The sequence below is a fragment of the Sus scrofa genome, chromosome 3 (assembly GCF_054392235.1).
Source record: "Sus scrofa isolate SSC_HxYL_T2T_F1_AM1 chromosome 3, Sscrofa_HxYL_maternal_Yorkshire_Landrace_v2.0, whole genome shotgun sequence".
NCBI lineage: Eukaryota > Metazoa > Chordata > Mammalia > Artiodactyla > Suidae > Sus > Sus scrofa.
This window is the reverse complement of record NC_139385.1, coordinates 4,015,680-4,154,351: the sequence shown is the minus strand read 5'-3', so window position 1 is coordinate 4,154,351 and position 138,672 is coordinate 4,015,680. Positions and strand designations below refer to the sequence as shown.

At 54.4% G+C, this 138,672-nt stretch overlaps 3 protein-coding genes and 7 long non-coding RNA genes across 23 annotated transcripts in view; 7 read left to right on the top strand and 3 right to left on the bottom strand.

Moving 5' to 3' along the window:
- The window catches only part of RNF216 (ring finger protein 216), a 171,098-nt gene extending 111,135 nt beyond the window's left edge, over positions 1-59,963 (top strand). For 2 of the 4 annotated variants that reach the window (XM_021086051.2, XM_021086050.2), the window contains exons 14-17: positions 29,492-29,589; positions 40,423-40,645; positions 56,343-56,412; positions 57,135-59,963. In XM_021086051.2, the coding sequence (XP_020941710.1) occupies positions 29,492-29,589; positions 40,423-40,645; positions 56,343-56,412; positions 57,135-57,454 (711 nt within the window). In that variant the 3' untranslated portion in view covers positions 57,455-59,963. Of the gene's footprint in view, positions 1-29,491; positions 31,503-36,887; positions 37,123-40,422; positions 40,955-42,292; positions 43,121-56,342; positions 56,413-57,134 lie in introns of those variants that run through there. The other 2 variants (XR_014839929.1, XR_014839930.1) reach the window with 2 other exon arrangements.
- On the top strand, positions 11,754-16,886 carry LOC146404343 (uncharacterized). Its single transcript, XR_014840040.1, has 2 exons — positions 11,754-15,080; positions 15,586-16,886. It is a non-coding gene; the product is annotated as an uncharacterized LOC146404343 (long non-coding RNA).
- A 9,945-nt stretch (positions 59,964-69,908) lies between the features above and the next one.
- Positions 69,909-75,219, top strand: LOC146404342 (uncharacterized). The gene is made up of 2 exons (XR_014840047.1): positions 69,909-70,004; positions 71,755-75,219. It is a non-coding gene; the product is annotated as an uncharacterized LOC146404342 (long non-coding RNA).
- Positions 75,142-84,243, bottom strand: FSCN1 (fascin actin-bundling protein 1; the record flags this gene model as incomplete). Its single annotated transcript, NM_001146300.2, is given in 5 exon segments — positions 75,142-76,430; positions 76,759-76,926; positions 77,175-77,296; positions 77,399-77,555; positions 83,289-84,243. Coding segments are annotated over 5 exon segments (1,482 nt in total). The 5' UTR covers positions 84,121-84,243.
- LOC146404341 (uncharacterized) lies at positions 77,752-100,234 on the top strand. 2 transcript variants are annotated; one of them, XR_014840009.1, is made up of 9 exons: positions 77,752-77,874; positions 78,359-78,476; positions 78,822-79,402; positions 94,353-94,537; positions 94,689-94,873; positions 96,371-96,483; positions 97,574-97,683; positions 98,003-98,278; positions 99,413-100,234. It is a non-coding gene; the product is annotated as an uncharacterized LOC146404341 (long non-coding RNA). The 2 variants fall into 2 exon arrangements; XR_014840008.1 differs by lacking the exons at positions 78,359-78,476; positions 78,822-79,402; positions 96,371-96,483; ... (1 more) ...; positions 98,003-98,278; positions 99,413-100,234 and having other exon boundaries at positions 94,689-95,022.
- Positions 94,259-104,302, bottom strand: LOC106509624 (uncharacterized). 6 transcript variants are annotated; one of them, XR_014839987.1, is made up of 4 exons: positions 97,391-97,580; positions 96,951-97,222; positions 95,943-95,980; positions 94,259-94,741 (listed from the first exon to the last, which is right to left on the bottom strand). It is a non-coding gene; the product is annotated as an uncharacterized LOC106509624 (long non-coding RNA). The 6 variants fall into 6 exon arrangements; XR_014839986.1 differs by lacking the exons at positions 95,943-95,980; positions 96,951-97,222 and adding exons at positions 98,040-98,113; positions 104,145-104,302 and having other exon boundaries at positions 94,545-94,741; positions 97,556-97,719; XR_014839991.1 differs by lacking the exons at positions 94,259-94,741; positions 95,943-95,980; positions 96,951-97,222; positions 97,391-97,580 and adding exons at positions 97,586-97,719; positions 98,040-98,113; positions 103,934-103,993.
- Positions 104,303-105,873: 1,571 nt separating this feature from the next.
- On the top strand, positions 105,874-107,008 carry LOC146404340 (uncharacterized). Its single transcript, XR_014840044.1, has 2 exons — positions 105,874-105,985; positions 106,787-107,008. It is a non-coding gene; the product is annotated as an uncharacterized LOC146404340 (long non-coding RNA).
- Positions 107,009-118,224: 11,216 nt separating this feature from the next.
- On the bottom strand, positions 118,225-127,865 carry LOC106509620 (uncharacterized). Of its 4 annotated transcripts, XR_014840003.1 has the most exons (5): positions 127,518-127,865; positions 121,552-121,661; positions 121,074-121,127; positions 120,693-120,774; positions 118,225-120,419 (listed from the first exon to the last, which is right to left on the bottom strand). It is a non-coding gene; the product is annotated as an uncharacterized LOC106509620 (long non-coding RNA). The 4 variants fall into 4 exon arrangements; XR_001307289.3 differs by lacking the exon at positions 120,693-120,774; XR_014840004.1 differs by lacking the exons at positions 118,225-120,419; positions 120,693-120,774 and having other exon boundaries at positions 120,929-121,127; positions 121,552-125,174.
- A 219-nt stretch (positions 127,866-128,084) lies between these two features.
- Positions 128,085-131,470, top strand: ACTB (actin beta). Its single transcript, NM_001444420.1, is given in 6 exon segments — positions 128,085-128,168; positions 128,882-129,010; positions 129,143-129,382; positions 129,830-130,268; positions 130,367-130,548; positions 130,679-131,470. Coding segments are annotated over 5 exon segments (1,128 nt in total). The 5' UTR covers positions 128,085-128,168; positions 128,882-128,887; the 3' UTR covers positions 130,823-131,470.
- Positions 131,471-132,052: 582 nt separating this feature from the next.
- On the top strand, positions 132,053-134,152 carry LOC146404339 (uncharacterized). Of its 2 annotated transcripts, none has more exons than XR_014840007.1 (3): positions 132,053-132,189; positions 132,734-132,815; positions 133,362-134,152. It is a non-coding gene; the product is annotated as an uncharacterized LOC146404339 (long non-coding RNA). The 2 variants fall into 2 exon arrangements; XR_014840006.1 differs by having other exon boundaries at positions 132,703-132,815.
- The last annotated feature ends 4,520 nt before the right edge of the window (positions 134,153-138,672 follow it).

The following is a 138,672-nucleotide window of genomic DNA, read 5'->3' as shown; positions in this document are numbered from 1 at the left end:
AGAATCAGGTGACCCTGTAGTCTCGCTTTGAGGGTAGAGCACAGGATTGTGTAACGTGCCATTGGAGCCCCCGAAAGAGGAGCCCACTGGCCTCTGCAGGAACTGGAAAAGGAGCAAGAAACTGTTTATCTGATTTCTCCACACTCCAGTATCCCCTTGCTCTGATATTTATTGGGGAGTTCCCTCTGTGGTACAGCAGGTTAGGGATCCGGCATTGTGTTTGTGGTGGTGTGGGCTTGATTCCCGGCCCAGCGCAGTGTGTTGAGGATGCAGTATTGCCACAGCTGCAGCTCGGATTCAATCCCTGGCCCAGGAACTTCCATATGCCTTGGATGCAGCCTAAAAAAAAAAGTGGATGAGTGCTTGCTGTTGTTGTAATCTACCAAAAACTATCTTCAGACCTGGATTTTATATTTCATTCCCTTTCCTCCCCCCCACTTGCAAGATTTACTTTTTTTTTTTTTTTTCTCCTTTATAGTGGAAAGCTTAGGGAAAATGGCAAGGTTATATCACCAGCAGTGAGATGTACCCCATGTAGGAGTCATTCATTGCCTTGCTGCACATCCAGTAAGTAGAGCACCTAGTGTTCAGGGGGGGAATAACTGCTGACTCTGTGATCGATGCAGTGGATGCGCGTGTTCAGCAGTCTCTAAGTAACACGTGTGTGCCCTGAAGTGAACACCTGGAGAGTTTGGAAATAATACCAATACAAAGTAAAATCATTTTCAGCTTCTCATACCATACAAGTTATGCCAGAGCGCCCTAATACTGTGGGGCAGGCGGGCCCTACTCGTGTGTGTGTTGGTATTTTACTTAAACTAGAGTGCTAGTTAGGTTTGTTAGGTCATTTAGGAGTTCCCGTTGTGGCACAGTAGAAACCAATCCGACTAGTAACCATGAGGTTGGCTAGTAACCACTGATCCCTGGCTTCATTTAGCCAGCTGAGGATCTGGCGTTGCTGCCAGCTGTCGTGTAGGTCACAGGTCCAGCTCAGATCCTGCGTGGCTCTGGCTGTGACATAGGCCAACAGCTGTAGCTCTGATTTAACCCCTTGCCTGGGAACCTCCATATGCGGAGAGTACAGCCCTCAAAAGCAAAAAAAACAAAGAAAAAGAAAAGCCGTTGAACACAGTTTGGTTTAGTTTGGTTTGGTTTGCTTTTGTTTTACTTTGTTTTTAAGAAAAATAACCCCTACCCACTGGAAGCATGGGCCGTGGAGGGAGTATATCCGGTATTCAGGTATTCACTGCCCCCGTTTGGGGGCGCCCCAGCTGAATCACACCTGGTCACAGACCCAAGGTCAGCCTTGAAATAATAGCGGGGGCAATGGCTGGAGGGGAAGTACTTTGATCCTGAGGCCCAAGGAAGGCCCGTGGCTTTGCTCTGTGTCATGATTCTCATATCATACTGTTTGCGAGTCCTTTATTTTTTTCCCAGTTGTTAGGCCTGAAGTGCCACTTTTCCATAAGAAAACAGGCTTAGCTCAAGACTACTCTTTCCAGTTGTGTACCTCTCCCCTTCTGTGTCCTCTCAGGGTAGCCGTGGCGCTGTTTGTGTTCCAAGAGCCAGCATCGTTGAAGCTGCGGAAGGCAGGCAGGAGCAGCAGGTCTGGAGCAGACCGCGCAGTTGTGTTCCATACAGCTGTGCTGTGTAGACAGTGGCTGCAGGGAAGCAGCTCACTGGCTCTGCCGCAAGAGCTGCTGGGAGATCCTCCAGCGGCAGTTCTGACAGGGCTTGTCTTGTTTCAGAATCATACTCATTTTTTGACCTGCTGTCAACATCTTACTATCAGCTTTGTTTTGTGTTAAAGTTTGCATAAATCTTTAAGGTCTGAAGCTGGGGAGAATGGAATTTCTTTCAGGGAGAGGTGGTGCTGTGAGCTTTGCAATCCGTGTGGCCCCCACCTCTCTCCTTCGTCCATGGAGAAACAGCCCAGAAAAGTCCTTAGCCCTGCGGAAGCCTCCCATTCTTGTCTGTGACCCACCCCTGTGCCTTCGCAGGGGGTATGGAATTGATGAGCTGGTGGGGAGAAGCACCCAGGACTGTAACGAGCACATAACAAGTACTTCGTAAGTGGTGCCTTGTGCCTTATCTCCGTGTTCCAGAGCGGAGACTTCTTTAAGTACTGTTATTTTTAATCACATTTTAACCTTTCAATTAAACCATGGGAGTTCTGCTCTTCATAGCTACGTACGACGCTGACGTACTCAAACATTAACCGTTTTGCTTTGTAGTAACCACATCGCTTTAAAGGCTCCCTTCTTTGTGCTCCTGCAGGTGAGCATCAGCATTTCATGGAACAATCTTCCCAAGGATTCCTTGGCTGGCAGATTTTTCTCCTAACCTGTGATGACCTAGGATTGTTTGGGTTTCTTTCTCTAAATCCAGCCGTATGGAAGAATGTCTTCAGACTCTCTTCCCTTAGAGAGGTCCTGCTGTGGTGTAGCATGTTAAGGGTCCCGTGTTGCTGCAGCTGTGACTCAGATTCCATCCCTGGCCTGGGAACTTGCATGTCTTGGGTGCAGCAAAAGGGGGAAAGAAAGAAAAGAATCTCTTATCTTCCGATGTCACCCGGTCCAGGCCTTCACTCTGAACTGTAGCCTTGGCCTCCTGCACTCAGTCCCCTGACTCCCTTTATGTTGTCAGTCTTGCTGTTCGTTCCCCTTACCCGATTAGAACCTGCAGTGGCTTCTAGAGCCCAGGCTTCTGACACTCTTTCAAAAGAAGGAAGTCTGACCCCTTCTTCCTGATGTCTCACAAGCGTGCCAGGTTCCCCGCCGCCTGCCTGTGTTCATGCAGATGCCTGCCTGTGTTCATGCAGATGCCTGCCTTCCCTGGGCCAACCTCTGCACCGCCCATCCTGCCACCTCCACACGGCCCTCTTCCCTCCACTGCTCTGTAGGTCCTTTTCACAGTAGTTACCATATATAGTCAGGCGGGTAGTGGATAGTGGGCAGGCTGGCAGGCAGAGGCCCTGTTTTCTACTCTGGGGCTCCGCAAAAGAACTTCAGCAAGCACTGACTATTTGACCAACCTCCCCCGTCCAGGTAGGGCTGGTACAGTACTGCCACAGGTGGGCTTAGGTCTTGGAGAGAGTACATCTGTCTCAGCCTCAGATTGTTCACTAAACCGGTTGCGGGGAGTCCAGATGGAACGGAGTGGAAACCCACTCTGTGCGTGCATGCCCCGCCCACCACATCTGCGTGGAGAGGCTGATAGGTATCACCCATGTCTCCTGTTAAGACAGAACAGACCTATACATTGCAGCTTCTTGGGCTAAGGCCCAGGAATTCTCAGCACTCCCACAGATTTTCTGACCGAGGGATTCCCCAGAGGTCAAGCAGTAGAATCTAGAGAGAGAAACTCAAGCCCAGAAGGGCCTTGGGGGAGTTCCCATCAAGGCTCAGGGGTAACAAACCCGACCAATATCCAGGAGGACGTGGGTTCGATCCCTGGCCTCGCTGCAAGGGTTAAGGATCCCGCATTGCTGTGAGCTGTGGTGTAGGTCGCAGGTGCTACTTGGATTCCATGTTACTGTGTCTGTGGTGTGGGCCAGCAGCTACGGCTCCAATTCAACTCCTAGCCTGGGAACTTCCATATGCAGCCGGAGCGGCCCTAAAAATTAAAAAAAAAAGGGGGGGGGGACGGCTTTGGCTTCTCCCCTCCCATCCCAGACCTCTACCCTCTCTGCTCTCTGCACCCTCTCCGCCTCCACTTACCCACCTCCCCTTGCGGCCTGTCACCAAGTTCTCTTCGCAGAACTCTGCCCTCCACCCTGTGCTGCTCCCCTGAATCACCGCCCCGGCCTCCTCACAAGGCTCCCACTTCGGGGTTGGCACTCCAGGCCTGCACTGGGGTGATCTTCCAGAGAACACTTGGCCGTGTTGTCTCCCTGTTTCAAACCCTCTGGCAGCCCCTTAGGAGCCCTTACACATCTGGCCCTGGCTCTAGTCAGCGCCACCAGGCTCCTCTCCTGCACGGCTTCTTCTCGCGGCACCGTGTTCCAGCCCCACACCACCCGAGTTCCCTCGCTGGCCTGGCCCTCGCACATCTCTGCTCTTGTACTTGTTACAGCCTCCACCCTCTCCTGGGTGACTCTGCCTCAACCTTTGAACCTCAGCCAGATCCCCTCCTTTGTGCAGCCTTCCCAGGCCCCACCCCAACCCCTCCCCTGGGCCCCTAGGACACCTTGTGACCCTTCTTCCTTGTCCCCCACAACACGAGCCAATCCCTGGACGGAAACACCATAGGCTCCATCTCTTAGTCGGCACCGACTCAGGACCTGGCATGAGCACTTGTTGTTGGAACAAGTGAATTAGTCATGAGGAGGAGACGCCGCTGCTCCCTGATGATCTCGGCTTGATGAGAAGACAGCTCTTGTCAAAGAGGCTTTTTTTAAGCAACCGTCCCTGTGAACTCTTGTACTTGTCTTGAGGGCTGCAGGGCTCGGGGAGGAAGGTGACGAGAGAACAGTCTCCTGATGCGTTAGGAGGAGCACGCGCGCCTCTTCAGAAAGGGCCCCAGGCAGGGCGAGGACAGCTGCCGGACCCGAAGTGCGGCGGATGAGTGTGCAGACAGGACTGAACTCTCAGCCACAGTCGGGCTGTTTCCTTGATGCCAGTGCTGATCCCCCCGCTGGGCTTTAAGTGCAGACCCCTAACCCTGACGCACGGACAGCACCGCATCCAGCTCACAGCCGTACACATTTATCCTCACTAGCATTAACAACCACTGAGTTAGCAACCGATATGTAAAATCTGATTCTGTGTAAAATCCCAGGTTTCTGGCTTCACATTTAAAGCCGAGGCAAACTGAATCTCACTTTGGCTTGGCGAATATTGGGCAGCATGATTCATTGTGGTTTGCTTGCAGTTTGCATTACCTGCTGCCCACACGGACATTTTGAGTTTGAGTTCCTGGTCTGCTCTAATCTCCTCTGAAAGTCAGGGACAGTGTCTTGTTCGTGGTTTTATTTCCACTTCCTAATACACCTTCTGGTTTATGTTTGTTGAAATAGATTTAATCACACTTAAGTATAACTATCTGTTGTTGGGTATTGACAAGAGAATGGAGGGAGAGGGATGCAAATTTACTCCAACATGTATTTTGGGAATTCTGGAACCCTCTCTTTACTCTCAGAAAATAATTCAGAATCCAGTTCTCAACGAAATGGTTCAGTAGCATAAACTGTCTCCTCGTACTCTGAGCACTGCATTGGTTGAGGGGGGCAGTGGTACATTCTAAGGCTGGTTGCTTTGCACCTTTCTGTTAAGTTTAGCAAACAGCTCTCCAGCGTGATCTTTCTGCAGCGTGAGATCATTTGATGTTACCATTATTAAAGAGAGAGGTAACTGGCATAACTACAAGGTTAGTATTTCCCCAAAGTCAGCAGGTACTTAGAGGCCCCACTTCCAGGAAGCCACGTGTTCGTCTGAATGGAAAATAGATTGGGGGCACTCTCAGTTTTCAGGGACTTAGTCACAGTCTCCACAGCCTATTCCTGTCTGTCCCCAAGAATGAGGACTTCGAGTCTCAGCATGTACGAAGGTCAGAGAGCAGCAGTGCGTGCGCAGAGGGTCTGGACCTCTCCAGATCCACCCCCACCTGATGTTTGATCACCGTTGAAGGCCACCCTATTAGTTGGCCAGGGCCACCATGACAAAGTCCTACGGACTGGCAGCTGGAACAACAGGCATTTATTTTCTCACAGTTCTGGAGGCTGGAAGTTCAGGATCAAGGTGTCGGCAACTCTGGCTTCTCGGGCCTCTCTCCCCAGCTGGCCGCCTCCTCCCTGCATCCTGACAAGGCCTTTCTGCTATGAATGCACCGCCTGGTGTCTCTCCTACATGTCCTGATACCCTCCTCCTCTAAGGACAGCATTTGGGCGGGCACAAAGGCTACCCCAAGGGAGTTTCAACCTGGTCACCACTTTAAAGGCCCTGTCTCTAAACAGAGTCACATTCCGAGGTACTGAGCATTAGGACATCTGAGTTTAGGAGGGAAAACAATTCAGTCCATAATGGCCACTGTTTAAAACAATGAAAAATAAAAATTAAAAAAACCCTGTCTTTTTTAGCCTGTCTCTGTGAGTTGGGAAAGCCATATAAGACAGGAGTGGTCGTAATTGGGCTCACCACTGAGCCAAAGACATGCCTATTAGAGCTTAAGCAGATATGTCCCTGTGTATTTCCCGGCTATCCATCCTCCGTCTGGGCCCAGGGCAGTTGCAGCTAGGTAGAGCAAAGCTTGGGAAGCCTGGCAGAAGGCAGTGGCTTCTGGTGAGGTTTCATCCTATGGTCCATATGTTGTTGTTTGGAGCAGTTGCTGTAAGGAAGGAATTAAGGATGAAAAACAAAGATACTGGCAACACCAGGGCAGGCTACAACCCTGGCAGCTCTTTGTGGGGCCAGGTGTTCAGGGGATCACTGTAGGCCTTCTGGGGAGGGGGCATGAGTGGTGTGGTTTCCTACTGGGTAGACCTTCAGCGCTACCTTCCTGGGCTGGACTCTGCTTGCCTTCCAGGAAGGCCCTGATCAGGCTCCTTATACAGCCAGCAGGGTAGGTTCCTCCTGGGTAGGCCGCGTTAACTGGAACTGAGACTGGGGCTATGGATAAAGGCTGAAAGACAGCTTAAGAAAGATTCTAGAGGGAAGTCACATTTGCAACATACTGTGTTACAAGACCCATTTATAGCACTTAGTTGCACTTTTGCTTCCAAAGGTAACCTTTGGATTTTTGAACATGAGGAAAAGGAATGGAAAAGTGGAGGTGGGGTCAAGTGGTAAGGGTGCCCCATTGATTATTTTCTCCCTGAGCAAACACTTTTGATGGTGTTTGAGATAGTGATATCCTAAAGTTTGTGTTCTACTTGAGTGACTAACTGTACTGAAAATTTAAATCCAAGAATAAGCGAACAGGAAAATAAAGGCCCGTTTGTCCTTATCACCAATCACTTCAACACTCTCCCTGGTTCCAAATGTCTCTTCCTGGCAGCTTCCTCCACACAGCATCAGGCAAGTCCTGCCTCCTTCTCTGCACCAGCAAGCAGCCCTTACGGTCGGGCGAGTGCGTGCCCGGCACAGTGTATGTACAGTCCTGGAGACCCTGTGCCAGCATCGTTTGTTTACAAGGTGGTTTCCAAAATGCGTCGTTCACGGTCATGCTTTCAACAGCAGTGTTTGGAAAGGTCGAGAAGAAACTTCAGGTTTGGTTTACCAACGTGAGGAATTGGAGATTTCACTGCTAGCCCTTCCTGTCACTTTACTCTCTCTTACCTTTTGTCTCCTACTGTTGGACGCGTTGCTGACCTTTCGCTTGCAGCTGGGTGGAGTGATGGTTTCGTGAGCATCGAGTAGGTTCTGCCAGTCCCCGCAGCCGTGCGAAAGAGTGGATAGTGAGTAGAGTCAGCTTCCCTAAAAATTGCCAGTGGCCGAAACTGATCCACTGAAGACCCCAGATAGCCTGACTCTTTTCTCGTCTGAGTAGAGGTATCAAAAGGATCAGCAAAACCAAGACCTGTGTAAGAAGCAGCCAAGGCTTCTCAGACTCTCCTGTGCGTTGGACTCACGTAGTGATCTGATCAAAATACAACTCCGCTTAGTAAGTCTAGAGTGGAGCCTGATTTTCTGCATCGCTAACAGGCCCCCTGCCCCCCGCCACCGAAGGACAGTGCTGCACATCCTTTGAGAGGCGAGAAACTAGGTAACCATCCTCTGAGGAAACCATCCGTAGCCACTTCTCCGCTTTAAAGTGTTCTCTGATGTTGTTTATAGTATTATTCCCACAGAACAGAAATCACTGATTAGGAGTTCCCGTTGTGACTCAGCGGTAAGGAACTCGACTAGGATCGATGAGGATTCAGGTTCCATCCCTGGCCTTGCGCAGTGGGTTATGGATCCAGCGTGGCCATGAGCTGTGGTGTAAGTCGCAGATACGGCTCAGATCTGGCATTGCTGTGGCTCTGGTGTAGGCTGGCAACTGCAACTCTGATTCAACTCCAAGCCTGGAAATTTCCATATGCTGAGGGTGTGGCACTCAAAAAACAAAGAAAAAAAAAATCATTGATTTAAACCAGACTGCTTATATGTCTAAGGGACAGGACTGGTTTTCAACTGGATAAAGAGCTGTGTGGGGAGTTCCCATTGTTCTCAGTGGCAATGAACCCAGCTAGTATCCATGAGGACGTGCAGTCGTTCTGTGGGTTCAGGATCTGACGTTGCCATGAGCTACAGTATAGGTCGCAGACATGGCTCGAATCCTGAATTGCTGTGGCTGTGGCGTAGGCCAGCAACTACGGCTTCAATTCAACACCTAGCCTGGGACCTTCCATATGCTGTGGGTGGGCCCTAAAAAGACCATAAAAAAGTAGGGGGAGCCATGTGGCCATGTGTGTAGGGGTATGAGGGTAATAGTTCCTGGAGACATCAGATGGTTAACATACTAACCAAATACGTACTGTCTTACTGTTTCCTGTAACAAAAGTGTGGAAGAACTGAGGCCATAGCTGGAGCTGCCAAAGCCTGTCAAGTGGGAGCGTGGAAGGAGCGAGGCCCTGGGAGGGCCACAGCCCCAAGCGTTTCTGTATCGAGACAGGCCTCTATGTTCCTGTTTCTGTGACTTTCAAACTAGGACTCTTCCACTTGCACTTCTTTTTTTATTTTTACATATTTTTTATTTTTTTGGCCGCACCCACGGCGTATGGAAGTTCCCGGGCCAGGGATTGAATTGGAACTGCAGCTGTGACCTGTGCCATAGCTTGAAATCCCAGTTGCACTTCTTATCATGCCCCCGTGTCAGGTTGACATTTTTTCCTCCCTTTTCTGACCCTGTGTTCCGTCATGTCACCAGCTCCCAAGAGAGACTTTCCTTTTTGTTCCATTTAAGGAGCAAGGAGGCAAAGATTGAAAGTGTACCTTTACTGTTTATTGTGAGGGGGGGTTTGTTTGGGAGGGAGATTTTGTTTTGTTTTGTTTTTTAGGGCCGTACCCACAGTATATGGAGGTTCCCAGGCCAAGGGTTGAATTGGAGCTGCAGCTACCAGCCACAGCAATATGAGATCCAAGCCAAGTCTGCAATTTACACTGTAGTTCACAGCAACGCCAGATCCTTGACCCACTGAGCGAGGCCAGGGTTCGAACCCACGTCCTCATGGATACGAGTTGGGTTTGTTACCACTGAGCCACAATGGGAGCTCCAGTATCTCCTTTTTTCTCTGCTGTCTGTCTACCCAGCATGGTAAGCTGTACAGTCCTTCCAACAGAACAACCCTTTGTGTCTGTCTCGGGGAACAGGAAGGAAAAGGAAAACTAGAGAGACTGCATTGTCCTGAAGGGTCCGAAAAAGGGAACAGGGGCCACATTCAAAGGAACAGGGCAGCACACTGCTCAAGGGAAAGGCTCACATGTGCCCTCTCTCTCCTCGTATAAGTCCAGTTCTTTTGTGTTTTGTTTTTTGGGTATGTGTTTGTTTTTGCTTTTCAAGGCCGCACCTGCGGCTTGTGGAGGCTCCCAGGCTAGGGGTCTAATCAGAGCTGCAGCTGCCGGCCTACGCCACAGCCACAGCAGCGTGGGATCCAGGCGGTGTCTGTGACCTACACCCCAGCTCACGACAACGCCAGATCCTTAACCCACTGAGCGGGGCCAGGGATCCAACCCTCATCCTCATGGTCCCTAGTCAGGTTCGTAACCTGCCAAGCCACAGTAGAAACTCCAAAAGTCCAGTTCTGAAAGGGGAGGTGAACATCATTGGAGAAAAGAGCAGGGTTGAGAGGCAAGCAAGAAGACAGAGAAATGCAGATAAGCAGAGCTTGTCACAGGAGTGGTGGGGAGAAGGCAGCCACTGAAGGGAAAGGATGTGAAGAATTGCTTTCCTCCCCATCCTGCTTTAATGTTCTCATTGGCTGTTTTCGCCGCGCCTCCAGGAACCCGTTCTCCTCCCATGTTTTCCAGAAATCATTACCAGCTTCAGCATCAAAAATAGTCACGTGGGAGTTCCTCTTGTGGCGCAGTGGAAACAAATCCGACTAGGAACCGTAAGGTTGCGGATTCGATCCCTGGCGTCCATCAGTGGCTTAAGTAAGAATCTGGCATTGCCGTGAGCTGTGGTGTAGGTCACAGACGTGGCTCAGATCCTGCGTTGCTGTGGCTGTGGTGTAGGCTGGCAGCCGTAGCTCTGATTTGACCCCTAGCCTGGGAACCTCAGTATGCCACAAGTATGATCCTAAAAATAAAAACAAAAAAAAAAACTCGGAAAAAAAAAAAAAAATAGGAGTTCCCATCGTGGCTCAGTGGTTAATGAATCCGACTAGGAACCATGAGGTGACGCGTTCGATCCCTGGCCTTGCTCAGTGGGTTAAGGATCCGGCGTTGCCGTGAGCTGTGGTGTAAGTTGCAGACATGGCTCAGATCCCGAGCTGCTGTGGCTCTGGTGTAGGCCAGCGGCTACAGCTCCGATTCGACCCCTAGCCTGGAAACCTCCATATGCCGCAGGAGTGGCTCAAGAAAAGGCAAAAAGACCAAAACTAAAACAAACAAAAAAAGGGGGAGGTCGCATGAGCTGTACCCCCCGGTTTTAACAACTCTGTGGAGGCCGTGTTCTGAATATACATATATACTCCAAGCCCCGACTACCTTGCCTTAAGCCCAACTCTGCTGGAAAGACACTAATGATACATTCCAGTTGGCTATCCACCTAGGAGTTCCTTTTTCTGTAAATTAGAGCTGAAGATGGTAGTTCCAGGAAGCTGCTATCAACTTTTGTGATCTTATGTTACATGAATGATGCAATTCTAACCCATTAATAATTAACAAAATTTGAGCGAAGAATTATCTGAGTGTCATCTCTTGGCTGGATGGGGCTCAAAAGTTGAGCCAGTTGCTCGTATCTCTCTTAATTCCAGGAAGCTTGAAACTAGCAGGGCCTCGGATGCCTATCACTGTAGGACTACAGAATGACAGAAATTCTCTGGTGACATGGACGAGACATCACCAGAGAGAAATGCAGGTAGGATGTGCCTCAGGACTCAGGCAGAAAGAGACGAGTGTGGTGTTCACTAGTCCAGGAGAGAGAGATCGCCAGGCCACTCTTTTTCGTTCCGTTTTTCATCTTTGTCTTTGAGAAACTCAACCTGGTATCCTAAAGACCCCCACCACTCAGAGCTTCCTAGCTCTCCCTCTCTGCCCTGCATGCCATGCCTGGAGCAGCCCAGGGCTCTGACCTGAGCCCCTTTGCACTTGTCCTCAGTCACTGTGGCTGATCTCATCCAGGCTGCCTTTCAGTGCCCTCTGCGTGCCAAAGCCTCCCACACCCCCAGATCCCACGTCTCCCTGAGCGCTTTAGGCTAACAAGTTCACACCACACCACCAAGAGAATTCCCCAGATCCACCACATAAAAACTAAACTTCTTATGTTTTCTTCAAGAATGACTCCATTGGGAGTTCCCTTCAGGGCTCAGTGATTAACAAACCGGACTAGGATCCATGAGGTTATGGGTTCCATCTCTGTCCTCACTCAGAGGGTTGAGGATCCGGAGTTGCCATGAGCTGTGGTGTAGGTTGCAGACTCAGCTTGGATCCCGAGTGGCTGTGGCTGTGGCATAGGCCGGCAGCTGCAGCTCTGATTTGACCCCTAGCCTGGGAACCTCCATATGCCATAGGTGTGGCCCTAAAAAGAAAAAAAAAAAAAAAAATCCATTTTCAAGAGGTGAGTTACTGAGATTGAGTAGAATCGTCTTAAGCTGTAGTTGCTAACGATCTGGGGTTGCTTTGTGAGCCTTTTCAGTTTTCTTACAGGAGAGTAAATAGCCCAGTTTTACCTTCTATTCATCAAATGAGGAGACAGAGGTAAATCCAGGCTCCACGTGATTGCTCCTATTAGTAATCATGCATTTGCTATTATAGTTCCAGATCCTATGTGTCCGTGATACGGCTTCCTTTTTAAGTCTTTTTTTTTTTTTTTTTTTTCCTCTGTACCTGTGGCATGTGGAAGTTCCTGGGCCAGGAATTAAATCTGAGCTGCAGCTGTGACCTGTGCAGCAGCTGCAGCAATACCAGGTCCTTTAACCCACTGCACTGGGCCGGGGATCAAACCCATGCCTCTGCAGCAACCCTAGCTGCTGTAGTCGGAATCTTAACCCACTGTGACACAGCAGGAACTCCTAAGTCTTGTTTTCTTGACAGCAGTTTCATAAAAGCACACTGACAACTTCTCATAAACCATGGATCCTAAAGTTAAAATGAGCCTAATAAGACCTGGACACCAGATCTAAAAAGACTAATATACCTGGTCTCCAGCTCCACCAATTTCATGGTTTGGGTTTTGTGAGACAAGCTCCTTGGTGAGAACTGAGTGAGTATATGCTAGTCAGAGAGGCTTGTCATCTGGCAAAACAAAAAGACATGGGCATCTTTCTCCTCTCCCCTAATGCCTAGGGTGGTGTTATTAGGAGTTGGTCTGCATTGGCGCATGGCATAGGCTGGAAGCTCCATGCTTAGAGGGACTGAACGCGAAGCGAGAGGATTGGCCTAGAACCCTCACAGCCCCTCCGACCTCTCTGCTGAGACAGAGAGCCCTGCTCCCCTCTGTGCTGTTGGCCCAGTTGGAGAAGATAGTCTGGCTGGGAAAGGGCCATAAGGTCAAGCCAAGGCGGATTTTTTTTGCAGTCATATCCATTTCTGAGAAGAATTTTCCTCAGCTGCCTTTTTTTTCATTTTCCACACTGAGCTGGTGGCAGGAGCTAATCAGCGAAGCCTTTGAAGCATCCAAAGTAGTTAACACCGCTGTCTGTGACATTCCGTTCTCCGAGGTGAGCCCTCGAGAGCTGCCCTCGTATCAGTCTATTTTTATTTGAAACCCACTTCTAAAATCCTTTCTTTATCTGGTTTTCAACTCCCCAGCAGACAGATGGGGAGAAAGGAGGAGTTTGTCAGGCAGCATAGAAACAGCAGCAAGGGAGAGAACTGTCTAGCCAAAACAAACACGAGGACCCCAAGGCCCAGCAGCCTGGGGACATTCTGGGTAGGGACAGGCCTGGCAGGCTCCTGTGGCTTTCGCGGTTACAGCTCAGAGGGGCTGACAAGCACCAAGACTCCAACTGAGTCATCAAGAAAAGATTGAGAGTTGCCGTCGTACCTCACCAGGTTAAAAGCTCGACAGTGTCTCTGAGGACACCGGTTCGATCCCTGGTCTCCCGCTCCTTGGGTTAAAGATCGGGAGTTCCCATGAGCTGTGGTGTAGGCCGCAGATGCAGCTCCGAATCAGCCCCTGGTCTGGGAACTTCTGTATGCCGCAGGCGCGGCCCTAAAAAGAAAAGAAAAAAAGTCACTCTTCCACAAGGTCCTAATAAATTCATCAGGACCCATCTCTCTGAACATGTGCCAATTCTTACTATTTTGATTTATTATTCATGGTTTTTCCAGAGTATTCTAAAACTCAGTCATTTTTAGACCAAGCCAGTGAAACGAAGCCCCATGAATTTAATAGAGGTGTCAGTGAAAGATGCACCCCAGAAGACACCTACACCCTGCGCTGACGCGCTGATGCTGGTGGTTGCCTTTTGATGTGCAGTCCTTCTGCAACTGTTCTTAAATCCTAGCGAGGGTGGAGGCACTAACAGTGTTTGAGCCCGGGGGGTGTGACTGGTGTGGTGTAGTCTTGGGGTGAGGACTGGAACCCCAATTCTGTGAATGTTAGTCAGCCACACTCTCCACCTCAGGGCACACCATCAGAATCAGCTGCTCCAGACCCGTCGTGTTTTGTTCTTTCTTCATGGCCAGTCCCTGCTCCTATCACTGTCCTTAGACACTCACTTTAAATATTCGGTATATGTCCTTGGATATGTGTGTATCTTGAGAAAACACAGTTCTCTGCAAGTGTGATTTTCATTTCCATAAATAACACGTGCTACAGATCTCATTTCTGGTTTGTTTTTTTTTTTTTTCTTTTCATACTGTCTTTTGAGATCTTCCTGCATTGCTTTGTGTGAGTGTTTCTTCTTGCCTGGGTCGTGTCTTGTTATCCATTCTCCTGTGTACCCGAGCACCTCGCTGATGTCCTGACCCCCGAGTATATCCTCGTGGGCCTGGGGAAGCAACCTTGGGTGGAGGGCAGGGGTGTTGACCCTCGGCAGCTCTACTCAGCTCTTCCCTTGGACACGCAGCCTCACCAGCACCTTACGGGGACTGACTTGGGTTTGTTTTTTGTCTTGTGTTTTTTTGAAATAAAGTTAATTTAAAATGTTTCAGGTGAATACAACAGAATTGTTCCAATTATAGGCTATTACAAGACGTTGAATATAGTTCCTTGTGCCGTACAGTAGGTCCTGTAGTTTATCGGTTTTGTATGTGGTAGTGTGTGTAAATATTTATTCCAAATTTATACCTCCTCCCCACTTTCCCCTTTGGTACTGATCAGTTTGTTTCCTCTGTCTATGAGTCTGTTTCTGTTTTGTAAGTTTATTTGTATCATTTTTTTTAGATTCCACGTATAAGTGTATTATATGAACATTGGGGTGCGTATGTCTCTTTTAATTAGAGTTTTCGTCTTTTCTGGGTATACGTGCAGGAGTGGGATTACTGGATCTTGTGGTGATTCTGTTTTCAGTGTTTTAGGGAACCTCCATACTGTTCTGCACAGCGGTTGCACCAATTTACACTCCCACCAGCAGCGCAGGAGGGTTCCCTTTTCTCCACACCCTCTCCTGCTTCTGTTGGTCGTAGAGTTTGATGATGGCCACTCTGACCGGCGTGAAGTGGGACCTCATAGTAGTTTTTATTTTCATTTCTCTGATAATCAGCGATGGTGAGCATCTTTTCCTGTGCCCGCGGCCGTCTGTCTCTGGTAACTTTGAAGTCGAACATCTCCCCTCTGTGACTTGTCTGTTCCTCCTCTTTAACCCATTTTTCTATCAGATGTTTCATTTTTTACGTTCTGATTTTTACCAATTCCCTGTACGTTCTAGGTTCTAGATATTAATCTTGGTTCAGTTTGGTTTTTTTCTTTCTTTCTTTTTTTTTTTTTTTTGCTATTTTAGAGCCGCACCCCCAGTATATGGAGGTTCCCAGGCTAGGGGTTGAATCGGAACTGTAGCTGCCGGCCTGCACCACAGCCACAGCAGCAAGGGACCTGAGCCATGCCTGGGACCTACACCACAGCTCACGGCAACGCCAGATCCTTACCCCACTGAGCAAGACCGGGGATCGAACCCACATCCTCATGGATCTTCGTCAGGTTCATTAACCCCTGAGCCACGAGGGGAACTCCAGTCTCGGTGCAGTTTTAAGTGTTCCGGATCTCCTCTAGTCAGCCTCTCATCCGTTGCCCTGGCGGTGGGGTCCTCCTTAGCATGGAACTACTCAGTTCATTTGTTTTTCTTCTTAGTGTGTGCTTTGGGGGACTTGTTTAAGAAACCCTTTGCTGGAGTTCCCGTCATGGCTCAGCAGTAAAGAATCCGACTAGAACCCATGAGGACACGGTCTGATCCATGGCCTCGCTCAGTGGGTTAGGGATCTAGCGTTGCCGTGACCTGTGGAGTAGATCACAGACGCAGCTCAGATCCCGTGTGGCTGTGGCTGTGGTGGAGGCCGGCAGCTGCAGCTCCAATTCGACCCCTGGCCTGGGAACTTCCATGTGCCACGGGTGAGGCCCCAAAAAGAAAAGAAAAAGAAAAAAAGAAACTCTTTCCTAACCAAAGAACCCGTAGGTATTTGCCTACATTTACTTCCATTAGCTTTTACACGTGAGAGAGCGGTTTCTAGTAATGCCTCCCTTTCCCAGAGAGCCTCATTAACCCTTGCCGCACGGTTTTTAGTTCCAACCTCTTTGGGGGCGATTTCCCATTTTGTTATAGTAATTTGCCTGCTGGGCTCTTCCACTAGGGTGTAAACCGCCTGTGGGGGTGGGGCACAGGCCCAAGGAGCAGACAGGCGGCCTCCTGGAGAAACAGGCTACTGTGAGTGTCCGCCAGGCTCTCCTTGTTTAGAAACTTCCGCTCTGAGGAAGCCTAGGTCAGAGACTTCTATGAGCCATCCTACTCAGTGTCCACCGAGGGGTATTGTGAGCCCAAAGTCCTGACCACGGCCAGCTGTACAGAATGCCCCCTGAAACTGCATTCCACTTGGGTGGGAGCCGCACTGCCCCTGAACAACCTGTGCCCGAGATCTCTGCCTCTTCCTTCCTACTGTGCTCAGGCGTGAATGGCTCCTCCGCCGCCTGGTCAGCCTGTTGAAGACCCAGCTGGAAAATCCCAGCCTGTTTCCAGACCAGACCCCGGGAGGGCTGCACAGCAGGACCTAGCTTTCCCGCTTTGCTCGCTCACAGTGTATCATGAGACTGGGCTCAGATACTGGTAGATAGTATGTTCGGAAGACGTTTTTTTCTAACTTTGGCAAAGAAGAAAAGAGCAGCAGAGGTATGCATGCGTCTTCTCAGAAAGGCTCAGGACACTGGGCAGCCTACTGGGTAAGGGACGTTAATGAGCATTTATTTACTCTTGAAGAGTAGCCATGCTTGTCCTGGAGGAAAGCCACCAAGGCCAGGCGTCGCAAGGAGGCAGTGCTGGGATCTGGGCAGGGTTTCGCAAAGCACAGTCCGGAAGCCAGCTGTTAGCAGAGTGTCCCAAGAAGCTGGTCCCTGTGCAGGTTCCTGGGCCCACCAGGACCACCGCATTAGAATCTGCATCTTCTATTAGCAGCCCCAGTGATCTTTCTGGACACGGGAAATGAGTACCAGGGCAAAGAGTTTTTTCTGAATTCCTGGTCCAGAAGCTGAATTTTTTCACACTGGCCCAAACCAAATCCCCAGCCCGGCATAGTGGGTTAAGGATCCAGCATTGCTGCGGCTGTGGCATAGGTCACAGGTCCAGCTCAGATTCAATTGAAAAAGAAGAAAAATCCACTGACGTCATCGTCTTCATAACCCACTAATGGGTTGCGACCCATAGTTTAAAAAATCATAGCTCTAAGTGGTTCCACAAACTTGCGTTGTGCTGAGCGTCTTCTGTGGGCAAACCCCTTTGGGCGAGACTTAGTCACCGCCTCTGCCGTCCCCTCCTTTCCAGGCTGTGGCCACAGCAGGAAGCAGGAGAGGCCCAGAGCCCTTGTGGACGTGGGGCTCAGAGGCCTACGAGCTCTCCAGGAAAGGGGAGCCAGCAGAGGGGGTTCTTTGGGACTTAACTCACTCAAGGCCGTGAGAGAATCCTCTTTAACCTGTCTACTCCAGGACCTGCCTACGACTGTATCATTCCCTTCCCCGCCCCACATATCCCTCGCTCCTTTCAGCTTCCTGGCCTCTCCACTCCCTCCTTGCTGTTCCTGTGGCCTGGAATTCTTTCCCCAGACATCACAAAGCTTACTTTCTTATTTTTCTTATGTCTTCGCTTAAATACACCTTTTCCTAGAGGCCTTCTCCAACCACCCACTTTAAAATTATGAACCATTTCCTTCTCTACAACCCAGCACCAGCATTCTCCCTCCCTGTATTCTTCTCCTCCGCACCTGTCATCTTGTCTAACTTATGGTGACCTTTCCCTCCACCCCTAGTAACTTCGGAGAAGGTGGGAGGTTTGCATTTGTTCATTTTATCTGCTGTTCGCCAGAGCAGTAGTCAGAGTATATTAATGTCCACCTCCTGGCATTGCCCTGGATGTTGTTGATGTAGTCCAGTGGTTCTGGTAAGTGGACATTCTAGAGAAAGTCATCCATATTTGAATAATAACTACTGTAAGTGAACTGGTATTTTTGTGGTTATCCTGACAAAAGTAAAATTGAACTTATGTTTATTCCAGGGAAACATTTACTGCCCACTCTGTCTTAGAAGTCCTGGTCCCCATAGCATAGTAAAAAGCAGGCAGCTGTGGCCATGATGTAACTAACTGGCTCTCTGCCTTTCCCAGTCAGTATTTCTCAAGCATTCCTCTCCCAGGCTGCGGAAGTCTCCAGTGCCTTTATAGCTTTCTATCCCTAGGGGGCAGCATTAGCGCAGAAACCAAATTTATGAGCCGCCTATTCTGATTTGTCACCTAATCCTGTTGGATCGAAAGGAAAAGAGGGCTGGGCTTCTTTCTAATCGACAGGAGTAAGACGTTGAGATTTCTTTTTTCAAAATCTGCTTCTGTGAATAAAAAACAGTAAGGTGCGCATCCAGTGCACATATTTCTTAAAATCCCCATAATTGTGTGTGTGACACCATCAAAAAATAAGAACGGTGTAGAATCTTCTCTAAAGAAGTCCATTCCTCAGTAATGTGCCTAGCCACACCCAGATTTGAATTTCTACATTTTTTTTTTTCTTTCACGGCTGCACCTGCGGCATATGGAAGTTCCTGGGCCAGGGATCAAATCTGAGCCACAGCTGTGACCTTTGCCACAGTGGCAGCAACTCCTGATCCTTGACCCACTGCATCGGGGTGGTGGTGGTAGGGGGCTCAAACCCATGCAGCCACAGAGACAGCACCAGGTCCTCAACCCACTGCACCACAGCAGGTACTCCAGATTTCTCCATTTAGAACCCAAAGGTTTTTCTGCTTCAGAGAGATTGTTTACTCTGAAGGAAAGAGAGAAAACCCCTGCAGGGAGAGCTCAGCTTCTTGAGAGATGTGGTGTAATCCAGTAATTACAAGACATCCTTAAAAGATTAATGTTTGAATTTTGTTTGTCCTTTAAGAAATGTGGACCCAGACAGGCTGGACTTGTCTTCTTAGGGGTAGGGGAGTCAGGAGGAACCTGTGATCTGACCTCAAGTGGTAACTGACCTTCCAGAGCCCCCGGACGGGGGAAGGAGTGAATCAGGCTGACTGCAGATTTTTTGGTCCCGACCCCTCTAAACTAGAGGTTCTCACAGGCACCACAGTTTGTAAGGCCCCCTTCATCGGAAATGAAGAGAGATCAGTTTCCACATATTAACACTGTAGAAGAAAATCAGCAAAATATAAGCAGTACTGTCTCAGCACCATATGTAAGCATTCGGCCATTAGCTTATTGGTAATAACAGATCTATAAGTTTTGTGCATTAGGTTGGGGGAGGGGATTAGGGAGCAAAGAAAGGAACCCAATGAAAAAAGTGTACGCCTCTATCCTAAAGGCACAAACGCTAATGAAGTGTCCTGAAACTATCTTTTATATATATGTAACTTACTCTTCTCATTATATTTTTGTATAATTATAAATACGAAGATTTGATAGGGAGAAGCTGATGTTCTTTTGGGAAAGGGGGGTCACTTTACTTCGAGGCTCCACAAGCCCTCTTCCCGTGTAAAATGCAGACGTCCCAGGAGTCGGGGTGGGGCTGAAACTCTCTGTATGGAGAGGAATGTGCTTTTTCTTGCCAGCCTTCATCTCTCTGCAGTTTCTCGTACATGCAGCCCTTGTGTGTGTCAGGCCCTAGAAATCCAGCGATACCTGAGACATAGTGCGAAAGATTGTAACCTCTTCTCAATCAGGACTGACTTACTCACCAGTGTGTCCGCATGTGGCGCAAAACAGACGCTCAAAGGAGAGCATTTTTTGAATAGATGAATTGAACCCTCCATTCCAAGTCTGTAGCCATCAGCAGGCGTAGTGCCTGCAAGGAGTGCTTGGCTCCTTGGAGAGGTGATGTCATCCGATAATTACGAGACACTATTAAAAGCGCTGGAATGGAATCGCAGCCAAGTGCTCTAGGAGTCCAGGGAAGGAGTGCCAGCTTTGGCCCGGGTCATTCAGGTTTCCCAGAGCCCCCAGTATTTGAAATGAGAGCTGATGAGGAGGTGTTGCCAGCAGCGAGGGGACGTCCAGCAGAGCTTTGTGAGGTTGAGGGTGTCGGACATGCAGCACCGGCAGGAGGCCAACCCCGCTGGCCCTGAGTGCCGGCTTGGGACTGGCTGGGAGGCCTGGGACAGCCGCTTCTCTGAGCTTCTCTCCTGCTCCATCCTGCTCCCACTGCTCTACCAGATACCCTTCAGCTCTGCAGGGGCCGTCCCTCCCGCAGGCCCCCCCGCCCCGTCCTCTCACCACGCTTCACTTCCCCTGGCTGCTGCCTGTCTTCCCAGAGCACATTCCTATTCGGTGGTCCAGCCACTCCCACCCGCCCAAAATGTAGACTCTAGGAGGGCGGGGACTTCACTGGTTCACTGACCCTTTGCAGAGAATAGTGCCTGGTGGGCATGGCGGGCTCCTAGGAGGTGTTTGTTGAAGGAGGAAATTGAGGGTGTTAGCATTCCCTTCAGCGCAGCACTCAGCACTCGTCTCCGCTACCGGTATCCGTCTCTGCAGCAGAACTGGGACCTGGAGCGGAGGTGATGCCGGCCATGATCTCACATACTGTCACCAGCAGGTCTTCATGCATCATAGTCCCAGCCGCCTTTGGGGAGTTAGTGGCAAGTATTTACAAGGCAAAGCCCATGGGCTGGTTGAAGGACCCAGGACTGATCCTTGGTTCTGGTGTGGAAGGCTCACACTTGTACATCTAATGGGAACCTAAAAACGCACTTCTTGGAGTTCCCTGGTAGCCTAGCGGTTAAGAATACAGCATTGTCACTGCTGTGTCTCGGGTCACTGCCGTGGCATAGCTTCAGTCCCTGGCCCGGGAACTCCTACATGCCATGGGCACAGCTTAAAAAAAATTGAAAAATAAAAACACACTTCTTGAGTGTGGCTCAGCAGTTAACAAAGCCAACTAGGATCCATGAGGATGCAGGTTCGATCCCTGGCCTCGCTCAGTGGTTTAAGGATTCGTCGTTGCCGTGAGCTGTGGTGTAGGTTGCAGGCACAGCTCAGATCCTGTGTTGCTGTGGTGTAGGCGTAGGTGGGCAGCTGTAGCTCTGATTTGACCCCTAACCTAGGAACTTCCATATGCCATGGGTGCGGCCCTAAGAAGCAAAAAAAACAAAAACAAAAACAACACTTCTTCAGTGCCCCACCAGACATACTGCTGGCTGAAAGCGGCAGGAGCAGCTACTTCCTCAGGTGTCTCCAAAGACTGCTCTTTGACTGGCGGGTTCCTATCATTATCATTAAGCAGCGATGTCCTCAGGTTTAAACCTAGGCCATCCTGCCCCTGACTGGGCCGCTGCCAGCTCTGCAGGAAGCATGGGGAAGCAGGCATCCTGCACAGCTGCAGCTGGGCGTCCACGACTTTGATAACCCTGACGTCGGTTCTGTGCAGCCCTGCTCATCTTTTTTCTCTGCTCTCTTTACACAAGATGCCCATTGTAACCTCAGGGCTTGTCTCAGACCCTGTGCCCTCGGGTTTCCAGTAAACAAGGACCTGTTGGTGCTGGCACACACCATGCTGGCGAGCAGTGAGAAGAGGGTGGAAAGTGCAAATGGCTCTGAGCAGACTTGAGTTCATAGCTCTGTGATTTTAAACAAGTTAATTTGCCTCTCTGAGCCTTCCTTTTCTCATTTACTTAAAAAAAAAAAAAATGGGGCGAGTGGCCAGTACTTCCCTCGTGGGATTGCTGTGTGAAGGCTGAGTGAACTGTGTGTGTAAGACAGCACCTGTACCGAAAGATGCACAGGTCTGGAACCGTGGGCCAGTTTTGCAGGGTCTAGGGGGGTGTCTGAGTTCAAGACCCTTGTTGAAGATGCTCCCTTACATAAAATAGATAAGCAACAAGGATTTACTGTATAGTATAGGGAATTATATCCAGTATCTTGTAATAATCTCTAATGGGACATAATCTGCAGCAACAACAACAAAAATCCCAAAACACCTGAGTCACCATGCTGTACACCTGACACTAATGCAGGATTGTAAATCAGCTCTACTCCAACAACAATGAACTTTAAGAAAAGATGCTCCTACCACGTACATGACAGTTCAATGGGAAACTCGTCTAAAGAGCCCAAACTGGGAAAACGATCTCCCTCTAAAAATAACAATGAAACTTCTTTCTGAAGCCACATGTGAGACATGGTCCTCTTGCTTCTAACAAGAAGACAGGCATGTTGCCATTTGCAGGCACAGGTCAGCCTCACCTCTTTGAGGCCCAGCATTGGCGCCACTTGCTTTCGGAAGGAGGTTGGGGCCTCCCTTGCAGAGAGCCGTGAGGGAAGTCGGGCCCAGAATTGAATCCACTCAAGGGCTTCATGCCGCAGAAGCTATTTACTTGGCCCCAGTTCAGTGAGGGTCACTGCAAGTCCTGCACCCTAGGCAAGCCATCCTCCTCCGCGAGCAGCCAGCATGATCTTTGGAGAGAGTGAGTCAGTCCGCTGCATTTCCCACCCTTTTAGACTGGCTTTCCACACGCCTCCTTCCAGCCTCAGCGCCTTGACCACTGTCCACTCTCAGCCCTCCCCTTGGGCTCCCGCCAATACCAACTTCCTCACTGCTCTCTCCCGTGCCAGAACCTTCTCACATCCTCTTCCTTCTGCCCAAAACACCCTTCCCCCATATCTGGCTAACGTTGCTCATCCCTCAGGGCTCAGCTTCAACTTCACAGCCTCAAAAAAGTCTTTCCTGATCCCTGGGCGGTTTTACAGAACTCAGTGCTTTGCCGCCGAAATGTTCCTGTCAATGGTAGCTATATCTCCTACTTGTTAAATATCTGTTTTCTTCACCAGAACGTAAACTCCAAGAAACTAGACATTGAGTCTAACTTGCTTCTTGCTGTATCCTTAGTATCTCATTCAGCCCTCAGCAAATGATAGAAATTCAGCAAATGTATGAGTGAATAAATAAGCTCTTCTGAAATTAAACTTATGTTCTCACCTCTGCCGCCCACCCTCATTCAAATCTGCACCTCCTCCTGTATCACATGATCCGAGTCCATGATTCCCCCAACCCAGCCCCGTAGACTCCCCACTGCCGCTTAACTGTCTTCCTGCCTCTAGTCTCAGCCTCTTCAGTCCATCAGACGATTTGGAAACACGAGCCCAGGCAGGTAGCTGCCCCGTCCACATCCCTTCCGTGAGGTTCTCGTGGCTAGAGTAGTAGATGCACAGCTTTATGATAGCTCTCTGTGTGGAACAAGAACATGTACAGCAGTTCCCATTATGGCCCAGCAGTAATGAACCCTACTAGTATCTGTGAGGACGCAAGTTTGAGCCCTGGTCTCGCTCAGTGGGTTAAGGATCCGGCATTGCCGTGAGCTGTGGTGTAGGTCACAGACAGGATCAGATCTGGCGTGGCGTGGCTGTGGCATGGGCTGGCAGCTGCAGCTCCAATTCGACCCCTAGCCTGGGAACTTCTTTATGTCGTGGGTGCTGCCCTAAAAGACAAAAAATAAATATATATAAAGCAGAATTTCCCCCAGAATATGTATATATTTATAATTATGTGTCTATGCTACTGTTGTAACATACATTTCAAAACATACATTAAATATAGAAATTTTTAAAGGGTAATGATTTTATTTAATATGAAAACCTTTTGTGCTCATTAAAATATTAACTCATTGAATAGTTTTCATTGCTGAAATGTTGGTTGAGAGTCTGGCTCTACCTTTTATATACTTTAATGGCTGATGTCGCTGGGAAAGGCACTTCACAGAGAGATGCTGATCCAGATACGAGGAGGACTGTGTTGGTTGCCCGATGTTCTCTTTACTCCTGATACTGGTTTTAGTCAATCCTAAGAAGACGCCACCTCCTCAAAGGATCTTTGTCTGGCGCAGCCCCTGTCTCTCTTGTGCTCGTGTGTGTGTGTGTGTGTGTGTGTGTGTATACTATTAGCCTCAGCTCCACTGTGCTCTTCTTGGTTTGCTCACATATCTGACTTCCTCAGCATGCTGACCCTAGAGAAAATTGAAGTTCTCAGGAGTTCCCGTTGTGGCCCAGGGGGTTAAGGACCTGACGTGGTCTCTATGAAGATGCAGCTTCTATCCAGCCTTGTTCAGTGGGTTAAGGATTCGGCATTGCCACAAGCTGCAGCTTAGGTCACCAACGCGACTCAGTTCCTGTGTTGCTATGGCTGTGGCATAGGCCTCAGGTGCAGCTCTGACTCGACCCCAGCCCAGGAACTTCCACATGCCCTGAGTACAGCCATTTAAAAAGGTGGCGGGGGGCGGGGGGGGGGGTAGAAGTTCTCAGATTCCCTTAATTAAAGGAAGGAAAGCCCACTGATGCTGCCTGAGCTTTGACTTTCCCAAGCTTTATCAATTCCTAAGAGTTCCAGCGTCTGTCTCATTGTCTGTTTTCCTATCTTAAAGTTGGACTCTTTCTGGATACAGCCAGCATCTGTAAGTCATGTGGGACTTGAGGTGGGGAGAACCAGTTATTTTGACAACCAAAAGATGCATGTGGCCTGAATGCCAACAGCCCTGTGGCTTCTAGAGTTTGCTAATGAGCATTTGTGAATGGTCAGGTGCCCAGGCCACATCTTTTACTTAAGAGCCCCACCGTTCTTTGAGTACCTGAAATCTCAAAGCAGAGAGGTGGAATTTCAGAGATGTGATTTGAATTGGCCAAAGCCCATGCCCCTTATCTTAAGCCAACAACTTCTTTCCCCCAGAGGGTGAGTTTAGAAGTTTCGCTGAAGGAACCGTTCAGAAATAAGTGAGCAGGGGTTCCCATCGTGGCTCAGCAGAAACAAATCTAACTAGTATCCATGATGGTGCAGGTTTGATCCCTGTCCTTGCCCAGCAGGTTAAGGATCCGGCATCGCCGTGAGCTGTGGTGTAGGTCACAGAAGCATCTCGGAGCCTGTGTTGCTGTGGCTGTGGTGTCAGCTGGCAGCTGTAGCTCCAATTGGACCCCTAGCCTGGGAACCTCCATATGCCACGAGTGTGGCCCTAAACAGACCAAAAAAGAAGAAGAAGTGAGCAGTTTCTCCTCGTTTCCACTTCTGAGACAAGGCTAGAAGTCAAGCAGAGAAGGTAGAGGGTACACAGGAACCAGGCAGCTTCAGAGCCGGCCTAGAGGGCTGGTGAGCTCAGAGTGCGGAGTCTGGTCACTTGGACCCGGGGCTTCGTCGTCTTGCTCCTTTGCCAGCAGCAGGAAGCCCTGCTGTGTGTAGATGATGGCTGGACAGTGTCGGCCGTTTCTGTGAAGAGGTGGCAGCTCCCTGGCAGGGTCATCTGAAACCAAACTTGCTCTTCTGCCTTACCGATAAAACGGGAAGCTGCCGAGTGCTCTCTCTGTAGTGCGAGGTGAAGACCTTAATGAATAGTCAGAAGACCTTGAGGCATCTTGAGGACTGAAGGGCAACATAAAACCTAACTGGCAGTCTCTCTAGTCTTAGCAAGAGCACCCACCGCGGGCTGCTCCCTCGTGAGTTGGCCAGTGTGCGCACGCCTTCCCCAGCGAGAAGGAAGGCGCTGTCGTCTTGGTGTGTTTGGGATGCGGATGAGTTCAGCCGTTTCCTTCTGCTCCGAAAGTGCGCCCAGGCGGCGGAGAGCATCTCACGTTAGCTTTGGTAGCCAGGACGTGCCTGTCCTCACGTTGTGGAGTTCCAGGTCGGAACTGTACTCGGCCTTCCGACATGGTGCCGGTACTTTCTCATTAACCTTCCTCTGAAGGACGTGATTGTCTTCGTGGTAGAAACGTTCAGGAACATTTCTTCTGCCTAATTATTTAAGCATTTGTTGCATCCAGGAGCAAAGCCTGGCTGTTGTTGAAAGGAGAGAATTACAGTTTAGTCAAATGCGCAGCTTAGAAGAGAGGGTACCTTGTAAAGAGACAGCAGAGAAAGCTCCACGTGCTATTTGCTTGCCTTATTTTAATTGTGGGTTTCAGTTTCCAAGTAGCTAGTCTCTTCAAAAGACATTTCCGTGTTTTTCTGTGGGACCCTAGGCCCTTCAGTGAGACGTGCCTGGCTGAAAATCCACACGTGGACCTACAGGCGAGCTGCTTTGATGTTGGAAGCGAGCAGTAGCTTCTTGGTGATGGCTTCGTGGTGGCCCCTCAGGGCTGACTAAGTGTGGCCAGGTCATCTTGCTGTCGTAGACCAGCGCCTCACCTAGAAAATGGGTTTTTCCCTTGTGGGGAGGGTCCCATGAATTAATAACTGGGTAACCAGGCATGCTGAAAAGGCCGCTCTAAATGCCATGCATTGTTGTCAAGCTGTTATTCTTTGTAGGTGGCTAGGTTCGTATTGTTTTGAAGGTTAGGATGTAGATACCAGCTCATCTATTCTCCAGCTGCTGTTTCTCCTCCAGTTTCCCAGAATAGTCAGGCCCAGGATCTTTTTTTTTTTTTTTTTTTTTTGTCTTTTTGCCATTTATTGGGCCGCTCTCGCGGCATATGGAGTTCCCAGGCTAGGGGTCGAATCGGAGCTGTAGCCGCCGGCCTACGCCAGAGCCACAGCAACGCGGGATCCGAGCTGTGTCTGTGACCTACACCACAGCTCACGGCAACGCCGGATCGTTAACCCACTGAGCAAGGGCAGGGACCGAACTCGCAACCTCATGGTTCCTAGTCGGATTTGTTAACCACTGCGCCACGACGGGAACTCCCCAGGGTCTTTTAAAAATGGGTTTTATGCTGCTTTACATTTTGGTGTGCAATAATGAAGTCACTACTGATTTCGTTTCTGTTTGCTGACAGAGATGTAAGTAGGGGGCCAAAGATGGTCATATCCCTTGGAAGCAATGGCATTTATTCTAGACTCTCTGACCAGTTCATCTGTGATACGAGTGTAGAGACAGGAGGTGATTCTAAACATCTTCCGCTTTCGGCCCGACGTCTTCCCTGTGTCCCACAGGCCCCTGTGTCTTACTGCCCAGATCAACCTCAGGATCTTAACACCTGCTCTCCCTCCTCCCAAGCCACGCCTGTTCCACTGTTCCCAAGCTCCATCCATATCACTAGGGTTTTTAATGGCCACGCCTGTGACATGTGGAAGTTCCCAGGCCAGAGAATGAATCCAAGCCACAGCTTCGACCTCTGTTTTAGCTACTGCAACACTGGATCCTTTAACCCAGTGTGCCAGGCCAGGTATCCAGCTCAACTCTGCAGCTACCGGAGCCACTACAGTAGAATTCTTTTTTTCTTTTTTTTTTTTCCCAACATGGCCTCACTTGTGGCATATGGAAGTATCTAGGCTAGGATTTGTCGGGGGTTTTTTGTTTGTTTTTTTTGTCTTTTTGCTATTTCTTTGGGCCGCTCCCGCGACATATGGAGGTTCCCAGGCTAGGGGTCCAATCAGAGCTGTAGCCACTGGCCTACGCCAGAGCCACAGCAACGCAGGATCCAAGCCGCGTCTGCAACCTACACCACAGCTCACGGCAACGCCGGATCATTAACCCACTGAGCAAGGGCAGGGACCGAACCCGCAAGCTCATGGTTCCTAGTCGGATTCGTTAACCACTGCGCCACGACGGGAACTCCCTAGGCTAGGATTTGAATCAGAGCTGCAGCTCCAGGCTTATGCCACAGCCACAGCAATACTGGATCTACTCCACAGTTTGCAGCAACGCCAAATCCTTCATCCACTGAGCAGGGCCAGGGATCAAACTAACATCCTCACAGACACTATGTCAGGTTCTTAACCCACTGAGCTACAGTGGGAACTCCTACAGGCAGATTCTTAACGCACTGTGCCACGGCGAGAACTTCCGTGTGGCGATTATCTTGGGTTACACAAACCAGAAACCAAAGTGTCAGGTCGACAGCTCTTTCCTCACTCCCAAAGGCAGGACGTCACCAAGCCAGTCAGTTTTACTTCCGAAATTTCTCTTACATCAGCCAACTTTCTGTCATGACCTCACCTACCTCCTAATCAAGGCCTCTCCTGAATGATTTTAATAGCTTTCTAGTGTCTTACACGCTTTCCTCCCTCCACCCTGTTCTCCGTACAGAATCATCTTTTAAAATCACACACCTGCTCGTGTTACTTCCATGCTTGACGCCTTTCAATACCTCCCCAGCACTCTTAGGGTAAAGGTCAAACCCATAGCACAGCCTACGAGGCCTCACGCGGACTGGCTCCACTGGGCCTCTCCAGGCCTGTTCTCCCTGTCTGCAGTCCAGCCGCAGGAGCCAGACTTGCCCGGCCTCGTTTGCCGCCGTCTCTGCCTTACTAGTCCTCTGTCTGGAGTGCTGTTCTCCTTTTGCTTTCTTTGAGTCATCTTTCTGATCTCGGGCTCCGCTTCCTCAAGCCTTCATTGTTCCCCCAGACCAAACAAAGCCGACAGCATCATTTTTTCCTTCATTGTATATATTAGAGTTGTGATTTCCATTGATGGAAATTACCTTGGATTAATGTTTCCTTGTCTTCCCTTTTTTTAAGTGGCCGCACCTGCAGCATATGGAAGTTCCCAGGCTAGGGGTCAAATTGGAACTACTGCTGAAGCCTCCGCCACGGCAACACTGGATCTGAGCCACCTCTGCAGCCTCCACCACACCTTGTGGCAACACCAGATTCTTATCCACTGAGCAAAACCAGAGATCGAACCCGCATCCTCACAGAGACGGCGGGTCCTTAACCTGCTGAGCCACAACAGGAACCCCCTAAATTGGATTAATATTTCTTTACATTGTTGTTACTGATCTGAGATGGTTTCTGGCACATGTGAAAATATTTCATAAACTGTGAAGGAGCCTAGAAGAAGAAGTAGTGATCTTTTAAACTTAAGTTTATAAATGACATTGCGCTGTGGGGAATGATGTCCCCGTTTTTGGGTGAAGGATGACCAAGGCAGTGTCTCCCTTAAGGACCCCGGGTAAGCATACTCTAGACCATTCTTCAGCTCAACTCAGCCGAAGTGCCGCATGCCAGACCAACCCTGGAACACTGGGCAGAACCAGCCCTTAAGCAGCTCACAGTATTTTATTTTAAAAAACCCAATATTGGGAGTTCCCGTCGTGGCGCAGTGGTTAACGAATCCGACTAGGAACCATGAGGTTGCGGGTTCGATCCCTGCCCTTGCTCTGTGGGTTAATGATCCGGCGTTGCCCTGAGCTATGGTGTAGGTTGCAGATGTGGCTCGGATCCCGCGTTGCTGTGGCTCTGGCGTAGGCCAGTGGCTACAGCTCTGATTGGACCCCTAGCCTGGGAACCTCCATATGCCTCGGGAGCGGCCCAAAAAATGGCAAAAAGGCAAGACAAAAAAAAAAAAAGAAAAGAAAAGAAATATCCCAGCTGGTGGAGTTCCCGTCGTGGCTCAGTGGTTAATGAACCCAACTAGTATATCCATGAGGACACAAGTTTGATCCTTGGCCTTGCTCAGTGGATTAAGGAACCAGCGTTGCCTTGAGCTGTGGGGTAGGTCGCAGATACAGCTCCGATCTGGCACGGCTGTAGTGTAGCCCTAACCCAGGAACTTCCATATGCTGCAGGTGTGGCCCTTAAAAAAAAAGAAAGAAAGGAATATCCCAGCTGGCAGGTCCCAGTTTGGTGCAGTGGTTAAGGATCCACTGTAATGGCTCAGGTCGTTGCAGAGGCTTGGGTTTGATCCCTGGCGGGAGCTTCCGTGTGCTGCAGATGCAGCCAAAAAAATAAATATCCCAGCTGAAAGGGAAGGAGATCCTCTGGAAGAATTCAAACCAAGTGGAGCTTGTTTGGTATTCCTGTTGTTGAAGGGAAACTCATATGGTGTCTGCTCACAGGAGCTGTCTTTGCTCTCTCCTTTATCCCTACAGGAAACCTGTAGGAAGTGTCAGGGACTCTGGAAAGAGCACAACGGTCTCACTTGTGAAGAGCTGGCTGAAAAAGATGACATCAAGTACCGAACATCCATGTGAGTAATGTAATTCAGGGGCCTCAGTGACTGGTTTTTCAGCTTCCCTGTTTAGGCTGCCTTTGGGGCAGAAGGGGCAGTGAATATTGTAGAAAAAACGCGTTCTCAAACTACCCTAGTGTAGAATGATCTAAAGGAAGGAACCTAACCTGTGAGCCTCTGTTTCCTCATCTCTGCAGCCTCTTTGAACTGTTTCCAGGGTCAAATGTAACGTAGTAAATGCCTGGCACATATGAATTCAGCAACTCTTGGTTCCTCTTCTCCTTGTTGTTTATGTAAATAATAATTGATTATATTGCACTACTCTCACTTATATATCTGTTTTATGTAAGACACCGGTGGCCTGATCCATTAAGTGGAATTACAACCTCTAAATGCACAATAATGCAGTCAATGAAAAGAACCTTTGCTGTATGGCACTCCCTAGGTGGCTAGGCACTTTACAGATACTTACTTATTAAATACTTTAACTGTATAATAATAAAGGCTGTTTCTCTCTTGCGTGATAATCCAGCCCTGCCAGGCAGATGGGGCAGATCTGTCCCATGAGGTCCAAGACCCAGGTTTCTTTATTGCATCGCTTCACCATTCTCTAAGGCGGTCTTCTCATCTGCATGGTTGTGACTAGGTTACAGCCACGTTTGCAGTCCAGCCCATGGAAAAGGAGAGAGATAGGCGTTCCCTTTGTCGCGCAGCAGAAGCAAATCTGACTAGTATCCTTGAGGGTGCAGGTTCAATCCCGGGCCCCGCTCAGTGGGTTAAGGATCTGGTGTTGCTGCGTCCGTGGTGTAGGCCAGCGGCTACAGCTCTGATTCGACTGCTAGCCTGGGAACCTCCATATGCCACGGGTGTGGCCCTAAAAAGCAAAAAAAAAAAAAAGAGAGAGAGACAGAGACAAGTTGCCAGGCAGGCAACTTATCTCTAAGTTGTTTGGTTTTTTTTTTATTTTGCCTTGCTTGCAGCATGTGCAAGTTCCAGGGCCAGAGATCGAACCCACACCACAGCGCAACCCAAGCCACTGCAGTGACGACACTAGATCCTTAACACATTGCGCTGCAAGAAAACTCCTTTTAAGGTTTAAGTATGCAGAAATTATATATATTATTTTTGCTCATATCCTGTTGCTCCAGACTGAGTTACACGGCCACAACCTGGCTCCAAGGCAGACACCGTATGTAGTCCCTAGATGACTGATTTTATGTCCAGCTTAAATTTGAAGGGTGAGGAGTGGGTTTGTGACCAAGAAAATGAAACAGGAAGGGGCTGTTTGCATCAGTAAACAGTCTCCAAGTCTCCTCCACAGGTAGGAACCGTTACCCTCATTTCACACGTGACACAGCTGAGGCACAGAGAGCCCAAGTTAGCATGGTCACCCAGGTAATAACTGATATAGCAAGAATTTGAACCTTGGCAAATGGCTCCCTGACTTTGCCCTTTACCATGAGCTTCGTAGGCAGAATAATGTTCCCCAAAGATGTCCCATGTCCTCATCTCTGAAACTTATAAACCTGTGAATGTATATATTACCTTTCATGGCAAAAGAGACTTTCCAAATGTGATTAAGGTTCTGGACCTTGAGTTACCTGGTAAACCCAGTCTAATCATGTGACTCTTGAAAGCAGAGAGAGCTTTTCTCAGGGCAAAGATGGAGTGATGGGCAGAGAGTCAGAGAGACATGAGAAGAACTCTGCCTTCCATTGCTGGGTTTGAAAATAGAGGAGGAGGGAATTCCTGTTGTGACTCCGTGGGTTAAGAACCTGACTAGTATCCATAAGGCTGCGGCTTCAGTCCCTGGCCTCGCTCAGTCGGTTAAGGATCTGGCGTTGCCACAAGCTGTGGTGTAGATCACAGATGCAGCTTGAATCCCTTGTTGCTGACATAGGCTGGCAGCTGCAGCTCTGATTGGACCCCTAGCCTGGGAATTTCCATATGCTGCACCTGAGGCAAGAAAGGAAGGAGGGAGGGAGGGAAAGAAGGAAGAGAGAGAGAAAGAAAGAAAATAGAGGAAGAAGGCCATGAGCCAAGGAATGTGAAAGCCACCAGAAGTAGAGAATAACCTTGCATTTACAGATACCAAGAAAATGGGGACAGAAGTTCCCGTTGTGGTTCAGTGGGTTAAGAACCTGACTAGTATCCATGAGGATGCGGGTTCAATCCCTGGCCTCACTCAGTGGGTTAAGGATCTGCCATTGCTGCGAGCTGCAGCATAGATCGCATACTTGGCTCGGATCCCATGTTACCATGGCTGTGGTGTACGCCGGCAGCTGCAGCTCTGATTCGACCCCTAGCCTGGGAATTTCCATATGCTACAGGTTCAGCCCTAAAAAGAAAGGAAAGAGAGAAAGAAAGAAGAACATTGAATAAATAAAGGAAAAAAAAATTTTTTTTAAAGAAAGAAAGTGGGGACCTCAGTCCTGCAACCTCAAAGAACGGAATTCTCTGCCAGCCCCAATGAGCAGCAGATAGATTCTCTCCTAGAGCCTCCAGTAGGTGACCCGGCCTGCCAGCACCTTGATTTTAGTCTGGTGAGGTCCATGCTGGACTTCTGACCTACAGAACTGTAAAATAATAAATTTATATTACCTTTAGCTAATAAGTTTGTGGTAGTTTGTTATAGCAGCGATAGATGACAAATTGTGGTACCAGAAGTGGAGGGCTGCTCTAACAAATACCTTAAAATGTGAAAATGGGTTTGGAATTGAGCAATGGGTAGAAGCTGGAAGAATTCTGAGAGGCACGATAGAGAAACACGTAGATTGCCTTGAGCAGACCATTAGCAGAAACATAGACATTAGAAGCCACCATTGGGGAGTTCCCCCGGTGGCGTAATGGGGTCACCAACCACTCTGGAGCTCTGGGACACAGGCTGGATCCCCAGCCTGGCTCGGTGGGTTAAGGGGGTGTTGCTGCAGCTGCACTGTTAGGTCACAACTGCGTCTTAGATCTGACCCCTGGCCCTGGAACTACATATGCTATGGGGCGGCCAAAAAAAAAAAGCAACACCATTGAGGGGCTCAGAAGTAAGTGAGGAAAATTATGGGCAAAGCCTGGATTGTTTTAGAGAATACTTAATCACCATAAACAAACTGTTGTTAGAAATATGGACATTGAAGTCACTGTTTGGTGAAGACTCAAAGAAAATGAAGAACGTGTTCTTTTTTGTTGTTTTTATTTTGTTTTTAAGGGCTGCACCCACAGCATGTGGAAGTTCCCAAGTAGGGAGCGGAGCCGCAGCTGCTGGCCTGCACCACAGCCACAGCCGCGCCAGATCTGAGCCGCGTCTGCCAACTACACTACAGCTCACAGCAACGCTGGATCCTTAACCCACGGAGCGAGGCCAGAGATCAAACCCGCATCCTCATGGATCCTAGTCGGGTTCATTAACCGCTGAGCCGTGAGGGGAATTCCAAGAACATGTTCATGAAAGTAGAGGAAAGGGAATTCTTGTCATATAGGGCAGAGCGCTAGGCCGACTTGTGTCCTGCAGTTTTGCAGAAAGCAGAACTGGTAAATCACGAGATTGGACATTGACCTTGGATTTCCACGCGCAGTGTTAAGGAGTGGAAAATGCAAGTGGAAAGAGATGGGTTGAAGGAAGAGCTACTAACAAAAAGGAAGAGGCTTGTTTGTTTCTGAAATTCTCATCCGATCTAGATGATAAGAGACCTTAAAATTAAGAGATCAACTGTCAGGAAAAGCATGCTCTAGAGAAAAAAAACCAAGGCTGTATTGAGATGATCAGAGTATTCAGTCACACAAAGGTTCTTTGAAGAGATTGAGAGTGACTCAAAGATCCCCTCAGTCTAAGCAGGGAGCCTCCAGGAAACTCGGGCATCATCTCTTAGCCATCTAAGCAGAAGCCAGACATAGAGATGGGTTTTCCTGGGAAGTTTCTGTGAATGGGTTTCATGACTGAGTGGAATGACTCCCTGTGACAGCACTTAGTCCTTGAGAATTTCACATCATTAGAAACCCCGCCAGGTTGGGCTGCAAGAGATGGTGCAAGATGAAAGAAGCCTGTCAGACCCCTAGAATTCTACAAGCATGGAACAGGCTGATTCAAAACTCCTCAGCTACAAGCATGTGCTTCCTTTCTTGGGAAAAGAAGGATTATTCAGAGTGAAACCAAGAGCCGCAGAGGACTATTCTCAGATCGGAAACGTAAGGACATGTGCCCAGTACTGTCTTTTGCCTGTCCCATCATTGTATTTTAGGAACAGATAATTTGTTTCTTTAGTTTCTTGGTCCCACAGATGGAGAGAAAGTGTGTTCTAGGGTTGATCATATCCAGAGTCTCATCTATACCTAATTTAGATGATAAAATTTGAGTGGTGTTATAATGGATGAGATCTTTGGGGTCCTTGGATGAGGTGAATGTGGGATGGATATGAATCTTTGGAGGCCAGAGGGCAGACTCTGTTGGGCAAAAGAAAATGATCGTCAAAGGTAGCCTTGCCCTAATCCCCAGAACCTATGTTTGTTTGGTTTTTTGGGAGTTATTTTTTGTCTTTTTGCCATTTCTTGAGCTGCTCCCACGGCATATGGAGATTCCCAGGCTAGGGGTCGAATCAGAGCTGTAGCCACCAGCCTACGCCAGAGCCACAGCCACGCCGGGTCTGAGCCGCATCTGCAACCCACACCACAGCTCACAGTAACGCCGGATCCTTAACCCACTGAGCATGGCCAGGGATCGAACCCCCAACCTCATGGTTCCTGGTCGGATTCATTAACCACTGAGCCACGACAGGAACTCCTGTTTTATTTTTTTTTAACCTCGCATGGCAAAGGGACTTTGCAGACATGATTAAAGTTTCAGTAAACAGTAAAAGCTAATAGAACCACATGCGTAGTAATCACAAATACCACTCCAGCTAGAAAAGTCTAGTATGGCTTCCTCAAATCTAGACCTACCCCTGTCTGTCGGCCAGCCTTCGTATTTTAGAGTGACCACCACCCTGACCAGTGGCATGGCCTTGAGTGATAAACGTGTCACTCCATGCTGTGGGTACTGCCATTGAAATCCTCATCATCGTCGTCATCGGTTCTCGTTACTCTGGACACATCCAGTTTGAGTCGGAAGGGAGGATTTCTGTTCTTTTTTTCTTTTTTCCTGCTTTTTAGGGCCGCAGCATGTGGACGTTCCCAGGCTAGGGATCGAATTGGAGCTATAGCTGCCAGCCTACACCACAGCAACACCAGATCCGAGCCACATCTGCAACCACAGCTCACAGCAACACCAGATCCTTAACCCACTGATCGAGGCCAGGGATTGAACCTTCGTCCTCATGGATACTAGTCAGGCTCATAACCTGCAGAGCCACGATGCAAACTCCTTTTCTTCTGATCTGAGCCTTTGTTCTGCCTTGAAGGATGTCTTATTCATGAAGTTAATACAGATTTATTGAGAGCTTTCTCTGTATAGCTATAGTTAAGAACTTTAAGCAAATTTCTCAATCTTCCCGTGCCTTGATTTCCTCATCTGTAAAGCACAGAGCATAATCGTATCTACTCGTGGGGTTGTTAGGAAGGTTAAATACCCAGAATGTTTCTTGTCACGTGTTAGGTCTTCCATAAGTGTGAGCTCTTGGTTGTTGTCGTTTTCTCTTTTCAGCAGAAGGCCTTGGTTGAGAAGTATGACAAAGCCCATAAACAGACAACTTCTTGCCTTCAGGGCTGCTCAGCCCTGGTCATATGCATTCTACTCGTAGTTGGTGATGGAGAATGGCCCCCTCTATAAACTGGTTCTTAATGCCCCCATGAGCAGGCATTTGAGTGACTCCAAGACTCAGTCACAGACCAGGAGATATTTTTTTTAGAAGGAAGAGAGTTGGTTACTTTTTGAAGCATAGCCATCATTCTGACTCTCCAGTCAGTTCCCAGTACTGGCTCTGCTCAGCCTGTTGGTCTGCCGTAGACACTTGGAGCACCACTGGGTCCACTGGCTGGGGGGCTTCTCTTGGTTTAGGCCCTAGCCTTGGCCTAGCCTTTTATTTCAGCAGTAAATGGATCAGAACTACACATTCCGATGTGATTATATCGATTCCAAAACCCAGGAAGGCCTCCCAAACGTCTGATAGGGGATATGAGATACAGCAATGTGTGCCTAATTTTGGAAGGAATAGCCTATTATATACACACTCAAACTCCCAATCATCAGAGATTCCAGATCTCTGTATTTTCAAGGGACTTACCTCCCACCTTCTGGCATGCATACACCATATTAACATGCTAGAGTAGTTGTCACTTCCTCTTCACTGGGTTCTATTTGCATGTCATTAGAATAGTAGACCAGCGTGTTTTCCCGTTGGGCGACAGATGATCAAGTTCCTTGCCAACTGCTTCTGGTATTCTCAGCTTATTGGACAGAGAATAAAAGCATTTTCCAGATCAGTAGCTGTGTACCAGTTGCCAGAGGTTATATTTATCTGCTTTAGTAAGAAATGACATCTGGGAGTTCCCATCATGGCTCAGTGGTTAACAAATCCGACTAGGAACCATGAGGTTGCGGGTTCGATCCCTGGCCTCGCTCAGTGGGTTTAGAATCCGGCGTTGCCATGAGCTGTGGTGTGGTGTTGGCCGGCAGCTACAGCTCTGATTGGACCCCTTGCCTGGGAACCTCCATATGCCGTGGGTGCAGCCCTAAAAAGACAAAAGGATAAAAAAAAAAAAGAAAGAAAGAAAAGACATCTGGAACAGCAGCTGCAATTAGAGGCAGCACCTGATTAAGTTTATCCTAATGCACTTTTCTCCAAGACCCATTCTTCCATACAGGCCAAACTGAAGTAAAAGGAGATGTTTTGGGAATCAGCACCCCTGCATCTTTGAGGTGTTTGATGGTGACATCAGTCTCAAAGATGCTCACAGGAATCCAGTATCATTTTTTGTAAGGAAGGGGTACTCCAGGGGCTTCCACTTCTTTTCCCCACCATATAGCCCTTACACCATGAAGCAGAGAGCCAAAGAATCCCCGACTGCCAGCTGTCCAAAGTAAGAGATCTCAGGAGTTCCTGTCGTGGCTTAGCAGTAATGAACCTGACTAGTATCCATGAGGACCTGAGTTCCATCCCTGACCTCGCTCAGTGCGTTAAGAATCTGGTGCTGGAGTTCCCGTCGTGGCGCAGTGGTTAACGAATCCGACTAGGAACCATGAGGTTGCGGGTTCGGTCCCTGCCCTTGCTCAGTGGGTTAACGATCCAGCGTTGCTGTGAGCTGTGGTGTAGGTCGCAGACGCGGCTTGGATCCCGTGTTGCTGTGGCTCTAGCGTAGGCCAGTGGCTACAGCTCTGATTGGACCCCTAGCCTGGGAACCTCCATATGCCGCGGGAGCGGCCCAAGAAATAGCAAAAAAAGATAAAAAAAAAAAAAAAAAAAGAATCTGGTGTTGCCCTGAGCTGTGGTGTGGGTCACAGACATGGCTTAGATCTGGCATTGCTGTGGCGTAGGCCAGCAGCTACAGCTCCTAGTCTCCTCCCAAGCCTGGGAACCTCCATATGCCATGAGTGCAGCTGTAAAAAAGCAAAAAAAAAAAAAAAAAGATTTGGAATAGTATATGCAACAGGAAATAAAGGCAGCTCCCAAAAGGACCTCCCAGCCTGCTTAAATCGTGGTGAGAACTAATAATCATGGAATCATAGGCTCTTGATTGGTTATGTAGAGGAAGGCAGTGAGCCTTCCTGTTTGAACACAGGTTGGCACACACAGCTGCAGCTCAGTTTTCTCTCCCTTCCTGCACACGATCACATCCTGCAGGACTGTTTATTTCCTGCCTAGTTTAGAAGCTAGTGGCCAAATCACACTCCTCCCCAAAAAAATCAGCTATGATTTCTCCCCTGTCCCATTGTGTACTTTGATGTTACTGGATGGGTGGTTGGTCACCATATCTCGTAATAGCAGTCCTTTTTAGTACATGGCCATTCCAGCCCTAACTAGTACTATTCTTTTGCAAAAGCAAAGGACCTGAGTAGCTTTTCTTGCAGTGTTGAATAGCTGTTTGAATGTTGTAACAGCATCGAGTTGTTGTATGTGTTCTTTATATTCTTCCATCCTTTTAGAAGGGCCTTTTCTCCCCCACCGCACCCTGTGTTATTTCACAATGACAGTGTGGTGCAACAGAGCAGGCACATGCACCCTCTTCCTGCAAAGGTCGGGGTAACCACCCCTCCCACACTACAGCCTAAGCAGCTGCCCAGGGAAAAAGTCAGCCAACCTTAGTGCAGTGGCTAAAGCCATGCCTCGGTCTCCATCAAGGGTGCTCTTAGCCAGAAATTGTAGCAGTTCCCGCTGTGGCTCAGGTTAAGAACCTGACTAGTGAAATGGAAAAAAAAAAAAAGAACCTGACTAGTGGAGTTCCCATTGTGGCTCAGTGGTGACTAGTATTCATGAGGATGCCAGTTCAGTCCCTAGCCTTGCTCAGTGCGTTAAGGATTCAGCGTTGCCATGAGCTGTGGTTGCAGGCGCAGCTTGGATCCTGCATTGCTGTGGCTGTGGTGTAGGCTGGCAGCTGCAGCTCCAATTCAACCCCTCGCCTAAGAACCTCCATATGCAGTGGGGTGCAGCCCTAAAAAACACAGAAGGAAGTGGGCGGGGCTTGTAATTGTATTTTTTGTCACAGCTTTTTGGTTGGAAACTTTTTCATCAGAATCTTGTGAGTCTTAACATGGCACATTGAGGAGTGTCTTTGCAGTTGCTGAACTAACTAAAACCCTGAACGTATGTACAATAAGTTGACAGTAATAAATTCACTTTAAACTTTTTAAACGTTGACAGCGTTTCCCATTCAGCAAAACTTATAAGCCATTTGTTCTTCTGTAATTTGAACTGGGTTTAAATTCGTCTCAAGCCAGAGTTCTGCCTTCCTTCATTTGGGGGCATTCAAACATTAGACCTAAGTAACAGCAGCCAATTTCCTAATGTACTTTTCAAACGCATGATCTGGCTTCTGAGGAGCACACTGCCACAGTCTTGTGAGTGTCTGCCTGCCCCAGACTCACCCAGCTACGCTACTCGTACTTACCAGCAGAAAGACTGGGCGCAGTGGAAGGAGGAAGGATGCATCTCCTCAGCTTTAGGAGGGAGAGTGCAGACCAGAGCTCATCCCAGACCGTTGCAGTCTTCACATTGGAGCAGTTCCCTGGTCGACACTCTGGGTTCCTTTTTGGAGAAGAAAAGTGCTCAAGCAGTGGCATGCGTCCTCCCCTCAAGGCTGTCCACGCTTAGGGTCCTTCCTGCCCTTCTTAGTCTCAGTAGGGATACCTTTTGAGTCCCATCAAGACCATACTTCTCCCTGCCAGCGGGGTACAAGCAGCACAGCCTCTGCCATCTGCCTGCAGGGAACTCAGCAGAGAAAGACGGACACATAGGCAATTATAGCAAAAGTAGCAAATATTTTGGAGTTATGAAGAGCACCACAGAGCTTACTGATGCAGCAGTGCTAGCTCTTGAGAAAGAGCCAGAGCCTGTCATTTTGACTCTAGCCATCTGCCACCCTGACCGCCCCCCCATGTCAGTTGAAGTAGTTCTGGAAACAAGTAGCCTCCTGCAAGCTTCCCATGGGGCAGGACTGAATCCTATGCATGTCCACTCCCTACCACAGGGGAGTCTGGGGGTTGGGGTCCCTCATGCAGCTCTGTCCTGGAAGGTGGGCTCTGCCCACAGGAGGAAGTCGTAGAGTGGCTGTTAGATCATCCCCGACTACATCTACCCCACCCCGCGCCAGATACTTAAAATCTACAGTGTGTATATAGCTAAGGTTTACTGGCTCTCCTGTATCCAGGTTTGTACATAGAAAAAACATTTGGGAAGATCCTGAGTTTCTTTCTCTACATTTTTTTTTTTTTTCTTTTTAGGGCTACGCCCGTGGCATATGGAGCGTCCCAGGATAGGGGTCCAATGAGAACTGCAGCTGCCAGCCTACACCACAGCCACAGCAACTTGGGACCCGAGCTACATCTGCGATCTCCACCACAGCTCACGGCAGCACCAAATCCTTAAGCCGCTGAGCAGGGCCAGAGATCAAACCCACATCCTCACGGATACTGTGTCGGGTTCTTAAAGTGCTGAACCACAATGGGAACTCCCTCTCTCTCTCCATTTTAAGCATACAGGGACTCCTGTAACAAAAAGTCACTTTCTAAGCACTGGGTGCCAAGCAGTGTGCTCTAGATACTTTGTGTCCCATCTGTAACTCTCAGACCAGTAACAGAATGGGGAAGGGTCAACTGAGAGGTTGGGCTTGGCACATACACACTACCCTTTACAAAATCATTAAGAACAGCACAGGGAAGTCTCCTCAGTTCTCTGGTGGCCTATATGGGAAAAGAATCTGAAAAAGAATGGATATGTGTGTAACTGATTCACTTTGCTGTGCACCTGAAGCTAACACAACATTGTACGTCAGCTACATTGCAGTAAATTAAAAAACAAAACGCCATGAGAAAATTGGGTTCTCCCAATTTAAAAATGGGGAAACAGGAGTTCCCTGGTGGCCTAGTAGGTTAAAGATCCGGCATTGTCACTGTCACATCTCAGGTTGCTGGTGTGGCACAGGTTCGATCCCTGACCTGGGAACAGCAACATGCTGTGGGCTTGGCCCAAAAAAAAAAAAAAAAAAAAAAAAAAATGAGGAGCTGTTAAATACTTTACCCAAGGTCAAGGTCATACAACTGATAAACTGCAAACAGTTCTCAGACTCCAAAACACAGGCTGTTTTCACCCTTCAAGTGTCACCAGAAGAGCCAGGCAGCCCTTATCTGTGGAAAGAATCAATACTTGGGTGGCCATGACTTTCGTTCCTCTTATCTTCTCTGCTGTCTCAAATGACAATGTCTTTTTTCAGTGAGGAAAAAATGACTGCTGCCCGCATTAGAAAGTGCCACAAGTGTGGAACTGGCCTCATCAAGTCGGAAGGCTGCAACCGCATGTCCTGCCGCTGTGGCGCCCAGATGTGCTACCTCTGCCGAGTGTCTATCAACGGCTATGACCATTTCTGCCAGCACCCTCGCTCGCCGGGAGCCCCCTGCCAGGAGTGCTCGAGATGCTCCCTCTGGACCGACCCCACTGTAAGTGTGCTCACGGCTGTCTGCCGCTTTGTGGGGGGAAATGTCTGCGAGGGACTGTAATGGAAAGAGATTTTGTGCACACGTGACGCATTTTGACTCCTGAAAAGGTAGGGAACAGCATAGGCCGGTACCACACACCAAAAAATGGAGGAAGTAGCTGAAAAGCTGCTCTTCCAAAAGCAGCATATGCCCTGCAGTGTGTGGGACTAGAATGTTTCTCCGTCATCTGAACTCTGCCAGAGCGTAGAAGAGGAAGGCCTGTTCTACGTATATGTGTATAAAGCCAGCTTAATGCTGATGCCAGAACCTGCAGAGGCGACCCTGAAAAAGGAAGCTACAGATTTAACTTACGAATATAGGTTTTAAATTCTCCAACTAAAATACCAGCAAGTAGAAACCACCACCAAGTGAGATTGTTCCTGATACGCAGGGGTAGTTCAATATTAAGAACTCTGTTGGAGTTCCTGTTGTGGTGAAGTGGTAAGGAATCCGACTAGGAACCATGAGGTTGCGGGTTCGATCCCTGGCCTCACTCCGTAAGTTAAGGATCTGGTGTTGCCGTGAGCTGTGGTGTAGGTCGCAGATGCAGCTCGGATCCCACGTTGCTGTGGCTGTGGTGTAGGCCGGCAGCTACAGTTCCGATTGGAGCGCCAGCCTGGGAACCTCTATATGCCGCAGGTGTGGCCCTAGGAAAAAAAGAACTCTATTAATACACTTTGCCATATGCTGTCTTTAGATGGTAGAAAGACAAATAGAGTCTGCCCTCCACATCTCCAGGTTCCACATCGGGGGATTCGACAAACCATGTGTTGAAAACATTCAAGAGAATAATTTCGAGAAAATTTCAAAAAGCAGACCTTGAATTTGCCACACACCAGCAACTATTTACATAGCATTTACATTGTATTAGGTATTATAAGTAGTCTAGAGATTATTTAGAGTATACGGGAGGATATGTGTAGGTTTTTATGCAGACACTATGATTTTATATAAGGAACCTGAGTATCCGCTGGTTTTGGTATCCATGGGGGTCCTGGAACCAACCCCCTTTGGATGCCAAGGAACAATCATATTCATTCCTGATTTAAGCTTTAAAAATAGTGTTAGAAGGATGCTTATTACTTCATATGTGTTTTTAAGCCCTGTATTTCAAAATAGTTATTAGTGTGTTGTTAACAGTGAAATACATAGAAGCATTGCCCAAAAATCAACTATAAGACTATCACCACTATTTGTTCTAGAACTGCTAGTCAGTGCAATTGGCTTAGAGAATAAAATGAAAAATATAAGTATTCGAAGTTCCCGTTGTGGCTCAGTAGTTAACGAATCTGACTAGGAACCATGACGTTGTGGGTTCGATCCCTGGCCTTGCTCAGTGGGTTAAGGATCCAGCGTTGCCATGAGCTGTGGTGTAGGTCACAGACTCGGCTCAGATCCTGAATTGCTGTGGCTCTGGTGTAGGCCGGTGGCTATAGCTCCAATTAGACCGCTGGCCTGGGAACCTCCATATGCTGCGAGAGCGGCCCAAGAAAATGGCAAAAAGACAAAAAAATATATATGTATTTTTTCTTTTCTGGCTGCCCGGTGGCATATGGAGCTCCTGGGCCAGGGATCAGATCTGAGCCATAGTTTCAACTTAAGCCACAGCTGCGGCAACACCAGATCTCTAACCCACTGTTCTGGGCCAGGGATTGAGCCTGAGTCCCAGCGCTCCCAAGACACCACCCATCCCGCTGTGCCACATCAGGAACTCCAATAATGTTTAAATTTGATGCTGTTACAGCCAGTTTTAAGTTATCTGTAAGGATGGTGATGTCATTATGCGTGCGGACTTTTTCTGCCAAAAAGCGATTCAGCCTAACAGTGGATAAACACCCTGCTAACTTGGAGCCAAAGAGAAAGGTGCGCCAGGCCCTCCTCAGCCTCACTGCGGCTAGTGAGGGTGACCTGGTGGTGGAGAAGCCCTGCGGCGGGAGCCTTGCTGTTGCAAAGGGATCACTCTGTCCAGAGGAACCCGCAGGTTTACTGCCATGTCCATTGCAGGTCAGGAAGATTATTTTCTTCCTGAAAAATTGCCTGTAATTTTGAAAATAAGACTGATTTCCACTGTAAAGATGCACTAATCAAAATCATGTAGCCTAATGCAGGAGGCGGCAGCTGGATTGAGGGGATGAGATGGAGACCAGAAGCGTCTCATGAGAACGTAACGTGGCGTTCCCCTTGTGGCTCAGCGGTAACGACCTCAGCTAGGATCCATGAGGACTCGGGTTTAATCCCTGGCCCCGCTCAGTGGCTTAAGGATCTAGCGTTGCCATGAGCTGTGGTGTAGGTCACAGACACAGCTCGGAGCCTATGTTGCCATGGCTGTGGTGCAGGCCGGCAGCTGTCGCTCTGATTCTACCCCTAGCCTGGGAACCTCCGCATGCTGTGGGTGGGACCCTAAAAAGCAAAAAGCAAAAAAAAAAAAAAAAAAAATTCCTTCGGTTGGTTGGTGCTGTGTAGGAAGGGTACTGGTGACATGATGGGAAATGACAGGCGCAGGAGGGGGCGTCGTCTTGGCAGCGCTCTCTGAGAGGCAGCATGCGCAGTGAAACCTGCATGCAGAGGAGGAGCAAAGCAGGCCAGAGAGATGGAACACATTCGGGCTGTTGCGGATGAGAAAGGTGGACGGTGTGGCTTGCAGTGGTGAACTCGGGCAGGAAGGTGAGAGAGGCGGGCACAGAAGCAGCCCGTGGGTCTCATGCAGAGTGGTGCGAGCTGTTGCCGGTCCACGTGCAGCGGTGACTTGCCTTACTTAAGTTTTCAAGGTCATACTGGCGCCCATGTGGAGCAAGAAATACTCGGCTGCGGTTTTGGGGCCCTGGGCTGACCATTTGGAAATACGTCAAGAAAACAAAGGAGATGGCTTTATAATCTTGGAGAAGGGAAGGTCCTTGCATCAAGGCCAGACCGATCAAACAAAAATCCTCTTTGGCAAAAGACACCGTGTATAAGCAAAGCTAAAGGTGGCTGAGAAACTGGGGGAAATAGTTGTAACGTATATATAGTGTAGATAAATATTGTTAATATGTAAGGTATAACACGACTCAATGAGAAATAAGCAAATGCCCCTGGATTAATAAGAATCAATTTGGATGCAAATGACAGAAAGCCCGAAGATAACAGGGGCTTAGGCCAGGTAGCAGTTTCTCTCTCCCCCATGTAAGTACAGTGGCGGACAGCCCAGGGGTGGTGCTTCCGTTAGTACAGTGTGCAGCTGTGGGAAGCGACGCCGTATGTCTGTATTTAAACACATGCGGAGGAAAACACATGGGAGGATGTTTAGCACAACGGCATGTAGCTCGGGTCGTCGCCCCAGGTTAGCACAGGGGCAGGTAGCGACATAGAGGATGGATGGATGGCAGGTGGGCCCAGTCTAGAGGACAGTAGGGTGTGCTGGGGGCTGTAGCAAACAGAAGGAGTGGGCCCCATCTGAGGGGCTGGATGCTAGTCAGCCCCCCATGGTTTGCTGCCAGATGAGACTGTGCTCAGAGTTACCATGGCTTCAGATTTTCCACAGAAGTCGAAAGTCTGTATTTTGTGTGAACTCTCCAGAATTTCAGAGATTAACCGTTCATCCAAATACTGCTAAAATACTCTTCAAGCTAGCACTTTCTAGGCCAGAGATGAAAATGTTGTTAGGAGTTCCCTGGTGGTGCAGTGAGTTAAAGATCACGTGTTGTCACAGCTGTGGCTCGGGTTGCTGCCGTGTTGGAGGTTTGATCCCTGGCCTGTGAACTTCTGCATGCTGTGGGCGAGGCCAAAAAGGAGGGCGGGTGTTGATAGCCCCCAGTCTTCATCGCTGACGTCGATCATCTCCAGTAGGTCTAAAAAGAAGAGGTATCAAGCTAGCAGGCAGCCCCTCTTAGAGGCCACAGCGGACCAGGCTGGTGGCCTAATCCCCACTCTCATAGCGCCTGACAGTCTCGAAAAGTATCACGTCCTCTGTCAGGAACAGCCTCCTTACTGGTTGGAAAGTCAGGCCAAGGGACGCAGAAACTGGTCTTACAGCAGAAAGCCTGCCCTCCTGTCACTGGCGACATGCTTGAAAGACTTTGTGAACAGAGAGTCGTCCTTCTGGTGCTGCTTGAGGGGAGGCCATGCAGCCCACTCTGGGAGGTGCTCACCAAGGGGAGCCCCCCCCCCCCCCCGCCGCCTTTTGTGAAAAGCCCTCCTGGCATCTGGCAGTTCTTGCTCTCCTGCCTCCAGCCCCACCTGGCCAGCACCTTGGGGGCCGAGCATCTCTAGGAACTTGGTGAGGAACTAGGGCCTTTTTCTGCAGCTGAAGCTCCCAGGAAGCCTTCCTCAGGCTGCTCTCCTCTCTAGAAGCAGAGGGCGGTGGGGGAGTGAGCACATGCGGGAGGGCGTGCAGCAGGCTGGCCTCTTCTCAGCACCGTTTTCCCTTCTGCTCCCTCCTCTTCCTTCTGTTCTTCCTTCTCCTGCCACCGCCCTTTTCTTCCTGCACGTGGGAATGATTATAAAAGTTTCTTGCGTTCTCTTACCCTGTTGGGTCCTGTAGCATGCGACTACCCTTCATTTTCTCGCTGAATTTTCTTCTACCCTGAGAAAAGTTCTGTATTTGCTCAAAACAAAGTTCGAAAGGAAGGTCAGGCAAATACAAATCCCTCTGATTTCCTCTGGTAGCCGCAGCCAGAGATTTTGTTCCATTTGTCCTGTTCCCATCAAACTGGGATCAGCCCCTTTTCCTTGATTCTCACCAGGAGACCGATTGAATTCCAACCCAGCATCTGTTGGGGCTTCTGGGAACACACAGCCTTTCAGAAGTTCAGGGAAACAAAGCATGCCCTGTTGTCCAGCCCTTTCTCTGGCTTAATTGACCAGCAAGGCCAGGAAGAATCTCTCATTTGTCAGCGAGGGAGTTGTCCCTTCGTGGCTTGGAGAAAAGTTGAATTTTCATCCTTAATGATGAGAGATTGCTTGGGAACCTGAACTAACTCCGTACTAGAAAGCTGTCAGTCATCTGTTAGTTGTCAAAATAAGCTCAAAACATTCAACCAAGAGTCTTAAAAAACAAGATACCATTTTAGGGAGGAAAAAAGAAAAACAGAAGTGAACCAGTGCAACAAACCATGATTTTCTAGTTTAGGGGTCAGGATGCAAAGCCAAATCACAACACATAAATGAACAAACATTATTTTGCAGCTGGGGAAGGGTTATCTTGAGACCATGCTGACTTTTTTCTCGTCCGTGAGTCCTAACTTAAGAGGATTAACAAGTGACATCTTACTGGTGGAAGCCGTGTTCACAGCAGTAACCTGGCTGTCTGGATTCTAGAAGTGGGGCAAAATTCGTAAGAGCATTTGCTCCTTAAATACAAAACAAAGTCAGTATTTATCTTGTGTTTTGGCTTCAGAAACTGCACAGAATTGTTTTCTACAACTTCTTTGTTTTTTAAAAATGAGAATTTGAAGCATGTTCCACCACAACTGTAGGGCTTTTATAACCAGTTTACAGTTTGGCACCATTATCGCCTAGCCATTTGATTAGGAGACTTATTTTTCCCAACCCTGCAGTAGATTGAACCTGACATCGATCTGTGCTAATGCGTATTCTGTAACAGTCCTCTAAGGCGGGTGTATCGTTCCAGTTTTACAAGTAGTGGGGAAACGTGCAGAAGATTGTGGTCAATAAAAGGTGGGCACGTGTTGATCCTCAGGTCTTTTGTTCTCTCAGCATCTTTTTTTTTTCCCCCTGTATTTTGTCTTTTTAAGGCCGCACCCGCGGCATATGGAGGTTCCCAGGCTAGGGGTCCAGTCGGAGCTGTAGCTGCCGGCCCACACCACAACCACAGCAACACCAGATCCGAGCCTCATCTGAGACCTACACCACAGCTCACGGCAGCAGTGGGTCCTTAACCCACTGAGCGAGGCCAGGGATCAAACCCGCAACCTCATGGTTCCTAGTGAGATGCGTTTCCACTGCGCCATGATGGGAACGCCTTTCTCAGCATCTTAAAGGAAGCTGCCCGCCCGCCTTCTCCCTCAGTTGGCTCCAGCACCATCCAGTCTGAACCATTGTCTTCCTGATGAGTTGGGTGCCTGGAGGGCGCTAGACGCCTTTGGGTCCTTGATGAGTGGCCTGGGGAGGAAGAGGAAATCCCAGTGTTTCAGAGAGGACGGGGGCGGGGGGGCAGATGGAGACCTTTTCAGGGGACATCTTCAGAAAGATATTCCAAACTTTCGGTTAGTAACTAAAATTTTTAGCTTTTAAAGTTTACCTTCAGGAGTTCCCTGCTGTGGCATGGATTCGATCCCTGGCCTGGGAACTTCTGCATGCCACAAATGCAGCCAAAAAAAGAAAGAAACTAAACTTTACCTTCTGTTTTAGAAAAGATGTTAACATGAACCGCCCCCCTCCGCTGCTCCCCAACCCCCACCCCACCCCCACCCCCCTGGTGCCCCATCGCTTGGCTTCCATGGTCGGCCTTAGCATTTCATTTCTAGTCATGGTTACACAGGGGGCAGGACCACTTTCCCATTCTAGAGATGAGGAAAATAAGATTCAGGTCACTGGTAGAACCAGGCTGCAGGTCCAGGTCTCCAGCCAGATGATGGCTCCTTCCACTCCACAAATCCTTCTCTGGAGCCAGAGGTCGGAGATGCGGAAGCTTGCTGACGGCTGCCCGTGGCATTCCTGAGCCCCGTGGACCAAGCAGGCCTCTGTAGGGGGGTGGCCCTCGCCGCACCCTTCCCCACTGAGCCAGTTGCAGGTAGTAGAAAGGGGCCTGGCAACCCCAAGCCTTGACCGTGTACCCAGCCAGGTTTAGATGTCACTAGAGGATTGTACCAAGGAGGGCGGCAGTAGGGTTCCGTGCAGTAAACACAGCATGTTGGCCTGTGTCCTGTTCCGCAGATGCCAGCAGGCCCCAGGCTGAGTACTTGATCCTGACAGGCGCCACAGCGTGGCCACATTCCATGCTGCCTCCAGGTCCCTGCAGGGGTGCTCTAGACAGAAGGGCATTTGGTTCCAGGCCTCTGTGACCCCAGGAGACAGCTGCAGAAACCAGCCAAGCCCCCTCCCATTGCTTCTCCCCCGCGCGCCCCCCACCGCGCCCCAGCTGCCCAGCACGTGCCCCTCCAGCCGTGCCGCCCCCTCCTCCCAACTTCCTGTTGCAGAGGGACAGCTGGGGCTGGAGGGTTAGGGGCTGGTGTTGCTCAGAGATCTGGGGCCAATCTGGGAATCATTTGAAACTAAATCCTCCGCTCTTTGGAAGGCTTTTATGAAATCATTGCAAGTTTATTAACAGCAGCTGTTGCCACACATGACCTGGATCCCGGCCCCAGCCCAGACTTGCTGGAGAGAAGCAGCAGCAGACTGGCGGGTCTCGGCCACCTTCTTGAGCCGAGAAGACATTAAATGAAGAGGACAAGTCCCCACCCTCCATTCATGGTCACTGGAGGCTGGCAGCAGGCAAGCAGGCCGCCAGCCCTGGCGGCCGGAAATGTGAAGGAAACAGGCTCAAAAATATGTTTAAAAGCTTCACGAGAACAGCCCTGTGCTAAGGGCGCAAACGTCTATTTTAGGAACCTTCAGCCTGTGGCTGGTGATTGTTGTCAATATCTGATTGGTGGAAACCTCTTTTTCTCTTTAACCACTTGCAGTTTCTCTGCCTTCGTTTTCTCCTGTCCAGACCCGGTAACATGGGCAGAACTGTGGGCTTCATTGTTAAGGGACCAGTTTTAAGGAGTTGGGGTTTGGTGGTTTTTCTGGCGAGTGAATTCCACCTCTCTTCTGGCCCACAGCGGCCGTGCGGCCCTGGTGCTCTTGCCCTGCCTCCACCCTCCCACCATGTGAAGCACGCGTGTCAGTCTTCTGGTTAGGCCAGCACTGTCCGTATCTTGCTGAGCTCAGAGACATTCAGGGAAAGGAAATAAAAACCCTCTCCCTCTTCAGACGCAGCCGCTCATTTCTTTATATAAGGTGATCTGCTGGGTGGCACGTCTCCATGTCACTTGCTGCTTGAATCTCTTGTTCCTGGCACTGCATGTGGGGTGCGCTGGCCTGTCGTGGGTGCTACGCAGGCCCCCTTCCCAGCAGTCATTGCATTCAGTGGTCGTCCGGGGGTTCCCCTCCCAGAGTGGCCGTGGGTAGTGATGCAAAGGGCTGGGGAGTCACTCCTCCGGACTGGCGTTTCCTGACACTCAGTCTGAGCCTCTCTTCGGTGTAATTCTGTGGACCTCTTTGAAAGTTTTCACCAAGATTGGAAGGGGGCAGAGAGGGGGCTCGGCCGCACCGACTGGATCCATCCTAAACCCGAGGCAAGGCCAAGAGGGGAGTGTGGGTGTAGGCGTGCTGCTCAGATCTGATCCCGGCCTGGGAACTCCGTGTGCCACGGGGCAGCCAACAAAGAAAAACAAAGAAGTAAAAGTCACTTCTGACAGTGCTCAGGGCCAGCAGAGTTCCCGGGGTTCCTCCAGTCATACTGTTCCAGAAAGCTTCTCTTTAGAAATGGGTGGTTTATGTGCGTCAGAGCTCAGGCTTGGAGACTGGAAGGCCTGGACTCACACCTCACTGTGCCTCCATCCTCTCATCTGTGACCTGGGGATTAGTTAACAGTTCCTAACCTACGGGGTTGTTAGGAAATGCGTGTGAGGCGCTCAGGTGGGCGCTGGCACGTGGTAAGCGCTCAGTAACTGTCAGCTGCCGTCTTTACTGTCACTGGGCTTCGAACTTTAGAAAAGAGAGATCATTTGCTTCTCACAGGAAACCTGCTGTGGAGGTGATTAGGCTCCAGGTTAGGTTCTGCTGAGCAGAGTGGTCCCCAAGCCGAGGTCCATGGAACCAAAACTGGAGTCCGTCTCATCACTCCAGCTGGCTCTTTGTTGGGAAGGCAGTGTGGCTTTCACCGTGGTGGGGGCCATTCCAGCAGGCCTGGGTTTCCTGTAAGTGACTCAGCCCCTGCAGCGGGGCTGGAGGATGCTTAGTTCTCTGATCCAGCCCTCACACCCCTGCCCTCTCGTCATCATCTTTCCTCCCATTGTTGGCCATTTCCAGCAGCCTAGGTGTGTCCTCGATTTGCAGAATGGCAAGCGTTTCTCCCAGGTGTCCTTCTTCACCGTAAGAGATGACACTCGGGATGCCTAGAGTGTTTCCCAAGGGAGCTTACCTCTAGAAAGGCCTCTGGTCCCCCCTGTGACTTAACCCAGATCAGAGAAGTGTTCTCATGAGGGCCAGTCATCATGCTTTATCTCAAAATGAGCCCTAAACCTGCCTTCACTCTTGTTCTTTTAAAACATTAAGTTTTTAGATTGTGGTAAAGTACGTATAAAGTAAAATTTCTCATTTTTTCTTTTTACGGCTGCACCTGCAGCATATGGAAGTTCCCAGGCTAGGGGTGGAATCAGAGCTGCAGCTGCCAGCCTATGCCACAGCTCACGGCAACACCAGACCCTTAACCCACTGAGCGAGGCCTGGGATCGAACCTGCATCCTGGATACTAGTTGGGTTCTTAACCCACTGAACCACAGTGGGAACATCTTTCCACTTTTAAAGCATAGGGTTCAGTCTACTTTCTTTTTTTTCTTAGGGCTGCACCCACAGCATATGGAAGTTCCCAGGCTAGGGGTCCAGTCGGAGCTATAGCTGCTGGCCTACGCCAGACCCACAGCAATGTGGGATCCAAACCGCTTCTGTGACCTACACCACAGCTCATGGCAACGCTGGATCCTTAACCCAGTGAGCAAGGGCAGGGATCAAACCCATGTCCCCATGAATGCTAGTTAGTTTCATTAACTGCTGAGCTACAAGGAAACTCCTACTTTCACTTTTGACTTAAGAAACTTAAGGAGCTCCCGTCTAGCACACCAGGTTAAGGATGTGGTGTTGTCATTGCAGTGGTTCTGGTTGCTGCTGTGACCCAGGTTCAATCCCTGGCCCAGGAATTTCCACATGCTGCAGGTGTGGCCAAAAAACAAACAAGAAGTTTCTGTTTGTGGCTCAGTGGGTTAAGAACCCAACATAATGTCTGCGAGGATGCAGTTTTGATCCCTGGCCTCTCTCCATGGATTAAGGATCTCGTCTTGTCACAGGCTGCAGCATGGGTTGCAGCTGCAGCTCCAGTTCCACCCCTAGCCCGGGAACTTCCATATGCCTCAGGTGTAGCCGTTAAAAAAAAAAAAAAAATGTAAATGCTCAAGGGATGAGAGTTCCATGGTGGCCCAGTGGGTTAAGAATCTGACATCACTGCTATGGCTTGGGTCACTGCTGTGGCCCAGGTTCGATCCCTAGCCCTGGAACTTCCACATACCATGGGTCGGCCAATAAAAAATAAAATTCTCAAGGGGGAGTTGCCTTCATGGCTAAGTGGTTAATGAATCCAACTAGGAGCCATGAGGTTGCAGGTTCAATCCCTGGCCCTGCTCAGTGGGTTAAGGATCTGGCGTTGCCATGAGCTGTGGTGTAGGTCACAGACGCAGCTCAGATCCTGCATGGCTGTGACTGTGGCGTAGGCCGGTGGCTGCAGCTCTGAATGGACCCCTAGCCTGGGAACCTCCATATGCCGCAGGTGCGGCCCTAGAAAAAGCCAAAAAAAATTCTCAAGGGAAACTGCTTATGGAAGGAACTTTGATCCTGGATGAAGTAAATCTTCCCCCTTCAGAGTCTAACATATTTGAGTGAAAATGTGATTTTCTTTTAAAGAGTATTAAAAAGTTTGTTATCTCTTCATTCCTAAATATAGTGTCCTGTGACTCCAGCCAGTGGGAGAAAGTTGAAATCCGGAAGGTCTAACCCATATTCTAGGTGTATCCGACAATTTACTCATTATTTATGGTAACAATCACGGCTCAAAATAATCGAGTGCCAATGTTTTCTGGTGAAATACAGACTGTACTTAGACTCTAAGAGCGGGGCCCTATCCAGGGAAAGCCAGGGCTTCAGGACAAATGGTCTGCAGCCCACTCACCAAGTCAGGAGGGTCATTAGAGCAAGGGAGGAAGGGCAGGGGCTCCAGGTGGCTCCTTCCAAAAGGTGAAGAACTCAGGTCTCTAAGGCTCCTCCCACCACCTGCCACCCGGAAGAGCTCTCCGTGGTGACTTGGGAGTCTCTGCCAGTGGGGGGATCTGGCCACTCTGTCCTCCAGAGCCAGCATATCTGTATCGGGAAGCTCAGCTCACACTCACCTGTGCCAGTGCCTCAGACTCATTTAAGGGAATTCTTACATTGCATTTATTCGGGGGTGAACTTTTATCAGGAGCATTCAGATTTCTCACAGGAAACTTAGTATTGATAAGAATCGGGCAGATGCCTTGCCAGCCCATGCCCTCAACCGTGCTGTAAGGGATCTGGAATCTTCTACTCAAATAGTATCCTTCATTCTTCATTTATCCTGAGAGAAACATTACAAGAGTCTGAGGAGAAGGGTAGGCGGTGATTAGAGATGTGGTCTTTTTTTTTTTTAATCCCCTTGGCCACACACGTGGCCTGTAGAAATTCCCAGGCCAAGGATCGAACCCTCTCCACGACAGCAACCCCAGCTGCTGCAGGGACAATGCCAGATCCTTAACCCACTGCACCATAAGGGAACCCCAGGGGTTAGTCTTCAGTGCTGTAGAATGACCCCTTACGCCCCTGTGGGATTCCAGAATAGAGAACGCCTGCTAGAATTGTGATCACAGCACAAAAATAGAAGCTTCACGAGGGAAGGGACAGTGTCAGCCTTACTCTTATCTGTACATCTAGCGCAGTGCCCGGTGCATGCTGGCTGCTCTTACAGATTCTTGAATAAAGGAATAATGTAACTTCCAAATTTTCAAATCAAATAAACGACGGGAACAGGGAACCTTCAAGGTAGTTTTCTGTGGATTTTCTCCAGGAAAGCTCTTTGAGTGACATTGCCTAGGCCACCAGCAACTAGCCATGGCTTTTTAACACCTTACCTTCTCTGGGACCTGAGTTTCTGTAGGGTAAGGAAGTTGGTCCTGTGCCATCAGAGTCCTTCAGTGTCCCTCTGGGTACTGGTTTAGGTGATGGGATAGAAAGAGGGATGCAGCGGTGACGATGGCAGTGGTGGTGACATCGTACTAATACTTAGAACCGTAACTGACCAGAGTTAGGAAAACTGTCATTCGTCCCGAAGAGAAGCCACTGAGAGAAATGTTGGGGCATCTCCCAGTTGATAACCACTTTTTCTGAAACTTCTCATCTTTAAAATTTCGCTGTCATTTTTCAAAATTTTCCTGCCCTTCGTAAGGAATGCCTGGAGTTCTTTGGTAGCTCAGCAGGTTGAGGATCCAGCATGTCACGACTATGGCTGCAGTCGCTGCTGTGACGCAGGTTCGATCCCTGGGCCAGGAACTTTTGCATGCTGCAGACGTGGCCAAAAGGAGTGCTTGCTTTTTGCTGAGTCCTTTGTACAGTTGAGCCCATTCAGTCCCTTCATCCACCCATTTTACAGATGAGATACTGAGACTCAGATGTTCAGGAACTTGCCAAGGTCGCTCAGTGAGCAGTGCAGAGCAGGAACTCCCACTTTCCAGTTTTCTAGATCTCTCCTTTTTTGGCGCCCTGTGGTATATAGAGTTCCCAGGCCAGGGATCAGATCTGAGCCACAGTTGGAACCCACAGCTCTGGCCCTGCAGCTGTGGAAACACCAGATCCTTAACCCACTGTGCCAGGCCAGGGATCGAGCTTGGGTTCCAGCGCTGCGGACGCTGCCAATCCCACTGCACCACAGCAGGAGGGTTTTTTGTCCCAAACTTTCTTCCTAGGCTTCCACTGGCACCTCAGTGAAAATGTTGACCAACTCCTAATCTAGACAATTGGTAGAATTTTTCTTGACGTTCACATGGAGAGCCTCAGACTGGGCCCACCAAAGCCTGCGAAGTCACTGGGGCCCTTTGTGATGACTGGCTTAATGGTTGCTCTGTAGACTGAGTCTCCTCGCTTAGAGTGCTCGCCAAGAGGCCGGATCGACCCCGCCGCAGGGTTCTCAGAGATTTTCATTCATTACCTGGGAGGTGGGCATGATGCCCACCAGCATTCCTCCTGGACGTTTGATTCTCTGATGTGCAGAAGCACTTGGCAGCGTCTGAAATGCATGTTGGGAACGTAACCTTTGTCACCTCTCCCCTTCCCCTTACATTGCTTAGAATACCTGGCCAGGTGAGGCTGAAGATGTAGGAGTATGATAAGAATTTCCAAATGGCAGAGTTGGAAGACAGAGTTGAGACCGTTGAGTCCCGATGTCGTTTGGCACCTGAGGCTTAGAGGATGTAAGCAGATAATAGGGCCTCCGGCTCTTGCCTGCGGAGCCCGCCGTCTCCAGGGACACAGTCCTGAATTTAGCTTCCAAACCAAGGGAGTGTATCACGTAGCTCTTCACTCGCTCCGTAGGCATGCCTTTTACTTCCACTCCTGATCACCTTAACCGGTAGGGCTCCCCGTCGGGGCGCAGCGGAAACAAATCTGACTAGAAACCATGAGGTTGTGGGTTCGATCCCTGGCCTCCCTCAGCGGGTTAAGGATCCAGCGTTGCCGTGAGCTGTGGTGTGGGTCACAGACGCAGCTCAAATCTGGCGTTGCTGTGGGCTGTGGTGTAGGCCGGCAGCTATAACTCCAATTTGACTCCTAGCCTGGGCACCTCCATATGCAGCAGTGCGGCCCTAAAGAAAGAAAGAAAGAAAGAAAAATTTAACCAGTAAACTTAGACCAGCATCCAGCCACAGAGTCAGCATCCAGTATGCACTGAGCGACGCTCCTGACTCCAGAATCACGGGAGGGCTGTGAGTGTCTGTGAGATCATGAGTGACTGCCTTGGCTGTGACGTTAGCAACCACACAGGCTGACCCTTGCTCAGCTCCACCCTGGGGCTGCTACACTCTCGTTCCAGGTGTCCGTCCCAGCTCCCGCACTCCCCTCTGTGGCCCTCCATTCATAAGTTCCACGGGTGACATCAGGCAGGCAGAGCTGCCTGTCAGTGGAGCACTGAGGATACTCCTGCCCAGACCACGCTGGCCCTGCAGAGAGGCCTTGCTTAATGCTTGTCTGGGGCAACACACGTTTCCAGCAGACCTCTGGAGGTTCTCAGACTTGGTTCATGCTCCATACTGGGCACCACTGCTCTTCTCCTTTCTTCTTCCCAGCTTGACTGACCTTTTTTTTTTTTAAACCATGCCCACGGCATGTGGAAGTTCCCAGGCCAGGGATCAAACCCACTCCACAGCAGCAACCCAAGCCACTGCAGCGACACCACCAGATCCTTAACCTGCTGCACCTCAAGGGAACTCCTTGTCTGCCCTTAACTCTTAGAGAAGCAGACAGAAGACCCCAAGAAACAGGGCACACCTGCCTGTCACTCAGTTTGATCAGTGCACTTGCTGTGCCCCTCATTGAGCCCTGCCTGCAGGGTAGACTTAAGTCCTGCACCTCCGAGGCCGTGCTGAGGTGGCAGCAGCCCTGTGGCTGAACAGCAAAAACGTGCACCGTGTTGGTGGGCTTTGTCAACCCAGTGAGTGTCCTTTCAGTCCCAGCCTCTTTGCAGGGACACTGAGGCATGGGCTGAACCCCAGCACATCACACAGGGCAGTTATGGTTAAGGTTTTCTGTCCTCGGCCAGCAGCCCCGTTCTCTCACCTTGGCACCTAAGGCAGGTGGAGATGTGGCAACTGTAGGTGGCACAGACCCCAGAGCTACCCTGGCAAAGCATCTTCAACTCCTGTCCCCAGGCTGGGATAATCCAAGTTTGAGTTGCCAGTTAACGAAGCACACCTCCCCAAGTGTTGCTTGTGGAGGGAGACGGAGAGATCTGTAGGCGAGCTGGTCTTGAACTGCTGTGCCCGTCCTCCTGGCTCAGGCCACTGGCCTGCTGGTGGGCTGCTGCTCTTCTGTGGCCCACTGCTGCCTGGAGCTTCAGGGCCCAGCAGGCCTGCGTGGACATCTGTCCAGCTCAGTTCAGGGCGTCAGCAAGACTCTGCTGGGCTCTACGCAAAAGGACGTCTGTGATCAGAGAGTTTGTAGGTGGGAGATCTGGAACTCCTGACGCCTTGCCTGCCCCAGACTTGCCCCCGCCCCAAACCCTTGGGTCATCCGTCTGCCCTCTTCAAGCTTCGGGAGGGTTTGTTTGTTTGTTTTGTCTTTTTAGGGCAGTGCCTGCAGCATATGAAAATTCGCAGGCTAGGGGTCAAATCAGAGCTGCAGCCACCAGCCTACAGCAGTGCGGGATCTGAGCCACGTCTGCAGCCTACACCGCAGCTCACAGACACGCCTGATCCTTAACCCACTGAGCAGGGCCAGGGATCAAACCCGCATCGTCATGGATACTAGTGTTTCATTTAACTGTTGAGCCATGATGGGAACTCCAAGCTGAGGGAATTTCTTAACCCTGCAGCTGAGTGAATAAAGCAGGCTCTCAGCCCAGCTCTCAGACAGCCACCTGCCAGGCACTGACATAGGTTCTTGGTCCCAGCCCTTCAGATGGGATTCCTTGTGGGCACACCATCTAATGACAAAGGAAGAAAATTCTCAGGGACCTGAGAATGAGAGGTTTACAGGCCCAGGATCCTGCTGGTCAGCGGCAAGTTTCTGGCTTAGCGCCATTGCTGACCAGCAGTAGGCCAGCCTCCTGCATGTCCCATCAGAACCTCAGCACTGCTTGGAGCTGGCTGAGAGCAGGCTTATTGTCCTGTTGCTTTCCTTCTAGGAAGATGATGAGAAGCTAATTGAGGAAATCCAGAAGGAGGCTGAAGAGGAACAGAAAAGGAAGAACGGAGGCAAGTGCTCCCACCACAAGCCCTGCACCCGTGCTCTCTGTGTCCCCCGGGGACGGGGGGACCCCCTGCTGCTGGCCTCCCTGGGGATCCTGGCACTCCACCCAGCCAGGGACAACCCCGGGAGTGCAGATACACGCCTTGCACACATGCAGCTCCTTGGGGAAAGGAGGAAAGCTTAGAGACGGTTTCAGCACCTCCTTGATGGCAAGGAGACCCCAGGGGGTTGATTTGAGATTTGGAGCAAATAGAAGCCAGGGCGGACTTGAAAGGACAGTAGGCCCCCTGAGGTTACAAAGGAACGAAATGGAGTTTCTGTAAGGGGCCATCCAGGCCCTGGCTCTAAAGGAAATTCTCCAGACACTCCACCCGTTCTGAGCTGGGTTGCTGGTCTGCGGCCTTCCGGGGCGATCCCTGCAGAGCGTGACACTCAGAGAGTATGGTCCTGTCCTCGACGGCAGAACCTGGTCGGGGGCTGTGCGCACGTGCGTGCAGGCTGCCTCTGGGGCTTTAGTCAGCCTTGCTCTGGCCAGGCCGCCCCTCCCGTGTCCACAGGGCAGAATGGTGCTGAAGGTTGGAGGGTCTTGGCCTCATGCTCCAGGCTTTCAGCCCCCAGCTCGGGGGCCCCTGGGTCCAGGATCAGGATGTGTAGCCCTGGTCTCCAGCCAGGTCCAAGCACAGTGGCGTTTAACTCTCTCCTCTACTAAAGCCCATCTCCCTTTCAGAGAACACCTTCAAACGCATCGGGCCCCCCTTGGAGAAGCCTCCAGAGAAAGTCCAGAGGACCGAAGCCCTGCCGAGGCCTGTCCCACAGAACCTGCACCCGCCGCAGATCCCCCCCTATGCCTTTGTGCACCCGCCCTTCCCCCTGCCTCCCGTGCGGCCCATGTTCAACAACTTCCCCCTCAACATGGGTCCCATCCCGGCACCCTACGTGCCCCCTCTGCCCAACGTCCGGGTTAACTACGACTTCGCCCCCGTCCACGTGCCCCTGGAGCACAACCTGCCTATGCACTTTGGCCCCCAGCCGCGGCATCGCTTCTGACGCCTGGGCCCGCCCTCCCGGGAGCCCCACCGGGCAGCCTCTGCAGGGTGGGGACTGGATAGGTAGCCATTCGCCCCCCAGGCTGATGGCTGTGCCCCTGCCTTCTACGTAGGGATGACGGACTTGGCTCTCGAGAGGATAGATAGGCTGGGTTTCTCCCTGTGAAGGGCTGGTACCCTCTGGGTGCCCGTAACACAATCGGTCTGGTACTTGTTGAGACAGAGATAAGGGAGCAGCAAAACCCTCTTCCTGAAGACTCCGCCGTCCTAGCAGCCAGTGCAGTGGCCCTGACCCCAAGGTAGCCCGTCTCTGTCCCTCAAAGGCTTGCCTCCATCCCCTCCCCCGGGCAGACAGCAGAAGCCGTCCTTACTGTGGCAGGTGGATCCATGGTAAACTGGAGTAACCAATAGTGCAGTTTGGAGAGAACTGAGCGGTCTGAACCGTGTTCAGAAGGCCTGGTTCTCCTGCTCCACCCTCACCCCCTGGCCCCCCTGGAGTGAGGTGCGCCCTGCGGCCCTGAGCCTCTTGGTCCTACCGAAGAGGTGGCAGAGCGATGGCCTCAGGCCTGGGAGCCCTGCTCAGGGTGGGGAGGCTGCAGACTGTCCAGAGTCCAGCACCCCAGGCCAAAAGCCGCAGGGACTGTTCCAAGGCCTCTCTCCTTCCCTCTCGCTCTCAGCTGAGCCCAGACAGAGCCGGGTGTTTGTGGTTTATCTAAAGAATTGTTTGCTGTTTACTCACCTTGAACTTACCAAGTTTTCCGTGGCTACTAGGGCTTCTCTCCTTCAGTGTCTGGAAAGTCAGATCTGTTACCCATGCTTGGCAGCCGATGAGGGTGGGGTGGTCCTGAAACTTTTGCCCAGCACAAGATCCTTTTGCCGTGGCTGTGACAGGTCTGGTTGCTCTCCTGGGGAGCTGCTTCTGCCCTAAGTTCTGGAGAGGGGCACAGCTTTCCCCAGGGGATAGATGACGCAGATAGCACTCAGCAGCTGCTCTTTGCTGAGGTCAGGTGAGTCTGGCTGTGAGTCTGCAGGGTGTCCCTGCCGTGTTCCCACTTGCCTTTTGCTGTCCAGCCCCAGCCACCCACGTGCAGAGCAGAGGCCTCCGTGGGGAATGAGCCTACCTGGCTTCCTGTGTTGGCCTCTGTCCCTGTTGCAGAAGCTCACACTCCCAGACCTCAGAGAGGAGGGCTGTGCCCTGGGACCACGCACCACCATGTCAGTTACCCACTGCCCTCAGCTTCTCAGATGTGTTGCAGAAATTTAAATGGAGGGGTGATGGCCTCAGTTGCCTTTCTTACTGTCTTTCTGGGTTTGGACATTGCAGATAGGCAGTCGCCCAGGCTTGGGATTAGGGCTCATGAGGAGAGGCTGCACTGAGTCTCTGCTGCCGGGAGCCTCTCCTGCCAGGAGCCTCTCCTGCCGGCCAGAGGAGCGCCCTGCCCCATGCTTCCCCTGCAGAGGCTCAGAGCTGTGAACCGGTAACAGATGTCCCCCCAGATGGGGAGGGGGAGCCCAGCTACGCTCTGCCTGTCCCACTCGTAGCAGTGCTCACCCCACCCCACCAGAACCTCCGAGGCCTCCTGAGCCAGTTCGTCATCCAGCGGAGGAACGGGTTCCACCTCCACCCTGCAGCCAGGCCATGTGGCTGCACTGAAGGGTCTGGGGCGGAACAGGGACAGACCTTGGGTGGGTGTCACGTGCCCCTGACAGTGCGGTCCCGTGCCTGCCCTAGCACCTAGCACACAAAGGTCCCCCCAAGGCCAAACCGAAGACTTGTCCTTTGAGATGAGTTCTGGGTGTTTCTAGCCTCAAGAGGCAGCTAGGGAAGCACTCCTGCCTCTTTGAGCCAAGGGCGCCCCATTTCTTAACGTTCCTTGAGCTGGGCTATGGAGTGGCTCTCAGGTCTGCCGACCTGGCCCTTACTGTTTGGGGGAAGGTTGTTGCTGCAAGTTCTGACCCTAGCATGAGTCCCCAGGTGTCTGCAAAATGACCGTGTCAGTGCCTCAGTGTTCCTGGAGGCAGGACCTGGATCCAGGCTGCTAGAGAAGCAAGCAGTCTGTTCTCGTGATGGGATCGGGGGCCATAATCATCTAACAAGCCAACAGTGGCAGCAAGATGCAAATGACGAGAACCTCGCAGAGCTCGGCCCCTGTCTGGGGGCCACAGCAGTCCCGGAGGCAGCCTGGCCCCTTCCCCTCTCAGGCTCTCAGGGCTGCAGCGCCTGCTCCCCAGAGTGACAGACTGCCCAACAGCAGTCCCGTTCTACTTGCCTTAAAACTGGAGAGAGGAATCTAGTATTTGCACTTAGCAAGGTTTTAAAACTTTAAAAAAAAAAAAAGTGCATGACTTGTCACTTTGTATAAAAATAGCAAAAATGATTAGTTTATTAAATTTTTTTCTTTACCTTCTGGTAGTAAAAATACATAAAATAATTCTGTTTAAACTACTGTGTGTAAAAAGTCTGTATCATATGTAACTTGGACTTTTTGTAAATAAACGTTTGTGCAGTCTGCCCTTGGTTTCGTTTCTCCATCCGGCGCAGGTGGGATGACCCCCACGAAGTTCCGGGGCCTGCTCAGATTGAAGCCAGAGGATTCCGGATTCGGGGAGAGTGATGAGAACGTCTCGAAACACTGCTCACCCGGAGCCGACGTCGGGAAGCTGCTGGAGAGCTGAGGTATCTGATCCCAAAGTAGCCCTGAGGGGCTGGGCCTGCTTGGAAGGAAAATCAGGTGATCTGTTTGGCTAACCCTGCCTGGGTGGCTGCCCAGGCCGGGTTAGACGCAAAGGAGTTATTTTTTTGTTTTGTGTTTCAGCGCAGAATCCCCTACAAGAAAGTGCAGGCAGCCCCTCTTCCAGCCCCCTGCAGCAGGCCACTGACGCCAGCCTGGAGGTGGGTGCAAAAGGGAGAAACCACTCAGAACAGGAGACCAGTCCTGAAAACAGGGAGCCCCTGGGCAGAGCAGCCGCAGGTATAGCGTCTTCGTGCACCTCCTGCCACCTGCCAGGCCTGGAGGGCACCCTGGACACAGGTGGACCACAGCATTCTTGGGCTCAAACCAAGTTAAAAATGTTGATAATACACGGGGCTGTTCTCTATTTGCAACTTTTTTTTTTTTTTGTAAGATGTACCTTTTTGGAAAAGGTGTACTTTTCCAAGTAAATCCAAGACAGAAGTTGCTACTGCATTCCCAGCTTCATTAAGTTGGTGTGTTTTTAAATTTACACAGGCCGTCCAGTTCTTGTTGCTGTGCATGTTCCGTGTTACACACGTTTGCAGCAATATCACAGGCTATCCTACATTTTCATCCGGTGGATAGATCATGTTTTTTCCCCTAATCTGTTACAATCTTTTCTTCCATCCTCCATCCAGAGAACCAGAATCGCATTCCTCCTTCTGCAGCCCACACGCCCTCCAGCACATTTCAACACACACCTGCTTAGCAGGACTCTGGGGCTTTGCTGTTACAAAAGCTTTTGCTGCAATTCATTTTTCTCTCTTTGCAATCATGGAGTGCCCTCCAGGTCTGTGGGTCTATATGGTTCTAAGTTGTGCTTTTTATGCTTTCTGTGGTATTTATATATATTTGCCACAAGTGATTTAGCCATTCACCCACTAAGGAAAACTTGGATACTTCCGGTCTTTTGCCTCCACACACTCAGTGAACACTCCCTTCGATGTTGCAGTAGATACATTTCCAGTAGCAGAGTTGTGAATCAAAGAATGGAGGGGTGTGTGTGGGTTTATCGAAGTATAGTTAACTTAGGATAGTGTGTTAGTGTCAGGTGTACAGCAAAGTGTTCAGTTATACATATGTATTTATGCATGTATCTGTATTTTTTTATTTTCTGTTATGGTTTATTACAAGATACTGAATATAGGAATTCCATTGTGGCCTAGCAGGTTAAGAGCCTGACGTAGAGTATCCATGAGGATGTGGGTTCGTTCCCTGGCTTGCTCAGTGGGTTAAGAATCTGGCATTTGGAGTTCCCATCGTGGCTCAACGGACCTGATTCTGATTAGCATCCATGAGGACGTGAGTTTGGTCCTTGGCCTTGCCCAGTGGGTTAAGGATCCAGCGTTGCTGTGGCTGTGGTGTAGGCTCACAGCTGCAGCTCCAGTTCGACCCCTAGCCCACAGGTGTGGCCCTAAAAAGACAAAAAAAAAAACCAAACAAACAAAAAAAAGAATCTGGCATTGACGCAAGCTATGGCATAGGTCGCAGATGCAGCGCAGATCTGGTGTTGCCATGGCTGTGATGTAGGCCTGCAGCTGCAGCTCCAATTTGACCTCTATCCTGGGAACTTCCATATGCCGCAGGGGTGGTCATACAAATAAAAAATAGTCATAATGTGATACCCTATGCTATGCACTAAATCCTGTTTTCTGTTTCATGTATGGTAGGGTGCATCTGATAATCCCAAACTTCCAATTTATCCTCCCCCTTTGGGGTTGCACATATAAGTTATATCATATAACATTTGTCTGTCTGACTTAGCTTCACTTAATAACTTCTGGGTCCATCCTTGTTGCATATGGCAGTATTTCATTCTTTATGGCATTATTTTGTTCTTTTTATGGCTGAGTAATATTCCATTGTGTGTGTGTGTGTGTGTGTGTGTGTCTCATATCTTTATCCATTCATCTGTTGAGGGACATTTATTTTGTGTCTAGGCCGTTGAAAATAGTGCGGCAGTCAACATTAGGGTGCATGTACCTTTTTGAATTAGCTTTTATGTTTTCTGGATATATGCCCAGGAGTGGGATTGCTGTTTCATATGGTAACTCTATTTTTAGTTTTTTAAGGGCCCTCCATGCTGTTTTCCATAGTGGCTGCACCACTTTGCATTCCCACCAACAGTGTAGGAGGGTTCCCTTTTCTCTGGAGTGTGTGTGTACCTCATGACTTTTGCCAGATTCCTCTTCTGCAAAGGCTGTGTCAGCTCACCAGTCACAGGTGAGACCCCTCTGCTGTGCTGTAGCCCCTTATTGGCACATCTTTGTGACCATGGTACTTCAGCTGTCCTGAGACATGTCCTCTGTAATCTGACCTCATGGAGGCCTATTATTTTTTTGTCTTTTTAGGGCCACAACCGCAGTATATAGAGGTTCCCAGGCTAGGGGTCTAATTAGAACTGCAGCTGCCAGTCTACACCACAGCCACAGCACAGCAACGTGGGATCCGAGCCACGTCTTCGACCTACGCCATAGCTTATCCCAACACCAGATCCTTAACCCACTGAGCAAGGCTAGGGATCGAACCCACGTCCTCATGAATACTAGTTGGGTTCATTAACCACTGAGCCATGAATGGGACTCCGAGGCTTGTAGTTTCACCTCTTTCTGTAGATAAAACTGCCTTTAGGTCAGGAGCATTTGTAATTGCAATGTCCAAAAGTATCTTTTGTTTGTTTTGTTCTGTTTTTTGTTTTGCTTTTTAGAACCATACCCGTGGCAGATGAAATTCCCAGGCTAGGGGTTGAATCTGAGCTGCCGCTGCCAGCCTACACCATAGCCACAGCAATGTCAGATCTGAACCACGTCTGCAACCCACACCACAGCTCATGGCAACGCTGGATCCTTAACCCACTGAGCAAGATCAGGGATGGAACCCGCATCCTCATGGGTGCTAGTCAGAATCATTAACCGCTGAGCCATGAAGGGAACTCCAAAAAAGTGTCTTTTTTTTTAATGAATGCATTTGTCAGTCGTAAATGTTTTTAAATGAAAACACAGCAAAACATAAAAAGAAAGAAATGTTTTGTTTCCTAAAGGTAGCTACTGATAATGCTTTGATGTGTTTCCTTCCAGTGGGTTTTTTTCTGTGATGCATATGGTGTGTTTCAAACACCAGAAAACTAGATGTGCAGATTTTCATTCTATCTTGAGCAAGGTGGGAGCAAATGCTTCTGAAACACTATTTTTACTTATCTCCTTCTTTTATAACCTCCTGCTGCAGGCTCTGTTAGCATTTTCTTTGGACTATTAAAATCCTTTCCTGAAGGCTGGTGCACCGCCAGCCCTGCCCAGCCTGCTGGCCCTTTGTTGCCATCACTCCTGGTGGGTTCTGGTCACATCTCAGTCTCCATGGGTGTCTTCCCTCTTGGTCAGGATTAAGTTGAAGAACCAGTTCTTCTCCCCTCGTCAGCACATTTTTGCCATAGACAGCCCAGAACTTAGCGCTGGCTTGGCTTGGCTTGGCTTGGCCTGGCTTTGCCTTGAAAGTTGCCCTGTGCCCTCCGGCCTGCACACAGGGCACAGCCATCCACACGCCTGGTCACTCGCCTCTAAGCGGCACAGGCTCGGGCTGGGCCTCTGGAAGGTGACACCCAACTGCATGGTTTGGGACTGTCAGGCTCCCCAGCAAGGATGGCAAGAAACATGCAACTGAAACACTAGCCTGGTGGGCACAGGGCAGAGAGCAGAGGCAGCCCACGGGTCGGGAAGGGGGCGATGCCTGAGGCCGGCCCCTCCTCCTCAGCCTTGGGCCTGGTCCACAGGCTGCAGGGCCCTGGGTTCTGGCTGTTCCTGGGAATCTGCATGCTCCGTCAGCTCATCAGTGTCGGGGCTGTAGAGCGTTGGGAGCAGTTCAGCTTATGTGGGGGGGCGGAGGCGTGACTCCAAGGGAACTGGCGCCCGGAGGGCTTCCTGCGGCATCCCGGCCCTGCCGTGCTGCTGACGGAGCCCGGAGCCGGGAGCCGGGGCGCGGAGAAGGCCTGCGAGGCCGTGGCTTTTGGCAGGGGGGCGCTCCCGAGGATGAGTCCCGAAGGCCTAGGACTGCTGAGCGGACCAGGCCCGGGCCTCCAGGCGGACATCCCGGGGGTGCGGCCTCCCCGGGGTGCAGCGGCGAGGTGAGCCTCCTGACCCGCGGACCCCCTCCGGCCCTCTGGTCGTCGGTGTCCGGGGCGCCGATTCGGCCCCCGGGCTTCAGACGCTCACCCTCCTCCCGGCTCCTCGAAGCCCCGCCCCGCCAGGGGCCCACCGCGCTCTTCCCGCCCTGGGGCCAGCTGCCCCCGCTGCACCGCCACCTCTTCCACTTGCACGGCCGCAGGAAACCACCCCGAGCGAGAGAGCGCTGCAGCTGGAAACCACCTCGGGAGCTTTTCTCACAGCGTCTGCACTGCCGGCTCAGCGGGCAGCGCTGAGCTCCGCTGCGGTTTGCACGCGGGCTGCAACCTCTCCGGAGACGGGCGCCCCTCCTCGCCCCTCTCGGCCGGAGCTTCTTCTCCCCCCCACCCTCCCCCGCGCCTCGGGCCGGGTTTCCTAGAGCTGCGGGCGAGCCCGCTGACCTGTCAAGGACCCACCAGGGCTGGCGCACAGGCACCGCCTTGCCCAGCGCGCCCGAGCCCCCGTGTTTGCTGCTCCGCTTTCAGCTCGAAGAGAGGCCAGCACCTGCATCCAGGATGTGCCCTTGGAAAGATTGTGGCCACAGCCTTCTTAAGTGGTGGTGTCTCTCCTTTCTCTGTTGGCCCCAAGTCTGATTCCCTCCCTCCCTCTCCCGCTCCCTTCCCTCTCCCTCCCTTTCTCTCTGCCCCCCCTTACTAATTTCTATGGAGTTTGAGGCCACTTACCAAAAATGCACATGCTATAAAAGCAAATAGAGGAGTTCCTGTCATGGCTCAGTGGTTAACGAATCCGACTAGGAACCATGGGGTTGTGGGTTCAATCCCTGGCCTTGCTCAATGGGTTGGGGATCCAGTGTTACCGTGAGCTATGGTGTAGGTTGCAGACGCGGCTCGGATCCCTCGTGGCTGTGGCTCTGGTGTAAGCCGGTGGCTGCAGCTCTGATTGGACCCCTAGCCTGGGAACCTCCATATGCCGTGGGAGCGGCCCAAGAAATGGCAAAAAGACAAAAAAAAAAAAAAAAAAAAATAGAAAAACCAAACTGGATCAAAAGCAAAGCTATATAAAGTCAACACAGCCCAGAGTCAGGGCTTTGAAATGCACCTCCCCCAAGCGGCCTTGCCCGGTCTTCAGAGAAGGGAGCTTTACCTCTCATGCTAAAAGGCTTGAGTTATAAGGGTCCATGTGTCTGTACAGATGGAGGCCTGCTTGTAGCTCAAGGGAGGAGCATTTTGCAGACAGGCGCACAACCTGCTGGAGGCCCTGCGGCTGCTCCTGTCTTAGCACCCTGGGGGCCAAGCCTGCTCAGCCCCAGACCTCTCCTTTCCCTTCTGATGGGGCCTATGGCCAAAAGGAAGCCTAGAGCAACCTCGAAGCTGGGTGTTCCTACCCAGCTCTGCCCTTTCCTGCCTCTGAGACACAGCGCAGTTCCCTGACCTCTGTCATCATAAGGCACTGACCATGTTGGATCACTTCCCCGCCTTTGAAATATTCCATAGTGTCTGGCTCCCTGACATCCCAGGAGCACCATTCTGCTTAGCTCAGTATCTCCAGCGCCAGTTCAAGGTCTGGGGTGCTCAAGAAATAACTTGGAAGAAGAAATCTATAAAATGAGGCTAAAAAGACCCACCTCGGAAGGGGAGTGTGGGGCATCAAGTGGGACAGTGTATGAATATGCAGTCTGACCCACAGAAGCCACTCAAATGTTAGCTTCATTGTCTCTAGAATCAGAAAATGTGGATGAGTCACCTGTCAGCCAGAGCCTTGGTCTCCCCGTCTGCAAAGTGAAGGGATTTGCCTGAAAAGCCCTCCCTGCTCTCATGGGCTGGAATTTTAAGATGTCCTGATGGCCCAGATACCAAGAGCGGGGGTTATAAGTCTGCAGAGATGTTTCCCTAGAAAGTTTTTACTACAGTGATAATTTAGCATTATTCACAAATAGCGAAAAAGGGGAAACCATCCAAATGTCCATCATTTGACGAACGATAAACAAATGTGGTCTATCTGTACAGTGGGATTTATTTGGCCATAAAGGGAAGTCCTAACACCTCCCACAATGTAGACAAATCTTGACAGCATCATGCTGAGCTAAAGAAGCCAAACACAAAAGGCCACAGGTTGTGCGATTCCGCTTTTATGAAATGTCCCGGATCGGCAAAAAACAGATGGGCAGTTGCTTAGGGTTGGAGGGGGCCATAGATGGATAAAGGATGACAGCTAAAGACCAGAGCCTTTCTCTTTGAGGGGACGAATTTATGGTGCGTGAATTCTCACTCACTAAAACCATCATTGAAAGGGAAGAAAGAGGAGCTCCCGTCGTGGCGCAGTGGTTAACGAATCCGACTAGGAACCATGAGGTTGTGGGTTCGATCGCTGGCCTCGCTCAGTGGGTGAAGGATCCGGCATTTCCATGAGCTGTGGTGTAGGTTGCAGATGCGGCTCGGATCCCGCGTTGCTGTGGCTCTGGTGTAGGCCGGTGGCTACAGCTCCGATTCGACCCCTAGCCTGGGAACCTCCATATGCCGAGGGAGCGGCCCTAGAAAAGACCCAAAAAAAAAGGAAAGAAAGAAAGAAAAGGGAGATCTACCACTTCTGGCCATGCGGAGTTCCGAAGATGGTTGGATTTACCCTCCCCCCCCCAAATAACTAAAAAATCAGACAAAATGCATGAAACAGTCGTCTCCAGACACTGGGCAACGCGAGCAAAGTAGGTGACCTCTGAGACAAGCAAGCGAAGTGAACGCTGCGATTTCCGCAGCTTCCTTTTTGGAGAGCTGTCCAGGCTGCGGCTCAGGAGCAGGACACCCTGGTGGAGACCGGTGGACTCCAAGAATTAGAGACGGTTGAGAATTTGGTGAGGCCGAGACTCCATGGAGCAGAAGAGCAGAAGGGAGGCAGGGAAGAAGGATGGAAGAAGGTCGGTCTCTAGACACAAACCCGGAAGACAGAGTTAGTAGACGGAGATGACGAAACAGCTGTTACAGATGGATACAAATCGATCCTCTCAAGAAGGCAGAAGAAAACAGGAGCATGATCAAAAGAGAAGGAGAAAAAGGACCCGCTCAAACCAAGCTTCCGAAAATGAAACCGTACAACGTCTCATATTTTATAATATACACTGGGTGGGATTAATAACAGATTACATGCTGCAGAAAAGAAGAAAAAAATAATACAAATCTTACTGAACTTGAAGACAGCAATAGAAACCATCCAAAACACAGAAACAGAAGAAAAAGGGTGAAAAATATAAACAGGAGGGGACGTGAGCCAGAGAGGACACAGCCTACACCCTCAAGGATGACAGGCTTTGTGGGAGGACTTGGGGCCAGGTGAGCCGGGGGACTGGCCAACCACCAGCTGCTTTGGCGCCCCTGTGGGCACATCCGGAGCCTCAGGGGCCCAGGGCCTCCTTGGTTACCAGCTCGTTGGTGAGACTCTCAGATGCTCTCAGAGACATGAAGCTTTTATACCCCCCAAATCTGCCCATGGTGCCTTAGGAAAGAAGGAAATCCAGCTGGCAGAAGCCCCTGGTCCAGGTCTCCTGCGCTCCCAGTTAGCTTAGACTAACCAGAGCGCAGGGACAACGGCTCACATCACCACACGCAGGACCTCTCACCTCGGCTTGGCGAGACACTTCAGGATCAGTTCCGTCTATGGGGAGAGTGTAGGGCCCACAGCTGGGCAGGGGCCTGGGGGAGGGCCTTTGGGGGAGGCCATCCGACCACATCTGTCAAAATGTCAAGTGACCCAAGAGTTATCCTTCCAGGAATTTGCCCCAGAGACTTGTGTAAAGGCTCCTGCCCACCATCGTTCTTTCCAGCAGGGTTCGTGCCAGTCATGACAGATGAGAAAGGCCATGAGCAGCCACGATAAGATGGGAACTCACAGGGCCCAGCTCGAGAAGACGGTGTGAGGTCTGTCCATGCAGATAAGGAAAACTGGCGTCTTGTTAGGTGACAACTGAAGGGACAAGGCAGTGGATGCACGTGATGCTGTGTGTGACAAAAAAAATAAAACCCTTGTGCACTGTTGGTAGGAATGTGAAATGTTTCAGCCACTAAGGAAAACATGGCAGTTCTTCAAAAACTTAGAATTACCACATTGGAAGTTCCGTGGCAGGTTAAAGATTTGGCTGTGACTTGGGTCACTGCTGTGGCCCCGGGTTGAATCCCTGACCTGAGAACTTTTTTTTAAATTGTACTTTTTTTATTAAAGTATAGTTGATTTACAATGTTGTGCCAGTTTCTGCTGTGCAAGGCCTGGGAACTTCATGCCATGGGCTAAAAAAAAAAAAAAAAAAAAAAAAAAGAATGGCCACATGAACCAGCAATTCCATTTCTGGGTCTATACAGCAAAGAATTGAAAGCAGGGTCTCAAATCGATATTTGTACACCCATGTTCATAGCAGCTTTATTCATAATAGCCAGTAGGTGGAAGCAACCAGAATGTCCTTTGGTGTAGCGTATCAATACGATGGAATATTATTCACCCTTCAAAAGGAAGGCAATTCTGGCACATGCTACAGCATGGATGAACGTCGAGGCCATTAACGCTAAGTGAACTCTAAGCCAGTCACAAAAGGACAAATACCGGATGCTTCCACTTAGAGGAGGTCCCCAGAGGAGTCACATTCACAGAAATAGACAGTAAAACAGTGGGTGGCAAGAGTTCCCCTGTGGCTCAGCGGGTTAAGGACCTGCCATGTCACCGCTGTGGCTCAGGTTGCTGCTGTGGTGTAGATTCAATCCCTGGCCCAGGAACTTTCACGTGCCAGGGGGTACCAGGGACTGGGGGAAAGGGAAGGAGGAGTTAACATTTAATGGGGACAGAATATCATTTTTACAAGACGAAGCGTTCTGGAGATGATAGTGGTGATTTGGTGATGGCACAACAATGTGAGTGTACACAACACGCCCGAACCATTAGAAATGGTTAAGATGGTAGATTTTATGTGACTGCGTTTTACCACAATTGAAAGTCACTTAATAATAAAACAGACCACAGGGGTCATGAGAATCAGGGCATTACAACATAGGCAGAGCTGGCCGTGTTGGTGCCCCTTCCACAGCCCCTCAGCTCCCCTCTCCAGCCCAGAGGTGCTGCCCGCAAACCTCTGTGCTCCCCCTGCACTCCCCGCAGCGGCCCCCCCAGCTTCAGGCACACGTGCAACCTGCCCACGCAGGGAAAGTCTGAAGTGCAGGAAGCTTGGTGCCCCAGAAAGCCCCCCATGTTGGGAGGTTTGGTGCAGACGGCCCGTGGTCCTGCGCACTGGGGAGGCGTGCTCTTCCGTGCGTCCTCCTGGTGTCCTGAACTGCCCAGCAGGGTTCATGCCTGGCGCCCACCCCAATGCCCCACTGTGGCCTTCCTGCCCTTCCTCTCCCCTCCCTTCCGTGCCCTGATGTTGCCTCCCAAATAAGCCCCTTGTCCTGAACGCTTGTATCCACCCTTTTCTGGGGGAATCCGTCACTCGACTCTGGGTGCCTCGTGCTTGTACTCCGCTGTTATGTTTGTGTGTCATGGAAGCACAAGTGACCTGCAAATTCTGTTGGTTTCAGACGCACAGCATAGTGTATATTAGACTATAAGTAGAGGAGTTCCCGTCGTGGCGCAGCGGAAACGATCCGACTAGGAACCATGAGGTCGCGGGTTCGATCCCTGGCCTCACTCAGTGGGTTAAGGATCCGGCGTTGTCATGAGTTGTGTGTAGGTCGAAGACGCGGCTGGGATCTGGCGTGGCTGTGGCTTTGGCTGTGGCTGCGGTGTAGGCTGGTGGTTACAGCTCCAATTAGACCCCTAGCCTGGGAACCTCCATATGCCGAGGGTGTGGCCCTAAAAGGACAAAAGACAAGTTACCTTCTGTCACCGTGCAGTTATTCCACTTTTACTGACTCTGTTCCCTGTGCCGTACGTTTCCTCCTCTCCTCCAGACTTATGTATTTTGTAGCTGGAAGTTTGTACCTCTAAATCCGCCTCACCTATTTCACTTATCCCCCCACTTGTTTTGTGGGTGTTTTGTTGTTGCTGTTCATTTGTTTTGCATTTGCTTTTTGTTTGTTCGTTTGCCTTTTAGGGTCACATCCTCGGCTAGGGGTCTAATCCGAGCTGCAGCTGCCGACCTGCACCACAGCCACAGCAACGCAGGATCCGAGCCTCAGCTCACAGCATCCCCACTGAGTGAGGCCAGGGATCAAACCGGCATCCTCACGGGTACTAGTCAGACTCATTTCTGCTGTGCCACAACGGGAACTCTGACCCCCACTTGTTCGTTCTCTGTATCTGGGTCTGTTTCTGTTTTGTTATGTTTGTTTTGTTTTTTAGATCCCACACATAAGTGAAATCATGCAGTGTTTGTCTTTGCCTTAATTTCACTTAGCATAATGTCCTCTGATGCCACACTGTTGCAAATGGCAAGATTTCATTCTTTTTTATGGCTGAGCAATAGTCTGTTGTAGTTGTGTGCATCTTCTTTATCCGTTTTTATCCGTTCATCTGCTGACAGGCACTCAGGTCATCTTTGTATCCTGGCCAATCTAAATAATGCCGCCATGAACCTTGCGGTGCATGTATCTTTTCGAATTAGTGTTTTTCTTCTTTTCAGATACGTACCAGGAGTGGAATTGCTGGATCAGATGGTTGTTATTTGTTGTCCTTTGGAGAACAGCCATTCTGACAGGTGGAAAGTGGTGTCTCATTTTGGTTTTGATTTTCATTTCCACCTGTTTAGGTTGATATATATAAATCCCAGCTGCACCACGAACTGGGTGTGTGACGTGAGCAAGTGACTTAACGTCTCTGTGCCTCGGTTTCTGCGCCGCTAAATGGGAATAACAGTGCTGCCTACCACGCGGGGCTTTTAAATGGTCTGTATTCGTTTGCTGGGGCCACCATGACCAAGTACCACAGACGGGGCTTAAACAAAGACACACCTGCTCAGAGTTCTAGAAGTCAAAAGTCCAGGTCAGAGTGTCAGCAGCACTGGTTTCTCCTGAGGCCTCTCTCCTTGGCTTGTGGATAGCTGTCTTCTCTCTCTGCCCTCACATGGCCTTCCCTCCATGCCTGCCCGTGTTCTAATCCCTTCCTCTTACAAGGACACGAATCAGTGGGGAGTAGGGCCCACCCCAGTGACCTCCTTGAATCCTAATCTCCTCTTTAAATACCTGATCTCCCGTGCAGCCACATGCTAAGGTAGTGGGAGGTAGAACCCCATCGTATGAATTTGCTGGGGACACTGTTCAGCCCATCACAAGGACTACATGGGTTAATGCCGGGCTTTGTGCCTTTTACACATAGCAAGGTACCAGTAATTTAATATTCCTTAAATAAAAAATAAAAAATTGGGAGTTCCCGCTGTGGCTCAGTGGCTAACAAATCTGACTAGCATCCATGAGGATGCAGGTTCAATCCCTGGCCTTGCTCCGTGGGTTAAGGATCTAGTGTTGCTGTGAGCTGTGGTGTAGGTTGCAGATACGGCTCAGATCTGGCATGGTTGCGGCTGTGGTGTAAGCCGGCAGCTGCAGCTCTGATTTGACCCCTAGCCTGGGAACCTCCATATGTCACAGGTGTGGCCCTAAAAAGCAAAAAATTTAAAATGAAAAAATAACTAAAAATTTAAAAATAAAAAACTGTTGAAGAGTTTAAGTAACTTCAGTGTTAGGGGAGGAGGACTGGGGCTAAAGCGCCCTCAGACTTTATACTCTAGGTGTTTATTATCTTACTTCTTAAAGTAACAATAATGGTAGTAATAGCCCAGTTCCAGGTTCCTGGACGTCGGGCCTTCCCTCTCCCTCCCTTGGGGTCAGGCCTGGGAACGGGACGAGGCGGGGAGTCCAGATTCCCCTCCCCACATCTCCTGCAACTTTTTTTTTTTTGGCCTGTCATGTGGAAGTTCCCAGGCCAGGGATCGAACTGCAACTTCTGTTTTAATTATTCACACTTCATGGAGGATCAGCCGCCTTCTGGTTAAGCCCAGGGGCCCCACCAAGGGGCTGGGGCTTCAAGCCAAATGCTCAAGCCCACCTCACCCCTCCCAGGCCAGGGCACCTCCTCCGGGCCGGCCGCCTGGGCAGACCCCAGCTGTTCCCTTCTCCTTTTGCCACCCCAGGGGTCTCAGAGCCCCTCCCCTGCTGCACAGTCCTGCAGCCCATGGCCCAGGTGACATCTGTCCGTCACTCACATTGGAGGGAACCGAGGCCACAAGAGTCTCCAGGGAGTCCAAAGGGGCGGGGGTCCCTTGGAGCCTCACCTGCCTTACACTCGAGTGTGAGTTAGGAGCCCCCAAGGTCCCTGGAGGTCCCCTCTCCCCATTGTGCCAGAGGTTGCTCTGGCCCTGGAGGATGCGGGGCCCAGCCATATCTGGGGTGTCCTCCGCTGAGGTCCCCCCAAAAATGAACCAGAGAAGAGCCTAAGCTGGGGAGAGCAGGTGGCCTAAAGAGCGTCCTGTGGAGACACGCTTGGGAAGCCCAGAGGCCCCGCCACCAGAGGGGCCCAGCAGAGGCTTCCTGGGGCTGGAGCCTCAGCTGGGCTCGGGGTCCCACCCCAGGGAGGACCTAAGGGTCCGGCCGTGGAGATCCCGGGAGACAGGAGTGAGGGGGCCCGGGGCACCTTGTCTGCTGGCCCGGCCGCAGCCTGGGGACCGCAGCCTGCCTGCAGCTGCCCGGCCTCCAGCATTCCTGCCACTGACAGTGAAGGACCCGTGGGCGGGCAGAAGGCTCACTTCTCCTTTTTCCTTCTTTACAAGTTTAATTGAATATTTTTCCTTCAAGCACGACCTACTGGGCTCACCATTAACCCCAACAAGTAACTTGGAGCATTGGCTGCACTTGCCCAGACTCGCTGGGCACCCTCCAGGCCTCGGTTTCCCCATCCGGCCTTCCATGGCAGGCTGGGCGAGAACCCACCCTCAGGGCTGCGGGGCCCTGCTGGTCCCCCACCCAACTGGTGGCAGGAGGAGATGCCAGTCAGGGTCTTGGGAAGGCATCCCCAGGCACAGTGGTGACCCTCTGCCCTGGGTCAGTGCAGGCTGGTGAGCAAGCACTCAGCTTTGTCCCCTGGGACTGGTCTGCATCTGTGCCTGTGTGTGCCGGTATGTCTCTATGTGCACATGTGTTGTGTGTGCACTGGATTCCTTGTCCGTGCCTGCATGTGTTCATGTGAGCACACACACATGCGTGTATGTGTGTGCGTGTGCGCATGCAGGGTCATGTGCTGGACCACGCCCTTGTGAACTGGAAATCATGGAGGAAGCAAACATGCTTCTGGCAGGAGGAAGAGCTGCGTCTGAGCCCTAGGGGCCCCAGAGCCAGTTCTGATGGGAGGCACCTCTCGACCAAGAAATGGGGAGCCCTGTGCACAGGAGTGACCTGGTGGTCCCCACGATGCTCTGTGTGCCCCAGGAATGTCTGCCTCCTTCCGGTCATGTCCTGTTGCCTTCTTGTGGGTCCAGACTGTCTTGTGGATCCAATCCACTCTGCCAGGGATCCAGCCAGGCCCCACCCCAACCCCTGCCCGGGTTCCTCCCACCCTACCTTTGCTGGTGCAGTTCCCCCACCCTGCTGACCCTTCCTGTCCCCTTGGGTTGGGTCCCCCTCCTTCCCTAGGTGTGATCTCACTGCCCCCACCAGACTGTGCACCATTTTTTGAGCGGGGGGTGGGCTGGGGGTAGGGTGTCCCAGCCCCTGGAGGACACAGCCATGTTGTGGGCACCCATTTTTGCAGAAATGTGTGGAATTCAGAATCAATGTGTGGGCCTGGCTCAGAGGATGCAGGGAGGGGTCCCTGGTGTCATTCCAGGACAGGTCATTCCTGGGCAGCTCCCCTTTCCTGGCCCTGCAGGTAACCATCTCGCTCAACCTCGCTCAACTGTCCCCCTGGGGACCCCACCCCGAGCCTCTTCCAGTGCGTCTCCACCCCCATGGCCTGGGAGAGCTTGGCTCCAAAGGATTCATCTGTTCCTTCCACGCCTCTGAGATTTTTCTGGCCTCCAGCCTGGCTTTAATAGGGGTGGAGGGTTGGCTGCCAGAACCTCCTGGGGGTCCAACCATCCTTTATGGCTGCCATCTGTCCTTGTCAATCTTGAGACTCCCGCCCCCAGGGACCACCAATCACAGCGCAGGCATCCGTTTTGTCATCAGCAGCCAATCAGCTGCTCAAGCAGCTCTAATGCCTCTGGGATCTGGGGGTGCCCTCTCTTCCCAAGTCTATCTTCAATCGCCACCTGCTTATCAGACACCCACGGGACAGCCTCTTCCACACTCACAGGCTGTGCCCTGCTGCTCTGAACCTCAGTCTCCTCCTCTGAGAGATGGGAACAGGTGTGCTCTGGGCAACATGAGATCCTGCACAGAAGGGCCCAGCCTAGCACCTGCCTCTCTCTGGGGTCGCTGCAGGGCTGAACACATGGAGGTCTGCCAGGGGCCAAGACCACAGAGGGGGCTCAGGATCCAGGTCCCCCTCACGTCTAGAAACTTCCTCAGTTTCTTGCCTGCCTGACAGAGAAGTACCTCTGTGCCTCCCCAGCCTGGGCCTGGGGGTCCTGTTTTGAGGAGGGCAGCCATCCTGGGCCTGTCCTCCAGGGGCGCCCCCAGTGGCACATCCAAGCCCCAAGGGGCCCAGCCTGCTACTTGGAGGTGCCGATAGATACGCACGTGACCACTCGCCGTGTGGGAAGCAGGCAGCCCAAGCCCCGTACCTGCCAGCAAGGAGCACCTGCCGAAGCAGGAGCAAGTCCACTCGGCTGGTTTGCGTGGGCTTGACCTCTAACTCCTAAACCTGCGGTAGGTGCACAGCCCGCCCCTCCCGCCTTCAACCCCAACACACACAGGCCTCAGGCTCTAGACTTGCGTTACTTTATTTTGCTCGTTCCAGTCTGAAGCTACTATCATGGGCGTTTGAGATTATACAAATGACACTTACAAAAAATAAAAGACCAAGACACCCAGAGTGAGATGCGTGGTGGACACTAACCAGAAGTGAGGGGAGCTGGCAGGGGTGGGGCTGGGAGCTTCCACGGGGCTCCCGGCTGAGGCGGATGCCCAGCTTCATCCCTCCGAGACTAAGGAGTCCAGTCAGAAGAGGAGCACCAATCACACCGGGGCTCCGGCTGAGGCGGTGACAGGCCCAGCATCACCAGGGGAACACAGGCCTGGGGCCGGGGCCCAGGGGAATGTGGGGGCAGGTTCTGGACTCAGGGAGGCACCCGGCCTGCCCCAACCCTAGTGGGCAGAGGCCGTTGGGCCCAGGCATGCCTTCTCAGGACCCCCCAAGACCCCCTGAAGACCACTCATGGGTACAGCTAGGCTTGCCTGGGGCCCCTCCAGCAACAACATTTCATTTCGAAAAAAATACTGATTCGGTCATTTTCTGTTTCCAGTCAGGCCAGGGTGAAAGAAAGGAGACAGGAGCAGGGCCCCAGGAGCCCAGTGGGGTGCGCAGCGGGCGGGCCCCTCACCCGGGGGCAGGAGGGGACACATCTGTTCCAGCTCTCCCCTGCCCGGCTTTCCTCCTGATGCAGGGACGGGGCTCTGGGGGGGCACCGGCAGGCTCGGGGGAGGGGAGGCTCAGGAGGGGACAGAGATTCCAGTTACACACCCCGCCGCGCGCTCAGGGGCTTGGGAAGGCTCCCAGCCCCGTGATTCTCCTTGGCCTCTTCAGGGAGATAAGGCTCAGAGTCGTCTGAGGTCAGAAGAAAGAGGTTCCAGCCACGCCCAGGGCAGAGAAGAAAGGGCAGAGGGATCGGAAATCCCTCCGAGGACCAGGCCACAGCCACTGACCTGCTCAGGGGAGGCCGCACGGGGAACAGGTGAGGGCACCGTTTTCTCTGGGTTTCCAGTTGGAAAGGCGAGGGGCTTGCCACCTGCGGCGGAGCCCCCCTGGAGAGAAGAGTGAGCGGGAGGGGGCTGGGCAGGGTGGGGAGGGGGACACGGGCAGCGGGCCTAGTACTCCCACAGCGTGGCAGGGTCGATGGCATCGGCACAGGCCTTCAGGACCCCCGCGTGGTCCCCCTTCAGGTAGTGGCCGCCCACCTTGATGGCCACTTTGTTGTAGTCAAGGAACTCGAAGAAGAAGTCCACGGGGGTGTCGCTGCTGCTGGTGACGGAGGAGTCGGTGCCCACCATCCAGTACTTGCCCGTGGAGTCTGCAGCGGGGGCGTGGGGGACCCCATCAGGCCCTGCCGTGGGCACCGCGCCCCCCGCCAGGCCCCCACCAGAGTCTGGGTCCCATAACTCAGGTGTGATGTGTCCCCTGGCCCCCACCTTCCAGAACCCCATCTTCCTCCCGCACAGACGAGAGGGGAAGGAGCTCCTCCCCAAGCCGAGAGCCCCTGGCAGCCACGTGGGGCCCAAGTCATCGCACAAGGTGGCCAGGCTGAACCCCCCAACCAGGGCCAAGTGGGACAGGGGGTTGCCTCCTGCGCCCCAAGGGCCCAGAGGACCCCACCCAGCACCACCCACAGGAGAACCTGCCTTTGATGTTGTAGGCACCGTCCCTGAACTCCAGCTGGAAGACGTCGTAGTTGGAGCGATTCGCGTCCAGGGTGCCTGTGACCTTGCGGCAGCCGATGAAGCCGTGTTCGCCGCGGAACACGATGATGGGGCGGTTGATGAGCTTCATGAGGAAGAGCTCCGAGTCCCCTGTCCAGGGAGGTGGGAAGGGGCAGTGAGCCTCGCGGGGGTGGGAGTGCCGCGCTCAGGGTGTGGCTCAGAGAGGGACAGCAGGAGCCTGGGGTCACTCTGCATGCCAGCCCTCGGGCGAGGCGGGGTGGTGCCAGTCTGGGTCGATGCCCAGCATAGAGCAAACTTCTGGTAGGGTTGGTAAGTGACCATGGCATAGGCAGACCCTCCGGGGAACGGGAACTTGGGGTGTGCCCACAGGTGGCTACCTGCTGTCTCCACCGAGGCAGCCAGCTGGCCATTCTTCTTGGCCGTCACAAACTTGCCGTTGGAGGCACGCAGTATGATCCTCCGATCACGCCACTCGATGTCAAAGTAGCAGCTGGCATCCCTGGCGGGGCGGGACAGGGTCAGGAGGGGCCACCCCGGACCACCCCAGGCCCCTGTCTCCAGGAAGGGCCGGCCAGCGCGCGCAAGGGCAGCGGGCACTCACTTGCTGGAGGCAGTGGACTGCACGCCCCCGCTGGCCGTCAGCGTCCAGTACTTGCCCGAGTGGGTGCGGAAGGCACACTTTTTGGTGTCGCCGTCGATCTCCAGCTGGAAAGTCTCCTGGTCGGTCTCTTCGTCCTGATTGGCTGACAGGTCCATACCTGCAGCGAGAGAGAGGCTCCAGCTAGTACGGGGACCCCCACACCCCTGCCCTCACACACCAATGTGGCAGGGGGCTGCCAAGACCCCACGGCAAAGCTCAGACCCCTCGGCCGCGGTCAGAACCCAGGATCCCAGGAGGGTCCGTCAAGGACCGAGGCCGGAGGGGCATTTACACATCACTTTCTCTGGTTACAGAAGCAATGAATACCTTCCAGCAAACCAAATGCAAAAAGACATTCGAGAGCCACTTGGGAGCATCTTTACATGGCCCAGGATGAGCGAGGCAGGACCAATCATTATCACTCGTGTTGTCATTAGGTAAGAACACGACCCTGATTATTTTTAGATGTACAGACAAACGTTTTGAGATGAACTGTCCTGAAGTCACGGATTTGCTCTAAGTACAACCAAAAACAGGGAAGAGAGAGACAGGGAGCCGGTGTGGCGGCGTATTCAGTGTATCCTTCCTGCTTCTCTGTATCCGTAAACCCAAAAAGTGCAGGATGTGACAGCACACACTCCCGTCGGGACATTCTGACAACTCGTAAAAGCATGCAAGTCAAACTGCATCCCCCTCCGCGCCCAGCGCGCCCCAGAGCGCCACCGCCGCCACCACCGCGGCCGTGACCACATCCTCCACGCCGTGTTTCCTGCCCTTCGCACGTGCGTTTTCTTGACCTTCAAGTGCACACGTGCTGCACACCTCGACTCACAAATGATCTGCCTGTCACCTTTACATGTTCCCGTGTCCCCGAGTCATCTGACGTGATAGGGGTGGCTTCTGGGGTTTTGCTCCCACCAGCTGCAGCCACGTGGTCCTGTGGACTCCTCCAGCTAAAACCCGGAAGCGGGATCATTGATTCCCCACAAAAAATTCACATTCCCCAAGCGCTGTGGATCCTAAGAGCCTCAGCAGCAGGGTGAGTCATTGGGCCCTGAGGACTTTGTGGAGCTGGGCCCTGTGGTGGGCGGCCGGCACCCCCTCAGATGAGATGAGGCGGGTTGGGGGGGCTGCGCGGGGCAGGCGGAGCCCCCAGCCTCAGTTCTCTAACCACCACCCAGAGGCCCGGAAGGGTGTCAGCCCCATGCTAACCGGGTCTCGTGTCCCCATGTCAGTCCCACCCCCACCTCGCAAAGGCAACTGAGGCAGAGTGCTGGTGTCCTTGGCCAAGGTCACCAGAGAGAAAACAAGGCGTCCAGGGGCTCTCAGGAGGAGAGATGGGCAGACTCGGGCCTCCTGCCCCCACCCTCCCTCCTCTCCACAGACTGCTGGCCATGGCCTCGGGTCACCCTGGGTCCTGAACCAGACCCTCAGAACCGCTGGGCTCCACGCTCCAGGCCCACTGGGCCCCCTGAGCCCCAGGGCAGCCCCTGCTGACTGCTCAGGGCCCGGGGGTGAGCCGGATCCACCCCCAGGCCGGACTGAAGCACCAGGCGAGGAGCAGCCGGAGGAGGGCCATCCCAAAGCCACGCACAGGAGCACAACCTGTGGCTGACCACCCCCGCTGCTGCAGAGCCACCGCATGGCACCCCCTGCCCAGCACGCTGGGCCAGCTGAGGGGAAGCAGAGAACGGACAAGAGGAGACGCCCCGGGGCTCACCTCGGCAGCAGGAAAGAAAGGGGTCCAGGTGCAGGAGAGCAGAGGAACCTCCAGCACCTGAGATAACACAGCCCTGCACGTAAACAAGGCGCTCCCCAGCCGGCCGGAGACAAATGCAGGAAATCCGGGGGCTCCTTCTCAATGGGACCGGTTCCTGAGAGCTCAGCCTTCGCCGGGGGCAGCGCGGCCCGGCCAAGAGACGACTCCTCCAGCAGGTCCACACAAAGGGAGGCTCCACCCCAGAGGTACCTGCCCAGGGCCACAGGGCCACCACCATCTGCTCAGTCACCCAGACCCCAGCCAGACTGTGTCCAGTCCTGAGAAAAAGGCCTAGAGCAGCCAGCAAGGTACCCAAAGCCGGGGCCAGGCACCCACCCCAGCCCTCAGTTTCCCTCTCTGCCTATCATCAAAAGGGCCCCATCTCTCCATTCTGCCAGGAGACGGAAAGGATTTAGTGCCAAGCAGACACCGCCTTCCGTCCCCAGTAGGAAGGGGTTGGAGGCGAGTCCCCTGCCCCATGGCAGGGGGCGGGGGTCCCGCCAGGCTCCAAGGCCCTGCCCAGACGGGAAAGGCCCCACTTGGCTTCAGAGTCTCTAATTAGAGCCGGGTTACTATGGGAACAGGGTTTTCTTCAGGATTTTTCTTTTCATCAACAGCAGCAGAGAAAACCTGAGTCACAGGCCCCCAGGAGCCTTGGGGAAGGCAGGAGACGTGGGGGCGGCAGGAGACGTGGGGGCTCAGCAGAGCCCAGAGCCACATCCCCCTCCAGAGAGCCCTCGTGAGACACCGGCCCCCGCCTGTCCCCCTCTGTCACAGCTGTCCCTGTCTCCAGCCTCTAAGCCACCTTCTGCAGTGGCTCCAAGGGGGTGCCCCCCATCCCTGCGAGCGCACCCTATGGTCCCCACCCCATGAGCCCTAGCAGTTCCCAAATTCCCCTGGCTTGTCAGTAAAGATCTCTCCACCCCCACCCCACCCCCCGCTTCAGTTAAAGAGAGGGGGGCCTAGAAGCATCTGTGGCCTCACGTCACCTCCCCTCTTTCCCGTCAGTTCTTGCCACTACCTGACCATTTCGAATCCCTATTCCGTCCTTACACAAGCTGTTCCCACAGCCTGAAATGTCCTGCCCAAACAGGAGAACTCTTACACGTCCTGCAAAGCCCAGCCTGACCTGCCCTTCCTGAGCATGGAGTCCCCAGGGCACAGCTGGGCACACGCAAGGGGGCTGTGATGCCAGGGGGGAAAGTGGTGAGGCTTTGCCCAGGGTGTGGCTAGAGCCCAGGGCAGGCGGGGCTCCAATGGAGCATGAGTACTGTTCACTCAAGTGGCCCTGCCCACCTCCAGCCCTGCCCGAGCCATGTCCCCACCTGTGTGGTCACAGCTACACCACTTCCCAGGACCTGGGACAGACATGTGCCATCTGCCTTGTCACCTCAGCTCCCGGGACCCTAACTTCCCGGTGGCCGACTCAGCCTCTAGTGGTAGCTGTGCTAGCCTCCTCCCAGAAGCACAGCCTGGGCGAGCCCTTTACAGATGGGGAAACTGAGGCCAGAGAGCGGGCTGCAGCTTCAGCAGGGAGCACCCCACCCGGGCCGCCCAGCCTGTGCAGGCCTGTCAGGATGAGTCACATCCCCCAGCCAGAAAGCCCAGGATCCTCCTCCTTCCTGGCTGGCTTTTCCCAACATGTGTCGGAAGCACAGCTGCCGCCTCCTTGCCACGCAGGCCTGTCCAAAATGGCCTCTGCAGACGCCCCCCCCTCCCCATAGGTCATCCTCCATCCCACCAGGAAGAAGCGGAGTCAGCCAATCAGAACCCCCAAATCCGAGGCCAGGGTGGCTCCTATCCTGGCTCCCAAAGCTCCCTCCCCTTCAAACTCACAGATGAGCCAACACCTCTCTTGGCTCAGTTTCCGGCTCCTCCTGCCCCATCAGCTTGAATCACACCATGACACCCCCAGCAAGCTTTACTAGAAAGGAGAGGGCGTCTGCCCAGGCTCGCCATGCCTGCCAAAACCAGCCCCAGGCTCTCTCTGCTCCTTCCTGGCCCCAAGGACTAGGGCCAGGACCACCTGCTCCTGCCACATCTTCCCCAGAGAAGATGCTGGACACAGCCCAGCAAGCATGGAGCACGCCTGCATTGATGAGAACCCAACGTGAGTCCTGTGGCCCTGCTGGCTGCTCCAGTCCCATCTACCAACCTCACAAGCTGCTCCTCAGCCCCACTGGGCTTTCTGCTCCTTCCCGCCCCGGACTCTTGTACAAGCCATGCCCTGTGCCTGCAGCCCTGTTCTACCCACCTGATGCGTGCTACCTTGTATTCATCCTCAGGTCAGGTGTTCTCTTCTGAAAGGCACCTCCTCCATCTAACCTGGGACCCTTGTGTACTTGCTGGACCCCCAGGCCTTTGCTTGACACCTCTGGGGTGTGGCTCATCTCCCAGTGAGAACACTGCACCCAAGAATTAAGGATCCGGAACATGCCCACGTGCCCGTCGTTCAGGCCTCTGCCTGTCTCACTCGCTAGAGGCTCCATGTTTGCTGAATAGTGGGGAGTCCTGCCCCCACCTAGTACTGTGTGAGACTGGGAAGAGGAGACCCTGAGCCCCCGAGGCTGGTGGCATCAGGGAGTCCAGATAAGAGCCTGTTCTGGAGTCAAACCCAGTTCTGCGTGCTGTTTACTTGCTGTGTGACAGTGGCCAACTGGCTTCACCTCTCTGGGCAAACCCAAGCACAAAACTGCCCCCTCGGCAGAGCCCAGGCAGAAGGGGGGCCTCCCGACCATGGAATCCCATCCAGCTATTCCCAGAGCCTGAGCCCAACGTCCCATTCAGAGGAGCAAGAGCCCCAAAGGCCCCTCCGCTGGGAAGGAAAAGACTGCCTTCTTCGCCAACGACGAGCGAGGACGCCCGAAGGAAGCGAAGCCGCCTGGGGAAGAATCTAAGAAAGGAAAGGGGGGCTCACTGCTGGCGCGCAGGCTGGTAGGAGGAAATGGCCAGGCCCGCGGGAGGCCGCGGCAAGAGGACGCATCGAGTTGCAGCCAATTGTTCCAGGAGGGATCTTGGGGGATGGGTTCCCTCGAGGGTAGGGGGCCTCCCGAGGGTGCTGGTTAGGGTCTCCCGGCTCGCGCGGAGGCTCCGGCACCCGCAGAGCAGAGCGCCGCGGCCGGGAGACGTGCGGCGGGTGCAGGACAGGGTGCCTGGCGAGCCGCCAGCCGCGCCACGCCGTTCCGGAGCCCGGGGCGCGAGGAGGGAGGCCGCCTCCTGGGGCGACTTCGGAAGGGGCACTGGGCCTGGGGGCGACGCGGTGGCGGGGGAGGGGGGTCTTCGGCAGGAGGGACCCGCGGAAAGCCCATCCCCTCCCCCACCCCGCCGCATCTGGTTTTCCCATCTGCAGAGACCGAGCAGGACAAAGGGGGCGAGGGAGGGCCCTGTCGAGGAGCCCGCCCCCCGGCTCACAAAGGCCGCGGCCTCGAGCGCGGGGCAGACGCGGGAGGAGGGGCCGGGGGGAAGGGCAGACCCTCGGGGCGACCCCCTTCCCGCAGAAGCCAACCCCTCCCGGCCGAGAGAGGGGGTGGGGAAAGGCCCAGGGGGCCAGGAGGTGGAAGTGCACCCTGCAGAGATCAAAGCTCCCCTATCCCGCCGGCGAAAGGCTGCCCAAAGGGAGCTGGGGCACGCCCTGCGCCGGAGGCGACCCCTCGCCTCCGCCCCTGAGCTGAAGGCCCGCTGACGGGGGCGGGGGTAGGAGGGGGGGCACGAGGAACGGACAAGGGGCGTCCCCTCCCCAAGACTGGGTCCGCAGATACCCGGGATCTGCGCGGGGAGGGAGGACCCGGACTGGGCGGGGGGTTCGGAGGGCGCCACTTGGGGTGGAGCCTAAGCGCGGCCTAGGGAGTCCCAACTCCACGGCGGAGTGGGGGCTGTGCCTCTGCACCCAAGGACAGGGAAAGCCGCTTCCTCGGGGCCGGAGCGCACGGCCCGCGGCGGGGTGGGGTGGCCCGCGCGCCCAGCGGGGGCTCGCCGGGCGTCGCTCGGGATGGCAGACGCGCCGCGGGCGAGAAAGGGCGGGAGGCTGTGGGGACGGGGGTGGGGTGCGCTTTGTGCACAGCCCGAGAGGCGGGGGGCGGCGTCCCCACTCACCCTGGCGCGTGGACACGTTCCTCTCGTTGGCAGCCTGCAGCACGACTTGGGCGCAGCTCTGCTCCAGGGCGAAGAGCTCGTCCTTGCCCACCTTGGTGGCCTTGCCCGCCTTGAGCGTGCCGCTGGGCCCCGACGGCGCCAGGTAGCGGCCCTCGCAGTCGCGGAAGGCCACCTTGCCGGAGCGGAACTCGAGAGTGTAGCCTGTGGCGGGCTCAGGTTGCTCCACTAGGCGCCCGTCGTGGCGCAGGAAGCGGTGGTCGGCCGTCTGCAGGCTGTAGCGCTGGTCCTGGAAGGCCAGCGTGATGAGCGAGTCGACGCCCCAGGGCACGTCGCGGTCCACTGAGATCTCGTCGGCGGGCCGGGCGCTCAGGTGCGCGTAGCGCTTGCGGGCCAGGCTGTAGATGTTGACCTGCGGGTGCATGGCGATGTGCACGCTCCACTTCTCGGCCGGTGACACGGTCTGAGCGAAGCACGACAGGCGGTCCTCGGTGCCGCCAAAGTAGCGCCGGTGCGCCTCGGACTGCAGTGACCAGCGGCCGTCGTCGTGCGCCACGATGAGAAAGCGGCAGTCGGCGTCGGGCACCTCATGTTCGCAGGTCACGTTGCCATCCTTGTCCGCCGCCAGGTAACGGCCCAGGTGGCTGCGCAGGCACATGGCTGCACCGCCCGCCTCGTCGGGCGGCTGCTCCAGCGTCCAGATCTGCTTCTTCTTCAGGCTGCTGGCCGAAGCGTTCACCTTGAACCCGAACGTCTCGGCCGTCAGGTACTTGTTGCTGCAATTGATGAGGCCGAACTGGATCTGGAGGGCCTCGGCCGTGCCGTTGGCGGTCATGGTGGCGGCGGGCTGGAGGCCCCGGCGCGGCCCGGGAGGTCGGTGGCGGGTCCCTGCGGCGGCGCCCTGCTCCTTTGTTCTACTGCCGCGGCCGTGCGCGCACCCTCAGCAGCGCTCTACAAAGCCGGCCCGTGGCGCCCTAGCCCCTTTATAAGCGGGGTGACGTCAGCGCCGCGAGGTCCCGCCCCCGCCCCGCCCCGCCCCGGGACGCGCCGAAGAGGGGGCGCGGGGACCCGGGGAGCGAACAGGGTCGCGCAGGGGCTGGGAGAGGCGCGGGTGGCGGCTCGGCTCGCAGCGTCCTCTCCTTCGGCGCGGCCGGCCTCTGCGGTTCCCCCCACTTCGGGCCGCCGCCCACTTCCCCCAATGCCAGGGCCCCACCCTCGCAGCGCCGCAGCCTGAGGACTCCCTCAGAGCCAGGGACCCCTCGGAGGCCCCCTACCCCAAGCCCAGCCGGGAGAAAAGCCAGCCAGGTTTGAGGCTGTGATGGAGACGGTGGAGAGCCGCAGAGCCATCAGAACTAGGACGAGGCGGTCCGGAGGCTGCTCAGATGAGGTGGCCTTAGAGCAGAGCCTTGAAGGAGCTGAGAGGGGACCCTCTAAGGGCCTGTGGGCGGAAGGGATGGGAGGAGGACACCAGGAGCTGGGGAGGGCCCTGCAGACCCCAACTCATCCAACCCAGGCCTTGCGGCCTCCCGAACAGAGGCTGTGTTTCTCCGAAGCTGCCTTCCTACGCCTTTGCCCTGAAGGCCACTGAGACCCCTCCCTGTGGCCCAGGTCCCCAGCCCCCCCCTGGCCCAAATAGGTCTCCTTGGTAGTGGAGATGAGTGACAGTGGCCCCATTCTGAGGAGGCAGAAGCCACGGGGTCCTGGTGAGGTTCACCAGGTATGGGGTGAGCAGCGTGCCCTTGTGCTGAGCGGGTCAGAAGCAGGATGCAACTCGGGCAGCACAGCCCTGAGGGGCGGAAACCCGGTCTCCAGCCCAGCACACCTCCCGCTTTATACCCGCCCCCAGGCCCCCACTTCATTGGATGCTGAGCCCAGCACCCAGGAAGGGGTGATGTGGGCTCCTCCTTGAGGGCCTCCGCTCTCCATCCTCCTCCCGCGAAGTGGACCTTCCCTGCAGACGGCCCATCCCCACCCCCGGGGAGGAACACTTCCCTTTTCTGAGCATCTCGGAAGGCCAACACTTTTGCTGGGACATTCCCCACATGCCTGCAGGCCCCTGGAATGCCAGCATGACCACAGGCTGCCCACAAGGTCTCCAGGCCAAAGGCAGAGGGCACTGAAGTAGCTCCCGGGCTGGTTGGGCTGTGCCTGTGCCTCCCAGCCAGGCAAACCCCTCCAGGGATTTTTATCTTTCAGGGGAATTTTGGGTTAACTGTCTCATCATGGTGGGTCAAGTGGGTTAACTGGCAGGGCTGCTGCCTCTCAGTCCGGCCAGGGGCGGGAGCTGGTCCAGGCCTTCCCAGGTGATACTTTCAAGGGGTAGAAAGACTAGCCAGGCGAGCTGGGCGTGGTGGCAGCCTGGCTTCCTGCACTGGGCTTCCTGGGTTCACACAAACCTCCCTGGTTCTTGGTTTTCCCACCTCTCTAAAGGGCATAACGACAGCACCTGCCCCTGGAGAGAAGTTGAGACGACAGAAGCAGCCAACACCCATGACCGTGACTGAGGGGGTCCCTGGGACACGGCCCTCAGTTTTCAAACCAGGAAGGTCTTGGGCAAACCAGACAAGTTGGTGATGACACATGTCAAGCCCCTAGAAAACAGTGCCTGGCACGTCACGTAGTCAGTGCTCAATAAATGCTGGCTGGTCCTGGGGACACAGACAGGCCAGACCCCCTCCAGCCTCCAGGGTCCCCAGGAATCCCCAGGACCCGGTCCTGTCCTGTCGTCTGAGCACTGGTGGAGTACAAGGTTTAGGGTCAATCGGTGAGGAGCAGGAGCCTTGTGCCGACATGCCCAAGAGAGCGGAATGAAATGGGGCAGTGGGGGGATGGGACATAGAAAGGGGACCTTGGATTTCCCCACAGACAAGGGCAGCCCAAGGCAGTGAACAAAAGAGAGCCTGAAATGTTGGGGGAGATCAGGTCCAGCCTGAGACTGGGTGGGACTGGGTGATCGGGGCTCAGTATGTAAAGAATGTGGAGCTGCAGTGGGTTAAGGAGCTGGCGTTGCTGTGATCTGTGGTGTAGGTTGTAGATGTAGCTCAGATCCTGCGTTGCTGTGGCTCTGGCGTAGGCCGGTGGCTGCAGCTCCGATTCGACCCCTAGCCTGGGAACCTCCATACGCCGCGGGAGCAGCCCTAGAAAAGGCAAAAAGACCAAAAAAAAAAAAAAAAAGAATGTGGAGCTAAATTACTATTATTTCAATTTTTTCGATAGACCGTACATTCACATAGTTCACACATCCAAAACCATAAAAAGACTTTTGCCCCCCGACCCCCATCCCTATCCATTACCTCAATAACTGATGTTAGATGATTTTCCTTTCCTTGAACTTCAAAGACAAGCAAATATTCATCTATACTCTTGTAAATCTCTCCATCTCGAAATGGTTAATTCTTTCTCCCTTCCTTTCTTCCCTCCTTCCTTTCTTCACCCTTGGCACGTGGAAGTTCCCGGGCCAGGGATCAAACCCCTGCCACAGCAGTAACAATGCCGGATCTTTAACCTGCTGAGCCACTAGGGAGCTCCTAAATAGTGTGTTTAATCCTGCTTTATTCCTTCACGTACCTGCACAGTTTCTGCTTTGGTATGTAAGTGCCTTCCTTGTTCCTTTTCACAGCTGTGTAATAGTTCACTGCATGAAGGTGCCATTTATTTAATGTGTCCTGTGGATGGACATTTGGGTTGTTGTTGTTGATACGCTGCTTTGGCCAGAACCCCCTCCCAAGAGTGCAGCCCCCAACCACAAACCAATATGTTGTTGTGCTTCTCTTTACCTGGCTATGCCCCATGCATCATGTGAAAAATTAAGGCTGTCCAGCCCCAGCTTGAATGCCTCTGGTGATGGGGAGCTCACTCTGTCCTCTGTCCAAAGCCAGTGTGAGTGATATCTTTTTGCCCTGGTCTAGCTTGGGTGGAGACTGAGGGGTGAGGGAGCTCTGGCCCATGCAGCAGCTGGGGAAAAGGGGTGTCCTGAGTACAGGGAAAGCTACCAGGTGGCTGAGTCTCATGACCATAGATCCTTGGATGGGAGGAGAGGGAAGCATCTTGGAGTTTTGTTTTTGTTTTGTTTTTTTGGCCGCACCCACAGCACATGGACGTTCCTGCCGGGGATCAAACTGGCACCGCAGTGGTGACCCTAGGTCCTTAACCTTCTGAGCCACCAGGGAACTCCCACATCTTGAGGGGATTTTTTTTAATTATTAATTATTGTTGGAAAGCCAATACAGGAACAAAATCTTAAGTGAGTTTGGCAAAAGAGCATTTTCAAAAATCCTTCCTTGCTCTGCACCATGTTCCCTTCCCCTAGTCCCAGTTACATTGGACACCTCTGTGTCCAGTGCGGTCACACGGTCCTGTCTGCAGGCTCCACCTCGGGTCCCTTCAGGGAAGGACAGGAACACGGACGCTGTGTCCTTGGCCCCCACAGGAACCCAGGCGCCACCTGAGCTGCCCAGAACCAGGGCATGGCACGAGGAGAACGGAAGTGCTTGGCTGGGGCCAGGCCTGAGCTGCTCCCAGGCTGGCCAGCAGGCGCCCTGCCTGGGCCAGGGACCGAAATGAGGCCACCAGGAAGGGCTATTCAGCTAACCCCAAACCCAGTTCCCCAAGTGAAGATTCTAAGCCATAAAGACTCAGACGCCTTCTCCCCAGCCCAGCAGCCTTGGAGCCCTCCCCGTGCCCACCCACCCAGGGGCAGGGGCTTCCTGTAAGGTGCGTCCAGCCCCAGAGTCAAGGAGCAGCAGAAGCCGGAGTCAGGGGCCCTTCACTGGCTCCCAGCCCTGACACTTACTTGCCACAGGATCTTGGACAACGTTCTTCTCCCCTTGCCTCAGTGTCCACTCCTGTCAGATGGGAATAATCATACGAGCAGAGTTTCTCATGGAAAACACAGGTGTAGGTATAATAAGAGCACAGTGCAATGTAAAACCAAAACCAAATGTCAGCAAAGAGTGGAGCTCCTGCTGGGGCACAGCTCAGTTCACTGAAGAGGTGCAAGTTCTAGCCCCGGCTGGCGCAGTGCATTAAAGGATCCAGCCGGGAGTTCCCGCCGTGGTACAGTGGTTGACGAATCTGACTAGGAACCATGGGGTTGCGGGTTCCATCCCTGGTCTTGCTCAGTGGGTTAAGGACCCAGTGTTGCTGTGAGCTGTGGTGTAGGTTGCAGACGCGGCTCGGATCCTGCGTTGCTATGGCTGTGGCACAGGCCTGTGGCTACAGCTCCAATTAGACCCCTAGCCTGGGAACCTCCATATGCCAAGGGAGCGGCCCTAAGAAAGGCAAAAAGACAAAAAAAAAAAAAAAGATCCAGCATTGCCACAGCTGCAGCTCGACTCAGTCCCTGGCCTGGGAAATTCCATATGCCATGGGTGTGGCCCAAAAAGAAAATAAAAATTTTTACCCATCAGAGTAGAAACACTCCCCGTGAAATGACCTGACGCCTGGCTTTTGCCTTAAACTATTCCAGACAGGGTGATGGGTGCAAGGAGAAGCCTTAAGTGACTCTCTCTCTCTCTTTTTTTTTTTTGCTTTTTAGGGCTGTACCCATGGCATATGGAGGTTCCCGGGCTAGGGATGGAGTCAGAGCTGCAGGAATTGAACCCAAGTCCTCATGGATACTAGTTGGGTTCATTATTGCTGAGCCACAGCGGGAGCTCCTGGCTTTTTTTTCCTCTCTGCATCTTGCTCACATCCCTTGATGACTTGTCCCAGTGACCTCCCTGCCAACCCCCATGGCTGTTTCCACCCCATTCTCACTGGCCTGTGGAAGGTCATCAGATTCCCACCAGGCTGTCATGCAGGCCTGTCACTTCAGACTTGATCCCCAGGCAGACGCCTGCCTGGACTAGCTGGGCCCCCGACCTGCACCTGCCCTGGAGGGGGACCCTCTCACCTGGGCCTGGGCTAAGCTGCACCGCCCAGGGTCTCAGACTCCCCATGGCTTCTCCTTGAGGAAATCTCCCAAGCCCCCCTTCTCCCAGCCCCCAGAACTGGACCTCAGCTCCCACCACGCCTGAGAACCTCACCCTGGGCTCTGCTGGGGGAGGCAGGCATTAAACAGCTCACAAGCCCAGGAGCTATAGGCGTGATGCCAAGGCCTTTATCTGCCTTATCTTTTCATCAAGCTGGGTGCCACCCCCATTTCAGAAATGAGGCTGAGAGGTGAAGAAATGGGACCAAACAGAAAACAGGTTGGTGTCTGCCTGGGGCTGGGGGCGGGGAACGGAGAGTGTCTGCTTAATGGGGCTGGGGTTCCCCTTGGGAACGATGAAATTGTCCTGCAGCTGAGGAGAGGTGGTGGTTGCACAGCCCTGTGGCTGTACGAAAGGTTGCAGAATCGTCTGCTTAGACATAATTAATTTTAGGAGGCCCCACGGTGGATTAAGCATCCGACTGCAGGACCTCCCATCATGGCTCAGCAGAAATCACAGACACAACTCAGATCTGACATTGCTGTGGCTGTGGCATAGGCCAGCAGCTGTGGCTCTGATGGGACCCCTAGACTAGGAACCTCCATATGTCATGGGTGAGGCCCTAAAAAGACCAAAAAAGAAAAAGAAAAAGGAAGAATCTCACTGCCGAGGCTTGGGTTGCTGCAGAGGCAAGGGTTTGATCCCTGGCCCGACATGGTGGGTTAAAAGATCTGATGTTGCTGCAGCTGTGGCTAAGATTCAACTCCTGGCCCAGGAACTTGCACATGCCACGGGTGCAGCCTTAAAAAAAAAAAAAAAAAAAGTTTATTTTATATAATGTGAACTTTATTTAAATTTTTGAAACTATCAATCATGGGAGTTCCCTGGTGACCCAGCAGTTAAGGATCAAGGGTTGTCACTGCTGTGGCCCAGGTTGGATCCCTGGCTGGGGAATTTCCACATGTGGTGGGCGTGCCCCCCCGCTGCCAATTTATCCATCTTGCAGGAGGATAAAAAGAACATGAGCAAGCCAGGCAGCCAGGAGTGATGGAACCAGATTAGCCTGGCTCCCAGGGCCCCCCTACCTCACAGCTCCCTCTCCTCCCGGGGCTCCCCCTTCACACCAGCTCTGCAGCCTCACACCCTCCCTTTGCCTCCCAGGATCCTGGAAAGATGCTGGAAACCTCCCATCACACCTGCCCAGAGCGGTGGCAGCTTTCAGGGTCTGGGGCCTGCCCTGGGTCTTGACTGAGACCAGGGTTTGGGGTTCCAGGCGTGACACTGGCAAATCGCAGCCTCTGGAAGCTTCAGTTCCTCTTCTGCGAAAGGGCACGGTATGGCGTGGGGGAAGTTTCCCGGGGGCTGCCCCCTCTCCCCGCCTCCCTTTCCCTTCTCTCGAAAGGAGGTAGGTGTGGCCCGGGTGTGTGTCAGGGTCCAGAAGTGCTGTCCGCAGTACAGATGCCCAGATGGCCACAGCCCAGCCCGCATAGATGACCGGCCTCGTGGCCCCGAGCCGGAGAATGGAGTCTTTGTTGCTCTGCCCCCGCTGTTCTGTGGGCCCCCAGGCAGCCTGGTACGGCCTGCATCCCTCAAGGATGCCCTGAGTGGGACGAGTCAGTTCCAGGCCGGGACTCCAGGACAGCTGTGCCTTCCAGGGCCCCAGGCCACTCCCCAACACTGTCGGGTCACAGCCAGGGGTGCAGGGCCCGGCTGTCACCCCATCACCCTGTCTCTGCCAATCCAGGGTGACCAATAGGGAAACCGAGGCCCTGGGCAGAGCAGAGGCTCTGGTCCCGCTTTAAGGAGGGACACGAGCTTCTCAGGGGTCTGGCCTATGGCTCTGCTCAGATTTGCTAAGAGATGTGTGACACCTCACTCCTGGCCCTAAATTGTAACCCTTCTAAGTCAGGAGCCAGTGCCTGTGGCGAGCTGTCCTGGGCAGGGAGTTAGCCGTGAGGTCCAGGAGGCCCCCAGGAGGCAGGGATGACCACTCGGGGGAGTAGGAATCCGGCAGAGGTCCGGAAGCCGACCTGTCCTGTGTCTGTGACTGAAGACGTGTCCCTACGCACCGTTCCTATTTCTGTCATTCTGTATGAGGCAGCCCTGGGCGGAAGGCCTGGCTTGGCCTCGGCGGGTGGCTCAGAGGCTGTACCTGGCTATCCACCGAACGCACAGTGTGGCAGGTGCTGGGCCAGCCCTGAGGCCCGAGTGTGCTTTGTAAAGTGGGGCTGAAGCGGCAGGTGCCTGGCAAGCGCCTGGCTAATTAAGAGAGTATTAGCACCCTGGGCAGAGCCCTCTGCTGCCAAGATGTCCTTGCCAGGAGCAGGGCCGGCTCCTTGGCCATGGAGAGGCCGCTGGCTGTGACTGGCCTCAGCCTCTCCCCACCCGGCCACCACCCATGCCTGCTCCGGAGACCCCATGCCACCCTTCAGGGCGCCCCCCAGCCCCGCCACCCATGCCGGTGAGACCTCAGCAGGACAGGCCTGTCTCTGGCCTCAGGGCCCGCCGGTCAGACGGCCTGATCATCCCTCCACCCCGAGCCTGCACGAAACCCTTTCTTCTGTAAAGGGCCGTGAGTCCAAGGGCATGAGGTGTTCCCACCTCCGTGAGCTCTGAGCGCTATTCTAATGCTCAGGGGAGCGGGAGTGGTGGTGGGGGGCGAATGGGACAGCCGCCCCAGCACTCCCCTCGCCTCCACTTCACCCACCAGGGCAGCCAGGCAGCTTCCTACAAGGCAAAGCCACCCCTGCCCGTCCCAGTTCAAACTGTCCGTGGCTCCGCGTGCCCGGAGTCCTTGGCGGTCCACCCTCTGTCCCCCTCTCCCACCTCCCTCCCCTCCTCTCCCTGTGACCTCCACCTGCCCCCCTGCTCCCCCAAAGACCCACCCCAGACCTCCCTCACCCCCTCTGGGGGGGCTGCTGGCTTCTTCCCTGAGCGCCCGCAGGGGGACCTCTGGCACCGTCCATGCCATGCAGGTCCAGGTGTCCCAGGGGTCAGGGCTGGCCTCTTTGTGTGATGACAGAAATGTTCTGGAATCTACTCTGTTCGAAGCGGGCCTCCTGCACCTGGGTGGCTCTTGAGCATTTGAAATGTGGCTCCTGTGACTGAGGAACTTTTCATTTAGCTTTGCTGTGTTTCATTTAAATGGGGAGAGCCACACGTGATTAGCACCACAGGTTTGGGCATTTTCAGGCCCCCAGGAGGCTGGAGCAGAGTTGGGGCTTGCAAAGATGGCCTGTGAGTTGACAGATGTGACAAGTGTCCAGCGCCTCGGCCAGTTGTCGGTGACTTGGCTCTTTCGTCCTCCTCCTGTCCTCCTCCCCCACGGGCGGGAGGGGCTGTGTCTGTCCCCTGACCCCAGTGCCAAAGCTGCAGCACCCACTCAGGGCCTGCCCAAGCCCCTGACAAATGCATCCCTGAGCCCTGCCCCCCAGCAGCCAGGCAGCTCCAGGCAAGACCAAGAGGGACAGAGAAGGACCAAGAGGGACAGAGAGGCAGGAGGGTAGTGAGGCCCCCTCTGCTGCCCGCCTCTCCTGGCTCAATCTTTTCTGGCCTGCAGATCCTCCCAGACTCCAGACCCCGACCATTCCAGAAGTGGGCATGCGGCCCGCAGACCCACTCTCTGGCTGCTTCCCCAGAGAGCCTGGCGGGGGTGGACTCTGCCCAGCGAGCAAGATGGTTCAGGGAGTGCCAGCCGCCTGGGGGGTTTGAAATGCCCACACGGGGAAGTGAGCAGCATCTACTACCTGCCTGGCTCGGGTATCCTGCCAGCCCCTTTCTACCCGCTCAGTGCATGTCCGGGACACTTTGCAAGGGTCCAGGGCATTGATGGCAGTGCTCAGATAGGGACAAGGGCAGTTTGGGGCCGGAACAAGGAGCGCATCTGCAGGGCGTCTGAGGCAGAAGAAGCTGCAGGTCGTGGGCGCGGCCATTGGAGGGTCTCCCTTAAGGGTGCCAGCTGCCTTCCGCAGGCCCTGCCCTCCCCACACACCCCTCCACGAAGCCTCTCTGCTCTCCATCTGGGGTCCTCTCCCAGGGCCTCCCAGGTCGAATCCTGCACAAAGGCTCTAGGGGGCGGGGAGAGCCAGCTCAAGGCCCCTTAGACAAGCCTGTGCTCTAGATGGGTGGCTGTGTCAGCCTAGAGGCTCTTTTTGTTTGTTTGTCTCTTTAGGGCCAAACTCCCAGCATATGGAAGTTCCCAGGCTAAAGGTTGAATTGGAGCCGCAGCTGCCAGCCTACACAACAGCCACAGCAACGCAGGATCTGAGCCACATCTGAGACCTATACCACAGCTTGTGACAACGCTGGATTCCTAACCCACTGAGTGAGGCCAGGGATCAAATCCGCATCCTCATGGATACTCATCTGGTTCTTAACCTGCTGAGCCACAACAAGAACTCCCAGACCGGAGGCTTTTCTTTGTGCCAAAAGGCTAGCCCCAGCCAGGGGAGCATCCTTCCTAATTCACGCAACGCCTCTGTCCAGGCCAGCAGAATTCTAGTCTCACCTGTCTTTCCCTAGGCCATTCCCGGACCCCTCTGGAAACACCATCTTTCAGGCATGCAGTCTTCAGGGCCCAAAACAGAAACCCCTGACTCAACTGGCTAAACAACGAGGCCATGTGTTACAGCAAGAAATAAGCCCAGAAGAGGGGACTTTCCCCGGTTGGTTAATTCTGGTCATAGCTGGGAAAGGACCCTGGAACTTCCCCCACTCCTCAGTCTGCCCTTCTCACTGAGTCAGCTTTACCCTCAGAGTCACAAAATGACTGCCAGCGCTCCAGAATATCAGCTCCCCGGCATTACCTCAACTAGGCTTTTGAGTGTTCTTGTGGTGCAGCAGGTTAAGGATCCAGCATTTTCACTGCGGTGGCTTGGGTCACTGTCGTGGCTCAGATTCAGTCCCTGGCCGGGGAACTTCCACCTGCCTTGGGCACAGCCAAAAAAAAAAAAAAAAAAATTAACTAGGCTTTTGACACCCCTTCTCAGGATCATGTTTTTAAATGCACAATGCAAAATAGCAAAATACGTAGGATTATAAAGGAAGCCAAATGCACTGAAATTTGTCAAACTATTTTTTAATATACATGCCTCTTCTTCTTTTCTTCCCCTTCCTCTTCCTTTTCTCCTTCTTCTTCTTTTTTTTTGGCCAGCAGCCTGCAGACACTCCCAGGCCAGGAATCTAACCCAGCTACAGCAGTGATAATGCAGGATCCCTAACCAGCTAGGCCACCAGGGAACTCCAACTTCTTCTTAGCACATTTAAAAGAATACCTAGTGGTGGATTTAAGAACTACCGTGATTTGAGTCCAAATGCCATCCTGAAATTTCTGCAATAAAGGTAGGATGTTCGGAAACCCAGTAGGGTTTGTGGTTGATAACGTCGGTGGCAAAACCACAGACCTCACTGGGTTTTGCTGCTCACATTCACAAGGCAGGGCGATGCTGAATTTAGTCGGTGCCGATATGGATGTGACTGTTTTCTCATCCAGGTTCACAGACTCCAGGCTCCCGGACTCCAGCAGCGCTCTGTGGAGAACTCTTTCTGCAAACGGAAGAAAACTTTCACCATTTCGCTTAGCCAAGCTGACAACAGACTCCTCTCTAAATCCATGCCCCGGGAGTTCCCGTCGTGGCTCAGCAGAAGAGAATCTGACTAGCATCCATGAGGACGCAGGTTTGATCCCTGGCCTCACTCCGTAGGTTAAGGATCCAGCATTGCTCTGAGCTGTGGTGTAGGTCGCAGACGCAGCTCAGATTTGCATTACTGTGTTTGTGGTGTAGGCCAGCACCTGTAGCTCCAATTCGACCCCTAGCCTGGGAACTTCCATATGCCGCAGGTGTGGCCCTAAAAAGCAAAAAAATAAAAAATAAATAAATAAACGAAAACCACGCCCCACAGAATGACCATATGGTCTAGCAGTTCAGCTTCCATGTGTATGCCCCCAAAGAACTGAAAGCAGGGACCTCAACAGATATTTGCACCCTCACATTCCCGTAGCGTTTATTCACAGAAACCAAAAGGGGGAGGGAACCCAAGCGTCCATTGCCAGATGGGTAAAGAGTCACAATGTGGTACATCCATACAATGGAATATTATTCAGCCTTAAAAAGGAAGGAAGTTCCCATCGTGACTCAGTGGTTAATGAATCCAACTAGGAACCATGAGGTTGCAGGTTCGATCCCTGGCCTTGCTCAGTGGGTTAAGGATCCGGCGTTGCCGTGAGCTGTGGTGTAGGGTGCAGACACAGCTCGGATCCCAAGTTTCTGTGGCTCTGGTGTAGGCCAGCGGCTACAGCTCTGATTCGACCCCTAGCCTGAGAACCTCTATATGCCACGGGAGTGGCCCAAGAAATGGCAAAAGGACAAAAAGACAAAAAAAAAAGGAATGAAGTCAGAGTTCCCACTGAGCCACTGCAGTGGGTTAAGGATCTGGTGTTGCCACTGCAGTGGCTTGGGTGGCTTCTGTGGCTCGGGTTCCACCCCTGGCCCAGGAATTTCCATGTGCCCCAGGTGCAGCCGAAAAAAAAAAAAAGGGTATAGAAATCCTGACACCTGCAACACTCTGGATAGACCTTGTGACATTATGCTCAGTGAAATGAGCCCGTCACCAAAGGACACAGACTGTAGGATTCTGCTTATATGATGAGGTCCCTGGAGGAGTCACACTCAGAAAGACAGAAAGCAGAGGGTGGTGGCCAGGGGCTGGGGAGGGAGGAACAACAGAACGAAGTCAGAGAACTTACTGCTGCCCGGCTTTGTGACTGTCCCTGAGGCCACAGCACTGGAATAGGACCAACACACGGATCAATGGAACAGAATACTGAGCCCAGAGTCACTTATCCAGGCTTTCTTTTCTTTTTTGGCCACACCAGAGGCCTACAGAATTTCCCAGGCCAGGGATCAAACCCACACCCCAGCAGGAACCCAAGCCCTTAACTGCCAGGCCACCAGGGAACTCCTTTCCTGTCATTTGATTTTCAGCAAAGGCGAGGGGAAACAGGTCGGTGCACGGAGGAGACAACAGTCTCTGAGTGGGGCAGTGGGGCCACCAGGGGGCAAGCATTTGCTCATCCTCCAACTCCCGTCTCTCTCCAGCCTCCACAGTCCTCTGTGAAATGGGTACAACACTGCCCTCCTCACAGGGTGTGGGGAAATGTTTTGAAAAAGATAGGTGTCTAGTTGCCGCTGTGGCGCAGTGGGTTAAGCTGCGGATTGGATCCCTGGCCCAGGAACTTCCGGATGCCGCAGCGCGGCCAAAAATAAAAGAAGAAAGGAAGAAAAAAGGTGTGTGTCCACAGGAGCCAGCAGGGGAGGAAGGGTTCAGGGACCAGCCGGGGGTTGATCTGGGGCGCAGGGGAGGGACAAGCCCTGGGGGAGGCTGGTGCTGCAGGATGTGCTCAGGGAAGCCGGGGAAGGTTCAAAGGGGAGTGTGATGCGCTCCTGGGGACACTGCCGCCTGGGGGAAGGCGGGTAGGAGGGGCAAGCCCGGGGCTGAGACGGAGAAGGAGGCGCAGCGTGTAGGAGGATGAGTCAGCCCGCTGGGGGGCTGCCTGGGAGCCCCACATCCTGAGGGTCAGGAGGCCAGAGCCAGGCCCAGAGGATGTGCTCAGAAAGCAGTTTCTGTTTCCGGGGGAAGAACTCTGATACCGGCGGGGGGCTGGGAGGGCCAGCCTGAGCAGGGCCAGCCCAGATCAAGGCCACCCCCAGCCCCAGCCCCTTCTGCCTCCCACTGTCCTCAGACCCCACCATACCAGCAGCAGAAGGGACGCTGGGGTGCAGAGGCTCGAAAGTGCCCGCGGGGTCCACTTCCCGCCCGGCAGCTCTGCCGGAACCTGGTAGGCGGCCTGGAGTGGCCCGAGGGCTGCAGGTTCCCTGGCCTTGTCTCTGGCCTAGTTTTGGATGTTTTGATAAAAGCCGTGCAGGGCAGACTCCTGACAGAGCCCCAGGGTCTGAGCGCAGCAGTGGTGGTGCTGGAGATGGAGTCTTGCAGCATCCGTGTCTCTCAGGCACCAGGGTCCGAGGCCTGGGGACAGACGGATGGATGCCCCCTCCCTGCCACACCTCAGTGGCACCTCCAGTAGGGGGGTCTCCGTCACCCTCAGCAGCGCCTCCTCAAGGAAGACAGTGTGGCTCAGAGACGTGCAGCAGGGAGTTCCCGCTGTGCTGCAGTGGGTTAAGGGTCCCGTGTTACCTCAGCTGTGGCGTAGGTCGCCCATGCGGCTCTGATTCAATCCCTGGCCCAGGGACCTTCCAAGTCTCTCGAATGCGGCCCCCCAAAAAAGGAAAAACAAACAAGTGAATTTAACCCATGAGCATGCCCCAAATATGGTCATTCCACCGTCTAATCAATAGAAACCTTATTGAGAAATTTTAGGTTCTTTTCCATCCAAACGAAGCGATCGATCCCGCCCAGCTCCACTCCTCGAGCCTCACCCGGAGGCCCCGCCACAAGCCCGCAGGCCGACAGCGCCTCGGAGGACACAGGCAGGTCCTGCAGCTGGGTGCCCTTTACGTGCAAAGCTGAAGGGAGGGAGGGAAGGAGACAGACCCTAACCTTGAGAGGCTGACCCCTGGCGTCAGGGCAGGGGCCCCGGTGACCGGGGACAGCTCTCAGGCCTCCCTTCCATGAAGGCACAGGGTGAGGGGGACCAGAGGCCCTGGAAGCTATGATTCCACCAACCCCACCCGGCCTTTCATCGTCTCCCACCCTAGCTGGCAGCCGATTGTCTTGGATGGAAGGGAAGGGGACAGGAGAGGCCACTGCCCCATCCCCACCCCCCTGACCAAGCACGCCCCCCCCCAGCCTGCCCCAGGCCTTCCCCGTTGTCTCTGACCCAGACCGGCTTCTGGAAGCACCAGGCCCCCTCCCAGGGCAGCAAGTCCACCTGAAGCCGAGCAGGGAGAACTCTGCATCCTGTTAAAATGGAAAGGAAGCAGGCTCCTTGACAAAAGTGCTGACTTAGCCACGAGTTTCCAAGATAAAGCAAGAAGCAGAGACGTCTGCGCTTCCTTCCTCTCCCCCTGGACCCTGCTTTCATTTCCCTTCTGGAACAATGGAGTCCTAAAGCCACTGAGCTAGGTGGGCTTCCAGGCGCAGCAGGGAGGGTCTCCCAGAGAGGTTGTGCCCGAGCCGGCGGCCGGCTTAGGAGTCACAGTGGGGCTGTGCGGGCTGTGCGGGCTGGGGGCGGGGGGAGGCAGGGGGGCCCGAGCAGGACCAGAGGAAGTGACAGGGCGAGGGGATGACAGAGGCCACGCAAGGTAAGTACACGCAGGGGACCGAGACAATAAGCAGACACTTTAAGGGCAGCCAGGTGTTCGGGGCAGAAAAGAGAGGCCTAAACAAGGAAGGGAGCAACCTGGAGTGACCCTGCGACCTATGGGTGTCAATTCAAGAGTCTGCTTTGCTTTATCTTTCTCTTGGCCACACCCTCAACATGCGGAAGCTCCCCGTCCAGGTACTGAACCCGCACCACAGCTTCGACCCACGCCAGTCACTACAACACCAGATCCCTAGCCTGCTGAGCCACCAGGGAACTCCAGGACTTTGCAGTTTATAAAGATACTGGAGTTGGGAGTTTACGTTGTGGCGCAGCGGAAATGAATCCAACTAGAATCCACGAGGATGCGGGTTCGATCCCTGGCCTCGCTCAGTGGGTTAACGTAGGTTGGTCTCAGATGAGGCCTGGATCCTGCGCTGCTGTGACCGAGGTGTAGGCCAATGGCTACAGCTCCTCCAATTTGACCCCTAGCCTGGGAACCTCCACATGCTGCAGGTGTGGCCCTAAAAAGAAAAAAAAAAAAAAAAGTTGGGAGTTCCCGTCGTGGCGCAGGGGTTAACGAATCCGACTAGGAACCATGAGGTTGCGGGTTCGGTCCCTGGCCTTGCTCAGTGGGTTAAGGATCCGGCGTTGCCGTGAGCTGTGGTGTAGGTTGCAGATCCCACGTTGCCGTGGCTCTGGCATAGGCTGGTGGCTACAGCTCCGATTGGACCCCTAGCCTGGGAACCTCCATATGCCGCGGGAGCGGCCCAAGAAATAGCAACAACAACAACAACAAAAGACAAAAGACAAAAAAAAGAAAAAAAAAAAAGTTGGCATTAGCATAGGTGATGTAAATACAGTATGTGTGTAAACACCACATTTCCTGGCTCTGTCCCCTGAGAGGCTGTGGGGACAGCCACACCTCCTGCCACACATCTCCATTCCCCACTCAGGGCACAGCAGAGAGCTAACTGATTCCAGGGCTGGGACATCCTGTCGTGTTGGATGATCCGAAGAAGACGTACGGATGGCCAAGGAGCAGGTGGAAAGATGCTCACCACCACCCATCATCAGGAGCTGCAGATCCAACCCAGCCAGACCCCACTCCCTCCCCGTCAAGGTACCACGAGCAAAGATAAAAAGGCAGGCGCAGTGGAAGCGAACCCGACTACTATCCATGAGGATGCAGATTCGATCCCTGGGCCTCGCTCAGCGGGCTAAGGATCCAGCGCTGCCGTGAGCTGTGGTGCAGGTCACAGACGCAGCTGGGATCCCATGTCGCTGTGGCTGTGGTGTAGGCCGGCAGCTGCAGCTCTAATTGGACCCCTCGCCTGGGAACTTCCATATGCCCCGGGTGAGGCCTTAAAAAGCAAAAAAGAAATTAAAAAATAAAAAGGCAAAGAAGAAGTATGGGTGGGGAGGTGGAGAAACTGCAAGACTCCATTTTTACACTCCACGGTTGGGGTGAAAAATGCAAAGGGGATGTTCCCGTCCTCAGCTCCAATTCCATCCCTAGCCTGGGACTGTCCATATCCCATGGGTGCAGCGCTAAAAAGACAAAAAGACCCAAAAAGATAATAGAAAAAAAAAGGAAATGTAAAGTGGGAGTTCCCGCTGTGGCACAGTGGGTTAAGGATCTGGCTTTCCCGCAGCTGTGGCATAGGTTCAGATTCAATCCCTGGTCCTGGAACTTCCATTTGCCACGAGTGTGGCCATGAAATTAAAAAATAAAAATAAAAAATAAAGAATGTAAAATGGTCAGAGGCTGTAGAAAAGTTTGGCGACTTCTCAACAAATTAAACCTAGATGAACCCATGGCCCCAGAATTCCTCTCCTAGGTGTACGCCCCGGACGGCCAACAGGTGTTCAAACAAAAACTTGGACATGGACCTGGATGGTCATAGCAGCACTGACACTCCCAAGAGCCAAAAGGCGAGAATAACCCAAATGTCTATGGCAGGATGAGTGGGTAAACAAAACATGTCACATGCACACAGTGCTGGCTTTGTCACAGAAGAGGATGAAGCGCAGTCACGTGGTTCAGTGCGGACAGGCCTTGAAAACATGACGCTAAGTCAAAGGAGCAGACACAAAAGGCCATGTATTAAAGGATTCCCTTTGAAGGAAACATCCAGAATAGGTAAGTCCCTAAAGACACAAAGCTGCCTAGTGTTTAGCGGGAACAGAGGGTTTGTGGGGGACGGGCAGTGACTGGGTAACAGGAGTGGGGATTCCCTCTGGGGTGATGAGAACATTTTGGAGCTAGATGGAGGTGGTGGTTGCACAAAACTGGGACTACACTAAGTGCTCCTTAATTGCTTTTAAAATGGTTAATTTCTGGAGTTCCCGTCGTGGCGCAGTGGTTAATGAATCCGACTAGGAAACATGAGGTTGCGGGTTCGATCCCTGCCCTTGCTCAGTGGGTTAACGATCCAGCATTGCCGTGAGCTGTGGTGTAGGTTGCAGACGCGGCTCGGACCCTGCGTTGCTGTGGCTCTGGAGTAGGCTGGTGGCTGCAGCTCCGATTCAACCCCTAGCCTGGGAACCTCCACATGCCGCAGGAGCGGCCCAAGAAATAGCAAAAAAAAAAATGGTTAATTTCCAACAGATGTGTGGTTGCCAAGGGGGAGGGAGAGGGAGTGGGATGGACCGGGAATCTGGGGTTGATAGATGCCAACTCTTGCCTCTGGAATGGACAAGCAATGAGATCCTGCTGGACAGCACTGGGCACTATATCCAGTCGCTCGTGATGGAGCAGGATGGAGGATAATGTGAGAAAAAGAACGTATATGTGTATGTGTGACTGGGTCACTTGGCTATACAGCAGAACATTGACAGAATGCTGTGAACCAGCTATAATGGAAAAAACAAAAACAAAAATCTCTTTTTTTTTTTTTTTTTGTCTTTTCTAGGGCCACATCCGCGGCATATGGAGGTTCCCAGGCTAGGGGTCTAACCGGAGCTGTAGCCACCAGCCTGCACCTCAGCCACAGCAATGCCAGATCCGAGCCTTGTCTGTGACCTACACCACAGCCCATGGCAACGCTGGATCCTTAACCCACTGAGTGAGGCCAGGGATCGAACCTGAAACCTCATGGTTCCTAGTCGGATTCGTTAACCGCTGAGCCACCTCGGGAACTCCCTAAAAATCATTTAAAAAATTTTTTTTAATTAACTAAATTAAATGGTTACTTTCCATATGCCGTGGGTGCAGCCCTAAAAAGCAAAAAAAAAAAAAAAAAAGATTAATTTTGAAAAAAAAAAAGTCCCCTGGTGGTGCAGTAGGTTAAGGATCCAGCATCGTCAGTGCTGTGGTGCTGTGGTGAGGCTGCTGGATGATAAGGGTTAGATTCCTGGCCTGGACACTTCCATATGCTGCAGGTGGAGCCAAAAAAGGAAAAAGAAATTGAAAAGACATTCTGGGAGGTCCCACTGTGGCTCAGTGGTGAACGCACCCGACGAGTTTCCATGAGGACACCGGTTCAATCCCTGGCCTCGCTCAGTGGGTTAAGGAGCCAGCATTGCTGTGGCCGTGGCAGAGGCTGGCAGCTCCAGCTCCAGTTGGACCTCTAGGCTGGGAACATCCATAGGCTGCGAGAGCAGCCCTAAAACGCAAAAAAAAAAAAAAAAAGAAAAGAAAAAGGACATTCTGGCTTGCAGAGGCTCTTTAGGAAACAGGAAAGCCTGCAGGAATTAGAGGTCCTTGCTCCCTAGAAAGGATGCTAGTCTTGAAGTTCCCTGGTGGCCTAGTGGTTAAGGATTTGGCATTGTCTCTGCTGTGGCACCGGTTCGATCCTGGAGGTTGGCAGGAGGGTCTGGATTCCTGCGTCAAGAGGGAGAATGAAGAGGCCCCAGCGCGCAGCCAGGGAAGGCAAGAGACCAGGAAAATGCTTCCTCCCGGTGGACAGGGCCATTGACTAGCTGGGGGTAAGGGCTCAGCCCTGACTCATCAGGACACATGTCAAATGCACCTGAAGATATGCCACATGCCTCAGGCTTGAAGCCAGGAGTCCTGGCCAATGTGTCCCCCCCGCCCCCACACCTGCCTGGTTTGGGCTGATCTGGAAAGTCTGAGGCCTCAGGTCAGCCTGCACCTGCTGCTGGTCCTGTCCCCATCCCCCCTTTCAGCCACCCCTGCGTGGGGTGCCCGGAATGTCCCCCCACTCCCTCCTTTCCCCAGGTAGCCTGGATACTCATCCTGCCCAGCCCGCCTGCTGCAGCCACCCCACACCCCAAGACCCACAGGCCCCAACAGCACCTCCCTCAGAAACCCTGAGCCAGATGCCCCTGCCCCTTCAGGCCCCCTCCCCCACACTGGCAGCCCCACCGCGTGGCCAACGTTCTGTGGACCTTGGCCCCTTAGTGTTCCCAGTCCTTAAAGGTCTCACCTAATCCTCAGAACTCATCCCATTTTGCAGATAAGGAAAGTTTCAAGAAGGCAAAAACTTGTCTGGGAGGCGGGGGTGGGAACAAAACCTGCGCACACTCTCTAGACACTCCTGCCACGTTTTCTTATTAAAAACCCCTCCTTGGAGTTGCACTCGAGGCTCAGTGGAAACGAATCTGACTAGCATCCATGAGGACACAGGTTCGATCCCTGGCCTCCCTCAGCGGGTTAAGGATCTGGCAGGCTACCTACCCTCTCCGAGCCTTGTTTTCCCATCTGTAACAGCTTAAAAATCAAGTAACTCCTAATCAGCACGCCCACCCACCCCTACCCCCACCCCAGCACTACCGGCGGAGAGGAGACAGCGGAGCGAGCGACGAGGCCTAGAGGGTAAGTTCTTAGACGGCAGTGAAGCCGGGGGTCGGGGATAGGGGAGCGCGAGGTCTGGGTGGGGAGACCCGGGCCTAGGTTTCCCCAAGGCGGGACCCTAAGGCCTGAGTCGGCGCCTTTGGCCGCTCACAAGCTAGGCCCCCAGGCTGTGACCCAGCCAGGCCGCCTCCGTCAGAGTGAGGACCGGGCTCGCGGCCGGCGGACCCAGCCCCCTCCCCACATTCCTTGGGGTCTTTGGTGCGGTTGCGCTGAGCCGGCCCCTCTCTTTGTGCCGGGGGGGCGTGGCTTAGTGGAGGCGGGCCAATCCGGGGAGGCCCCAGCTTCGGGGGGCGGGGCTCTTGCCTGCGGCCGTAGTTGAGGGTTTCCGGGCGTCTTGCTGAGACTGTGGGGTGCCCCAGGGTAGAGGGAAGGCTTGGGGGAGAGGCGCGCTCGGTGAGGGGATGAGGAAGGGGCCTGGGTTCCAGCAGTGGAATCGGGGCGGGCAGAGGGCCCCCCGACCACGGGCGCGGCCAGGAAGGGGGCGCCGCCGGGTTCGCGAGGCCCTGCGGAGCTGATGCCCTGCCCTCCCCGGCAGATCCCGCGCCCCCCGGGTCCCTCCTCCCTTTGCAGCCCCTGCTACCCGATTACTTTCCACAGCGACCCTGTCTCTGGATCACGGCCCTTCCTGTCGCCCCCCGCGAGCAGCCTCCCCTCCTACCCTGGTCTCCTGCTGGCAGAGAGGGCCGTTAGCGCAGATTTGGGGAGTTTGGAAGCTTCTGGTTGGGTGCCCTCCTAGGCGTGGTTTCCAGGGTTCAGGCCCCTCCCCAAGGTACCCCAGCTGCCCCCTCACCCAGAACCGTTCCACCCCCCACAATTTCAGCTACTGCACCCCCCTCCCAGCCAGCCAGCCCCCAAGGCTGGATGATTACCTCATCCTCAAGCAGCCGGAGCCGCCCGAGGGCTTTGCTTGTCAATCTCTCCTGTCCCCTCCACTGTGCTTGCTGGAGGCCCCTGTCCACATCCGTCCCTCCCTTTCTTTTTAGGGACAGCCCGGGTTCATTCCACTCTCCACTCTTCCTCTCAACTCCTGAGCCTGGGGCCAACCCCTATTCCTCCTCCCCATCCAGGCCACAATCTCTTTGCTCCAGAGATGGGCCTGTGACCTAAATTGCCCAATCAGGAACAACCCCAGGGCAGACTTGGCAGCTGGCCCAGAACACTGCTAACCATCCCAAGTCAGTGTGGCCTATGCATGTGCCACCTGGACCTGTAGCAAGCATTGCCACCCTTAGACAAGGGCTGACCCATGGAGAAGACAATGCTTAGAGAGTCAGAGAAAGTGAGCCAGCGCCTTGATCATGCCATACCTGACATCCTATCTATAATCTTCTCTAGACAGCTATGTTGTTTTAGACAAAGATATATTGGTATTTTCCATTTCTTACAACATGAAGGTGTCCACCGACAACATGTTTTTACATCCTCACATCAACCCCGAGGTGTTTTCATTTTATAGGTTGGTAAACTAAGGCTCAAAGGTGCTAATTTCAGAGTTCGTGCTGTGGCTCAGCAGTAATGAATCCAACTAGTATCCACAAGGACACAGGTTTGATCCTTGGCCTCACTCAGTGGGTTAAGGTTCCAGCGTTGGTGCAAGCTGTGGTGTAGGTCACAGGTGTGGCTCAGATCCATTGTTGCTTTGGCTGTGGTGTAGGGTGGCAACTGCAGCTCTGATTCAACCCCTAGCCTGGGAACTTCCATATGCCGTGGATGCAGCCCTAAAAAAAAAAAAAAAAAAAAAAAAAAAAAAAAAAAAAAAGGTGATAACAATTCATTCCACAAGGCAGTGGCAAAACTGTGACCAGAATCTGGGCTTTCCTGAATCCCTTTTGGGTGCTGCATGTACTAGAGCGAGGTGAGCAGATACACAACACACATCATATTCTCACTCTTGCACTCATGGTAGAAGTTACTAATCAACTCCTGAACTATTTCCTGCAGAATCCACAAGAGACACCGTTGGGTGTCCCCTCACGGCTCAGCAGGTTAAGGATGCAGCATTGTCACTGCTGTAGCTCTGGTTACAGCTGTGGCACAGGTTTGATCCCTGTTCTGGGAACTTCCAGATACCTCAGACACAGCCAAAGAGAGAGAGAAAGAATGAGAGAGAAAGGGAGAGGAAGGAGTTCCCGTCGTGGCGCAGTGGTTAACGAATCCGACTAGGAACCATGAGGTTGCGGGTTCAATCCCTGGCCTTGGTCAGTGGGTTAAGGATCTGTCGTTCCCGTGAGCTGTGGTGTAGGTCGCAGATGCAGCTCGGATCCAGCGTTGCTATGGCTCTGGCGTAGGCCAGCGGCTACAGCTCCGATTGGACCCCTAGCCTGGGAACCTCCATATGCTGCGAGAGTGGCTCAAGAAATAGCAAAAAAAAAAAAAAAAAAAAAAAAAAAGAAAGGGAGAGAGAGGGAGAGAGAGAAAGAAAGGGGGAGAGAAAAGAGGGACACTGCCGTCTCTCTCTCCCATTCTCTTAGATCAGATCTTGTTTGCAGGCTCTTGTGGCTTATCAGGTCTTTCTTCCCCACCAGCTGAATCCATTTGAATTGAATGGCACCCAGTTGAATCAAGGCAAAGGGGGATTCTTTGGAGTTCCTGTCGTGGCACAGCGGAAACAATCGGACTGGGAACCATGCGGTTGCGGGCTCGATCCCTGAGCCTGTCCTTGCTCAGTGGGTTAAGGATCTGGTGTGGCTGCAGCTGTGGTGTAGGTCAGGTCAGCAGCTGTAGCTTCGATTCAACCCCTAGCCTGGGAACTTCCATATGCCGCGGGTGCAGCGCTAAAAAGCAAAAAAAAAAAAAAAAAAAAAAGGGGGGGGGATTCTCAATCTCTTAAATCTAGGGGCCTCTCCGAGGCAGCCACATACCCCCTCCACTCTGCCCTTTGCCCAACGGGAAACACAGTGGCCCAGAGAGGGGCCACATTTTCCTCGAATCGCACCGCACCTCAGGGCAGAGCTGGGGGCTATGGCTGCTCCAAGGCCTTCTGAACCCAGCTGTCACTACCTCCCCAGGGTCCCTAAGGCAGTTGGACCAGAGTGGGGGGCTTAGGTAAAAATCAATCCCGGAGGATGAAGCAGACGGTCAGAGCTGGCAATTGTGCTCTAAGCCCTTTGGCTGAGAGACCTGAGGCAGGAAGGAGTGAAAATGGCTCCCAATCTTGATGTGTGCCAGGGCCCAGCTGAACGCCCACACCTACCTCCTGTGTCAGGAAAAACCCACTGGGACTTGGAAACGAGGCCCAGAGAAGGGCCGCGTTGTGTGAGGAGCCTGCCTAAGGGTTATTTAATTTTCTAGGAAACCTCTGTTTGCCTTGCGATTTACTTTTAGTTAAGGGCTCAAACTTGGTGACATGTTAACTTGTGGGTTTGCGTCTGAGATAAAAGATAACGCCAGAGGTTACCTCCTGACTGCCCCAAAGGACAGTCGTCACATTTCCAGGGTTTTTAAAATTGAATTTAAGAATCTCTCTTTTTTTTTTTTTTTTTTTTTTTGCCGTGCTCATGGCACATACAAGGTCCTGGGCCAGGGATCCAATCCCCTCACAGGAGTGACCCAAGCCTCCGCCGTGACAACACCCGATCTTTAGCCTGCTGCACCCCAGGGAACTCCGAATGTAGGAATCTTAGCCTAGTGCTTTCTAATGGACCATCTCAACCCAGTTCCACCAACGCTCTTGGCACCAGTTTTACCATCCTGCTCTTCCCTCATTCATCAATGAACGGAACTAAATCTTTCACAGATGTTGATTTCCTTGTTTTTCCTTTTTTAAAGTTTTATGGAAGTATCGTTGAAATACAATGTTATGGTAATTGCTGCTGTACAGCACAGTAATTCATTTCCACATGTACACACATCCATTTTTTTCCGAATGATTTTCCCACATAGATTATCACAGAATATTGGGTAACATTCCATGTGCTCTACAGCAGGTCCCTGCTCACAAATGTTCATTTTCTAATTATATGAGTCATGATCTTAGCTTTTTGGAAATGGTACTTTGACACCTGCCTTCCATTGCGGGACCCTCCTTCCTCCCCCACCTTGATCAAGTCTGGGTGGGGTCAAGGATCAAAGCCTGATTCTCCCTTATTGCTCAACCCCCCACACACACACCCTGCTCCTAGTTAAGAGTCACTGCCCAGCCCACCCTAGCAGCTAGGCAGAGACTACCTTATCTCTGCCTTTCTGACTCAAGAAGCTTGGGGGGGGGGAGTTCCTGCCCATGGCTCAGCAGTAACAAACCCAACTTGTATCCATGAGGATGCGGGTTTGATCCCTGGCCTTGCTCAGTGGGTTAAGGATCTCACGTTGCCGTGAGCTGTGGTGTAGGGTGCAGTCACAGCTCAGATCCCATGTGGCGTAGCTGTGGCGTAGGCTGGCTCCTGTAGCTCCGATTCAACCCCTAACCTGGGAACTTCAATATGCTGCAGGCGCTGCCCCAAAAAGCAAAAAAAATAAAGAAGCAGCAGCTGAGAGTATGCTCCTGGCCCAGCACATCAGAGACGCAGGTCCCCCATCTCTGTCAGGGAATGTCCAGCTGCCACTGGCATGCAGATTCAGGCCGAGGCCGCAGATTTCGTCTCAGGTGCCCTGGGGAGCTATGGATGATGCCAGGTTGGGAGAAGACAAGCAGGCCTCCTGTACCCCCAGGGCTAGGCACAGTGACCTCTCAGGATCTGTCAGGGCCAGGGTATGATGGCTGTGGAGCCAGGACACCACTTTAATGGATCACTTCCTTCTGTGTCGCTGAGGCCACCAAGGGAAACTGTGGCAAGTCCCGAGCTGGAGGGGGCTAGGCCATCACCCACCCCCATCTGCTCCACTTGCAAAATTCCACCCTCTTACCCAAGCAATGAACTCCTGTTCTGTACTTGCTGAAACCAGTCTCCCCTCCCAACCCAGAACTCCCTCTCCCCTCTGCTCCAAATTCTGGTCGCTTTTCAAGGCCCTGTTTAAACCTCCATGCTCTGAAAAGCACCCCAGCCAGTTCTCACCTGTCGCTCTGCCAGGACAGAGCCCTCTGGCTCCTGCTCTGAACTGAACCTCCAACTCAGAGGGGTGAGGCAATTTCAGTTGTAGCTTGGCCACATAATTCATACGGTTATTTGTTTTTTGTTTTTTTTCCTTTTTTGGCTGCTCCACAGCATACAGAGTTCTCAGGCCGAGAATCAGATTCAAGTTGTAGTTGTGGCCTGAGACACAGCTGTGGCAATGCGGGATCCTTAATCCACTGTGTCGGGCAGAATCGAACCTGCGTCCCAGCCCTCCCAAGACGCCACGATCCCGGTCCGCCCCAGAGGGAACTCCTGAATTCAGTGCTCTGGGGGGAGGGCGAAGGTCCAAAAGGCTTCTAAATGGGTCTGGGATGACTTCTCCAGCAGCCCCTTCCCCAGGACCGGTCCAGCCGCGCCCAGCTTCGTATGGCAGGTGTGTCTCTAGCGCCACCTGGAGGTCTCCAGATGCCCTGCAGCCCAATTGGGCGGCGGAGAAGACTGCCGGGAGCCGGCTGCGGGGTCCTCGCCTCTCTCACCCCTGGGAGGAAACAGGCCATATGCTTTGTCTTGTAGTCCTGGACTGCTTCCCTAAGGAAGGCAAGCTGGAGCTGGGTCATGCAGCGCACCTACTAATTCACCTTCTCAGTCTAGCCACCCCACGGTGCAGGGGCCAGAGATAGAGGCCAGAGCACGGTTTAGCCCTGAAGTGGGTGGACTGCGCTTGCAGTTTTACCGCTAACTCCAGCAAGTCTCCTCATTCTTGGAGTCATCATACCCGTTTTATGCATTGGGAAAATGTGGCTCAGTTCTCAGAATATTTGTGTCGCAGCCCTGGTCCAGTGATCAGACCTTCTTAACTCAAGCCTGCCCCGGACCGAGGCGGGAACGTAGTCTGCCACGAGCAAATAATATATGATTATCCCTGAAGGCCTGCTTATTGAATAATACCCTTTATTTAGAGGAAGTTGTCCCAGAGAGGCCCTGACCCGGCTGAGTCACTCAGGGAGTCCAGACCCCTGCCAAAGGCCAGGGCGCCCGGGATTGAAACAGTCAGCCGCCACCCCACCCCAGTTTCTTCTAGTCTGCGCCCCTCACCTAAATCTGGTCTTAAGAATGGAAGTTCCGGAAAGATGAGAAGTCCCCGCCCATGCCCCCCGGCCAGGTTTCCTGCTCGCCCCCCCTTTCCCTGAACCCTCCAGCTGTGCTCCCACCCTTCTTTTCTCGGTTCCCGCCGGTGCCGGCCAAAGCCAGGAGGGGGTGGGGCGGAGAACACCAGAGTGGGTGTGCCCCGCCCCCAGCCAGAGCGTGGGGGTGTGGCCTCTGCGCGGGCAACGCCCCTTGCCCAGCGGGCCCACCCCCAGCTCCCAGGAATTCCGCTGAGTCACTTCCGAGGCCTCCGCTGCAGCCGTGGTGAGAACAATAAGTGTCATTCAGATCTCTAAGCAGCGGACCAGCGCCCACCTGGGAGAGCCGGCCACTGGTCTGTCTAAGCGCCCTTACGTGGCCGACGAGGCCAACCCCACCTCATCCCCTACCGTTCTCCCCCAGCCATCCTGGTGGTCCGCAGGCGCCCACCTCAGGGACTTTGCACTGTCTGTGCCTGGCACTTTCTTCCCCAGGGCGTCTGTACTCTTCGCTTCCTCCCCAAGGTCACTGCCAAGGCCTCTGCTCCAGCGGGGATGTGTCTGGGGAGAATGCGGAGGTTTCTTGTATTGGAAAAGATGTGCAGGTGCAAATGGACAGGTGTGTGTGCTCGGTATGTGTGAACGTGTGACAGGCTGCTGCCTTGAGCTGCACGGGGTCAGGTGTGCCCAGCGTGCAGGCGACGAATCCCCCGTGGGCCCGGATGTCGGTCTCAGAGCCATTGTCTCCCAGCTCCAAGCCCACCCTTAGCAGCGAGGCTCCGGCCAGGGGCTGTAAACTACGATTCCCAGAATCCCTGGTCGCCCCGGAATTCCTGCTAGGTTCGGCCAATAGGAGGCGCCGGGGCTCTTAACCTTTCGCGTGCCGTTTGTGGACCTTACAGATCTGTCTAGCAAATGACGATGCTTCGGCGCCCCTTCTCAGAATCATGCTTTAAAAAAAAAAAAAATTAAATTAAATTAAGCCTGTGAGTTGTGTGCATACTGTATTTTTTATTTTCATTTATTTTTACCTTTTTTTTTTGGTGTCTTTTTAGGGCCGCACCGCTGCCCATGGAGGTTCCCAGGCTAGGGGTGTAATTGGAGCTACAGCTGCCAGCCTACACCACGGCCACAGCAACGCCCGATCCTTAACCCACTGAGTGAGGCCTGCGATCGAACCCGCGTCATCATGGATACTAGTTGGGGTTTGTTAACCACTGAGCCATGACAGGACTGTATTTTTTAAATTGTGGTAAAATATACATAAAATTTGCCTTTTTAGCCCATTTTAACTGTAGCAGTGTTAAGAGCCTTCGCACTGTTGTGAAACGGCTCTCCAGAACTTTTTCACTTTGCAAAACTGAAACTCTCTACCCAATAAATTCCCCTTTTCACCCTCCCCCCAGACAATGTAACCACCCTTCTACTTTCTGTTTCTATCAGTTTGACTAGTTTAGCTGGTTCATGTAAGTGGAATCACACAGAATTTGTCCTTTTATGACTGCTTTATTCACTGAGCATAATGCTCTCGAGGTTCCCCTTGCAGCATGGGGCAAAATTTCCTTTCCTTTAAAGGCAGAATCAGGAGTTCCCCATGTGGCTCAGCAGGTTAGGAACCCGACTAGTATCCGTGAGGACACAGGTTCAATCCCTCACCCTGCTCAGTGGGTGAAGGACTCAGCATTGCCACAAGCTGGGGTGTAGATCGAGGATGTGGCTTGGATTTGGCATGGCCGTGGCTGTGGTGTAGGCCGGCAGCTGCAGCTCCAATTCCGCCCCTAACCTGGAAACTTGCATATGCCACAGGTGCAGCCCTAAAAAGGAAAAAAAGAAAAAAGAAACACCATCCATTAGCCTCCACCACAAATCCCTGCAGGTCAGAACTTTCTGGAAATAAGTTTGTCTCTATAATTTGCCCACCTTGTCTCTAACGCTTAAGGGTTGCATCTCAGCCTCTGTCATTCCAGGTAACATCAGCCCCCTGAGATCAGGAGCCCATGGCAGTGAGGCATCACTCCATCCCGCTGGCCCACACAGGATCGCCAGTGGGTGTCTGGGGATGCGGGCACTGCCTTGCTGATAGACTTCTCAGAGGCACACAGGTCACACCTGATAAATCACCCTCTTTGGATTCTTCCTCCAGTGACATCTGGAAGTTCTGCCATGTCTGCCTTGCTAAATGCAGGCCACTGAGGGATTGCAACTTCAGACAACAGAACCAGCAAATTGTTGGAGGCCCTTCCAGCTACACCAGCTGACACATTACATTCTGTCTGGGATGTGCGCCCATGCCTGTAAGTCCAGCCCAATCCAGTGTCACAGTGCGCCCGTGTCACCCCGTGGGCCTAATACAGTAGAGCCCATCTCTCTGGAGCTCCTAGGTACCTGCTGGTGGAAATTAGCAATGTTTGTCTCTCTTGGAACATAAATTGTTTCCCCCAGGGTTAACCTTGACCTTTGGGCTCCTGGGGCATGCTGAAATCTGACGCTGGTTCTGGGGCCAGAACCTGCCAGTGGGTCCCTTCAGGTGAGGGTATTACAGCATCTTCAGCCAGGGCAGGTTCGATTTCTCCAATACTGGATGAGGGGCTGCTTTTGCCAGCGGGGGAGGCTGAGAAACCCGGATTCTCACCTTCACCTGCATCCCAGCAGGTGTGGAGATTCAGGGCACCCAGTATCACGGTGCGCGGGTGTGTGTGAGAGGCCGGCATGCCTGGTACCCTCTAGACCTCAGTTTCCCAATCGGAAAAGGGGGAGAGAAAGAGCCACTCCCATAGGGTGGCTGGGAGGCGGCAGCTGGAGCGTTTGGTGGTGGGTGGATGACGCCTGGGCCCTGGGGTACCTGAGGGCGCTCCTCTGGCCTGATGCTTTCCTGTTGCCAGTTCTTGTCCAGCAGGGCCTGGGGTGAGGCAGGGCCTGGGGTGAGGCAGGGCCTGCGGAGGCGAGGGAGGGCTGGGAAAGGGGTGCCATGCATGGGGGTGCCTGTGGAGGTCTGGGCCCCACAGGGAGCATCCAGCCCATCCCTAATGCATCCCATGGGGACCTCACAGGTCCACCTTGCCAGGGAAGAGAATGTCCCCACTAGAGGGCACCCGAGAGAGGTGTCTGCCTCTCCATCGACTGTCACCTCTGTGCACCGGGGCCTCCCCTGCAGTCCGTCTCCAGCCTACTCTGTGGTCCCCTGGCCAGGCTTCTGTCCGTCTCTCTCTTGCTCATGCCTGCCAATCTCAGCTGGGTCTCCTTGACTTCGTCCCTTAACCTTGCAGCATTTGGGGGTCTTCCTTCCCCTCCCCGTCAGGGTCATGGAGACCCGTCCGCGCACCTGGGGGTGCTCCTGAGTCCCGGGAGGAGAAGCTGATGGTCGTTCCTCTTTCTCTTCCCTCTCCCTTCCCGGATGCCCTTTCTCAACCCCATGCCCTCCTCCCTTCCTCCCTGCGGCGGGGCTTGCCCACAGCGGGGCTCTGGAGCTCTTGGGGCTGTGCTCCATCAACGGGCCTCCTGGGGCAGGGCTCCAGGACTGTCCAGCTGGCACCCACCCATGTGTCCTTCAGGGCCACAGAAGCTGGAATCCAAGGCCTGGTGCCCTGCTGGCTTGTGTCCTGCTGGGTGTGCTGAGCCTGAGCCTCACCTGGAGTGACCTTCGCCCCAGGGACAGGACTCAGGACAGGACAGGACAGGCAGAGCATGGGGTTGGCTGGCCCCATTTCTCAGAAACACAAGCCTGTCCAGCCAGGCCAGGCCATGAGCCGAAGGGAGCAGTGGCCTGAAGACCTTCCCACCCTGGCCCCCGCCCCTGCAAATTCTCCCTTCTCCTGGAGATGCTGAGGGAAAGGAGAGTCCACGCCAGCCCCCTTTGCCCGGCACCCACCCACTGTGTGCCAGGGGCTCATGCCTGCACCACCTCAGATGGTTCTAGTAAGTTTGCCCCAGAGGGATTATCACATTGGCCCATTGTACAGAAGAAACTGAGGGTCGGAGTTCCCGTTCTGGTGCAGCAGAAACAAATCCAATTAGGAACCATGAGGTTGCCGGTTCGATCCCTGGCCTCGCTCAGTGGGTTAAGGATCTGGCGTGGCTGTGGTGTAGGCCGGCGGCTACAGCTCCGATTCGACCCCTAGCCTGGGAACCTCCATATGCCGCAGGTGCAGCCCTAAAAAGCAAAAAACAAAAACAAATTTTAAAAAACCCTGAGGGTCAAAGAGGCTGACCACGTCCAACTCCCAGCTCTGTGCTTTTTTCCCCTCCTTTTGAAAAGTGGGAACTATATCAACTATACAGAAAAGTACAGAGAAGAGCACAAGGCAGCCTCAGCTCTGGGAATCATTTCACCGGATCTTCTTCAGCTCTGTTTGCGCAAAGAAATACAGGATATCAGGATTGGTAGACTGCCGCTCTCCATGCCCCCTCCCACCTCCACCCTGAAGCTGTGCTGGCCCCTTCCTGTCTGTTTTGTGGCCTTTGTCCCTACCTGGACGTCCCTAAACGATAAATGGGAGTGTCCTGTGTTCCTGTTCTTTTTTTTACAGTTCTGCAGTGGGGGGTAATTTACCTACAGGTCACCAGCTGAGGGTGTACAGCTGGCTCCTGGGTGTACAGCTGTGGGGTCGCCACCCTAAGTAGCACACAGGGAGTTCCTGACCTGGCGCAGTGGTTAGCGAATCTGACTAGGGACTGTGTGGGGTTGCGGGTTCGATCCCTGGCCTCACTCAGTGGGTTGGGGATCTGGCGTTGCTGTGAGCCGGGGTGTAGGTCGCAGACGTGGCCCGGATCTGGCGTGGCTGTGGCTGTGGCCTGGGCTTGTGGCTGCGACTCTGATTGGACCCCTAGCCTGGGAACCTCCAAGTGCCGCGGGTGCAGCCCTAGAAAAGACAGAAAGACAAAGAAAAGAAAATTAGTACACGGAAATTTTCCACCCTGGAAGGCTCCCATCCTCCCATACCCCCCCATACCACCCCCCACCCTGGACGACCCCAGCCTGACACCACTGGTCAGCTTTGGCCTTGCGGGGACCTGACCGGGCAGCCGGAGGTTGCGCTCTGGGCACTCCCAGGCTCATCCCCTGGCCGGGGACGGGAGCACTGGTCACCTCTTTCAGCCCACACTCCTCTTATCTCTCCTGGCTCCTGCCGGCGGCCGTTGGCCGGCTTCACCGGCCGTTGGTCCATTTTACAAACTGGACCTGACTGTGCCTGCACTTTTCTCCCTGGGGCGTCGCTGAGATCGCAGGCATCTTCTGCAGGTCACCCTCCGGGCCGGCTGGCCGGCAGCTCCGGGGTTAAAGGGCCACGACCCGGCTGGGGGAGCGGGGCGGGGGACACCGGGCAGGGGCGCCCCCAGGCCAAGCCCCCAGCCTCCCCCGAGGGCGCCCCACCCCCGGGCCCGGCAGCTGCAGGCCCTTCCGAGAAGCGGGGACGTTTCGAAAGGCGCAGCCGCACCTCGGACCCCTCGGGGGGCCCCTCGGAACACGGGAAGTTCGGGAAGGAAGCTGAGCGCGGCGCGCGCCCGGCGGCCCGCGGGCCGGATGACTAAGTTTGGCGGCGCGCCCCGCCGCCCTTTGCCTTTTTTGGCCGCCTGGCGCGCGGCGGACGTGGCCGCCCGGGGGGCCGAGGGGCGGCGGGGAGCCTGGGGAGGGGGCACCGGCGGCCGAGGCGCTGCGGGCGCTGCCCCCGGGGCTGCCCCTCCTCCCCGCCCCCACCCCAGCCGGCCAGGCCCAGCCTCCCCGATTTACCGAGGGGGAAACTGAGGCCCGGAGAGGGGCCGAGCCCTGCTCAGCGGACATGGCACCACCGCGGGGTGGAACCAGAAGACACCCAAAGGCCCTGCTTCCCAGCCCAGGGCCAGGACAGAGATGAGTCACACTCCCAAGGGCGCCGAGCTGCATTTATGGAGCACCCACTGTTTGTTTCCTGGCCTCCAGATGGCTGGGCCTCGGAGCGATCTTTGGAGGGCAGGGCAGGCTTGGGTCTGAGCTGCGGGCTCCCCTGGCCCCGGCTGGCTGTTGTGCTTGACGTTTGCACAAACTCAGGTGATGCAAAGCATCTCCCGGTCTAACAGATGGGAAACAGGCTGTGAGCAAAAGGAACGCGCGCGCGCCCCTGGTCAGGGGAGCTTAGTGGCATTGCTAGGGGCCTAAGTACAAATAGGAGCGGGTACCCCCAGTCCTAGGGGCATCGCAATGCACATGCTTAAATCGCCTACACGCAAGAGTTTGAGAAAGAAAAACAAAATGCACACGCACTCCCACGAAGTAGAATGCCTCTGCCTCTCCGGGGAGCTGGGCCGCGGTGTGACCGTCGGGTCACAGTTGCCGGTTCCGGACGCGCTTCAGCGCCCCGCCCCCGGCCCCGCCCCGCCCCGCCGCAGGCATCAGTTTGTTCAAACACAAAGTGGGGAGAGGGCACCGCGCTCGGGGCAGGTTCCAAGGCGGGGAGCGCGGTCGGCCGGTGGGCCAGGCACCCGAGCCGGGCGGGGCGAAGCAGGGATTTAGAAAACCTGGAGGCTGCGCGGCGTCCCCGTCGCCCCGCGGGGCCCGCAGGCGGCCACCGCTCCTGGGGGAGGGCCGTGGGGCGGCCCAGCCTGTGGGGCCGGCGCCCCCTCCCCGGGCGCTCCCGAACGTCGCCTTTTATGGAGAGGAAGTTGGGCCAAGTGGGCCGGGCCGGCCCGAGGGGCGGGGTGGGGACCGGCCGGGCCCTGCGGGAGCTCCGGCCCGGCCCGCGCTCGACACCGACACGCACTGGGGCGCCCGGCTTATCTCCTCGCCCGCTGCGCGGCCCTGGGACGCGGGAGGCCCAGAGCCGCCGCCACGTGAGCCGCGCGCGGGCCTGGGAGCGTCCGATAGTAACCACCCGGCTCAGGGGAGGGGAGGCCTGCACCGGGCCTGCCAGTCTAGCCCTGGCTTCCTATGACCCGACCCGACCCGACCCGGGGGCAGAGCTGCCTGGGATGGGTCTGAGCACGCTCACCTTGGGACCCCAGACAGTTACTCACCTGGGTGTCCGGATGGGCCCCCGCACCCTCTGATTTGACTTAGACCCGCTGCCACCGACCTGGGAGAGTCAGGACCCGGGTCCTGAGCAGGGACTGGCTCAGAATCCTGGCCTCCACCTTCCACAGCCACCACCTCCAGCCCTGGCCGCTTTGTGGGAGAGGGTCAGGGTGGGCTGTGGGTTCCTGAGAACCCAGTGTTCTGCCCCCGACCAGCGTGGTCCCGAGTCCAGCTGGGACCCTGTGAGGCTGTTCTGAGGCCGTGGGGCTCCATTAGGCAGATGAGCATACTGAGGCCCAGAGACAGCAGGGCGCCGGGCTCAGGGTGGTGCCAGCGTTCTGCTCTGCTCTGCACACAGGGGCTGCTGTCGAGGGTCTGCCCAAAGAGAGCCCCCATGAGTGGCTTGAGATAAGTTGTGATTTTCCCCCGGGGATCCCCAGGCCTGGAAGAGAGTTCGCAAGCCTAAGGAACTAAGTGGCAGGTGCTAGGGCTGTGGCAGGGCCTGAGTGCTCTGGTCCGGCCTCTCTGCAAACACCTGTGACACCTGCACAGTCACCTCTCTCCTCTGGGGGTCAGCAAGGCCTGGCCAGGAGTCCAGGTCCCGCCCTTCCTAAGTGTCAGTGCCTCTAAGCTCTCTAGGCCTGTAACCTGTACCTCCCCCCTGCCTCCAGGCCTGGGGTGAGGGTTCAGGGGAGGGTGGGGACAGGTGGAGGGGGGTATACTTGCAATTCCTGAGCCGGAAGGCTGGCACCACACCCCGTGCACCCTCGGGGAAAGGTGGCTGTCATGATTAAGTCTAGATAATGCCTTACAAGTGTCCCTAGACGACAGGGAGGGGCCGGATTCCAGCCCCTGCACTTTGCCCTTTTCCCTCTGCTCACGGGGACCCTGGGAGTGGGCTAGGGCACAGGTGATCCATGAACACCTTTCTCCTCCTCCCCCCCTCCCCAAACCAACCCTGAGCAGATGCCACGGAGGGCCGCTGGCCCCGGTCCGTTCCAGGGAACAAGAGCGGTAGGAACCACAGCCCAGCAGCTCCGTGGTTTTTTGTTTTGTTTTGTTTTGTCTTTTTTCCCTAGGGCTGCTCCCTCAGCATATGGAGGTTCCCAGGCTAGGGGTCTCATCAGAGCTGCAGCCACCGGCCTACGCCAGAGCCACAGGAACTCTGACCTATACCACAGCTCACGGCAACGCCGGATCCTTAACCCGCTGAGCAAGGCCAGGGCTTGAACCTACAACCTCATGGTTCCTGGTCGGATTCATTAACCACTGCACCACGACGGGAGCTCTGCAGCTCCATGGTGTTTGACTCTTTGGCTCTCACTCGATTTCACCCTTCTAGAAGCCCCACACAGTTTGCACCCCCCTTTAACAGGTAAGAACACTGAGGCCCCTTCCAGGCAAAGTGAGTGACTTGCCTAGAGTCCCAGAGATGGCACAGTGCCCCCTGTCACCATCTTCCTCCTGCTGTGTGTGACCTTGGGTGTGTCCTCTCCCCACTGTGAGCCTCACTTGAGTTTGGGGAACCATCAAGGCCCCTGCCTCGTGGGACAATTGATGGAGACTGAGCAGGACAGAGCCCGCCTCCTAGAGGCTCATGAAGGGCATCTGGGTACCGGGCACAGTTGATTCTGGAGGCTCACGGCCTCACCTCACCCAGGTGAACACGAGGGACCTGCGGGTACCCCATCCCCGGGCAGGTCCCCAACCTTGCCTGTGTGTCGGCCTTGCTACCCACAGCTATAACACAATGTGATTAAAGCTGCCCTTCCTGCCTCTGGGATTGCCATGGGGACAAAATCCATCTATAGGACATCAGAAACGTGAAAGAGTGTCACAGACACACAAGTGATTATTCCGTTATTTTTGCATAACTCTAGTATTTCTAATACAAACTTGTATCTGGCCAGAGGCAGAGAGAAAGCCGAAATCTGAGGCTACAGGGTTTGTTGCAGAGCCTCCTGGGCCCTCTGAGAATGTAGGGCCATCTCCAGTGGAAACAAATCTGACTAGCATCCATGAGGACACAGGTTTGATCCCTGGCCTCACTCAGTGGGTTAAGGATCTGGTGTTGCTGTGAGCTGTGGTGTGGGTTACAGACTTGGCTCAGGTCCCACGTTGCTGTGGCTGTGGTGTAGGCTGGCAGCTGCAGCTCTAATTGGACCCCTAGCCTGGGAACTTTCTTATGCCGCGGGTGCGGCTCTAAAAAGACAAAGGAAAAAAAAAAGAATGTAGAACCATCTCCTGAAACATCAGACTGGGCCCCACCCCCTCTTCTGCTCCCACACCCTCTGTGGCTCCCCACCACCCTTGCCAACAAAGTCCCAGCTCTTGACTTTATGCCAGTTCTCTGGGAACACACCCGCCCCAGGCATCCTGGGCGCCAGCTAATCTCCAGACTTGGGAAGCACTTTCCACCTCCTGGCTGAGTTCCAAGGCTACTTTCTTGCTGTGTGGCCCTGTAGCTTGCTTTCCTTCTCTGGGCAGGTGCTGAGTCTGCTGAGGGGAGGAACAGCAGGCACCTGACAGCTCTGGGGGAGAGAAGCCCGGAGGCCCTTCAGCTGTCACCTGTGGCAGAGTTCTAGTTCCTAGTTTCTAACCAGTTCTTTGGTGGGTGTCATGGTTCGCCCAGTGCTGGGCCCCAGAGGCTGGCCCAGTAAACTTGTGTCTGTAGGGTGTCTAGCTTCCAGGAGGGCCTGTTTCTTGCCCTTATGGGCTCCAGAACCCAAGCTTAACGCAGCTATTCTAGCCTAGCTCTGTGCCTGTCCGCCTCAGTCTCCCCATCTGTACAATGGGACCTGAGTTCAAGGCCCGCTACATTCCTTCTGAGGGGTAAGTACTCATAGCCCGCTCTGAGCTGTGTTAAGAGGGCTCTCCCAACCCCATCCCCCCTAATCCTGCTCACCCAGTTGACCTCTTTCTCAGTGGGGGCCTCCATGTACTCTACTGGGTGTTGGCCAGAACAAAAATGGTGTTGAGCCAAGATCTCTCCACTGAGAGTTCTATGGACTCAGTTTCCAAAGGTCCCAGCCACATCAGATGTGTGCAGTTCTCCCAACAGGCCCTTCTGACAAGCCCTCTCTAAACTGTCTCCTTTGTAAACTCCTATTCAAACCTCAAAGCCCAGCCAAAAAGACCCCTTCCGTAAAAAGCCTTGCTTGATTCTCAAGCTGGGTTGCTCTTCCTCCATTTCAGCTCCTCACATGTTCAGGATATCAGACAGTTGTTTCCTCTGAGGACCTCTGGAGAACAAGGCTGGCGTCTGACCTGTGAGTGTTATCAGACACTGGGTGAGCCAGCTGCAGCCCAGAGACCTAAGGACTTCCTGTGACACCCACCCTCCCATACTCCCCTCCTGTCAACATCCGCTGGGAGGTGTGAGCCCTGAGCTGGTCCAACCCCTTCCTCCCTCGGCCTATTCCTCATGGGCTTTGGCAGTCCTGGGACACCATCCCTGCCAGGGCTGCGCCCACACCCTCCTGAGACCGGATGCTCACACCGCTGAGAGACCTCAGGCCTACTCCTGCACCCCCTGTGCTTCTGTAGAGAAATGCTCCTTCCTTCTTCCCTCCCTCCCTTTCTTCCTTCCATCTGCAGATGAAAAGCAAAAGTTGCATTAACCCTGCACCATCAGAAGGGCATCCAACCCACAGCGACCCAACTAAATGTGGTCCCTGGAGCTCCTGTCGTGGCTCAGCGGGAATGAACCCGACTAGTATCCATGAGGATGCGGGTTTGATCCCCGGCCTCGCTCTGTGGGCTGAGGATCTGGCGCTGCACGTTGCCGACGCGGCCTGGATCCCGCATTACTGTGGCTGTGGCGTAGGCTGTGGGCTGCAGCTCTGATTCCACCCCTTGTCTGGGAGCTTCTGTACACTTTGGGTGCAGCCCTGGGCGGGGGAACGATTGTGTGGAACACGGAGGGAGAGAGTAAACCTATATAATCACACAGATACATCCAAGAATTGGCTGGATGAACACGACAAAGTGCAGGAGTGGGATCCCCAGAGGGCTTCCTGGAAGAGGGGATGTTTACTCCGAGCCCTGAAAGAGAAGCAGAACTGAAAGAAGCACAAAGGGTGTGTGTGGAGAGAAGGGTCCACTCTGGGCAGAGAGAATGGCAAGTGCAAAGGCCCTGAGGCCAGCAGGAGTTTGGGGCTCTAAGGACTACAGGCCAGGTGAGGCTGGGCCAACCCTCCAAAACTAGCTACCATCTCGGGAAAGCATGGGCTTCAAAGGCGTGCAGCTACATGACCTGAACGCTGTATCCAGCACCCAGACAGAAGGACACGTCCAGGTCCCAGAAGCTTCCCTCACCCGCTTTCCAGCTAGTCCTCCCCCAAAAGGCACCGCCATCCAGATTTCTGCACACACAGATCGGCTCTGCTGACCTTCAGCTCTGCGAACACAGGATCACGCAGACACGGGATCAAACAGATTCCAGATCATACAGACACCAGAGCACACAGCCCCTGGATCATACAAACACCGGATCGCACAGACACAGGAGCACTCAGACACCGGAGCACACAGACACCAGGGCACACGGGCTGCTGTAGCAGGTGAAGTGGTATCTCGCCGTGGTTTTATTTGCATTTCCCGCATGACCCGTGGTGTTGAGCTCCTTTTGTCTTTCCTGGCCATGCGAAGATTTGCGTGGCCTCTTGTCTAAAATGCCCCTTTAGGGCTTTTGCTCACCTCTCTCCTCGATTTGCCGCTCTCTTTCTTGCTCAAACACTGTGTCGGGATTCTCTGCGGGAAGAACAACCCAGAAGGACGTGAAGGAGAAGGTGGTGGCCACCCACTCGCCCTCCTCAGCACCCACCCCTCCTGGGCCCTGCTTCATGTATGACAGGCACGGGAGAGGCGCACACAACACATGAGCACGTGTGCACGCACGCGTGCACACACACACACACACACACACACACAGCGGAAGGTCTTTCCCCCAGGGCTTCACGGCCCCTCCTCTGGGAGCTGGCCCAGGAGGGAGGGGGCCAACTGAGATGGGGCTCCGGGGGGTCAGGGTGCACCGCCCCTGCTGTCCCCTGTTGGAGCCCCTCCCAGGTCCTGTAGCCTCCAGCGAGCCTGGGACGAGACGTGGTCCCATGACCTTCATGTCACAGGGCCAGGGCGATCCTGGCCCGAGTCGCCTGCATGGCCACCCTGTACTCACCCTGGGCAGGCTCTGCTCAAGCACGTCTGCTGGCGCATCTGTCCCCTCCCTGCGGCTCTGTGATGAAGGGGAGCTAGTCTGCCAAGGCCACAGACTCCCAAGCAGCTTGCCTGTGTCCAAGCAGAGAGACTTTGGAGCTGAGCACTGAGAACTTTCCATCCAATTCTTTTTTTTTTTTTTTTTTTTTGGTCTTTTTAGGGCCGCGCCCATGGCATATGGAAGCTCCCAGGCTAGGGGTCAAATCAGAGCCGCAGCAGCCGGCCTACGCCACAGCCACAGCCATGCCAGACCCCAGCCGTGTCTGCGACCTATGCTGCAGCTCACAGCCATGCCAGACCTTTATCCCACTGAGCGAGGCCAGGGATGGAACCCACATCCTCCTGGATACTAGTCTGGTTCTTAACCCGCTGAGCCACCATGGCAACTCCCCAGGTCAGGCTTTAGAGCCATCATGCCTCTTGGCTAAGTGGAGTGGGGGCCTGTCCTGTGCTGGACGGACCAGCCTGGCTCTCCCCGCGGAAAACCTGGCCTTGTCCTTGCTGTCCTGGCTGCACACAAAAGGCCAACCCCCAGCCCTCAGGCCGGGACCCCAGCCTGCCGCATGTGCTCTGTGGCGCTGGGTAAGCTCTGCCCATCTCTGGACCTTGGCTTCCCTGTTGATAGGTAGGCAGGTGATGGCCAGCTTCCAGGCTGTCTGTGACAGGCCCCTCAAAGGCCCGGGAGGCCCAGCCAGACGGCGTCATCCACGCAGGGTCTTGCTGACCCCGGTTGGCCCAGAGATGCCTTGTCACTTTCCAAGGACATCCAGGGGTGAGAAAGAACCGAGTCCTGCTTTGTGGATGGCACGCTCTCTCCTGGGGCTCCCCGCCTGCTCGGGGGCCTCCTTCACACTGGCTTTGCTAAGAGGGCATGGCATGTGGCCCCACTGTGTGCAGTGGCATTCACTGCTGAGTCCTGCCTGGGTCTGGACCAAGCCCCACCCTGTGTTCTTGGTCCCAGCTGTGGGCACGTGTGTCCTCAGGTCCATCTGTGTGTCCCCAGGGCTATGGGTCTCAGCAGCCCAGGTGAGTGAATGTGACAGCCCCAGTCATTCCCTAGTGACCTGGGAAATGGAGGGGGGAGGGCCCTGCCTGCTGCCCCCGTCCCCCCCACCGGCCCTTGTGCCAGGGAACCCCTTCCCTGCCTGACCTGCCAAACCCACGCCCGTGGCTGGGGCTTCTCTGGGCTCGCACAGAACCAGTCTCACCGGGTCAGGACTGTGTCTCCAGCGGACAGTGCAGCCCGGGCTTGGTCCCCCCTCTGTATCCCTGGCAGCACTGAAGCTCTGGCTGCAGGGCAGGCTCAGGTTTCTGGCCAGCCCAGCAGGCGGCTGAGATTTCTGGCCCAGGAGGGCCTGGCTCCGCAGCTACGTGGGGGAGCCGATCGGGTTTCCACTTGGCCGGGCCCGGGCCCCAGGCCCCAGGCTGGAGGAGTGGCGTCAGCTGAGGACTGGCCCCACGTGGGGCCCTGGGCACCAGGGAGGGAGCCCAGCTCTGCACTGCCCACTGGCCACTCTGAGCCTCAGTTTCCCCAGCTGGGGCCTCAGGGACACAGCCGGCCCCTTTGAGCCTGGCCAGGGGCCTTGACCCCACACCAGGCTCTGGTGCGTTCTGAGAATCGCAGGCTATTAACTGCTAGGCCGGGTCTCTGGCTCTCACTGGTCTCAGTTGGCTTGTCTGAGAAATGGGGAGATTCCTGCCTGGCCGGGGTGGGGCGGGGTGAACTTTCTGCGTGGTGACACAGGCTCGGCTTGGCTCCGCTCGCGGTGGGCCCTCGGGGACTCTGTCCTCCCCTCGTCCTCCTGTGGACGGGGTGGCCGGGCTGCACCCTGAGGTGGGTGAGCTGTGGCTGTGAGTCAGCCCTGGCCCCACCCGCCGGCACGCTCCCAACACCTCCCTCCCCTCCTGCTCGTTCCCCTTTCACTTCCTCCAGGAGGGGCAGCCCCCAGCACTTCCACTGCCCCTGCCCCCAGCTCCCGGGGCATTTCTGAGCCCCCAGCCCAGGCAGGGAAGGTGCAGGAGCAAGGCCACCAGCCAGGAAGGGGCTGGGTCCCAACGGCGACCACAGCCATGGGCGCCCAGCCCTGGGCCTGAGACTTGAGAGCCCAGGTCACTGACTGCCCCCGGCCCCCTGGGAGCCAGATGCTCCCTGCCCCTTCGCACAGCCCCAAGACAGAGGCCCAAGGTGTAGGGTCCACGCAGCCTCCTGTCTGTGCCATTCATGCGGGTGTGTTTGCCAGCACTTTGGGGTGCTGGGCCCAGGAGCCTCCAGAACCCCGCTTGGCCTGAACTTGAAGTGCGGCTGACCCCACCCCACTTGGTTCAACCTGTCACCCAGCTTCTCAGGCCTCTGTCCCGGGCCAGCTCCCTTGGCCTCCAGGTGACTCGGGCAGGCCACCAGCCACTCCCAGTGGGCTACTGTGGGCCCGGGTGAGGAATGGACCTCAGAGACCCCCTGGGACCACAACTTGGTGGGGCGTGAGGCTGGGATGCCTCCAGTCTGCCTGGGACAACTGTCAGGCCCTGAGGGACTGCCCCCTCTCAGCAGTCAGGGTCTGCCCGGGTCACCTCGAGGTCTTATCCAGAGAATGGGGACAACGGGCCCAGAAGGGCCCGGGGCTCCGAGGAGAGGGCTCAGCTGGGTGTGCAGCGGGGATGGCCAGGGAAAAATCGCATCTCTTTCTGAAAAACTCACTCAGGTGGGCTGGGCTGGGGACTCCCCAGGAGGTTGGGCAGTTCCCCAGGGTGCCCTGGGGCCAGGAAGAGAGAGGGTGGTTTTTAAGGATTTTTAAAAACTCTCCCAGGAAGTGTCACAAGTTCCCAGTTTCTCCGGGGCAGGGATCCCCCTTGGCAGATGACTCTATCCGTCGGGGAGCAGGGGACGCCCCAGGGCGGGCTGAGGATCTGGAGGCTGCCTAGTGACAGCCCTGGGACAGACTCTGGCTGGAGGCTGGGCTGGGGCCAAGGCCTTGGCGAATGCCCAGGAGAGCACGCAGGGCCCAGTCCGGCCTCCCTCCGCTGGCTGGGCACCCCAGAGGCCTGCCCCAGGAAATCCACTGCTCTCCTCCCTGGGCATCAGAACCTGTTCTCTTTGGTTCTCTTGTTTGAGGTCTGTCTCAGGAATCACATCTGCTTCTTCAGGGGATTGCTCAAAACAGTGTCTGGTGCTGTTCCTCTCTGGAAGCGTGCCTGGCTGCCTGGGGCTGGTGTGTGGGATGTAGGAGCAGCGTGATCCAGGAGGTTGAGCTCCTGCCTGTGCCCTTGCTGAGTGATCCTGGCTGGGTCACTTCCCCTCTCTGGGCAGGAAGGTGACCGCTGTTCTGGTGGGGGGAGCAAGTCCTGGCAGGCTTCCTGGAGCGGGCAGCCGGAGAGCTGGCCCTGAAGGTTGAGGCAAAGTGGGGCAGGAGGCAGAGGAACCCCAAGTCCAGTAAATTCCGAGGTCCAGACTCTCCTCTGGAGACCATCTGGGAGCAGGCGAGGACGGGCGAGGAAAGAGGTGGCGGGGCGAGCAGGCTCGGAGCCTCAGGACGCTGGTGGTGTGACCGGAGGCTAGTGGCTGCCTCTCTGGGCCTTAGGAGATAAGCACTGAGAAGGAAGGACCCAGGAATTTAGACTTTGGAACAGCCTTTGGCCCCAGTCCCTGGGGACACTGCAGGGGGACACTTTACCCAGGGAGGGGCCTCCAGGCCCTGCACCTCGAACCCCCGACAGGGGACTCCGTGCCCTGGGCCCTTTTCCAGCCCGGCCTCAGTGTCCGCATCTGTAACAAGGGCCGTGTTTGCTGGACTGTTGGCAGGGTCTCTCCCGGAGCCGGCGGTCTCGTTGGGAGGTCTCCTCCCCTTCTGGGTCCCAGCTCAGTGTCTCCCTCTGAAAAATGTGCCTTGGGGTCCCCGCAGGGGCGGGCAGCGGCGGGGCCCCCAGGCCAGAGCCAGGCAGCCAGCGGGGCGGCCTGGGCTGGAGGAGGCGGGCTTGGTCTCTGGCGTGGGTTGTAAATGTCCCCTCGCCTGGGGGCCTCGCGGGCAGGGGACCGCAGAGAAGAAAAAAGCCCCGGAAAGGCAAGAACGGTCCCCACGGGCGGGGGTGGCCGGGGGGCCGGGGCTGTGCGCCTGCCCGGGCGGCTCTGAAAACTCCCTGCCTGCGAGGGCAAAGTTCCCGGCCAGCCGAGAACCTGTTCACTTCCTCTCCCGCGGTCTCCTCCCTCTTCCTCTGGCCGCCTCACTTCCTCTTTTCCTCCTCCTGCTGCTCTCTCCCCCCCCCCCCCAGCGCCTCCCCTCCCCCAGGCGGCTGCCCAGCCCCCTCCCAGGCCTCCTTCTTTCGGGGTCCTTTCTCAGGACCCAGGACACCCAGGCCGTCCCTTCTTCAGCCCTCAGATCAGGGCCCTGGGGGGGGCCCCGCAGGAGGAGGGGGATGCTGGCCGGCACAGGAGACCACTGGGCTGCGGCAGACAGAGGGCCAGGAGGGTACCAGGCCCCCAGGTCAGTGGGGGCGAGCGTGCCCCTTGGCTGGCCCTGGTTGAGAAGAGGCCAGGTGGCAGCACAGGTCCTGCCTGGGGACCAGCCTGGCTCTCCATCCTTGCCCTGCCCGGGGGGCCCTGCAGTGGTCCCAGTGTGACCAGCCCCCCCACCGGGCTGGCAGCCCATCAACCCGCAGCAAACCCCACCTCCCGCCCCAACCCCCGAATCACAGGGCTGGCAGGTCCTGAGGTGGCTGGCCCCTCGCCCACGACTGAGAGACACAAGGCCTGGGACAGGGAGCGCAGTCTGGCCCCTGGGAGGGAGGGAGTGGATGGGCTGGGAACATTCGCCCAGGCCTGGGGCGGGGTTGGGGGAGTTGTTCCCTGGGAATGCTAGCTGGTGGCCCTGAGCCTGCAGGCTCTGCTGTGCGCTGGGGGACGGTCACCCTTCCTACCTGTTTGTAGCCTCTGCAACCTTCCAAGTGCCCTGCCACTGGCCTCCCACAGGGGGCTGGACCAAGCTGCCTCTTCCCTGGCCAGATTCCACACCCATATATGGACTAATCTTTCGCTGGTTTCAACACACACTCAAGGAGCACCTACTATGCGTAGCAAAGCCCTAGGCAGACCTGGAGACAGACGCCCGAGGGCAGGCCAGGGCCCCCACCTGGACCCCTCTGCCCTGTTTCCTTTGTGGGAAAATTCAGCTTGTCACGGCCTCGGAGAAGGTGCACCTCCACGCTGCCCCGCTGGGCTTCCTTCGGCCACTCACTGCCCACTGGTGGCCCCCGCCTGGGTGCAGGCTCTCCCTGCTGGACAGGCAGTTCCCAGAGCAGGGAACCACTGGGAACACCCGGGGGCACCCAGGTCTGACCCCGTGTTTGGTGGAGAGACCAGGGCAGGAGTGGGCCCCAGCTGGTCCCTGCTGCCCCACCCCCCTCCCCCTAACTCCTCTCTGGCACATTGAATGTCCTTCCCCAGTCCTTGGTGGCCTCCAGATGGTCTAGGAGGGCAGTTCAGCTGTGGCTGCACGTGACAGACAGACGATGGATGGTGGGTCCCAGAGCTGTGCTCAGTGGCCCTGCCTGCCTGCAGCCAGCAGTGCTTGGCAGCTGCCTGGGTCGCCAGCTAACGGCCCAGGCTTGGCCTTGGCTGGGTGTGACCAGGCAGCCTCAGCCGCAGCCCAGCTCCATGGGAACAGCTTCTCTGCTCTACGGAGCCCACCTCTCCTGGGCCTGCAGCAAGGGAGGCCTGGAGCCCTCTTCACGGGGAACTTCCAGCCCCCAGCCCCTGGGGCCTGTCCTGTCCCTAGAGACTGCAGTCCTGAAGCCCCTGCTACGTGTCTCCAAGTCCCCTGACTCAAGCATGCCCCACCATAGCCCTCAAGCCCACGGTCTCTAAGTAATGTGCCCCCTTAGCAAGCTCAGCACCCCCACTTAGCAAGCTCAGCACCCCCAGTCGGGGCCCCCCCTTACCCAGGCTTTCTGGGCAGCAGAGCTAATGTCGCCAAGGGGAGGGTGACTCTCTCATCACTCCTTTCCCCCACCTGCTCCTTAAGCATGCACCCACAGCAACCAGGGACTCTCGCATCCGTGCTGACCCTTGCCCACAGGGGCGCTCACTGCTTTGGGGCATCCACATTCGGAGGGTGCCGGGGTGGGGAGACCCGGAGACCAGCAGGCCGGGTGCAGGCCTGGCCAAGCGGGGCCGGACCCGACACTGCTCAGGCGGGCGGCGGCCCACTGTTGGGGCCCAGCACCCAAGGGCGGCCGACGCCAAAACTCTCTCCCTCCTCTTCCTCAATCTCGCTCTCGCTCTCTCCTAGCCAGTCCATCTCCCTCCCTCTTTCTTTTTTTTTTTTTTTCTTTTTTTTTTTTTTTGCAAAAGGAGGGGAGAGGGGGTAAAAAAATGCTGCACTGTGCGGCGAGGCCGGTGAGTGAGCGGCGCGGGGCCAATCAGCGCTCGCCGTTTCGAAAGTTGCCTTTTATGGCTCGAGCCGCCGCGACTGCGCCCCATAAAACCCGGCGGCGCGACGCACAGCCACAGCCGAGACCGCGTCCACTCCGCCAGCACAGGCCCCTCGCCCTTGCCGCTCCGCCTTCGCCGCCGGTCTACACCGCTACCAGGTAGGGTCCCCGCACCGGCCGGGCCGCTGATGCGCTGGGCCCGTGCCTCTTGTGGGCAGGTGGCCCCCTCCGCCCCGGCCCCGTGGACAGCCGGCCGGGTGCCGGGAATGGACTCATGCGCTCCTCGTTCGGGGCCCGGGCTGCGCTCGGGGAGCGCTCCCAGAGTGTTTCTTTGGGAGCCCTAGCGGCGGCGATTCTTTGTCCGAGCGGGCCGATCGCTCCGCCGGCGGGAGAGCAGTGCAGCCGGGCGGCGGGGCGGGTGGGTGGGCGCGGCGCGGTGGCCGAGCCGGGTGGGGGCTGGGACGCCAGTGCGCGTGCGTGTGCGCCGTAGGCCCAGGAGGCGAGGGCGGGGCGGGCGGCCGGAAGGGGTGGGGTCGCCGCGGCGCGAGAGCGCCTGCGCGCACTTCCTCGCGGAGCCACGGGCCGCCCCGGGTGTGGTCGCCGCGCGCCCGCCGAGTGGCGCTTTTTGGGCGGGGCGGGGCTGGCGCCCAGTGGGGAGGGGGCGGAGGCCTGGCTTCCTGCCGCGCGCCTCGGGGCCGCCTCCGACCAGCGTTTGCCTTTTATGGTAATAACGCGGCCGGCCGGCTTCCTTTGTCCCCAATCTGGGCGCGTGCCGGCGCCCCCTGGCGGCTCGAACGCGCGTCGCGCCGGAAGTGAGTAGGGCGGAGGCGGCCGCACCCGGCCTCCGGCTCACGGTCCTGCTGCCCCTGCAGTTCGCCATGGATGACGATATTGCTGCGCTCGTGGTCGACAACGGCTCCGGCATGTGCAAGGCCGGCTTTGCGGGCGACGATGCTCCCCGGGCCGTCTTCCCCTCCATCGTGGGGCGCCCCCGACACCAGGTAGGGCGCCGCCCTCGGGTCTGACTTGGTGGGTGGGGTCTTGGTAGCAGGTGGAGGGAAGGGGGAGGCTTTCTGCGTGGGGGCCGGTGGGGCCGGGCCCGGGCTGAAGGCGCCTCGCCCCTCCTTCCGCAGGGCGTGATGGTGGGCATGGGCCAGAAGGACTCCTACGTGGGGGACGAGGCCCAGAGCAAGAGAGGCATCCTGACCCTCAAGTACCCCATCGAGCACGGCATCGTCACCAACTGGGACGACATGGAGAAGATCTGGCACCACACCTTCTACAACGAGCTGCGTGTGGCCCCCGAGGAGCACCCCGTGCTGCTGACCGAGGCCCCCCTGAACCCCAAAGCCAACCGTGAGAAGATGACCCAGGTCAGTGGCCCACTGGGCTCTCTCGGGCGGCCGCCCCCTCCTCTCTTGCCCCTCTTTGCCACGCCCTTTCTCACTTGTTCTTTCTTCTGCCATTTTCCTAGGACTTTTCTTCTCTGACCTGAGTCTCCTTTGGAACTCTGCAGGTTCTATTTGCTTTTCCCCAGCTGGAGTCTTTCTCGTGTTTGCCTTTCTGACTAGGTGTTAAAAGCATAAGGTGCTGTGGGTGTATAGGTACTAACACTGGCTCGTGTGACAAAGCCGACGAGGCTGCCGTAAAGGGGCCTCGGAGTGTGTATCCCGTAGGTGCACAGTAGGTCTGACGTGACTCCCCGACCTGGGGTCCCCAGCACACTTAGCCGTGTTCCTTGCACTCTCTGCATGTCCCCAGTCCGGCCTGACTGCCCCCGGCGGCTTCCCGAGGGTGACAGCGTCCCTCCCTCCCTCCAGATCATGTTCGAGACCTTCAACACCCCAGCCATGTACGTGGCCATCCAGGCCGTGCTGTCCCTGTACGCCTCTGGCCGCACCACTGGCATCGTGATGGACTCCGGAGACGGGGTCACCCACACGGTGCCCATCTACGAGGGGTACGCCCTGCCCCACGCCATCCTGCGTCTGGACCTGGCTGGCCGGGACCTGACCGACTACCTCATGAAGATCCTGACGGAGCGGGGCTACAGCTTCACCACCACGGCCGAGCGGGAGATCGTGCGGGACATCAAGGAGAAGCTGTGCTACGTCGCCCTGGACTTCGAGCAGGAGATGGCCACTGCCGCGTCCTCCTCCTCCCTGGAGAAGAGCTACGAGCTGCCCGACGGCCAGGTCATCACCATCGGCAACGAGCGCTTCCGCTGCCCCGAGGCGCTCTTCCAGCCCTCCTTCCTGGGTGAGGACGCAGCCCTGGCCCTGCCTTCCCCCCGCCCCCCCTGGCTCACCCGGTGGTGGCCACAGCGGAAGCTCAGTCGGGCTTCTCTCCCCCCTCAGGCATGGAATCCTGCGGCATCCACGAAACTACCTTCAACTCCATCATGAAGTGCGACGTCGACATCCGCAAGGACCTCTACGCCAACACGGTGCTGTCGGGTGGCACCACCATGTACCCAGGCATCGCCGACAGGATGCAGAAGGAGATCACGGCCCTGGCGCCCAGCACGATGAAGATCAAGGTGAGTGCCCAGCCTGAGCTGGCCGGGTGCGGCCGGGCGGCGTGGGTGCCACGGCAGCCGCCGCGGAGCGGGTGCTCTGGGGACCAGGGCTCTGACCGCCACCCGCCTCACTGTCCCCTTCTCCTTCCAGATCATCGCGCCTCCAGAGCGCAAGTACTCCGTGTGGATCGGCGGCTCCATCCTGGCCTCGCTGTCCACCTTCCAGCAGATGTGGATCAGCAAGCAGGAGTACGACGAGTCCGGCCCCTCCATCGTCCACCGCAAATGCTTCTAGGCGGACTGTTAGTTGCATTCCACCTTTTTCTTGACAAAACCTAACTTGCGCAGAAAATGAGATGAGATTGGCATGGCTTTATTTGGTTTTGTTTTTTTGGTTTTTTTTTTTGTCTTGATATTTTTTTTTTTTTTTTTTTTTTGGCGCTTGACTCAGGATTTAAAAACTGGAACGGTGAAGGTGACAGCAGTCGGTTGGATGGAGCATCCCCCAAAGTTTTACAATGTGGCCGAGGACTTTGATTGTACATTGTTCTTTTTTTTTTTTTTTTTTTTTTTTTTAAATAGTCATTCCAAGTATCATGAGATGCATTGTTACAGGAAGTCCCTGCCTTCCCAAAAGCTGCCCCGCCTCCCCCTGAGGAGAAGGGCCAGTCCTCGCCCAGGTCCACCCGAGGAGGGCAGTAGCATCGCTTTAGTGTAAATTATGTACTCCAACATTTTTTTTAATCTTCGCCTTAATACTTGTTCTTTTTGTTTGTTTTATTTTGAGTGGTCAGCCATCACAATCCCCTTTTTTGTCCCGCAACTTGAAGTATGAAGGCTTTTGGTCCCCCTAGGAGCGGGTTGAGGTGCGGAGGCAGCCAGGGCTTACCTGTACACTGACTTGAGACCAGTTCAATAAAGTGCACACCTTAAAGAAACACGGCTTTGTGGTGGCTGGCGTTGTTGGGTGCTGGGGAGAAGGGTGGGGGACGGGGGCGCATTTGGGGTACCTCTTAGCTCTGAGGGGTCTTGGGGTGGGGGTTATGGGAGAGGTCAGGGTTCTGGCCTCTCGTCTTGCTTGTTTTAAATGAACTCCCTGACCTGGCCTTTAAACCTCCATCTCTCATTGGCTTCTGAGGTCCTGGTGATGGGGTGGGAGCCAGGGTGTTGGGTCCGGGTACCACACCTCAGGGGAATTGGGGACCTTGGCTCCTGGATACGCCCTCACTTGCTGAGCTTGGGGTCCTCCTGGGGTGGGGATGGGGCCTCCCTGGCCACACTCCTCCCTCACCTCTTCCTGTGCCTGTCCTGATGGCCAGGGGATGGCCTTTATGACACCTGTAGAAGGGACTTCTTTAGGGGTCTCTGGTGGTGCCACCCATCCTATGCCTGTGGGGAGGGGGTGTTGGGTGGCAGAAGTGGCCCCACTTGGCCCTGGGGGTGGCACTTGTTGGAGAGGTGGATTCTGCCTCCCTGGATGGAGAGTGGGTGCCACCCTGCGCACTGGCTATTCTGTTCCTTTAAGTGCAGCCCTGGCCTCATTCTCTCGGGACCTGCAGGGAAGCAGCCATGGAGGGCAGGGTCTCCCTGGTTAAGAAGAAGAAAACCAAGCCTGGACTACCTCCTGTCTGCTGAGAAGCTGTGATGGACGCAGGCAAGAGGGTGAGGCCCCCCAGGAGGGGCACCCGTCTTGCCCCCACACCTCCAGAGGGAGTGAGGCACAGAAACCTACCCCTAGGTCCATCCAGATTTGAGGCCCTGAGGGGGCCCCTTCCGGTGAACCTCTCCAGGTTTACCCTTCACCTTGGGGGCCGAGGCCCTTGGGGACGGGTCCATTCCAGGTCTGGAGGAACGTGAGAAATGGAACTGTCAGCGCAAAGGTGGGGAGGAGACTGCGGGCCGTGGGGATGGGCCCCCAAACCACATGGGCGCCCCAGGCGGGCTTCCCAGTTCAGTCAGTACCTGCCGTCCTGTCCAGAAGGGGCCTATTCCCCAGGGTGTCCCGAGCTGCCTCTCACCTGGGCAGAAAGAAGAGCAGAGTCAGAGGCCCCGGAACCGGGGTCTGGGAAGGGAAGCCCCTCGGGCCAGTTCTGGCTCTTCTGCTCTCACTCAGGGGTAGTGGGGAACCCTGGCCCCTGGGAGCTTTGTAGCGGGGATGGCTTAACCATTTCACAGCTAGTAGCTGAGTGCCTACTGTGTGCTGAAGTTTGGGACACAGACGAGGGGCTGCCAGTCTGGAAACAAGGATCCCCCCCGCCCTCAGGAGGTGCCGGAGAATAAACATGAAGGTACAACTCCCAGGGGTTGGTAATGAGAAGAAGGGAAGAGCAGAGGCTGGGTGGTTAACAAAACGGAGAGATGCAGGTTAAAAAAAAAAAAAAGCAATCATCGTTTTGCTTCTTTTGAATAACAAATAAGGTAATAAAAAGACCAGAAACCAAGCGGATGGGGGTGGGTCCCTCTTAAGCCGGGGGCTTCCTTGGAGGGAGGGGGCTGGGAGCTGGTCCCCAGACGCCAGATGACAGTCACCTGGGCAGGTGGGGGGTGGTCTCAGGCAGAGGCCCTGGCGATGAATGGGAGGGTGGTGGCCTTGTGTCTGGTCTTTGTGGCCCTGGGAGGTCACGTCACTGTACCCGCCCAGTGGAGAAATGGGAACGTGGGTAGCAGCTGGAGGGGTGCTTGTGGGCAGGCGCTTCCCTGTGAAAGGACACACATCGGACCCTTTAGGTCCTGCTCCTCCTGCCCCGCTCCCCAGGGGTCAGCTGATCCTCTGAGCCTGGCTGAGCCAGAGGAAGGCCCACTGCCTTCTGCTTTCCTCGGCACCCACTTTACAGATCAGGAAACCAAAGCCAAAGGGGGACAAGGACCCTGGCCCCTGGTTACCCGCCTGCCACGTGAGGAAGCTGGCGATGGACCCTGGCACCCGTGAAGCCCAGCAGATCAACGGCCAGACACGGCCTGGTTCAGCCCCACAGAGGGACCTCCCCTGCTTTACAGACGTGCAGCATCTCTGCTCCGACCCGAGGCCACCTCGGCCTGGGTGGTGTGCTCCTGCTTCCCAGGTGGCTGGCTCCCCCATGAGGCCACTCTGATCACCTGAGGGCCACTTCTCAAGGCGCTGAAACCGCCTCTCCCGGGACGGTCCCTCCTCTGCGAGGCAGCCCTGGCCTGGATGGAACAGGCGCCCTGAGAGCGGGGAGTCCTGGCCAGCGTGGGGCTGGGAGCCCAGGGGGTTCCCTTCCCCCCCGACTCGTCCTCCTGGAGCCCAGAGGTGAAGATGCAGGGAGGCCGCTCCTGCTGTCAGACAGGCGTCCCTCTGAAGCCCTGAGGCACCTCGGAGGGGCAGTGGCAGCATTTGAACACACGCGCTGGCCTGGGATCAGCCAAGGGACTGGGGACTGAGGACAGCCAGGGCCCCTGCCAGTGGCTGGTGTCTTTGCTTCCCATGCTCCGCTTATTGAACATGCAACCTGTGCTTCTGCAGCTCCACTGGGAGGGAGGGAGGTGATGTGGGGACGGGCTGGCCCTCCTGGGGCTTATAGTCCTGCTGCTCTGCCCCCTGGGGTCACACATGGCTGTTTACGTTTCAGTAAATCACAGGTAAGAGCCTGGAGTTGGAGTTACAGTTGTGGCGCAAGATCATGTCTCTGCATCACCAGGACGCGGGTTCGATCCCCGGCCTGGCGCAGTGGGTTAAAAGGGTGTGGTGTGGCAGTTGTGGCCTGGATCTAACCTCTGGCCTGGGAACTCCATATGCTGCCAAAAAGAAGAAGAAGAAAAAAAAAAAAAAGAGCCCTGGAGTTCCCTGGTGGCCTAGTGGTTAAGGATCCAGCATTGTCACTGCTGTGGTGTGGGTTCGATCCCTGGCCCAGGAACTTCTGAAGGCTGCAGACATGCTCCTCCCACCCCCATCCCCCACCAAAAAAAGTCACAGACTTTATTTTTTTTGCTTTTTAGGGCCACACCCGTGGCATATAGAGGTTCCCAGGCTAGGGGTCGAATCGGAGCTGTAGCCGCAGGCCTACACCACAGCCACAGCAACATGGGATCCGAGCCGCGTCTGCGACCCACACCAGAGCTGATGGCAATGCTGAATCCTTAACCCACGGAGCGAGGCCAGGGATCAAACCCACAACCTCATGGTTCCTGGTCGGATCTGCTTTTGCTGAGCCACAACGGGAACTGCGACTTTAATTTTTAGAGCAGTTTTAGGTTCACAGCCAAATTGAGAGGAAGGAACCCAGATTTCCATACACCCCCTCCCTCCACACTTGCGCAATCCCCTCCACCGTCACCACCCCCACCAGATGGACCATGGAGGAACCTGCATAGACACGTCCTGTCACCCCAGTGACAAATGACATTCACGTTCACTCCTGGTTTGCCCTGTGTGGGTTTGGATGTGCGTCTACCATTACAGTGTCATGCCCTGGAAAGCCTCTGAGCTCTGCCTGGCCCACCTGCCCCTGGTCCCCTAACCCCTGACAGCCACTGATCTTTTAGTGTCTCCATAATTTTTTTTTCCACACCTGCAGCATGTGGAAGTTCCTGGGCCAGGGATCGAACCCTTGCCACAGCAGGGACAATGCTGGATCCTTAAGCACTCGGCTATCAGGGTGCTCCGGGGTGGGGGTGCTGTGACGGTGGCCTATGCCTGGAGGCTCTCCGGGTGGGCGGGCTTCGTCCAAGGCCCTCTCCCTGCCTCGCCCACCTTCACCAGGCTCCATCCATGCTCCCTGCAGCTCCCAGCGCCCAGAGGGCTTTTCCTCCTGACAATACAGTTAAGGAGGCAGGACTGGAGGCCACTGGGTTCCGGCCTAGAGGTGACGTGGACAAGCTGCAGCTCTGCCCCTCGCCCCCGGGACCTGTGTCCTCTTCTGCAAGATGGGGTGATGCTTGGGTCTATCCCGCGGGGGCTGAGTAACACTTCGAGTGGGATGCCCTGGGTATGTGCCAGGTACATACAAACCGTGACTTAGGAATGGCCACTGCTGTCCTTTGTATTGGGAAAGAGTTGCTTTTCTCCAGACCCCACTTCCAGGTGGACAGGGGTGGGGGCGCAACAACAGAGACCCCTCGTCTTTGCCAGCATCACTTCCAGCCTCTGCCCCAGGCTCTCGACGACCCATGTGGCCCGCTGTGGACCCCCACCCTGGGCAGCCAGGTGCTGGCAGGGAAGGGCTCTCAGAGCACCAGCCCTTGGGGACGCGGTGAGGAAGTGTCACCCAAACCTGCAAAGGCCCGCGACAGCGAGAGAGCAGCGAGACCTTGAAGACGACTTCCAGTCCGAGTTGCCTAGAGTGCACCGAGTGGGGATATTTTTTCTTTTTTAAAAATGATTTTTATTTTTTCCCCTCATAGCTGGTTTACAGTGTCCTGACTCTTTTCGGGATTTCTAATTCAAATGTTTCTCAGAACTGCCCCGGGGAAACACGGGCCCCTTCCTCATTAGAATCAGCAGCAGTGGGCTTCCTGCTCTGGTGCAAATAGATTGGCGGTGTCCTGGGAGCAATGGGAAGAAGGTTCGATCCCCGGCCTGGCACAGTGGGTTAAGGATCTGGTGTTGCTGTAGCTGTGGCTTAAGGGGCAACGGTGACTTGAATCTGATTCCTGGCCACGGAACTCTGTATGCCTCAGGGTGACCAAAAAAGAAAAAAAAAAAAAAAAAGAATAAATAACAATGGTAGTGGTTACAGCTTCCAAGTCCTGAATGGCTCCTCTGGGCTGGACCATGGTATGTATTATCTCATTTAATCCACTCCTTATTTCACAAATGTTCAATGAGCGCCCGCTGCTGCCGAAGCCCCGCTCTAGCTGGGAAGAGAAAATAAGCATGTCTGCCCCAAGGGGAACCTTCCCTGATGCCAGCTTCTAGGGGGAGAGAAGCAATGGTTCAGGGAGCCAGGAGGACTAGAGGAGAGACCCGGGCTTCTGTGAAATTCCCCCAGGTGCCTGCCCGAGTCAGAGCTGGGATTCACGGTTGGGGCTTCACCAAGAGCTCTTTGATGCAAGGACTGTGTCTGTCCCCACCGTGGGCCACCCACAGTAGATGCCATCAGAGGCCTCTCGAGACTAACTGGCTCAACCCGATGAGGCTGGAGGGAAATGAGTCCCAGGGAGGGTTTGATATGAAGCTGGATGTACTGTGTTGAGAGTGGCTCCCAAAGATTCAGGTTTACCTGCAACCTCAGAAGGTGACTTATTTGGAAACAAGGTCTTTGCTGATATCATTAGTTAAGATGAAGTCATTCCGGCCTAAGGTGGATCTTAAATTCAACACGACTGGCGGAGTTCCCGTTGTGGCGCAGCAGAAAGGAATCCGGGTAGGAACCATGAAGTTGCGGGTTCCATCCCCGGCCTCGCTCAGTGGGTTAAGGATCTGGCATTGCCGTGAGCTGTGGTGAAGGTTATAGACTCGGCTCAAATCCTGTGTTGCTGTGGCTGTGGCGTAGGCTGGCGGGTACAGCTCCAATTGGACCCCTAGCCTGGGAACCTCCATATGCCGTGGGTGTGGCCCTAAAAAGACACACACAAAAAATCAACATGACTGGTGTCTTTATAAGAAGAGGAGAGGGAGTTCCCGTCGTGGCGCAGTGGTTAACGAATACAACTAGGAACCATGAGGTTGCGGGTTCGGTCCCTGCCCTTGCTCAGTGGGTTAACGATCCGGCGTTGCCGTGAGCTGTGGTGTAGGTTGCAGACGCGGCTCGGATCCCGCGTTGCTGTGGCTCTGGCGTAGGCCGGTGGCTACAGCTCCGATTCAACCCCTAGCCTGGGAACCTCCATATGCCGCGGGAGCGGCCCAAGAAATAGCAACAACAACAACAACAACAGACAAAAGACAAAAAGACAATAAAAAAAAAAAAAAAAAAGAAGAGGAGAGGCTACACACCCACCCACCAACCCACCCCCAATGTGTGTGCAAAGAGGAAGATGGCCCCAGAGGCAGAGCTCGGAGCACATGGCTACCAGCCCCGGAACTTCAAGGGTTGCTGGCGACCCCTGAAAGCTGGCAAGAAGCAGGAAAGGATTCTCCCTTGAGCCTTTGGAGGGAGCATGGCTCAGTCAACATCTTCATTTCCTTTTTTTTTTTTTTTTGCCATTTCTTGGGCCGCTCCTGCGGCATATGGAGGTTCCCAGGCTAGGGGTCCAATCGGAGCCGTAGCCACCAGCCCACGCCAGAGCCACAGCAACGCAGGATCCGAGCTGCGTCTGCGACCTACACCACAGCTCACGGCAAGGCCGGATCCTTAACCCACTGAGCAAGGGTAGGGATCGAACCCGCAACCTCATGGTTTCTAGTCGGATTCGTGAACCACCAAGCCACGACGGGAACTCCCCCTTTTTCTTTTCTGACCGTGCCCTCAGGAGATGGAAGTTCCTGAGCCTGGGATCAAATCTGAGCTGCAGCTGCGACCGACACCACAGCTTCAGCAAAGCTGGATCCTTAGCCCACTGTACTGGGCCAGGGAGTGAACCTGCACTACCTCAGAGACAGCTCCACGTCCTTAACTTGCTGCACCACAGTGGGAACTCCCCCATGAGCATTTTTATTAGTACATTTTTTTTTTTTTTGGGCTGTGCCTGTGGCATGTTGATGTTCCCCCAGCCTGGGATTAAACCTGAACCACAGCAGTGACAACATTGGTCCTTAACCCACTGTGCCACCAGGGAACTCCAGGAGGCAGGGATGCCATGAACTCACATCCTCAGGGATACTAGTTGGGTTTGTTACTGCTGAGCCACAACAGGAACTCCCTTCGGTAAATGATTTTTAAATTCAAAGGGTTTACAGGTGAGAGTATATCATCCATACAGTAATTTACCCAGAAAATATTTATTCAGTGCTCAGCTTTAGAGGTACCGGGACATACGGTTTATCGTGGGAGGACAGAAAAAAAAAGATGCAGTAGGTCAGATGATGCAAAGAACTATGGAGTTCTTTGAGCCCGCAATCAAACCCGAGAAAACACAGGATAAGGAGAGGATGAGGAGGCGATGCTATTTTCTGCGGGGTGGTCAGGGACCAGCTCTCTGACAGGTGCTTTCTGAACACCGCAGCCACTGGGACAGGCAAATGCAAAGCCCTGGAGGCAGGAGACTGCTGGGCCGGCATGAGGAAGCCCTTGTGGCCGCAAAGGGGCG